This window comes from Triticum aestivum, chromosome 4B (genome assembly GCF_018294505.1).
Source record: "Triticum aestivum cultivar Chinese Spring chromosome 4B, IWGSC CS RefSeq v2.1, whole genome shotgun sequence".
Taxonomy (NCBI): Eukaryota; Viridiplantae; Streptophyta; class Magnoliopsida; order Poales; family Poaceae; genus Triticum; species Triticum aestivum.
In genome coordinates, this window is record NC_057804.1 from 473,968,821 (window position 1) to 474,112,999 (window position 144,179).

The window sequence follows — 144,179 nt, forward strand, 5'->3', positions numbered from 1 at the left end:
CCTCTCCCCCACTTCACCCTTGCCGTTTTATTCGCCCTCTCTTTCCCAATCTCCTCTCTCTTTCACTTGCCTTTTTGTGTGCTAGTCACTATGGCTAGTCCTCCTATTATCATCAATACACCCGATCATGAAGTTCTCAATTTTAAACAAAGGGAGGGAGAAAATTTGAAAGATGCTTGGCATAGAATTTGCAATGCTCAAAATAGATCTACTAGGAAGCAATCCACTTCCGTTCTTCTTCGCAATTTTTATGTGGGCATTACTCCTTGGAATATATATATATATCCTTGGTACCATTACCGGACGGAATTTCTTGGGTAGCCATACTTTTGATTCTTATAATGCTATGTTACATTTGTTTGGTCCACCCCATCTTTTGGTTAAAGGAATTGTTTTAAATTTGGAACATGTGATGCAAAGGCTTGAAATTATTGAAAATAAAGTTGCCACTATTGAGTTAATTGAAAACTTGGATAAAAAGATCCACAATCAAATAACCCAATATGGATCTAGGGTTGGTGTTACCTTGAATTTTTTTAAAGAAAAATAACCTATAGTTATTGAAAGAATAGATCTAGATTCTACAAGAATTCGTAAACTCGAAGACATTATCACCAACTTAGGGTCTGCCTTTTCATCTGTGAAAAATACCCCAACTCCTCCTACCAAATTTTCCAAGGTCATGTATGTTCCTAAAAATAAGGGTGAATCTTCTAGTAAAGGAAGTGCCGATCTCAAATCAATTGGTGTTCACCCCAATTTTCTTGCTATCATTAAGGAACCTTTTGCTACAAACGAATTTCTTGATTTCTTACCTAGGAGCTTAATCATTACTAAAAAGAAAGAAACTCCTAGGGATTATAAGTGCTCTATTGAAGAATTGAGTGCCAAAGATGGCACTACTTAGATCGATCCTCGCTTTTATGCCTAGCTAGGGGCGTTAAACGATAGCGCTAGTTGCGAGGCAACCCAATTTTATTTGTGTTTTTTATTTCTATTTAGATGTGTTTTTATGTTTTATTTAGTGTTTGTGCCAAGTAGAACCTATAGGATAACCTATGGTGATAGTTAATTTGATCCTGCTGAAAAACAGAAACTTTGCGTTGATCATTTTTGTTGTAGATCAATAGACAAATCGACCAGGACTTCCTATTTTGGTAGGATTTTTAGAGTTCCATAAGTGTTCGAGAGTTACATATTGCTACAGACTGTTTTTTTTGGACATATTCTATTTTTCGTATGTTGTTTGCTTATTTTGATGCATCTATGGCTAGTATGTAAGGATATGAACCATAGAAAAGTCGAAATACAGTAGGTTTAACACCAATATAAATAAATAATGAGTTCATTATAGTACCTTATGTGGTGGTTTTTCTTTCATTCACTAACGGAGCTTATGAGATTTCCTGTTGAGTTTTGTGTTGTGAAGTTTTGAAGTTTTGGGTAAAGATTTTATGGACTATGGAATAAGGAGTGGCAAGAGCCTAAGATTGGGGATGATCATGGCACCCCAAGATATTCAAGAATAGACAAAAGCCTAAGCTTGGGGATGCCCCGGAAGGCATCCCCTCTTTCGTCTTCGTTTATCGGTAACTTTACTTGGAGCTATATTTTTATTGGCCACATGATATGTGTTTTGCTTGGAGCGTCTATATGATATTAGTCTTTGCTTTTTAGTTTTCCACAATCATACTTGCCGTACACACCTTTTGGGAGAAGCCCACTTGATTAGAATTTATTAGAATACTCTATGTGCTTCACTTATATCTTTTGAGTTAGATAGTTTTTGCTCTAGTACTTCACTTATATATTTTAGAGCACGGCGGTGGCTTAATTTTGAAGAAATTGTTGATCTCTCATGCTTCACTTACATTATTTTGAGAGTATTTTAGAACAACATGGTATTTTCTATGGTTATGAATTTGGTCCTAGAATGATGAGCATCCGAGTTGGGTATAATAAAAACTATCATAGAAAGTGCATTAAACACTAGGATCAATTTGATGCTTGATAGTTGTGTTGAGATATAAAGGTGGTAATGTTAGAGTCATGCTAGTGGGTAATTATGAAATTCAGAAATACTTGTGTTGAAGTTGGCAAATCCCGTAGCATGCACGTATGGTAAAAGTTGTGTGACAAATTTGTTGCATGAGGTGCTCTTTTGATTGTCTTCCTTATGAGTGGCAGTCGGGGATGAGTGATGGTCTTTTCCTACCAATCTATCCCTCTAGGGGCATGCATAGTAGTACTTTGCTTCGAGGGAAAGTAGACTTTTGCAATAAGTGTACGAGTTCTTTATGACTAATGTGAGTCCATGGATATACGCACACTCACCCTTGCACTTTGCTAGCCTCTATTGTGCCGCGCAACTTTTGCCGGTATCATGCACCCATTATTTACCTTCCTCAAAACAGCCACCATACCTACCTATTATGGCATTTCCATAGCCATTCCGAGATACATTGCCATGCAACTTTCCACCGTTCCATTATTATGACACGCTCCATCATTGTCATATTGCTCTTTGCATGATCATGTAGTTGACATCGTATTTGTGGCAAGGCCACCTTCATAATTTTCATACATGTCACTCTTGATTCATTGCATATCCCGGTATACCGCCGGAGGCATTCATATAGAGTCATATTTTGTTCTAAGTGTTGAGTTGTAATTCTTGAGTTGTAAATTAATAAAAGTGTGATGATCTTCATTATTAGAGCATTATCCCAAGTGAGGAAAGGATGATGAAGACTATGATTCCCCCACAAGTCGGGATGAGACTTCGGACTTAAAAAAAAAGAGAGGCCCAAGAGCCCACAAAAAAAGAGAAAGGCCAAATAAAAAAAGGAGGAAGGCCAAAATAAATAAAAAATGAAAGAAAAAGAGAGAAGGGACAATGCTACTATCTCTTTTCCACACTTGTGCTTCAAAATAGCACCATGATCTTCATGATAGAGAGTCTCTTGTGTTGTCACTTTCATATACTAGTGGGAATTTTTCATTATAGAACTTGGCTTGTATATTCCAATGATGGGCTTCCTCAAAATGCCCTAGGTCTTCATGAGCAAGCGAGTTGGATGCACAACCACTTAGTTTCTTTTGTTAAGCTTTCATACATTTATAGCTCTAGTGCATCCGTTGCATGGCAATCCCTACTCACTCGCATTGATATCTATTGATGGGCATCTCCATAGCCCGTTGATATGCCTAGTTGATGTGAGACTATCTTCTCCCTTTTTTGTCCTCACAACCACCACCTTATACCACCATAGTGCTATGTCCATGGCTTGCGCTCATGTATTGCGTACGAGTTGAAAAACCTGAAGCGCGTTAAAAAGTATGAACCAATTGCTCGACTCGTCATCGGGGTTGTGCATGATGGGAGTATTTTATGTAATGAAAATGAAGCATGGCCCAACTATATGATTTTGTAGGCATAAGCGTTCTTTGGCTATGCTATTTTGATAGGACATGATTATTTGTTAGTATGCTTCGAGTATTATTATTTTTATGCTTTATAAGATTTTATCTTGAATCATTTGGATCTGAACAATCATGCCACAATAAAGAAAATTACATTGAGAATTATGCTAGGTAGCATTCCACATCAAAATTCTGTTTTTATCATTTACCTACTCGAGGACGAGCATGAATTAAGCTTGGGGATGCTTGATATGTCTCCAACGTATCTATAATTTTTGATTGTTCCATGCTATTATATTACCTGTTTTGGATGTTTTTGGGCTTTACTTTACACTTTTATATCATTTTTAGGACAAACCTACTAACCGGAGGCCCAACCCGTATTGCTGCTTTTTTGCCTATTTCAGTGTTTCAAAGAAAAGGAATATCAAACATAGTCCAAACGGACTTCGGGAGTGATCTTTTTGGAACAAACGTGATCCAGAGGACTTGGAGTGCAAGTCAAGAAACAATCGAGGAGGCCATGAGGGTGGAGGGCTCCCACCCTACTAGGCGCGCCCCCTATCTCGTGGGCCCCTCGGGCGTCCACCGACCTACTTATTCCTCCTATATATACCCACGTACCCTGAGAACAACAGAGGCGACCACGAAAAACTATTTCCACCACAGTAACCTTCTGTATCCGCGAGATCCCATCTTGGAGCCTTCGTCGGTGCTCCGCCGGAGGGGGAATCAACCACGGAGGGCTTCTACATCAACACCATAGCCTCTTCGATGAATTTTGAGTAGTTTACCATAGACCTTCGAGTCCATCGTTATTAGCTAAATGGCTTCTTATCTCTCTTTGAATCTCAATACAAAGTTCTCCTCGACCTTCTTGGAAATCTATTCGATATAACTCTTTTTGTGGTGTGTTTGTCGAGATCAGATGAATTGTGGGTTTATGATCAAGTTTATCTATGAGAAATATTTGAATCTCCTCTGAATTCTTTTATGTGTGATTAAGTTATCTTTGCAAGTCTCTTCGAATTATGAGTTTGGTTTGGCCTACTAGATTGATCTTTCTTGCAATGCGAGAAGTGCTTAGCTTTGGGTTCAATCTTGCGGTGTCCTTTCCCAGTGACAGCAGGGGCAGCAAGGCACGTATTGTATTGTTGCCATCGAGGATAAAAAGATGGGGTTTATAACATATTGCATGTGTTTATCCCTCTACATCATGTCATCTTTCTTACTGCGTTGCTTTGTTCTTTATGAACTTAATACTCTAGATGCATGCTGGATAGCGGTCGATGTGTGGAGTAATAGTAGTAGATGCAGTCAGGAGTCGGTCTACTTGTCACAGACGTGATGCCTATATACATGATCATGCCTAGATAATCTCATAATTATTCGCTTTTCTATCAATTGCTCGACAGTAATTTGTTCACCCACCGTAATACTTATGCTATCGTGAAACCTATGGCCCCGAGTCCATCTCTTATCATATAATCTTTCAATCTACTTTTATTTGCATCTTTACTTTTCCAATCTATATCACAAAATACCAAAAATATATTTATCTTATTATATTATCTCTATCAGATCTCACTTTCGCAAGTGGCCGTGAAGGGATTGACAACCCCTTTATTGCGTTGGTTGTGAGTTCTTGTTTGTTTGTGTAGGTGCGTGGGACTTTTGAGGAGCCTCCTACTGGATTGATACCTTGGTTCTCAAAAACTGAGGGAATACTTACGCTACTATTGCTGCATCACCCTTTCCTCTTCAAGGAAAACCAATGCAAGCTCAAGATGTAGCAGTGATGCCCCCTTCCGTTCCCCACTCTAGGAGCTTCTTTGATTCGTAGGATTTTAGAACGTAGGTAAAGGAAAAGTATAGGGTTGGAGTAGCATGCCCACTTGAATCCTATAGAATAGTGTTTGATGGCAGGGGAAAAACCGAGGAATTGTAAAAAGAGGTTAGTGGATGTTAGATTTCCTATGAAATATAGTACAAAATATTCCACAGGGAAAAATTCCCGTGGGGTTCAATCCTATGAATCCAAGGACCAACATAGGAAAAAATCCTAAGGGTTTTAATCCTCCAGAAATCCTATGAAATTCCTTCGAATCAAAGGAGCCCTAATTTGGTGCATGACACGTCGACCTGGATGCTGGCTCTCCCACATGTCGAACTAAGAAGGAGCAAAGAATCATGCGGTATATATAGTGTATATACTAGTACTACTACACACATCGGAGGAGTGCAAACCAAGTCAGCCCAATGAACCAGCAGGCGATAGGCTATAGAAAACAATGTGGAGATATGGCCATAAAAAACAATGTGCTAAAGCCTAGTCCGTAGCATGTACAATACTACTACTCCTCATCTCGGTTCATCGCCATCATACTTTCCCCATTCCTGTGTTTTCAGTATCCTACGAATTAAAGAGGCCCTTAGACTGGTTTAGGTCCGGTCATTTTTTTTATAAATGTGTTATGTCAAATATTAAATGAACGTGCTCCGATTTCTACGAAAATAATCTGGTTTCATGTAGTAATTCATTCATTTATTTATTCTTCCGCGGGGGGTTTGCATGTAATTTGTGAGGTCTGAAATGTAAAGTACGCCGGCATGGTTGCATATGCTCTGAGTCGTGCATGCACTACGACCCAGATGCTCTATGTCCCACATGTCGGCGAATGTGAGCACGTGGAAATAGCCTAGGAGTACATATAGGAGGAAAATGCGTGAAAAAATATGTACTATGAAGCATATTTGCGGTTCGAAAAGGAGACATAAAGTGATGACAGCTATAGATCGCACGCACCCAACTAGTGGTACTAGACATACGACTAGTATTGCCCTAAAAAAGAGGTGTGAGTGCTTAGTACTCCTATTCTATCAACACGAGTCCCATCTAACAACAGCGTCTGTGCTATAGCTAGCTCTTCTCCATCGTTTCTCTCTTCTAATTCTAAACTCAACCGACGCGCGATGGGCAGGGTGGGGATTTGCCGATGGTTGGTTTGCTCAACTGTGGCCCCACCTCACAGTGAAAATGTTACGACTGGAACAAAAATGCCATACACTAATAAAACATTAAGGCCATGAGGCGATGCAGTGCTGGTTATAGGAGGCAAGAACAAAGATGCATCCATCGATGACGTCCACCTCCTCGACTCAGGGCACTGGCCCATCGAATGACGGCTAAGTAGCAGCGGATTTCGTAGCTAGGTCGACGTGCTTCTGAACAATGGCGTCCAAAGATTCCAGCCGCTGGAAGAAGGCCAACGTCTTTCTATCCTTGCTGGCCTTGTTGTGGCCTATGTAGACGATTTCCTCATAGACATGGATGTGCAGGTCGACGGTTTCTTTCATGGCAAGGCACTGTGCGGCGAGCGTGACCTCGATGTGCACATTCTTCATCGCGATCTCCGGCACCTGCAGGGCCACCTGGGCTTGAAAGAGTTCATCACTATGGAGGCTGATGAGGGTGGCAGGCAATGAGGATCCTGGGCGCACGGGCTGGAGCAGTACGTCAAGGCTGTTCGCACGCTTCTTGATGGTGGTGAACTTGCGGATGGAGCAGACCATCATGTCGTCCATGCGGGAGTGTACGATCGAAAGTATGTCTAGAGGGGGGGGGGTGACTAGACTACTTGACCAAATAAAAACTTAACCTTTTCCCAATTTTAGTTCTTGGCAGATTTTAACAACTTAGCACAAGTCAAGCAATCTTAACACAATTCAAGCAAGCATGCAAAGAGTATATGAGCAGCGGAAAGTAAAGTATGCAACTTGCAAGAATGTAAAGGGATGGGTTTGGAGAGTGCAAACACAATACGAGAAATAGATGTTTTTGTTGTGGTTCCGATAGGTGGTGCTATTGTACATCCACATTGATGGAGACTTCAACCCACGAAGGGTAACGACTGCGTGAGTCCACGTAGGGCTCCACCCAGGAAGGGTCCATGAAGAAGCAACCTTGTCTATCCCACCATGGCCATCGCCCACGAAGGACTTGCCTCACTAGGGTAGATCTTAATGAAGTCGGCGATCTCCTTGCCCTTACAAACTCCTTGGTTCACTCCACAATCTTGTCGGAGGCTCCCAAGTGACACCTAACCAATCTAGGAGACACCACTCTCCAAAAGGTCATAGATGGTGTGTTGATGATGAACTCCTTGCTCTTGTGCTTCAAATGATAGTCTCCCCAACACTCAACTCACTCTCATAGGATTGGATTTGGTGGAAAGATGATTTAAGTGGAAAGCAACTTGGGGAAGGCTAGAGATCAAGATTCATATGGTTGGATTGGAATATCTTGGTCTCAACACATGAGTAGGTGGCTCTCTCTCTCAGAAAATGGGTAGTGGAAGTGTAGGCATGATCTAATGGCTTCCCTCACGAATGAGGAGAGGATGGAGGGGTATATATAGCCTCCACACAAAATCTAACCGTTACACACATTATACCAAACTCGGTGGGACCGAATCAAAAAACTCGGTCATACCGATTTAGTACATATGTGATCGTTAGGCAATTTCGATGGGACCGACATGCCATCTCGGTGGGACCGATATCATTAGGGTTAGAGCATAACGTAATCTCGGTTGGACTGATTACTCAAACTCGGTTGGACCGACTTTGGTAATAAACTAACAGAGAGTTGGTAAGGCAAACTCGGTGACCGATTCGCTCGTCTCGGTGGGACCGAAGCGTTATGAAAAGGAAACAGGGAGTTTTCATTGCAGACTCGATGGGACCGACCGCTCACCTTGGTTTGACCGAAACGTTACAAAGGGAAACGGAGAGTTTGCAACCCCATATTGATGAGAGATCCCTATCGGTGAGATCGAAAAGACTAGGGTTTCTGGCAGTGGCTATGTCAAATGAACTCGGTGGCGGATGGATCAAATCGGTGGGGCGAGTTTGACTTTTGGTTTGGGACATCTGTGGATATGAGAAAGTGGTTGACGGATTTTGGAGCATATCACTAAGCAGTTTGAGCAAGCAAGGCATCAAGCAACACCTCATCCCCTTTTAATAGTATTGGCTTTCCCATAGACTCAGTGTGATCTTGGATCACTAAAATAGAAAATGTAGAGTCTTGGACTTTAAAGCTTGAGCCAATCTTTTGTCCTTAGCATTTTGAGGGGTCCACATTCCTTATCCATGCCATGCCAATCATTGAACTTTCCTAAAATATTTATCTTGTAATGGCATTAGTTCAATGAGCTATATGTTGTTAATCATTACGAAAACCACCCAGGGATGCACTTTCAATCTCCCCCTTTTTGGTAATTGATGACAACATATTGATCAAAGATTCGACAAATGATAATAAGATTGAAATACATTGTCGCTTTGAGAAGTATGTGACAAACAAGAGCTCCCCCTAAATTTGTGCATTATTTAAAATTTGCTTTGGACTGCAAATGCACAATGTGTTAGGATCATGGGTCACTCTTCCATGTCACATACATCTTGGTGTAGTGCTCAAAATGATAATAATTAAAAGCATGCACTCATCAGCAAAGCAAAGTGAATGATCATATAGGGATATAAGAGATAATATCATTCAAGCACACATTAAAGTAGCATATGATCAAACACATGATCATCCAAGTGTCTCACAAAAGACACAGTGTATCAAGCAAACACACAATAAAGTTGAAGCAAATAAAATGCAAAGAGAGACAAAACAACACACTCTCTCTCTCGAAGACTATGATCTATACATATTTCTCCCCCTTTGGCAACAAGTTACCAAAAACTTAAAAATATGCATAGTGCTATGCGTCTCTCAGGCTTGGTCTTCATGAGGTGGTGTAGAGATGACTCCAAGGACGAAAGCTTCTATAGATGTAGCTGGAGCTGGTGGAGTGGCTGCTGGAGCTGGTGGCACTAAAGTTGTGGCTGCTTGTGCATATGTAGTAGCTCTTCTATCTGGGACATGCACTGCAGCAGACCTCTGACTTCTAGGCACTCTAGTGAAAGCATCTGTAGTAGGCTTGCCCTTCTTCTCCTCCACTTCCTCATGAAGTTGCTCAACCACTGACTGAATCTCAGTTACCTTGACATCAAGATCATGGAATTTCTGCTCAATGATCCTCTCCAAGCTCTCCTGGTTTTAAGTCAGGGTGGCCAAGCCCTTCTCAATCCTTAGGTGTATTGGATCAGATATCCAAGTTGATCTTGCTTGCTCTTCAAGAACACCTAAGATGCCTCTTCAGCTGTTGGCATCTTTGCAGCTTTCTCAGCCCTTGCCTTCTCTCTCTTTTCATGTGCTTGCACTGAGGAAGGATCTTCCTCATCCATGACAACAATGTTGTCCTCAAAGTCTGGCCTGAGGGGTAAATGCTCCTTGTCCAATAGATATGTGCTTGTGCCCATCTTGGAGTTGATGAGCACCTGAATTTGTGGAGCATACCCACAAGACCTCTTCTGAAGGGGAGCCTTGGCACAGTGGTAAAGCTGCTGCCTTGTGACCATGAGGTCACGGGTTCAAGTCCTGGAAACAGCCTCTTACAAAAATGTAGGGAAAGGCTGCGTACTATAGACCCAAAGTGGTCGGACCCTTCCCCGACCCTGCGCAAGAGGGAGCTACATGCACCGGGCTGCCCTTTACCCACAAGACCTCTTCTGATCTACAGCAGTCCTCTTGATTGTTTCCACAATCAGACTCATTACTTTGAACTTTTGAGGGACATCAAATATATACAGCAAGTTGATGGAGTGTCCTCTTATCATTCTGCGATCTCCATATTTTGGCAACAAAGTGTGCCTCAGAATGGTATTGATAGTTGGCAGCCCTGACAGCAAGTGCTTCACTGAGCCAAACTTGTGAGTCTCCAGGTCTACATCAGGAATCTCCTTGTACATGCTTGCCATTGAGTTATGATCCTTCTTCTTCTTGGCATAGACATCCAAGTCATCTTCATGAGCTTCTAGGGCATTGATCAGTCTAGCCCACTCATCAGCTGTAGACTGGTACCTTGTACCCTCTGACACCCATACAATTCTGCCATCTGGATAGAAATGAGCAGTAGAGTAGAATTGCATGATCAGCTCATCATTCCACTTTGTGAGCTTCTGGCCAACAAACTTGTCCACTTCACAGGCCTTGAAGCTATCATAAACACCTGGGAAGTGATCTTCATTCTCTCTAATATAGGTCCAGTCAACCCATCTCATGTTACACACTATGGGCTTCTTGTCAAGCAGGACTGTCTCATAGAAATCTTGTTGTTCCTTTGTATGGAACCTGTAATCCACATCAGTTTTCCTCCTGATAGCATATGGGTCAGCCTTCCTCCACTATCTCAGTCCTGCATCCTTCCTGATCCTCATGTCCTCTGCAACAGGATTTTCATCATTATGGTCTGGGATATTTGTCTTTAGCTTCCTTAGCACTTGGGCTTCAGCTTCCTCTTCTCCAGCTTCAGGCACTGGGGCATTGTTCTTCTCCTCAGCAGATATGTTCCAGGTACACCTCTTGGGTGCAGTCTTGGGAACTGGAGCAGCAGTTTGATACGTCTCCAACATATCTACTTATCCAAACACTTTTGCCCTTGTTTTGGACTCTAACTTGCATGATTTGAATCAAACTAACCCGGACTGACGCTGTTTTCAGCAGAATTGCCATGGTGTTATTTTTGTGCAGAAAACAAAAGTTCTCGAAATGACCTGAAAATCCATGAAGAAAACTCTTGGAAAATATAAAAAATACTGGCGGAAGAATCAAGGCCAGGGGCCCCACACCCTGTCCACGAGGGTGGGGGCGCTCCCCCTGCCTCGTGGGCCCCTGGAGCTCCACCGACCTCAACTCCAACTCTATAAATTTGGTTTCGTGGAGAAAAAAATCAGAGAGAAAGTTTCATTCCGTTTACAATACGGAGCCACCGCCAAGCCCTAATCTCTCTCGAGAGGGCTGATCTGGAGTCCGTTCGGGGCTCCAGAGAGGGGGATTCGTCATCGTCATCATCATCAACCATCCTCCATCACCAATTTCATGATGCTCACCACCATGCGTGAGTAATTCCATCGTAGGCTTGCTGGATGGTGATGGGTTGGATGAGATTTACCATGTAATCAAGTTAGTTTTGTTAGGGATTGATCCCTAGTATCCACTATGTTCTGAGATTGATGTTGCTATGACTTTGATATGCTTAATGCTTGTCACTAGGGCCCGAGTACCATGATTTCAGATCTGAACCTATTATGTTTTCATGAATATATGTGAGTTCTTGATCCTATCTTGCAAGTCTATAGTCACCTATTATGTGTTATGATCCGACAACCCCGAAGTGACAATAATCGGGATACTTCTCGGTGATGACCGTAGTTTGAGGAGTTCATGTATTCACTAAGTGTAATGCTTTGGTCCGGTTCTCTATTAAAAGGAGGCCCTAATATCCCTTAGTTTCCAGTAGGACCCTGCTGCCACGGGAGGGTAGGACAAAAGATGTCATGCAAGTTCTTTTCCATAAGCACGTATGACTATATTCGGAATACATGCCTATATTACATTGATGAACTGGAGCTAGTTCTGTGTCACCCTATGTTATAACTATTACATGAGGAATCGCATCCGGCATAATTATCCATCACTGATCCAATGCCTACGAGCTTTTCACATATTGTGCTTTGCTTATTTACTTTTCCGTTGCTACTGTTACAATCATTACAAAACTGCTATCGTTACTTTTGCCACTGTTACCATTACTATCATACTACTTAGCTACTAAATACTTTGCTGCAGATACTAAGTTATCCAGGTGTGGTTGAATTGACAACTCAACTGCTAATACTTGAGAATATTCTTTGGCTCCCCTTGTGTCGAATCAATAAATTTGGGTTGAATACTCTACCCTCAAAAACTGTTGCGATCCCCTATACTTGTGGGTATCAAGACTATTTTCTGGCGCCGTTGCCGGGGAGCATAGCTCTATTCTTTGAGTCACTTGGGATTTATATATGTTGATCACTATGAAGAACTTGAAAGACGCAAGAACTAAGATTTTTCCCTCAACTACGAGGGGAGGTAAGGAACTACCATCTAGCTCTGCACTAGATTCTCCTTCTGTTTTGAGTAATCTTGCGACACCTAAACTTGCTACTGCTATGAATTATGATATGTCGCATGTTATTGATGATGCCACTTCTGCTATGCATGATACTTATGATGAAACTACTTCTATGCTTGATACTACTTTGCCATTAGGTGAATTTCTTGATGAACAAGTTGCTAGGGTTAGAGAGAATGAAATTATTGAAGATGAAATTATTGATGATAGTGATGATGAAGGTTATCCCCCTAAGTATGAATTGCATGTTGTTCCTGAGGGTTATGTTATGGATGAAGAAGCTGCTAGAGCCATTCTTGCTTGCAATGATAGATATGATCTTAAGAAGTTATTAGCTAAATGGAAGCAGCAATCTCTGAATGCTAGAATGAAATATGACCCTGCTTTTGCCACTTCACCTATCTTTGTTACTGATAAGGATTATGAATTCTCTGTTGATCCTGAGATAATTACTTTGGTTGAACTTGATCCCTTTTATGGCTATGAATCTAAAACTGTTGTGGCACATCTTACTAAGTTAAATGATATAGCCACCCTGTTCACTAATGATGAGAAGTCTCGCTACGACTATATCCTTAAGATATTTCTGTTCTCATTAAAGGGTGATGCTAAAACTTGGTTTAATTCTCTTGATCCTGGTTGTGTGCGTAGTCCCTAGGATATGATTTATTACTTCTCTGCTAAATATTTCCCTGCTCATAAGAAACAAGCTGCCTTGCGGGAAATATATAATTTTGTGCAAATCGAAGAAGAGAGTCTCCCACAAGCTTGGGGGAGGCTTCTCCGATTACTTAATGCTTTACCTGATCATCCTCTTAAGAAAAATGAAATACTTGATATCTTTTATAATGGACTAACCGATGCTTCCAAGGACCACTTGGATAGTTGTGCTGGTTGTGTTTTTAGGGAAAGAACAGTCGACCAAGCTGAATTGTTATTGAATAATATGTTGACTAATGAAAATAATTGGACTCTTTCTGAGCCAATTCCTGAGCCATTTGAGCCAACTCCCGAGCCTATTCCTAAACCTACTCCGAAGAAAAGGGGAGTTCTATTGCTCAGTCCTGAAGATATGCAAGAGGCAAAGAAATGTATGAAAGAGAAAGGTATTAAAGCTGAATATGTTAAGAATTTACCTCCTATTGAAGAAATACATGGTCTTAATATACCGCCTATTAAAGAAACACATTGTCTTGATAACCCGACACAGGTAGTAAAGGTAAATTCTCTCTATAGATATGATAAAGTTGAAATCCTGTCTATTAAATTTCTTTGCCAATGTTTAGATGAATTTGATGACTTTATGGCTAGACAAGAAAGTTTTAATGCTTATGTTGGTAGATAATTAAAGAGTAATGCTTTCATGATAGGACGCTTGAGTGATTATATGGCTAGAGTTAAAGGTGAACTTAAGCTCATTAGCAAATATGCTTCTATGGTTACCACTCAAGTTGAACAAGTACTTAAAGTTCAAAGTGATATGCTCGATGAATTAAACAATAAACATGATTTTTCTGTCAGAGTGGCTACTAGAACTAGTAGAATGACTCAGGAACCTTTGTATCCTGAAGGCCACCCTAAGAGAATTGAGCAGGATTCTCAAACAAATAATTTAGATGCACCTAGTCCTTCCAAATAGAAGAAAAAGAAAATTGATAGGACTTTGCATGCTTTTAGTGACCCTATTGTAGACACACCCGAGAACCCCAATGATATTTCTATTTCTGATGCTGAAACACAATCTGGTGATGAACATGAACCTAGTGATAATGTTAATGATAAAGTTCATGTTGATGCTCAACCTAGCAATAATAATGATGTAGAGATTGAACCTGATGTTGATCTTGATAACCCACAATCAAAGAATCAACATTATGATAAGAGAGACTTTGTTGCTAGGAAGAACGGTAAAGAAAGAGAACCATGGGTTCAGAAACCCATGCCTTTTCCTCCTAACCCATCCAAGAAAAAGGATGATGAGGATTTTTAGCGCTTTGCTGAAATGATTAGACCTATCTTCTTACGTATGTGCTTAACTGATATGCTTAAAGTAAATCCTTATGCTAAATATATGAAGGATATCATTACAAATAAAAGAAAGATACCGGAAGCTGAAATTCCCACCATGCTTGCTAATTATACTTTTAAAGGTGGAATACCAAAGAAACTTGGAGATCTAGGAGTACCAACTATACCATGCTCCATTAAAAAAACTATGTTAAAACTACTTTATGTGATCTTGGAGCCGGTGTTAGTGTTATGCCTCTCTCTTTATATCGTAGACTTGAATTGAATAAGTTGACACCTACTGAAATATCTTTGCAATGGCTGATAAATCAACTGCTATACATGTCGGTATTTGTGAGGATGTGCCTGTTGTGGTTGCAAACGTCACTATCTTAACAGACTTTGTTATTCTTGATATTCCCGAGGACGATAGTATGTCGATCATCCTTGGTAGACCCTTTTTGAATACTGCAGGGGCTGTTATTGATTGCAAAAAAGGCAATGTCACTTTTCATGTTAATGGTAATGAGCGTATGGTACACTTTTCGAGGAAACAACCTCAAGTTCGTAGCATTAATTCTATTGGAAAAGTTCCAACTATCATTATTGGAGGTTTTGAATTTCCTCTTCCTACTGTCAAGAAAAAATATATGATATTCTTATTATACGGGATGTTCATATCCTGGTTGAGGTAACCTAGTGTTATTCAAAATTTCTCTGGTTCCTTGTTATTCGGAATGAGTTTATTAACAAGACATGATCAACCTTGTTAGTGGATTCCTTTTGATGATCATGAGATGGATGAAACTAGAAGGCACAACCTTCTGTACCCTCTTTTTACTTTCTGTTATTTAGAATAAATAAAGCAAAAAGTAGTATTATCTGTTTTTTTCTGAATTATCCATGCAATAAAAAATATCCTGACAATAAAAGTTCTCCAAATGCCTTGCAAATTTAGTATGATTTTTATGGAATATTTGAGGATTTTAGGCACTGAGAACACAACAGGGGGGCAAGCACCTGGCCACGAGGGTCCAGGGCGCGCCCACTCTTACTGGGCGCGCCCCCTGCCTCATGGGCCCATGGTGACCCCTCCACTTATTCCTGCACCCACACACTCCATCTTCCTGCCAAAAAAATCCCCATCCAGCTCAAGCACGAGTTCTAGCTCATTTTGGTGTGATTTTCGATCTCCTTGCTCAAAGCTCCATTCACAAAACTGCTTTGGGATATTGTTCCTTGGTATGTGACTCCTCCAATGGTCCAATTAGTTTTTGTTCTAGTGCTTTATTCATTGCAATTTTTTGCTGCATAGGTGACCCTGTGCTTGAGCTTGCATGTCAAATTTATGAGGTCCCAAGTAATTCTAATGCATGATATAAGCTCTAGGCACTTGTGGGGGTAGTTGCTATCAATCTTGTTTAGTTTGATTCACTTTTATTTTGAAGTTACTAAAAATTTTAGAGGAAGAAATATGTCTAGGAAAATGTACCAAGGTGGTTCCTCAACAAAGAGAGGACCCATGCGTGCTATGCGTGAGCAAGACGATGAACCACCAAGGGAAGCTGATGTGTGGTGTAACATCCCAAATTTTCAATTTGGAATGTTATACATAGATCATCATTGCATATCATATTTTTGTTGCATCATTGGCTCGATCCTAGAAATTCTATGCAACTCAAGGACCCATAGAGAGAGTTGGGATTTCGTTATTTTCTTATTTGAGTTTTTCTCAAATTTTGAAAATAGGATCATTGATTTTATTTATTTTATCTTCAATTATTTCTACTACCAAAAATTCAGAGAGGGAATAAAATGACTTTCCCAAAATAAAGAAATAATGAAGATTTAATAAAAAAATCAAATAAGATTTATTTTGGGAGTTTTACGCCTTTTATTTGAATTTAGGAAAAATGTGCGTTTTTCAAAATTGCATTTAGGCCCCAAATAAATGTTCATCTTGTCCGGCTTGATTTTAGAAGGCGGGGAAATTTATTTCGGGATTTTTGGAGTCCGTTTAGTATTTCTTTTTATTTTTTTATGCGCGGAATTTAAAAAAATCGCGAACCGCCTTTGGGCCGTGCCCGAGCGGGACTCTGCCGGGGGCGCCTTTAAATAGCGCCGCCCCGAGCCCCCCCAGGCCCAGCCGCCCCACCCCGCCAGCCCGCAGCCGCCGCCGGCCCACCCGCGCCGAAACCCTAACCCTAGCCGCCTCGAGCCCCGCGCCGCCGCCAGCCGCCGCCGCCGCCGCCGACCTCGCCGGAGCTGCCGCCACCGCCAGCCGACCCCGCCGCCCGAGGTTAGCCGCCACCTCGATTCGCGTGTCACCGGTTTTTTTTATAAAAACCGAGCGGGTTTTTCTTCAGTTTATTTTTATTTTTTAGGTTTTTCGTTAGATCGGTTTTATTTTCGGTTCGGTTAATTAGCGAGCGTTCGCTCGTTCGTTCATTTTAACGAACGTACTCGTCAGATCTGTTTAGTTAGTGAACGTTCGTTCGTCAGCCTGTTCGTCGTTTTTCTTTTTCTCGGATTTAATCCGTGATTTTTCTAATCACGATTCCTGATCCGATTTTCGTTTTAGTATAACTTTTCGCTCGTTTATCGGAATCAGGCGATTCAAGCGCCTAGAGTTTCGTCTCGAAACCCTCTTTCTAAATAATCAACTTAAACAAGTTTTTGCTTCTATAAAATTTGACTTAGATCCAGATTAGTAAAACGAAGCTGTTTTTTTTCGCCGTTTGACTTTCGTTGCTTTGTTTGATTTGGTTCTTTTTGCAAACCGGAGTTCTTAAGTTGAACATTCTGGTTAGATCTTTTATTCGAGTTTTACCAGTGCATTAGATGAGTACTTATTGTATGTTTGTTTGTTTGTTTGTCTGCGATAGAATACCCGGAGTGCGCCGCCTGTTACTTCGAGTCTCTAGGTTTTGCGGATCATCAGCAAGGCAAGTAACACTTTGATCATACCTTTCTACTACCCAGTTTTTATGCATTAGATCAATCCTCAAAACCATTGCATGATTAGGATCTAATTAAATTGTGGGATGGGAAGTAGTTGAGGTAGTACCTATTACCTGTTTTGTTATCAAACCCTTGGGAGTTACTTCTACGTTTGCTTATTATGCCATGCTATGCTAGTAGACGTGGATTGGGTGAGTGTATCCATGACAGATGTGAGATTGTTATTTAATGGTTTATTTAAGGTGGCAACTTAAACACACATCTGGGTGGATTGAGGCACCTGGTTTCTATCAGGACTTGCCTGTATTTCTTCGGACCGCCACCCAGGCTCAAAGGGATCATGAGATTATTCAAACTAGAAACTTACGTGTGCAGCCACAAGCCATTATGGGCTCTGGCATAGTTGACTAAGTTGTGCGAACTCTTACAGGTAGACTAGCAGATGTAGGGGAAAGTAGGTGTACCGGTCTACCCACATGTAAGGTGCTAGCGCTTCCGAAAGACTATGTCTCGGTCATCCGTTTCTCAAACACCATGTAGTGCGAGGAATCCAACGGAGGCGATCGAGTCTTGTGGGGAAAAGTGCGCAAACCTCTGCAGAGTGTATAAACTAATCATGGTTAGCCGTGTCCCCGGTTATGGACGTTTTGAGTATCTAGTACCTAGATATCATGTGAATCTCATCATGTTACTCTAATCTAATATTGTTGGGTTTAATGAGTATTTTTAATTGGGATTGAGAATGCTGTCAACCATTCTCAATGTTTAACAACCACCATGATAGTTAAATAAATTTATTCCTTTGTAGTAGGGAAAAATTTGCTTTATGCAAAACTGTAACCATAGAGCTTTTACACCAGCCAAATTGCATGTAGTGTAGCTTATTCCATTGTTATTCTCTATGTGTTACATTGCCAGCATATTCCATGTGCTGACCCGTTTTCGGGCTGCAACGTTTCATGTTGCAGACTTTTCAGACGACGAGTAAGGTGCTTTTAGGTCGTGGTTCTATACTCAGTGATGCCGTTGGAGTTGATGGACTCGCTTATCTTCCAAGTCTTCCGCTGTTATCGTTTTTAGATGGCCTTAAGCCATATATATTTTAATAAGTTCTCTTTTGAGACATTCGATGTAATAAGTGTGTGATTGCTACTCTGTTATAAATCCTCCAAGTACTGTGTGGTGTCAGCATTACTGATCCAGGGATGACACTGAGCACAGAGATCAGACTGGTTGAGGTCTGGTCGCTACAAGGTGGTATCAGAGCACACGCTGACTGTAGGACACGGCCACTAAGCTAAAGCCCTAGATCACTACTCTTTCTTTCCCTTTCTGACTCCTCATCTTTTCTATTCTTTAGGATGGCGGATGCAAGGATCAAGTTCGCACAACCAGATGAGAATTCACCTTTTGGATGTCACTTGAAGGAAGCCACTAGATACCTGAACATAGGAGTACCAAGCTTCACCGGGACTTTCAACGCCACTTTACCCGAAGAGGAGCGCTGGAGGATTCAAGTCTACATTCCAGGAAGGACATTTGCACCAGTCACGGAGCCAATAGAGTTTACCTTTGATGTACCAACATGGAGCCTAGGAAAAAGCATGGCAGCTCACATCGCCATGGGACGAATTGGAGAAGTTTACCACAACGACCTCAAGAATACTATCTACCAGATTTGTGGGCGCCGAGATGAGCATTGGGAGATGATCACCACCAGGAAGGACAGATCAATCGCAGCTTATATTCAGGAGTTAAACCAACACATCCGACGCCAGGAGAATCAGATGTGCGCAGATATGGAGGAACTACAGAAGGCTATGACCAGGATCAAGGAGCTAGAAGCAGAACTCAAGGCTACACGTAAAGACTATATGGAAGAAATCGTCGCTCTAGTAAGACAGAACGGTGACCTTAAGGAGAAGATTGGAGTATTCATGGGAGGATCAGCACCCAGAGAGGAAGAGGATGAACCTACTTGCCCAGATAATTATATCATCATCGACGACACCGACTCGGATCCCGACGACAGCGATGATGACTATGTTGATGAAGCTGGAGCAGATATCATGGAATCTTCATCGGAGCAGTTTTTCTAGTTGACCACCATAACAGTAGTAGAATTTTCCACCATTTAATTAGTTTTAGTCCAAGCACTTTTGTAACGATAGTTAGACCGTTGTATGCCCTTGTTTGAATTGATTGGAATGATATTGTGTGTTTTGTCTCATGTGCATATGGGTAGTGTTATCTCACTAGACCTCATTCTATTCTTAACTCTCCCCTTTAAACCCTCAGATGCCTCCGAGACGCGACCCCGAGTTTGTTTTTCCGCCAGAGATCACTCAGTTGATTCAGCAGCAGAATACCTTGATTCAAACATTGGTACAGAACCAAGGCAACAACAACAACAACCCACCACCACCACCACCTGTTGACCATCTGGCACGTTTCTTAAGGTTGAATCCGCCGGTGTTTTCCAGTAGCACCGAGCCAATAGTAGCAGATGATTGGCTCCGTAAGATAGGGAGGGAGTTGACCACTGCAGGATGCACGGATGGAGAAAAGGTGAAGTTTGCCGCACATCAGCTTGACGGACCCGCAGCAGCATGGTGGGAGAATTTTACAGCCACTTACCCTGTAGACACTGTCACATGGAATCAGTTTCAGCAAGCTTTTTGTACTGCCCATGTTTCAGCAGGAGCTATGGCCATGAAGAAGCGTGAGTTTCGCAACTTACGCCAAGGAGGACGGACAGTTGGCCAGTATGTGGATGATTTTAGTAAGCTAGCACGTTATGCCCCAGATGACGTTGCTACGGATGCAGCTAAGCAGGAGAAGTTTCTAGAAGGACTGAATGATGAGCTGAGCATGCAGTTGATGGTAGCCACTTTCAATAACTACCAGGAGTTAGTAGATCGTGCTCTTATGATTGAGGGGAAGCAGCAGCAGATTGACAATCGTAAGAGGAAGTATGCACAGGGGAAGTACAATTCTGGAGCTCAGCAGAAGCCACGCTTTACCCCAAAGTCAGGGGGACACTTTCAGCATACTCATGGAGGAGGTAGCTCGCACAATCATAATGGTGCAAAGAATGGAAACGGGAATGGAGGAAGCAATGGACAAAGCCGCACCAACCCGTCAACACCATCCAAGGCAGACCTGAGTCATATCACTTGTTATAAGTGCCGTAAGACTGGGAATTATGCAAATGATTGCCCAGAAGCCCAAAATGGAAATGGCAATGGAAGCTCAGGAAAGAAGCCGAACCCTTTCAACAGGGGGAAAGTGAACCACGTTACCGTGGAGGAGGTTGAAGCTCAGCCAGACGCAGTAATAGGTAAGTTTTTGGTTAAGGCATTTACTGCAGTTGTTCTTTTGATACTGGTGCATCGCATTCATACATATCAAGGGGATTTGTGGATAAGTTTAGCCTGCCCACTAAGACTCTTAAGACACCTATGCTAGTGAGTTCACCAGGAGCTGAGTTTATGGTCAGTCAAGGATGCTTTCAGGTGCCATTAAGTATAGGAAGGCATTTTTTCCCAACGAATTATATTGGAATCCCAAGGTTTGGATGTAATTCTTGGTATGGATTGGCTGTCAATGTATGGAGGGAACATTGATTGCACCAGTAAGTCGATTTTGCTTACGACACCAGAAGGAAGAAGAATCAAGTATGTATCACGGCATGAGCCGAGAAGAGCACATGTAAATTCCTTATCAGGAGTTGTGCAGGAGGAAGTACCAGTGGTAAGGGATTTCCCCGATGTATTTCCAGAAGAGTTGCCAGGCATGCCACCGGATAGAGACATTGAGTTCTTAATTGAACTACTGCCAGGCACTGGGCCTATATCCAAGAGACCGTACAGGATGCCAGCCCAAGATTTGGAGGAAATTAAGAAGAAGATTAAGGAGTTGTTGGATAAAGGTTTTATTCGCCCAAGTTCTTCGCCTTGGGGATCGCCAGTACTTCTGGTGGAGAAGAAGGATGGATCGTTAAGAATGGTTGTTGATTATCGCGGATTGAATGAAGTAACCATCAAGAACAAGTACCCACTACCAATGATCAATGATCTGTTTGATCGGTTGCAAGGAGCTAAGGTGTTTTCCAAGATCGATTTGCGATCAGGATACCATCAGTTGAAGATTCGGGAGCAAGATATACCGAAGACGGCTTTTACCACCAGGTATGGGCTGTATGAGTATACCGTTATGTCATTTGGTCTGACTAACGCCACAGCCTATTTTATGAACATGATGAACAAGGTTTTTATGGAGTTTTTGGATAAGTTCGTTGTGGTGTTCATTGATGATATTTTGGTTTACTCGAAGAATGAAGAGGAACACAAGGAACACTTGCGTTTGGTACTCGAGAAGCTCAGAGAACATCAGCTATACGCCAAGTTCAGCAAGTGTGAGTTTTGGTTGAAGGAAGTTGGATTTCTCGGACATGTTATATCCGGAGAAGGTATTGCCGTAGACCCCACTAAAGTTGTCACTGTGACAAACTAGGAAGCACCAACAACAGTTGGAGAGATTAGGAGTTTCCTTGGACTCGTAGGATACTACCGGAGATTCATTGAAAATTTCTCGAAGATTGCGAAGCCTATGACAGAGTTGTTGAAGAAGGATACTAAGTTCATTTGGACTGAGGAGTGTGAGGCTAGTTTCCAGGAGTTGAAGAAACGTTTGGTTACCTCACCAGTATTAATTCTGCCAGATCAGACTAAGGATTATGAAGTGTATTGTGACGCTTCACGTCGAGGACTTGGAGCAGTGCTTATGTAGGAGGGAAGAGTTGTTTCGTATGCTTCACGACAGCTTAAGCCTCATGAGTTGAATTATGCTACTCATGATTTGGAGTTAGCAGCCATAGTGCACGCACTGAAAACATGGAGACATTTTCTCATTGGAAATCATTGTGAGGTGTACACGGATCATAAGAGTTTGAAGTACATCTTCACGCAGAAGGAGTTAAATCTCAGGCAGAGGAGATGGTTGGAGCTTATTAAGGATTATGATATGAGATTGCATTATCACCCCGGGAAGGCTAACGTTGTAGCAGACGCGTTGAGCCGTAAGAGCCATGTCAATACACTAACGATGGGAGGAATACCCAAGGAGTTAGCCGAGGATCTTCATGATCTATGTTTGGAAATAGTTCCGAGAGGCTATGTAGCAGCAATGGAGATTCAGTCTACGTTGATGGATAAAATCAGAGAAGCTCAAAAGACAGATAAGGAAGTTGCCTCTATAAAGGAGAAAATGAGCGAAGGAAAGGCTAAGGGATTTTGTGAGGATGAGTACGATACCCTACGATTTGAGGACCGTGTTTATGTGCCCAATGACCCGGAGATCAGGAAGTTGATTCTGCAAGAGGCACATGATTCACCATATTCGATTCACCCCGGGAATACCAAGATGTATTTGGATTTGAAGGAAACTTTCTGGTGGACCGGAATGAAGAAGGATATTGCAGAGTATGTAGCAGTTTGTGATGTATGTCAGAGGGTGAAGGCAGAACATCAAAAGCCAGCCGGATTGTTGCAGCCATTGCCTATACCCGAATGGAAGTGGGACAAACTAGGCATGGATTTCATCACGGGATTGCCCAGGACTCATTCAGGCTATGACTCAATTTGGGTTGTATCGATCGTTTGACAAAGGTAGCTCATTTCATCCTAGTAAAGACTACCTACAGCGGTGCCAAATTGGCTAAGATATACATGACAAGGATTGTATGTTTGCATGGAGTTTCGAGGAGTATTGTATCAGATAGAGGAACCCAATTCACCTCAAAGTTCTGGAAGCAGTTGCACGAAACATTGGGAACCAGGCTGGAGTTTAGCACAGCTTTTCATCCGCAGACAGATGGACAGACCGAGAGAGTCAATCAGATTTTGGAGGATATGCTTAGAGCTTGTGTTTTGGATTATGGATCAAGTTGGGATGACAACTTGCCATACGCGGAGTTTTCTTACAACAACAATTATCAATCCAGTTTGAAGATGGCCCCTTTCAAAGCCTTGTACGGAAGGAGGTGCAGAACCCCGTTGTTGTGGGATGAGGTTGGGGACCGCCAGTTGTTTGGTCCGGATTTGATTAAGGAGTCTGAACAGAAGGTAAAATTGATCCGCGACAGGCTCAAGGTAGCCCAGTCAAGACAGAAGAGTTATGCAGATTCAAAACGCAAGCAGACAGAATACGAAGTCGGAGACAGAGTTTATCTTCGAGTATCTCCACTTCGAGGAGTTAAGCGTTTTGGAGTTAAAGGGAGTTAGCACCATGTTTTGTGGGGCCATACAAAGTTCTGGAACGCATGGGAGAAGTAGCGTACAAGTTGGAATTACCTGAGGGATTGTCAGGAGTTCACAATGTGTTCCATGTTTCTCAGTTGAAGAAGTGTCACGCAGAAATAGCCGATATACCACTGAGAGATACTGTGCCACTGGAAGCAATTCAGTTGAAGGATGATTTGACTTATGAAGAGAAACCAGTTAGAATTCTGGATTATGCCAGTCGAGTTACCCGCAGTAAGGTTATCAAGTTTTGCAAAGTTCAGTGGAGCCACCACACCGAGGAGGAAGCCACCTGGGAGCGAGAGGAAGATCTGCTCAAGGACCACCCTCACCTATTTGCTAGCCAACCCGAATCTCGAGGGCGAGATTCATCTTAAGGGGGGTAGGTTTGTAACATCCCAAATTTTCAACTTGGAATGTTATACATAGATCATCATTGCATATCATATTTTTGTTGCATCGTTGGCTCGATCCTAGAAATTCTATGCAACTCAAGGACCCACGGAGAGAGTTGGGGATTTCGTTATTTTCTTATTTGAGTTTTTCTCAAATTTTGAAAATAGGATCATTGATTTTATTTATTTTATCTTCAATTATTTCTACTACCAAAAATTCAGAGAGGGAATAAAATGACTTTCCCAAAATAAAGAACTAACGAAGATTTAATAAAAAAAATCAAATAAGATTTATTTTGGGAGTTTTATGCCTTTTATTTAGATTTAGGAAAAATGTGCGTTTTTCAAAATTGCATTTAGGCCCCAAATAAATGTTCATCTTGTCTGGCTTGATTTTAGAAGCCGGGGAAAATTTATTTCAGGATTTTTGGAGTCCGTTTAGTATTCCTTTTTATTTTTCTTCTGCGCGGAATTAAAAAAAACGTGAACCGCCTTTGGGCCGTGCCCGAGCGGGACTCCGCCCGGGGGCGCCTTTAAATAGCGCTGCCCCGAGCCCCCCCAGGCCCAGCCGCCCCACCCCGCCAGCCCGCAGCCGCTGCTGGTCCACCCGCGTCGAAACCCTAACCCTAGCCGCCTCGAGCCCCGCGCCGCCGCCGCCGACCTCGCCGGAGCCGCCGACTTCGCTGGAGCCGCCGCCACCGCCAGCCGACCCCGCCGCCCGAGGTTCACCGCCGCCTCAATTCGCGTGTCGCCGGTTCTTTGTAAAAACCGAGCGGGTTTTTCTTCGATTTATTTTTAATTTTTCGGTTTTTCGTTAGATCGGTTTTATTTTCGGTTCGGTTAATTAGCGAGCGTTTGCTCGTTCGTTCGTTTTAACGAACGTACTCGTGAGATCTGTTTAGTCAACAAACGTTCGTTCGTCAGCCTGTTCGTCGTTTTTCTTTTTCTCGGATTTAATCCGCGATTTTTCTGATCGCGATTCCTGATCCGATTTTTGTTTTAGTATAACTTTTCGCTCGTTTATCGGAATCAGGCGATTCAAGCGCCTGGAGTTTCGTCTCGAAACCCTCTCTCCGAATAATCAACTTAAACAAGTTTTTTTCTGTAAAATTTGACTTAGATCCAGATTAGTAAAACGAAGCTGTTTTTTTTTCGCCGTTTGACTTTCTTTGCTTTGTTTGATTTGGTTCTTTTTGCAAACCGGAGTTCTTAAGTTGAACATTCTGGTTAGATCTTTTATTCGAGTTTTACCAGTGCATTAGATGAGTACTTATTGTATGTTTGTTTGTTTGTTTGTCTGTGATAGAATACCCGGAGTGCGCCGCCTGTTACTTCGAGTCTCTAGGTTTTGCGGATCATCAGCAAGGCAAGTAACACTTTGATCATACCTTTCTACTACCCAGTTTTTATGCATTAGATCAATCCTCAAACATTGCATGATTAGGATCTAATTAAATTGTGGGATTGGGAAGTAGTTGAGGTAGTACCTATTACCTGTTTTATTATCAAACCCTTGGGAGTTACTTCTACGTTTGCTTATTATGCCATGCTATGCTAGTAGACGTGGATTGGGTGAGTGTATCCATGACAGATGTGAGATTGTTAATCAATGGTTTATTTAAGGTGGCAACTTAAACACACATCTGGGTGGATTGAGGCACCTGGTTTCTATCAGGACTTGCCTGTATTTCTTCGGACCGCCACCCAGGCTCAAAGGGATCATGAGATTATTCAAACTAGAAACTTACGTGTGCAGCCACAAGCCATTATGGGCTCTGGCATAGTTGACTAAGTTGTGCGAACTCTTACGGGTAGACTAGCAGATGTAGGGGAAAGTAGGTGTACCGGTCTACCCACATGTAAGGTGCTAGTGCTTCCGAAAGACTATGTCTCGGTCATCCGTTTCTCAAACACCATGTAGTGCGAGGAATCAAACGGAGGCGATCGAGTCTTGTGGGGAAAAGTGCGCAAACCTCTGCAGAGTGTATAAACTAATCATGGTTAGCCGTGTCCCCGGTTATGGACGTTTTGAGTATCTAGTACCTGGATATCATGTGAATCTCATCATGTTACTCTAATTTAATATTGTTGGGTTTAATGAGTACTTTTAATTGGGATTGAGAATGCTGTCAACCATTCTCAATGTTTAACAACCACCATGATAGTTAAATAAATTTATTCCTTTGCAGTAGGGAAAAATTGGCTTTATGCAAAACTGTAACCATAGAGCTTTTACACCAGCCAAATTGCATGTAGTGTAGCTTATTCCATTGTTATTCTCTATGTGTTACATTGCCAGCATATTCCATGTGCTGACCCGTTTTCGGGCTGCAACATTTCATGTTGCAGACTTTCCAGACGACGAGTAAGTTGTTTTTAGGTCGTGGTTCTATACTCAGTGATGCCGTTGGAGTTGATGGACTCGCTTATCTTCCAAGTCTTCCGCTGTTATCGTTTTTAGATGGCCTTAAGCCATATATATTTTAATAAGTTCTCTTTTGAGACATTCGATGTAATAAGTGTGTGATTGCTACTCTGTTATAAATCCTCCAAGTACTGTGTGGTGTCAGCATTACTGATCCAGGGATGACACTGAGCACAGAGATCAGACTGGTTGAGGTCTGGTCGCTACATGCGGCCTTGTGAATGGCTGTCAGAAGAGTTTATGGTCAATGCAGGCATCAAGGATGAATTTGACGCATATGTGCGTAATGCCGATCTTGAGGACTTCATGCAAGATAAGTGTCCTTAGTACTACCAATTGACTGATTCATTCGTGAGAAGGTTTAAATTTACATCTTCTCGTAATTCTCAAAATGTCCTCTTTGATATTTATGATCAATCTTATACCATGGACCTAGATGATTTTATTACTGCTTGCAAAATCCCGCAATGGGGCAATGTTAATGAACCCCGCAAATCTGATTATAAAGACTTTCTTGCTAGTATTACTATGGGAGAATCTAGAGATATAACACAAGCTACCATAGGGAGCATTCATTTTCCTGCTATACATTATTTGGCTCTCTTCATTGGTAGATGCATTAATGGTAAAGATGAAGCATGTCACATGTGTGTCCCTGATCTTTGTGTTCTTAAGAGTGTTGTATTAGGTAATAAAGATTACAACTTGGGGGCGATTGTTGCACGTAGGTTGCATAATAATGGTTTAGTTGGAGATTTATTTGGAGGGATTTATGCTACCCGTGTTGCTAATTATCTTGGTATACCTCCACGTGAGGGTGATATTTAATTGCCTCCTGCTTATTTAGATTATGACACTATGGTCAGTCATCGTTTTCTTGTGAGGAATGAACAATTCCTCCAGTATCGACTAATCTTTGACAGACGCTGCGCTGTCCATGTTACTCTCCCTGCTCATTCCCTTTTTGATTACCAGGTAAAAAGAAGATATGTTGTAACCAGGGAGGAGGCAACCGAACACGAGAGGAGAGCGGAGGCAGCTCGCCAACATGCCTCAGCTCAGATGGCATTGGCTGCTGCATCTTAGTACGACCCCAGTTATAACTTCGGATATCAACCAGGCTATCCATGGCCATAGACCAACTTAGGCCAAAAGCCTAAGCTTGGGGGAGTACGTATTTCTCACCGACATTACATTCATATTCGCACACTTATTCTAGTTGTCGGTGCTCATACTTTTTCACTGTATTATCCATGCTAGTTTAATTTCTTTTTCTAGCTTTATTCTTGTGTGTTTGATAAACCCTAAGAAACCAAAAAAAATTAGTTAGTTTAATTTCCATGCTTGTAGAAGTAATTAAAAGAAAACCCAAAAAGATTTCTCATTCTTCTTTTTACTTGTTGAGAGCTTTCCCGTGTAAATAGTTTTATTTCTTTTCTTTCCTTTGGGGGTCGAGAGGAGAAGACCGTAATGAAAATGCTTAGTGGCTCTAATATGCATGATTGTTGATTTAACCAAGAGCCCATATTACCTTGTCTTCTCCCTTGAATTGAATGCTTGCAGATTCCAGCTTAGTCCAATGCACGTGCACTATTATTATTATTATACACACCATTCGGTCGTGCAAGTGAAAGGCAATAATGACGATGTATGATGGACTGATTGCAATGAGAGAAGCTGGTATGAACTCGACCTTTTTTGTTTTTGTAAATACAATGAGTTCATCGTTCCTGATTCAGCCTATTATGAATAAACATGTTTGCAATGACAATTAGAGATTATAGTTGCTTATGCCATGCTTAATTAGCTAGGAGCTTATAATGGTTTACCTTGCATGCCAACATGCTATTAAAATGGTTGTGATGTGGTATGATAGGGTGGTATCCTCCTTTGAATGATTAGAGTGACTTGACTTGGCACATGTTCACGCATGTAGTTGAAACAAATCAACATAGCCTTCACGATATTTATGTTCATGGTGGATTATATCCTACTCATGCTTGCACTCAGTGTTGATTAATTTTAATGCATGTTCATGACTGTTATCGCTCTCTCAGTTGGTCGCTTCCCAGTCTTTTGCTAGCCTTCGCCTGTACTAAGCGGGAATACTCACTACAAAAAAATACACTTCCGTGATGATACATGTTTGTCACAGTAGGTCGCGTTTTCTGTCATGCATGTACATCCATGACGATTTTATGACAGAATCAAGATAGTCATACCTGTGCTGTCGTAGAAGTGTTCCACGACATTACCAAAATTATCATCACGGAAGTGTCCACTTCCATGACGATAAATCGCGCGTCATAGAAGTGCTTTCGTCAAGGGTGACCGACACGTGGCATCCATCGTAACAGGACGCCGTTAACCGCTGTTAACCTATCGGGTCTGTTTTTTTGGATCCGATAACCCGCTAACAGCCACGACCAATGCCGATTTTCCACGTGTAAAATTCTCATTGGCTGACGAATCCACGCGTCAGCTCCGCGTTGGCACAGGTGTCGCTCATCCAACGGTCGAGATGGGCCTATGATATGTTGACACATGGACCGGCCCAAAAGTGGCCCATAAAGTTTAAATGGGCCAGCCCAACCAAAGGCCCATAAGATTTAGCGGACCATAATGGTATGGCCCAGCTAGAGGCCCACAAGATTTTGCAGACCATAATGGGTCGGCCCAGCTAAAGGCCCACAAAATTTAGCGGACCATAATGGGCCAGCCCAGCTAAAGGCCCACACGATTTTGTAGACCATAATGGGCCGGCACAGCTAAAGGCCCACAAGATTTTGCGGACCACAATGGGTCGGCCTAGCTAAAGGCCCACAAGATTCTGCAGACCATATTGGGCCGGCCCAGCTAAAGGCCCAACATTCTCTGTCAAATCGGCCCATCAACGGCCTGTCCTAAACTTGTCATCAACACGACCCCTGGTCACTTCTGGCCCGTTAATAGTCCGCTAAGTAATTGGGCCGAATTATGGCCCAGTGTATTTCTGGCCTGTTAAAGGTCCTGCTTCATTTGGGCCCATTTACAGGCCATCAAAACTTTTGTCCCATGAACGACCATGAAGGATTTGGTTCATATTCGGCCATGTCTGACATTCGGCTTGTTAGAGGCCCACTATAGATTTGGGCCACATTCGGCCTGTTGTCATTTTCGGCCTGTTAACGCTGTACGAAAACCATGGGCCATATGTGGACCAACGTCATATCGGGCCCATTAACGGCCCATATAAAAATGACGATAATCTAGCCCGACTGAAGTTCCGGCCTGTTAAAGGCCCGTGTATTAGGTTGGCGCTTTTACGGCCCGTCCGAATTTCGGCCTGTCAAAGATCTGCATCATAAATGGACCACCATTTCGGCCTGCTAAGACCAGTGGGTTTTATTTGGCACAATGAGGGCCCAATCTCACTTCGGTCTATTAAAGGCCCATGTTTTTATGGGCTTGAGATATTTACACCTGTAAACGGCCTATTTTTACTGAGGGCCCAAATTATGTTTAGGCCTGTTAAAGGCCCACTATGGGCACAGGCCTACCAGAAAAATATGAAAGCTTATGCTGATTTAGGCCCAGATATTTTTAGTGGGCTACATGCCAATTTCGGCCCGTAATCGTTTTTAGCCCAATTGGAATGGGCCCGATGAATGTTGGCATGTTGGGCTCCTACGAAGCTTTCGGCCGAATACATTACTAAGATAAACCTACACTATACAAAAATAGTGTCGTAATTACTGCAGCCTGTGGCAGCATCATAAATGTTGTATCACAACAAAATAAATTCCAACCATACAACAAAAGGCCTGTTGGCATAAAGTTTATAGTCCTTCCAGATAAAAGCACCATCAGATGTATAGAACCACAGATCATTTGACCTGAGTGCTAATGTTTCAGGCTGTAGAATCTGATGGAGCAACACGATCTCCACCTTTTTTCTGCCATTGCTCTTGAACAACGAAGCGAATGTCTGATAGTCTGGTTTCAAAACCGTTCATATCTTGATGACATTTGTCAACCACTATTCTTGTTTCTGAAACGACGTCCATTAGGGATTGACCTTGTGTCTAGAGCACAGATATATCACTCTGTCTAGTAGGAAGATTTTGTTCAGTAGGCGATTTGGACGAGGTTAGCTTGACAACCAACCCAGAATTACGCAGGAAGGTGCTTTTTGCACTGTTAGTGGAGAGATACTGACGCACTGCAGTAAGAGGTGACATTGTGCCTGTGGTAGCCTCGTCACCTTCAGGTGGTTGTGGCTGTTCAATCATTTGTTCCATAGCTTCCTGAAAGTTTGAACTTGTAGATTAGTGTACCAGTTAAGTTACTAATGAGAAAAAAACAAACAAAGTAGGTTAAACGTTTATACATAACTTAATTTGGTGAACTGCTGTAATACATTAGCATGTATTGTAGTGCCAACTACATAATAAAAGCACTTTCGTAACATATGTCCATGTAGCATGCCTACTGTATTGTCTATTTCCTCACATTCGTTGACATCTAAGGATAAAGAGACATGGTTTAAAGTAGGATGAACATAGTATGACATCATTCATATCATGGGCAAACAGATATAAAACAAACAAGCTATTTTATCATTGTGTGCGCACGTGAACATAACAACTAGATTACAGATCAAGACCAAAAGAATATCCTTCTCTTTCAAACCATGTAAGGTGAAATGATACGTTAAGACAACTGTGTATAAAAGTGAACAGAGTAACTGACATTGGCTGCAAACCAAGTAGTTAAATGAACACATCACAGTACCAATTAGTTCAAGGCCGGAGGAGTAAGGACTTACAACAGCGGCTTGAACTGGTGTGCTCTTGCCCTTCATCTTGCTGGTGTGGCAATCCTTGAAGATTTGCACTGCATTCGGTTCAGGTTCTTTTTGGTCCGCACGGGCTTTCCTCTGTATTTGGAACAAGTCAATATAGATACGATAATATGGCACAAAAAAAGAAGGAAGTAGTAGCTATTTACAAGATCCTCGCAGTGTGCAATATAGCTACGAGATCCTGTTGTCTGTTGGAATTTCACTTTAGAATGGTTGGTTTTGTTCTTCAAACAATTAGCCTAGAAGCAGATACACTTGTAAGGCACATACATAAATACAAGTTCAATATGTGGTCTGATCAAATACATATAGCCTACCTGATCCTTTGGATCAGACCAGTGTTTAACGAGGGCTATCCAGTCTTCATCTGTAATATATTCCACTAGAGATGTTTGGGCGATTTCGTTGTTAGCCTTGCCTTCAAAGTGAGATTTTCTAAGGTGGTACCAATATTATCGCAGAGCAGACTAAAAAACATGAGTGCATGCTTGTTTAGTTGCATCATCTTTCGGATCCAACTTGAACCTCATCTGCTGAAAAAAGAATGTGAGTCTTATTAGGAAGAAGCTAGAAAGTATGGGACAGAGCAAGACAATATTACTAATTGTGATGAATAACATTACTTACGGATAAATGGTCAAGGAAGGTGTTAAACTGGGTATTGTCTTTCTCATTCCTGTATTGGATCCACGTTGGGAGGATACGTGCATGACACCTAACGGCAACGGCTGCCTCTGATACTAACTTGGCTGACTCTATAGCATCACATGGCCTTTTTAAACCTGTCTCAAAATGGATCTCCATTCTTCCTCCTTTAGATTTTGTTAATCTGTCAAGCATTATCCCTGATGTTTGTTTCCGCTTGCTCCGTGGTGCTAGTTCAACAACAAATATGGAAAGTGTTAGTGTACATCAAACTGTGAGAGTACATATAAAGGAGCATGCAACAGCAACTTGACTCGGTCAAGTACCGTCTTGGTGTTGATGCTCATGAGGTTCATCTGATCTTGCCAAGTCCTGTTGTGTCAGCAGTGCTTCGGAAGTGATTGTTTTTACTGATCATCTGAATCGAGGGTTCAACCCTCCTGGATCAAAGTTCTTTCGTGATGTTCTTGCCAGCTTCCAACTCCACCCTCAAGATATTGGACCAAACTCTGTGTCCAATATTTGCGATTTCCAAGTATTTTGTGAGGCCTATCTTCAGGAAGAACCCACAGTTGAAATGTTCAGAGATTTCTTTTATTTGAACCGTCGCACAGAATTCACAGACGGACCCAACACTGAGCTTGGTGGGATGGCAATTCAAAAGAGGAGAGATGTCAGTTTCCCTCACACATAGCTTCATAGTCACTTCAAGGACTGGAATCAGACTTGGTTTTCTTGTAAAGACACATCTCCAACTAGCGAACATCCACTGCCGGGTTACCGCCCTCACCATCTTAGCAATACTCATCCGTTCCCTTAGAGGCTGACTGCCAAGGAATGGTCCAACTATGCACCACAACTCTCAAAACTTAGAGCCTTTATGGCAAACGGTTTAACAGGTGTTGACTTCGTCCGCTGCTGGATATCTTGGAGCGTTCTGCCTTTAAGCCGGCGCCCTGGTTTAATTTGTGAGTACATGGTGGACTTAAAAGATCCTCAACGTCATATTGATATTCAGCTAACAGAGGATGAAGTTACTGAAGCTATTAAGAAAGTACTGAATGAACCGGAAGCTGTCTGCAACCGAGTAGGGCTTAGTCCCTTCTGCACTTCCAATAAACCGCCAGCTATAAGAATTGCCTCATTTTTATCTTAATCCTTCCTTTCTTAAATATTCCTTTATAATTTATTATCCATCTGTGCAGGGTGATGATCCGTTCTGGAGCAAGAAATCACAAGACAACCCGGCAAAACCCCAGGATAAACCGGCAAGAGCACCCCGCATCAAGACTAAGGCTACAAAGAAGCCAACGTAGAAGAAAACCGCCGAACCCTCTGATTTTCCCAATGATGAAGAGCTCGATGACCCGGAATCAGAGGTAGAACTTGACTCTCTTGGTTCTTTTTTCATACACCTCATTGACAATAATTGTTATCAGGATGATGCGGAAGCTAGCCACACTGGTGATGTAGAGGTAATTGTTCTATCCTCCGATTCAAATCATGTGCCTGAACCAAAACTTCATCGAGTTGTCCAGAAAGTAAAACGTTCACACCCTATTGCTTATTTGGATCCACAGTTTTCTTTGAAGACACAGCAGCATGAAACTCGCCGCACCACTCGACATAGCGGTCAACAAGTTACATCCTCCGGTTTACCATATTCTCCGGTTGGCAAACGCCGTCAACAGGTCTCTTGTTCTTTTAATACACTTTATCCCAAGGCGGGTTACTTTCGATATCCTCTTAATCCGTCTGACTCGAATTATCAGGGAACCTCTCATTCTTCCTCCGGTGATTCATCAACCACAGAGATGCCTCCACTCAAGACCGTTCCTGGGTAAGCATAATAGACTTAGTTTTTATGCCTTACACTGGTTTACTGTACTAATCTTCCGCACTTGTTCTTTTTAGTGCCAAAGCCAGACTTCGCAAGAAAGCTAAACTGACTACCCCAGCTGATGATAATCCGTCCACTGAACCAGAGAGGACCTCAGAGGCTGCAGATCAGAACGCTGATGTGATGCTGGATGACCCGGTACCTCAAGGTTAGGATACTTTTGTTGAACCGTCAGAGGTGAATCCAACGAGTCAGTCTGCTGATCCGCCAAGCCCCGCTGTCGATCTGCCAAGCCCAGCAAGAACATCTATTAAACTGCCAAGCCCAGACAAGATTGTTGATGGTACAACAGATGATGTTGTCATTACCGGCTTTGGCCATACTAGTCCTGGCAATCCTGTCGCTTTATCCAAGCACAGTGCCAAAGAAGAATTTTCTATTGTGGACAAGGGCAAATGGAAAACAGATTTGTCAAGCTATGCCCACCTCTCTGCTCAGGACATCCACTCTGGATATCTAAACCGTTTGTATACCAGCCGTGATTATGAAGCCGGTTTAGTAAACCTGATGAAAGAGCGATATGAGGTAAATATCTGTTCCTTTGAATAACTTCTTTTTCCTTATATCCTGCTTCAATTGTCAACTCTAGTAGCCCCCAATGGTTGGTTCATCAATATGAATGTGAACCGGGACTTGTAATAGGAGAAGATTGGATTTTGCTTGTGTAGCCGCTATAGACCGGTTTATACCTTTAGGATAGTCCGGTTTATACATCCGAATTCCTTTCAGTCGTTATCATGACCTGGTTCATGCAGTAAAACTTGATAACCTTGAATTGATCTGATATGCATTAGCCCCCAAGGGCCAAGTATATAACTTGTTGTATGCTTGGGACTTAAAATATCAGTTGATAAAAAGCAATCCGCATTAGCCCCCAAGTGTTAAGTGTATAACATGTTATGTGCTTGGGACTTTTGAAAAAGTATTACCAACTTATTGTCTGTCTTTTGCAGGCTGAATTGACCAAGAAAGATTCTCAAATCACCGATCTCCAGGAGAACATCAAGTCCCAGCAAGCCGAAACTTCAAAGGCCAAAGAAGAGCTGAAGGGCGCTTTAACAGCCATGGAGCAATTGAAGAATGGCTTCAAAGGTGAGCAAGCGGATTGGGAGGCTGAAAAATCCACTTTGCTAAAGCGGGCAGAAGATGCTGAAGCGGCACTTAAACCGGTGGCGGAAGAGCTGACTGGCTTGAAGCGGCAAATAAATGTTATGACTTCTGCCATCTTTGGTAAGTAGCCTTGTCATGAACTATACTTAATCACCCTTGAAACCTCCGGTTTAATAATATTGTAACCATTGCAGGTAGCCGTGTTGCCCATCTCGGTTCAAATATGCGCAAGAAATTGAAGGCTACCTATACCTTGATAGAGCAGTTATATACCAGCGCTCAACGGGTCATCTGCATAGCCTTGTACAATAAACCGCCGCCAACATTAATCAAGGACACATTGGCCAAGCTATCCATGACACATGCCCAGCTAGAAGAGGTGAAGAGATCTGCAGCAAGGGCCGGCGCACTGTCTGCACTGACTCGGGCTAAAGCTTGGATAGCCGATCTTGATCCGGAAGACATTGGAAATGGCTATCCTAGCCAAAAAGAAGATGGGTCAGAACTTGACAATGATGCCCTTAGAGCTCTGACAAAGGAGATGCGCCCGCTTGCAAGTAAACTAGCCGAAGAGACTGATTTGTCTTTCCACCAGTCCATTTATGATGCAGAGAACAAGCGGATTGATGTGTCGGTTTATGAAGCACAAAATCTAATCCCGCCAATCCGTAAGCATACTTATGCCTCTGATGTTGAACCATCAGACCTTACAAGCGATGAAGCTGTCTTTCAAGCTTTGTCTGGAATTGATTGGGCAACCGTCGACTTCCAGCCACTGGGTGGGGAGGTGGAGGGTGAACCAGCACAGGACGATCCGCAACCTTCGCATCAAGCTGAAGAAAAATCATAATCCGGAAGCCGGTTTATCATTTGCGCACTATCCTCTTTATGAGAAACAATTATCCTTTTGGGTAGTTAAAACGCCTTGTAATCGGCTAGCTTAAACACTTGGTCTGCTATGCCATCGTGCATAGACACTTTGCCTGATACTGTCAATCTGTCATGATATGCATTGTCTGCTTATGATCGTTAACAACTTGATACAATCCTGTTTTCTGCATGTGATAAACTTAAAACTGCACTGGCGGTTTACCGCCAGATGGGTTATGATACCCAATATAAACCCAGAGTTTATAACCAAGGCTGTAAAACAATGAAATATGAAATATATCATACCTGTGATATTGAATCACATCGTTGGTTTACCAACTTTTTGTAGTAAGGGTGATAACCCAAATCTTGGGTGTTGATAGCTCCCACCATGCTATGATGGTTTATAATAAGCCATGCCGAGTTATGATAAACATCGGATGATCATCCTGGCGACGTATAGTCAATGCCAGACCGGCAAACACTGGTTTATAATTGGTTGTGTACTAACAACTTATAGTTGAAAGCCACACTGGGCTAACAAACACCGGGTTATATTGATGACTTATAGTCAGGCCGGGTCAATAGACGCCGGTTTACCTCAAAAACTTCATCAAAGGAGAAAAACTTTGACAAATAAAAGCAAACGAAAAACTTGTAGTCGAGGCTTTTCAAGGGCTGCCAGGTCCAAATTCGAGGCTTTTCATGGGATGTCAGGCCACTGAGTTAAACCATTTTACAAAGCCTTTTAAGCTGGGCCTCACATTAACCAATCGTTGTTTTAACTTTGACAAGTTCAGGGTCTGTATAATATTGACTTGTCAAACATTCGACGGGTCATACCAGGATTACCTGGAAGGAGTGGCTTACTTGATGAAGGCAGGTTAACCCGGGGTTTTAGGTGAATACACCTGGCTTCCAAGCCTGGCTTGATAGCCTATTACAAGGGTCCTTTCAAACTCTTTGTTGTTGTGCACAAAGAGCCCCCAGGTAACATAGTGAGCTATGCTCAGTGGGTACCTATGTTTGAGTTGTGCGTGGCAACAGACTCTCTTTGGTCCCTTGGGTGTGAAGCTCCCAAGCTTTTTTTATATGGCTTTATAAGCCGGTTTAATGGGTAATTAGAACTCCGCTTTATAAGCAGAAGGCCCCATGTAACCAAGAAGACATATAAGACGAAACAGCAGAGGCTCCGCTTTAGCAAGGATGCCGGTTTATTTATTGATCATAATATGTACATTGTCAAAAATATATACATAGTAGGAGCATGTGGCTCAGGTGTAGTAAGGCCGAAGATGAGCTATATTCCACGGTCGGCGGGTCTCCTCCTCTGATTTGCGTGAGTCTTTGTGATCTCGAACATCGATAAGGTAGTACGACCCGTTGTTCAGATTCTTGCTGACCACAAAGGGCCCTTCCCAAGGTGGGGATAACTGGTGCATGTCCGCCTGATCTTGGATGAGTCGAAGCACTAAGTCTCCCTCTTGAAAAGCTCTGGTTTAACCCGGCGGCTGTGATAACACCGCAGGTCTTGCTGATAAATCGCCGAACGAGCTGCCGCAATATCCCGTTCATCATCTAACAGGTCCAATGCATCTTGGCGTGCTCTTTCATTGTCTACTTCAACATAAACTTCCACTCGGGGTGAGTCATGGCGAATATCACTTGGGGGAACTGCTTCTGCTCCATAAATCATAAAGAAGGGTGTGTAACCCATGGATCTATTAGGGGTGGTGTTAATGCTCCATAAAACGGAAGGCAACTCTTCCACCCGACAACGCGGCGTCGGCTGCAAAGGTACCATAAGCCGGGGCTTGATACCCTTTAGGATTTCTTGATTAGCTCTCTCCGCTTGACCATTAGACTGGGGGTGGGCCACTGATGACACATCAAGCCAGATGTGCTCACGCTGATAGAACTCCTCCATAGCACCCTTGGAGAGATTCGTGCCATTATTTGTTATAATACTGTGTGGAAAGCCAAAACGGAAGATCACCTTTTTCATGAATTGAACCGCCGTGCACTACAAAAAAAGACACATCCGTGACATTTTGGGCCGAACGAAAAAAAAATTCTATCATACATATGACACTTCTATGACGATAATTGTGACAAAACCCGGTATCATCATAGATATGGTGGGCTCCTACTTCTATGACAAAAAATCATGACAGAAAATGGGCTTTTCGTCCTGGGCGGGCCGGAGATGCAGCTGGATGACATTCTTTGGGCCGTCCATGACGAAAAAAACTGTGGTAGAAGCGAAGGGGAGGAAAATTTCGGGGAGTTGCCGGTTATGGTGGGAGGTCGGGGGATGAGCGATGCGCGTTTTTCTCGTACGTACGCGTGTGTGTGCGAGGCGTTGGCTCTAACTGAACCCGAGCAAGCCGTTGGGCTCTAACTGAACCCGAACGATTGCACTGCAGGCTACACGTTACTCAACCCGAGCGATCGATGTTAACTGAACCCGATGGAGCGATTCCTTCGCTACTGCTGCTAACTGAAGCCGACTGATGCTGCCTTTGGGATGAATAGTGAGCGTTGCGGGGGGTTTGGATGAACAATGAGCGGTGGCGTTGCCTCTGGATGAACAGGAACCCGTGGTGTGGAGGGCAGGATGAACAGTAAACGGTGGAGGGGTGGCCGTGGAGGGGTGGTTGAACAGGACCTCGTGGTGTGGAGGGCTGGATGAACAGTAGACGGTGGAGGGGTGCCCTTGGAGGGGTGGTTGAACAGTAGCCGGTGGAGTAGCACGCGGTGGAGGCTGGATGAACAGGAGCCCGTGGAGGCTGGAGGAGGTCGACGGTGGAGATGAATAGTATCCCGTGGAGTCCCGTTTTGCGGTATGCCACACCCCTCCCGATGAACAGGACCCCCGTTTCGACCATAGCGCTCCAACACAAGTCCGTTTCATCCGTTTTGCGGTACGCCACACCCCTCCCGATCAACAGGACCCTCGTTTCGACCGTAGGTGGTCCGTTTCCTCCGTTTTGCGGTACGCCACACCCCGCCCGTATGCACGAGTAGGCGTTCGAGACCCATCCCGTATGTACGTACATGGGCGTATTTTCTTTCTTGCACCCTGGCCGCTGTACTTACGTGTACATGCTACGTGCGCGCCTCTACTACGACACGTACGCGCCTCTACTACGATACGTGTGCGCCTCTACATCGACCAGTATATATGTACGTACACGTTCGCGACTAGAATGACAATGCTACGTATGCTTCGACCAGGTGGGTCACGACTGCCACGCAGTTCCTTGTGTGCGAAAATGTAGCTGGTGGGTCCCAGCAGTCAGAGGGGCAAATCGTTTTTTTTGCCCGGACGCACTTCCTTTGCATGCGAAGATGTAGTTGTTGGGTCCCAGCAGTCAGGGGGGCGAATCATTTTTTTTGCCCGGCCGCACTTCCTTGCGTGCGAAGATGTAGCTGGTGGGTCCTAGCAGTCAGGGGGGCGAATCGTTTTTTTTGCCCAGACGCACTTCCTTGGGTGCGAAGATGTAGCTGGTGGGTCCCAGCAGTCAGGGGGAAACTTTTTTTCGTGAAATACGGTGGCCCGTCCGGTGGGTCCCCGCTGTCAGGTGGAGGAATCATTATTTTCCGCGTAATAAGGAGGCACTTCCTTGCTGCGGCCGTGGACCCAGCTGTCAGCCTCTCCACGTACAGTCCACGTTCGATGGAAGTCGTTCCTTAACCACGTTGACCATGCCGCACCGAGAGCACCATGGCAGTGGACGATGGCGAGGCCTAGGAAGGGGACGACTCGGAGCCGGGGAAGATGCAGCAATGGATGCCCACGCAAAGAGGAGTATGAGGGTTCACTGGTTCGGCTGCAGTGTGAGGCTGCTGTCGCCGCAGAATAACAGGGGGTGCGGGTGAGTAGAGGGATGGCCTGGCCAGCGGTGGGAGTAGTAGGGGGCGGTGAGGCCTTCGCGGCATCACAGCCGGCCACGGGAGGCAGGAGCACGCGGCACGACCGGCGCTGGTTTGGGCGGCTGGAGCAAGAAGACCAGAGGTTGAAGAAGCACTACAACCGTTGGATGAACATCGTACGGTAACAGGAGCTAGAATCGTTCATATTGAATAAGTTGACAAAGCCCTCCGTCCCCGTCAACTTGGTAGGCCCATAAGTCAGCCTCCTAGTATGCTGGGTTCCAGCTGGCAGGGGGAGTATTCATTTTTTTGTGTAATAAGGAGGCACTTCCTTGCGTGCGAAGATAGCTGGTGGGTCCGACAAGTCAACGGGGGGCACGTTTTTTCAGGAAATACAGAGGCCCTTCCGGTGGGTCCCAGATGTCAGGTGGAGGAATCATTATTTTGCGTGTAATAAGGAGGCATTTCCTTGTGTGCAGCCGTGGACCCAGCTGTCAGCCTCTCCACGCACGGTCTACTTCCGATGGTGTCATTCGTTGACCATGTTGACCACGCCGCGCCGAGCGCATCCAAGGTGGTGGACGATGGCAAGGCCCCGGACAGCAACGAGCCAGAGATGGGAAGACACGGGAGTAGAGTCGCAGACGGAGAGGTGTACGAGGGTTAACTGGTTCTAGTGCGGTGTGGTTCGGCAGTCGGTGGAGAAGAACAGGAGGTGTGGAGGGGTGGAGGGATGTCCTGGCCAATGGCGGAGTAGCGCTTCATAGCGAAGCGTGCTAAGCAGAGCTGCTAGCAGCAAGAGGCGGGAGGTGGTCCTGACGGTGCTGGAGAAAGAAGACAAGAGATTGAAGATGGATGCCGGCCGTTGGATGTAAATCCAACGGCTAACATGTCAGAATCATTTGTTGACTAAATTGACAACGACTTGCGTTGGCTTCGACCTATTGTCCCACATTTCAGCCTCCAAAAATGTGGCACGTATTCAACCAATTTTTTCAGAATTTACAGTCTTTTTTTTGCGCGGTAGAATTTACAGTCAATTTGATCTTTTTTTTGAATTACAACCATTAGCTGGGCTGGGTGAATAATTAATGTAGCATCCATGTGGCCCATTTATTTTATTTCCTAAAATATTACAGGCCATTTGCACTTTATCTAGATACACGATTTTGCTGGGCTGATTCTAATTATAATGTTGGGTTGGGCCAGCAATGTTATCAAAAAATAAAAAAGGGCTGAGCTTTTTGTTATAAATACATTTAAATAATAAGTGATATTATTAAATTCGTCCTTAAATCTTACCAAGCTTTTGTACACAATCACTAGGATTTTCGTGCCAAAACAATCTAGGATTTTATTTGTTAAGAAATTATTTTTATAAGTTAATAAGATGTGGGATATTGTTTTCTTACATATGTAAGTATCTGTTAAATATATGATGACAATAAAAATAATATATAATAACATATAGAATAATTTAAATATATATAATATAGTTAGAAGGCAAACATAAGTTGTACCTGGTGTTCCTATTCTTATATAGAAAAATAGAACAGACCTCTGCGTTTTTGTCAAAAAAATACATAAATTGGGCTGCCAAAAATAAAACCTCGGACGGGAGGTCCATAGGCCGGTCGATACATGACGGCCCTAAGAAAATTCAAACAGGCCCTCCCATCCGAGGTCGTGGGCTACGCATGTTAAAAATGAAAGCCTAGACGGGGTAGCCCAAAACGACGTCCAACACTTGCCAAAACTTCGTCCCTCGTTTTCTTTGTGTTTCGCACACTCGACATTGTGTGGGCATTTTGACTGTGCATCATATGAAGATGTGCTATGCATGAATGTTGATCAGCATGATGTTAACTGGCTGGTAGTTCCATTTTCGACCATGAATAAAACTTCCAACATGATGTTAACCCTGTTTGAAAAGGCTGTGTTAATATAAATGCTCTGCCTCTGAAAGTTGTAGTTTCTTATCTGAAACTGAACTTGCAGTTTCTTATCTGAAACTGAAACTTGTAGTTTCTTCTCGTCTGCACTTTATACTCCTATGAAACTACATTTTTAAAGTGCTAAAAATAGATCTCTAGAATTCATAAAATTCTTCATATGCTCAATACTGCAAATCTGAAATTCAAAAGACATTCATATCTGAAAGTACTCTCAAAATACACAACACAAAACACAATTCACAACCTGCAAATACTGACTACCCTAAGCACCTCCTGACAATTCACAACCTGCCCGACTATTGGGCTGGGGGGGGGCAGCCCCCTCCTATTACTCGGCGGCACACAGCCACCCCGTGAGACGATGTGAACGGTGAGGGAGACGATGGCGGGGAAGCGTTGTCGGGCCAACTGCTTTTCTCCTCTTCCAGTTGGGTTCGGTCAACGAAGACTCCATCGGCTCGCTCTGGCAGGACACCCTCACAAATGGCACCCTGTAGATGCTCAATCCTTCAATCTCTGGTGGATGCTCCTTCTGGGATTGATACTCCCACCACCGCTCCCTCACGATCGGATTCGGTGAATCTGTTTGCTCCATGGCCCAGAGGAGCAGCTCTGTGTACTCCGGTGCGACTCCCTCTGGGAGTATCGCCGCCTTTTCGCGCTGTTGCAGATATTTGTCCATGGATGTTGCCATCGCCGCTAGTTGGTCCTTGTTGTCAAACCAAGACTGTATCTCCAACATCCTAGCTAGCTTCACAGGGTCGCCGTCGGCGATCCTCACGTATCGGTTGTACCCTTCCATCGATCTACTTCTCCATAGCACCTTCACCCGCCGGCGGTGGTTTTTGAATGGAAGAGGATAGGAGCAGCGCTGGTTTTGGATTAGAACGGGAGAGGAGCGACGCTGGTTTTGGGCTGGAACAAGAGAGGAGGGGCGGTGGTTTTGAAATGGAAGAGGAGAGGAGCGGCGCTGGATTTAGATTGGAACAGGAAAGGAGCGACGGTGGTTTGAGAGGAGAAGAGCGGAAGAGCGGCGCTGGTCTTGGAAGTATTTTTTTGTTGTTTTGCGTATTTTGGGTCATAGTTTGAGCACGTACTGTATGTGACAGACAAAATGTGAATGCATGTCACCAAAAATTGTATCGTTTGGTTCGTATCTGAATGTACTTTCAAATTATATTATTTTTGCAACGTATAACATATATTTTATGTGCGAAAATCATGGTCAATTATGACCCAGAATAAAAGGGAGACTAGTTAATGTGGGGTTGCTTTCTTAATTGAAGGGTAAATTGATTTTGATTTTGATCCAGTCACAGCGCGTCGGCTCTCTCGCCCAATCCTAAATTGCTGCCGCACGCTCCTCTCTCTCTTCTCCATTGCATAACCACCTCCTCTCCTCTCCATCATCTCCATTCCAAAACCACCGTCTCGCCTCTCCCTCTTCTGGTCTTCTCCATTGCAAAACCACCTCCTCTCCTCCCCATTATCTCCATTCCAAAACCACCTCCTCTCCTCTCCATCATCTCCATTCCAAAACCACCGTCTCGCCTCTCCCTCTTCTGATCTTCTCTCCATTGCAAAACCACCTCCTCTCCTCTCCATCATCTCCATTCCAAAACCACCTCCTCTCCTCTCCCTCTTCTCTATTGCAAGACCACCATCTCTCCTCCCATCTTCCAAAGCTAGCACCGAACCACTCAGAACGACATCTATGGAGAGGATGCAGCAGCGAATCAGGCAGATTGCCAGCGGCGACCAGGCAAAGTTAGCCAGGTTGAAGGAGATCCTTAGTTGGTTTGACAATGAGTGGGAGATTTCGACGACAGTATGGGCCATGTGGCAATGTATGCGAAAGAGCGAGACGGCGGCGATGAGGGCGGCGATGTACATGTACTCCTCGGTGGCAGTCACGCCGCAGTCCTCCGAGTTCATTGGGTATCTCCCATGGGCAATGGAGCAGACAAATTCACCCGAGGCGACAGTCGGGCGGAGGTGGTGGGCGTACAGGTCGAAGGTCGAGCAACTAGAGGATAACGAATCGATCGAGTATGGTGTGCCGTTTGTGAGGGTGCAGAGCCAGCTGGAGCCATAGGAGTATTCGTTCTCCCACCGCAAGAGGAGGCCGGATGGCGCGACATCACTTCCCTACCGTTCTCCACGGTTCCCTCGACGCTCGCCTCATTTCAACGGCGGCGGTAGGGTTTAAGGTAAGCTTCGCACTAACCTAATCTTCCACCTGCTCATGCTTACAATCAGTGTGACAGCTAATGAAAATCATGCTTACAATCAGTCTCCGAGTACTACACCAATCACCCTAAAATAGCTCTGGACCTTTGGGTCAAAGTTGTGACACAGTGTACAAATAAAGAAAAATAGATTGGTGCTTCTATCAGAAAAGAGTACTCCCTAGAAAACTACCAATATAAGGTACTAGTATTTGGTTAGAGGATTTGCTACCGAGAAAGATCCATCCACAGAGAGTGACACACATCCCACTGGTTGTGCTGGATGCCAATGCGTGCATGCAGCATGGTTGGTGTCGGTAATTTTTACTTGGCACACCTCACACTCTGCATATATGCCGGTTCCATACGTACATTTGTGCAGTTCCACCAAAATGCAGCTGAATAACCCTGTTTGCACAAATAATGAAAAAGCATGATTACATTATAGTGGCACTAGTTGATGAAACACACAAAATAAATAGAAGAAAATATTGCGATAGTATCATAGTATGCCATGCTGCAAGGGCGAGATGGGCCCTGCGACGGCTCATACTGGACATCGTCCCAAGTCTCCCAGATACACCATCTGCTAGTGATGAACATCAGTGTACAGCAGTTGTACAAGGAGGCGCCTTGAGACATTCAAATCTCTATTTTTGTACATATCAACTAAAATTAAGCACCCTAGTTTGCATAAACGCTTAAACATTAACAATGGGACTAGTTGATGAAACATACTTTAACAAAGAGAAGCACTTTATTTATCAACATTGGAAATGAAATGATAGAGATGACACTTGCTCTCTTTTAACTGTATTATTACTTCATTTTATCAGTGACACTAGGGTCGAGCAGGTGGCAAACAAGGTGTACCGTGCGTCGCAAGGATGGAGGCCGGGGGTGCTTAGATTGGGATGCTGAAGCTGGCTCTTTCAGTCACCAACATGGATGATTCAATTCATGGGACCTTTTGGTGCAGTTCACCTAAAATGAAGCAATGTCCCGTGAGCTAGAAGCTTCTTCTTCAATTTTTTTTTAAGAAAAGGGCTCCAGCCCCGGTTCCATTTCCATCAGAAAACCGAACCCACAGAGCTTCTTCTTCATTAGTTGTAATAAAATTGAGCAACATCAAGGTTGGTTGTGAAGCTCCTGGAATGCTCAACTATAATTTGGATATCATTTGTGCAGCTGAACTAAGATCGAGCATGAAATGTATATCTCTGTTTGCACAAATTAGGTGGAAAGGAGGGTGACTAACAAGTGATGAAACATGCATCAAATGAAAAAAGCATATTCCTTATCTGAATGGCAATCCTACAAGGACAGTAGCAATTTCTAAAGCAGTGGCATTGCTAGATATTAGTGTGGGCATTAGGATTAACTATGACAACCGTTAAATATGACACTACTTTGGGCACGGGAGAGTAGGCGGACCAGGACAGTTGCATTTCTAACGAAAAGAACCAACTTATCTTAATGGGAAATTTTAGCAGGACATGTAAAGAAGTGCCATTGATTCATATTACTGGAGGCATTACATTGAAAACAACATTGGTTTAATGTATCCTTACTTTTAACAGTGGACTGCTATATTTTACCAGTGGCATTACATAAGAGTGGCTCGGGGCAACAAACATCAGAACAGGATATCTGGGTTGGTCCCATTTTTGTTCGGTATAGCCACCTTATACTGTGTGAGGCTAGCAAATCTAGTGCTGGACTTACTCTATTGACTTGTCCCCCAGTCCCCACTTTCTTTCCTTTTTCAACCAATAGAACGGGTTTATATTGAGTTTGTACTGCGTTTCCCTTTATTTCCCTATTAGACCTAGGGACCAGTTGGATAGCCAGTCTATGCTACTTTTCGCCCCCATTATTTCCTATTTCGACCAAGTCCTAGATTCAGGTAACAAATCCTCCCCCACCCCCACCCCCTTTCTTCCTTGTTTGAACCAAGTAGTACTAGTTTCGAGTGCATGAACTAGTTTTACCTCTTAAACATAAAAAAATTAGGTGGTCTTCGAACAGCCGATCGATCCTATCTACGAGGGAGCCTGAAAAATAGTAAAAGTTACAAGTGCAGCAACGTCAGGAGCTCGGGAGTAGAGCAAGGCCGGTTTCGAAGGAAGTTATACCTGATGGTCGCAGGGATGTCGCTAGGTGGGCGGCGGGAGGCCGGATCTGCCCACACTATGGCAGCAAGGAAGAAGGGGTCAGAGGCCCTCCCTCGCCAGCGGTGCTTGGGAGAGAACGGCAAGGCAGGCTGATCGGGACGCGCCCAGCAGTGGGTAAGAGCCGTCGATGAGGACGACAGTGTGAACATTGCACCTTCTCACCTTCCCCGGCGAAGAGGATGCGGCTGGATCTGTGACCAGCGGTGAGCAGAGAGAGAGAGATAGTGTGGCCACCGCTGTCGTGTTTAGAACTAGAGAGGCCGAGACAGTGTGAAGAGAGCAACACTAGCAAGCAAGCGCGGAGGCTCCTGCCTATATAGGGAGTAGTACTTAGTTTTATTTTGTCTACCGGAGCCGGCTTGACCTCATCAATGACTGTCGAGAAGTCTTCATGCACGTGGCCCGGAGGCGCAGTTGTCGTCATTTTGATCTGAAGCGTCGGATTATAACATATAACACGAAAAAATGCCACATGACAAGAAATCATAACCTCACTGCCCAAAGGAGACAACATGAATCCCGACGGACAAACTAGACGAGGAACAAAGCTCAAATTAAGGATAAACTCGTAGAAAAGGGGTCCATCGATAGATGTCCTAATTAACTTAGCCGGCTTGACCTAGATGGCAGCCGAGTAGTCACTGTTCGTGCATGTGCCCCCAATGACTATCCCAACTCAGTTGTCGCTGTGTAACCCTCGCAGTGATCCGAAGCACATGACACAAAATTTTGCGAGATGACAAGAAACCTTTTTTAGATTTCTCACCACAACTACAGCCATGTACAACACAACCTGCACGATATGTAGACGATAGCCAATCCAGGCGTGTCTGCTGGAGTCTGGTCACATGCATGGAGGAACTGATCTTCCGTGTCTTGCAGGGATCATCCAGGCACCAACGTAGTACAACACTTCTCTAGTACTATCGCTCGTCTCCCTCTTCTATTAAGTCACCTGACTTGCGGGGCCGGGGAGTGCCTATGGTCGGTTCTCAATTGCTGACCCACATGTGTGTGCGAACGCAATATGACGTGTGTTCCATTCGGAGAGCAGCGTGCCAGACCGACCGACCGTCTGGGGTGCGACGTGAACGCGACGGGCGTGATGTATACTCCGTACATGTGTACCGCTGTTTTCTAGACGCTTTGCTCCATGGCACGGGCGCAATCCATGGATACAAAATTAGTATACTGTATACTATTTAAAAGTCGAGGGCAGGGCTTTTCCTGCCCGGTAGGCGGCGGGACAATTCCGCCTAGTCGGTTTGACAGAGACGCGAGAAGACAAGGGAGTAGGCTGCTGCAAACGTAGGGCTGTGTGATTTGACAACGAGTTACTGCTAGACAGGTGGGGCCCCGTGATTTGACTTGCCATTATCATTTTATCTGCGGCGTTGCGACCGGCGTGAGTCTCCCGATTCCTGACCACCTCCATACAGGTGCCTCTCCCAATGCTCCACCATGTAGTAGTAGAGGCTGGCTCTTGCATGAGAGCCCACTTCTCCACTTTTTCCTTGCCTCTTTTCCTCCACATATGCAAAAATGCCATGTAAAGCGCACTTTTGTACTCACTTGCTCCTACAGGTGCTTAAGCTTTCCACATAGGCATAAAGTCTGATGTGGCAAGTTAATCAAGAAGAGAGAGACTAGTTTGGTGACCCAAGGAAGAAACGGTGCTAAGCGCATGTACCTAGGTGAAAAGACAATTTTGAGTCTATAGCTAATTAAATGAAGCAAACTTAGCAACACCATTTCATTGGAAGAGGTTACTCCTTGGCAAATGCAATAAATACTAGTACTCCCTGTGTCCCATTATATAAGAACGTTTTTGACACTACACTAGCTAGTGTCAAAAACGTTCTTATATTATGGGACGGAGGGAGTACGAAGAAAGAGATAGAGAGGAGTACAAAAAAATACACTTATAGCCAACCTTGTTGTACTATGAGTGACTAAGTGATGACTATGTATGACATGCCAACATCAGATAGCCTAACGCATCGTGTTAAATCTCCAAGGGCGCGACCGCGCGAGCGACGCGACGGTCGTGGTAGGCGCGGCCATGATACGGGCTGCTGGCAGCCCTTGGATCTGAGATCAAACGGTCGCATGCTAAGTTGCTGCAAATTGTAAGAATAACCCTCCAGGATAGGATATTCACCCATAGGCCTAGAATCAGGCCATGCAACAATTCGATCTCAGATCCAAGGGCTCTCGGAAGCCCGTATCATGGGAGAATGGAAAGCCACTACCCTGGCATTCGCACGCTGGCAGTTCGCTCCTACTTGTCCCCGCACGTCCTTTAATACTACGGTGGTTCACTCCTAGTCATCTCGTCCATTCACATTACGGCAGTTCCACTAATCCTAACCCTCCTCCCAAATCCATGGCATCCCAAATCTCCCTGATCGGCGGTGAGTACAAGGGTAGAACCATCACGGGCGATGAGTTCGACGTCATCTACACCCGTACTTCCGCGACGGTCAAAGGATGCCTTTCTCGCTTCAGACGCATGTTCGAAAACTCACATGATGAGTGGGTCGCTGGGCTAGATGTTGTGTACACCACAGTCATGGGATGAGAGAAGAATCTAAAGGACGAAGAGAGGAAGAAGCCCGCCGTGATCCAGGTTTGCGTACATAACGTTTGCTTGGTCTACCACATATGCCATGCCGACGTTGAGTGCTAGGATTTTAAGAACTTCCTCGAGAGCAACCTAGTCAAATTCATTACTGTAGACTTTGGTAACGACAAAGAAGTCCTGTGTCGGATAGGCCTCGTTGTAGGCAACCCCTTCGACCTCCAGAAGAATCGGCTGGTGTCCTCTCGTCAGCCTTCAATGCTGACCCTGGAAGGAGCCATGATTCATCCTTCGTACGGTAAACTGGAGAAAGCTCATTACACGTTTCATCGTCATGCATGGCAGCGGAATGTACTAGATATAGACCACATCCAGTACGCTGCAATGGATGGCTACCTTTGTTTCAATATCTACAAGGGTTGGATGAAGAGGAACAGCCAAGTTGGCGATTCAAGCAAAGAAGTATCGGCCAAGAGGAAGAGGGACAAGGACGAAGTCGAGGACGTGGACGAGGACTCCGAGTAAGGTGGCAGTGTTGTTGCTCATGGTGGTTCTAAACTTCTAATCCAGTGTCTACCGGATTAGTTGCATAGTTTAATTTCAGGTGTGCTTAGTTTAATTTGAGGGATGTGTTGTGCTGAGCCCCCAACAGAACTATGTTGTGTTTCTTCTCGTTACTTTAACTCTTCAGTATGTACATACTAGTACTAGTATTTCTTTAATAGAATTTAGCACCCCAATTAAGCACGTACTAGCTTTTTTAATAGTACTATATGCATAATTTGGCGACGAGCACTCTCTATATGTACCACCTTTTTTAAAAATTTCAATTTTTGCTCCATGGCGCAATCCATCGATAGTGGAGTACTACTATAGAAAAGTATACATTTTTAAAAGGCTAGCGTACTGTTCATCACACACATATATATAGCCAGTTAAATTCTTAACCTAGAACGACGTGCATACCATGTAGTAAACCGATCCGGAGGAAGTGTAGTAAAAATGAGGTGATTTTACCGAGCGATCAGCGGGGGAGCATGGCCTGTCATGCGGTCCCACGTGTCATGATTTACCAAGGTGATGCGCGTGTCCCTCTTGAGGCAGAAGCAATACTAGTACTCCTACGTGGTTTGAGATGATGTCGAACCGAAGTGTGAAATAATGGTTGCTTCGTCCGTCTGGGAAGGTGCGGCATTGTGATTTGACGTCTCATTGCTCATTACTAATACTGGGCCAGAACGAGTGGGGTGCCCCCCCCTGTTGTTCTGCATTGTTATTTGGTGCTTGACACGTTGAACCGGTTGCTATATGTCCCACATGTCAGCGACAGGAAGTACATAATTCATGAAAGGGAGCATCGACGGAGGAGTATACTACAGAATTCATGAAAGGGAGCGACTTAGTTTTGGAAAAATCTGTTTTTACGGAGTACGTACCCACTAGGGTTTATAGGGCTCATCTAAAAAACATTCGTTTTTCCGTTTGATAAGTCTCAATTCTACTATACTACTAGTAGTACCATTACATGTTGGATTTCGAGGTGCATTAGATCACCCGATGCAAGCAGTGTCAAGAGGAAACTAACCAATGCATGTACAAGTTCATGGAAATTTAGTGGTCATTCATGCATTCGTTCTAATTAATGCCTCGGTAAACATAACTTCTTGAGAAAGACGAGCGTACTATGCAAACTATGAAATTAATTCGACCACTCACCGTCTACCTTGGTTGGAGATATTTTGAAATTGAGCCATAAACTAGAAATGCTCGATTACTATTTGTGGCCTTGTATAGATGCAAAATGTATTTTTTTTATAGTGGCCTTGTATAAGTAAATGGAGGGAGTACTAACCAAAGTACGTACGTAGTAGGGACGAGGAGTAAACGGAGGGAGTAGTAAAATTTTCTCCTAAGTGATGACTAACCTTATAGCTAACCTTGTTGTAGTATGAGTGACTAAGTGATGAGTATGTATGACATGCCAACATCAGATAGCCTAACACACCACGTTAAATCTCCAAGGGCGCGACTGCGCGTGCGACGCGACGGTCGTGGTAGGTGCGACCATGATGCGGGGTGCTGGCAGCCCTTGGATCTGAGATCAAACGGTCGCATGCTAAGTTGCTGAAAATTTGCAGAATAACCCTCCCGTGGAAATCGGAAAATTTCCTCCCGCGGGCCGGAGTAGGTTTCTCGGTTTGCATGCGGGTTTAATGGAGGCGAGGAGGCGTGTTCAGCCAGGCGTGCAGTGGACGGTGCAGTACTATTCGATTTGACAACTACAACTAGTATATTATGAAAAACAAAGAAGAGTAGTAGAGATAGAGATAAGAATAGAGACTAGGGAGGATCACCGTCTACTGCTTTGTGGGCTACTCATGCGCTCCATTCGGCGGCCGCAACGTCCCCTACAGCCACTCCCTCCCGCGCTCCATTCGGTGGGCGCTGTTGACATTTGGGGAGCGCACTCTCGCGACTGCTAGCAGCCACGACTTCACCAACGACGACTTCTTCCCCGACCTCGACAACCTCTTCCTCAACGACATGGGCGACAACCTCAACGCCAATGGTGCTTCTCCCATTGCACCATATGTGTTTCTGTCCTTCCTGTTCGAAATCGTGGTAGTATTCATGTTTCTAGTCTGTGTCCTAGACTCGATCTGTTCATCTACTATGCTAGTCCGCATGATTAGTTTAATCTCTGTTATAGCCGTCATGATTTATTTTGTAGTAAATCTCGTAGTAACTTGCTCATATATTCAACTGGCGGAACAGCCCCTACAGCCACTCCCATTCCATGGACGGCCTGGTCGATGCCTCCAAGGAGCCCTTGGTCTACTGCTATTAGTGCCCGGTGCCATTTTGGGGCTCGCCGGCGGACATCGTGCATCACCTGACGCAGGCGTGCGGCGATCACTACTGGCCCTTGGCGAAGAACATCAAGTACGAGACGTGCTACCCATTCAGCGTGCCAGAGTCGCTGGAGGATCAGCGCCGCCTGCTAGTCTCGGAGGAGGAGGACAGCGTCTACCTCTTGATCGTGGACACCGGCGAGGCCCGCGCATGCCGCCGCCACATCTCTGTAGTGTGTGTCAGGGGCGACGCCGCTACCGTTGACACTGACACGAGGCTGATGTATGGGTGCGTGCTCACTATTACTACCCCTCGGAGGTCCGTGGGCGGCGACACTAGCTACGTCAAGCTGACTTGGACTCTGCCGAGCTGGGACCTTCCCGCCGATGTGGACATGGAAGACGCATGGTATTATTTGACCTGCAACAATGTGCCTGGGGACTCAAAGGAGGTTCACCTGGACATATGCATTACTAAGTTAAATGTTGATCATTAGTCTTCGCTCAATGTAATCCGCTGTCTAAGCATGTGGAGACTTCCATGCATGATCTTGCTCTATTGGAGTATCGTGCATGAATAGAAGTGTATCCATTTATGGTTTAGTCTAGAATCTTCCATGTATGAATTTTTACTACAGTACCGGTGAAAGACTTATGATGAACCATACACAAGTTTTGGATGCCGGTTGAACAGTTGAAAGCTTTTGTTTGCAAAAGATACTTTTTTATCTATTTCACCCGGATGTTTCTAAGCTCTAGAGATGAAATAATATCCGAACAAACCTATCGATACCTGTTACACATGAGATGACCCCCACATCCTTTGTCAAAATAAACAACACCCCGATCAATGCATTTCACTCTTCCGTGTAACGGACGGGCACCTTACTTGCTCCTACAGGTGCTTAAGCTTGCCACATAGGCATAAAGTCTGATGTGGCAAGTTAATCAAGAAGAGAGAGACTAGTTTGGTGACCCAAGGAATAAACGGTGCTAAGCACGTGTACCTACGTGAAAATACAATTTTGAGTCTATAGCTAATTAAATGAAGCAAACTTAGCAACACCATTTCATTGCAAGTGGTCACTCCTTGGCAGATGCAATAAATACTAGTACTCCCTATGTCCCATAATATAACAACGTTTTTGGCACTACACTAGTGTCAAAAACGTTCTTATATTATGGGACGGAGGGAGTATGAAGAAAGAGATAGAGAGGAGTAAAACAATACACTTATAGCGAACCTTATAGCAAACCTTGTTGTAGTATGAGTGACTAAGTGATGACTATGTATGACATGCCAACATCAGATAGCCTAACGCACCATGTTAAATCTCCAAGGGCGCGACCGCACGAGCGACGCGATGGTCGTGGTAGGCGCGACCATGATACGGGATGCTGGCAGCCCTTGGATCTGAGATCAAACAGTCGCATGCTAAGTTGCTGAAAATTTGCAGAATAACCCTCCAGGATAGGATATTCACCCATAGGTCTAGAATCACGTCATGCAACCGTTCGATCTCTGATCCAAGGGCTCTCGGAAGCCCGTATCATGGGAGAATGGAAAGCCACAACCCTGCAGTTCGCACGCTGGCAGTTCGCTCCTACTCGTCCCCGCACGTCATTTAATATTACGGCGGTTCGCTCCTAGTCGTCCCGTCCATTCACATTACGGCAATTCCACTAATCCTAACCCTCCTCCCAAATCCATGGCGTCCCAAATCTTCCTGATCGGCGGTGAGTACAAGGTTAGAACCATCACTGGCGATGAGTTCGACGTCATCTACACCCGTACTTCCGCGACGGTGAAAGGATGCCTTTCTCGCTTCAGACGCATGTTCGAAAACTCACATGATGAGTGGGTCACCGGGCTAGATGTTGAGTACACCACAATCATGGGACAAGAGAAGGATCTAAAGGACGAAGAGAGGAAGAAGCCCGCCGTGATCCAGGTTTGCGTACATAACGTTTGCTTGGTCTACCACATATGCCATGCCGACGTTGAGTGCCAGGATTTTAAGAACTTCCTCGAGAGCAACCTAGTCAAATTCGTTACTGTAGACTTTGGTAACGACAAAGAAGTCCTGCGTCTGATAGGCCTCGTTGTAGGCAACACCTTCGACCTCCAAAAGAATCGGCTGGTGTCCTCTCGTCAGCCTTCAATGCTGACCCTAGCAGGATCCATGGTTCATCCTTCGTATGGTAAACTGGAGAAACCTCCATACACGTTTCATCGTCATGCATGGCAGCAGAATGTACTAGATATAGACCACATCCAGTACGCTGCAATGGATGGCTACCTTTGTTTCTATATCTACAAGGGTTGGATGAAGAGCAACAGCCAAGTTGGCGGTTCAAGCAAAGAAGTATCGGCCAAGAGGAAGAGGGACAAGGACGAAGTCGAGGATGTGGACGACGACTCCGAGTAAGGTGGCAGTGTCGTTGCTCATGGTGGTTCTAATGCAGAGTCTACCGGAATAGTTGCAAAGTTTAATTTTAGGTGTGCTTAATTTAATTTGAGGGGTGTGTTGTGCTGAGCCCCCAGCAGAACTATGTTATGTTTCTTCTTGTTACTTTAACTCTTCAGTAAGTACATACTAGTATTTCTTACATTTCATCTTTTAGTTGGTATAGTACTACCACTCGTTTATTCACATTATATACGTACAATATATATGGCCAACTTCATATAGCCAGCAGTTTAGTTGTCAAAGAATTTCAGGGTGCTTAGTTTTGTCAAAGAATTCCAGGGTGCTTAGTTTTATTTGGGGGGTGGGTCGTGCTGGACACCATTATTGTGACTAGCCTTTTTAATAGTACTATATGCATAATTTGGCGACGAGCGCTCTCTATATGTACCACCTTTTTTTAATTTCAAGTTTTGCTCCATGGCGCAATCCATCGATACTACTGTTGTACAAAAGTATACATTTTTTAAAAGGCTAGAGGGCGGGGCCTTTGTGATTTGACGGCTGATTACTGCTGGAAGGTGGGGCCTTGTGATTTGACTGCTCGTATAAATGCGCCGATGACCTGATCGAGGAGGAGCGAAGAACCGTGCGGTGTACTCAAGTTTTCCACTGGAGTAGTACTGCGACGGAGGAGCACGAAACACGACAGCCCAGTGCCATATGGCGATAGAATGATCTAATTTGCTAGTCATCTCATTGTTAGCATTGTTCTATTCATTCCCTCAAAAAACAAAAAACATTGTTCTATTCATGCCTCGCAGAGAACGTGGCGCGTGCGGCGAAACACCCGAAGCAAAAGATGAAACACAGCAGCAAAAGAAGAAGGAAGATTATCACCCCAAATGATCTAATTCGCCGCGGAGTCGTAGCTGCTTCTTCATCGCCTCCACGACCTCCATCTCCGTGCGCATCTCCTCCGCCATCTTCTTTATTCTGTCCATGATGCGGGATTTCTCGACGCAAGCCTTCATCATCTGTTCCATGGCCGCATTACGTACCTTGACAGCAGCCGCGTGCTCGATGCGGAGCTTCGCCAACTCCTCCTTCTGTTCCATGACGAGGGCCTGCAGCATCTTCATCGAGGAACTACTATTCTCATGCAGCTTCTTCCAGCCGGCGTTCTTCTCCTTCAACAGGTCGATCTCGTTCCAGAGCTTCGCCTTGTCCTCCTAAAGTCGCAGGATTTCGCCGGTCGCCTTCTTCTCCGAGGCAATGCTCTTCTTCAGCAGCATCACCAAGCCGGTGGTCAACTCCCCCTGCTGATTGAGCTCATCGGGCATGTCGTCGAGGCTCTCCTCCAGCAACTCCGTCAAGCCTTTGATGAACTCCATCTGCTTATTGAGGTGCTTATTGAGCTGATCGGGCATGCCGTCGAGGGATAATGACTCCAGCTCTGCCGGCTCGGCATGTTCGCCTCCGCGGCTAGGGCGCTCCTGGGAGCCATCGCCTGCCCGTGAGAGATCTTTCGAGGTCTCTGCGTGGCGGCGAGCCCTCTTTTTTTCTGCATCCTTGGTTGCCGCTCCCTTGTTACGAGTAGTTCTCGACCTAGAGCTCTGCTCACCGGCCATGGCAACGACGGACGAAGAAGAAGCACTTATGAGGAGGAAAGGTAGAGTAATTTTCGGTTAGGTAGTTCCCCTTTTTATAACCTAAGTACTAGCACTAGTAGTACTAATACCTGCATAGTGGGAACATGTTCAGGTTTGGTACGTACTAGTAGGTGTGAGCAGGCTTTCGAATGTGATTGGAACAAGGTAAAGATTAATTGATGGTTTTGGTTTCGAGGCCCGAAACGGCTCTCGATGAGTTTAGCGGAACATAAATTTCAAGTACTACACTGCCCAGATGCGTAAATATTATGTTACTCTCAAAATTTGGCACAAAATACAAAGGATACCAATGGAAGTACTACTAGCAACCCACGATTTAACTACTCGCATGCGCGCAGTGGAGTAATAATGTCTTTCTTCCGCCCTCACGTCCACTCAATTCTCATGCGCTGTATTAATTGACCATCAATGAAGTGAACGACTTTACACGCGTCAAATTATCACATGGGGTGGATCTTGGTACAAAATTGCGTCCGCCCGTGTACCCGCGTGTGCGAGCGAGGGAATGAGTGCGTGTGTGGCGTGCGTGCACATCTTCGCTTCGTGCATGTACCGCTAGTATGGCTCAAGGAGGACAAGTACATTCTTCTGGAACTAGCAGCACGTCACTGTGATCAATCCACGTAAGGAGGTCGCGTCAACGCCTCCACATGTGCCACGTGGCTTCATGAACTGTAAGAGAGACACTGTGTAGCGTGCCATTGGTATTCTAATTTACGTGTTTTGCACATACTCGATGTACTAGTAATGTACACGTGCATTTCACGCATCAGATTTTGCAACCAAGTTATGAATAAATACCACACTATAGCATGTAAGCTCTGAGTCATATATGCGTGATGTAGCCCTTTGTTTAATTCTTATAGTTCATCTCATTCAAAATCAAATTAGTTTTTATGAAAAAGCTAAGAACGCGTGAATAGGAAAAACATGGGATTATAGTGGAATGTCATCTTGAATCCTACAGGATTGTACGAGTGTTTGATTGTGCATAGAAGAAACGCAGAATTCTTTCAAAGAGGTTTGAGATGGGATGTTTCCTATGAATTCTAGTGCAATCATATGGAAAAATTCCTATGGTCTACAATCCTACGAATCAAACAACCAAGATAGGAAAAATTCCTAATGATTAAAATCCTCCAAAAATCCTTTGAGAATCCTTTGAATCAAAGAATCCCTTAATCTATTTTATGATTCATGGAATTGTGCGTTGTAAAGCATAAAGTAAAAACAAATAATGGCAATTCAACTAGAAAAAAAGTTTGGGCAGTTATGATACGGAAGATTCTAGAACAAAAGAGAACCACTGTTGTTTTGAGATTTGTGCATTATGCTTAAGTTCAACCATGGAGTCTGCTAGATTGTACATGTGGCAAAATCCGGTGGGGGCTAGAAGATGGTGCGAGGGGCCGAGTGGAGGGAGACTATGAAGGAATGCACAAGTGCGAGATCGATATTTAGAGAGGGGGCAAACACGTGCGCTGTTGCACGCAGTGGCGGAGCCATGAAAAATAAATGAGCTAGGGGGCCAAGCATTGCTAATCCTTTACAAGGAGGGTCAATTCATGAAATTAAACCTTTTTTAGCAGCAATTGTCTAATGATCACATTCACATTAGCCTCGATATATAGTGATGTTAGGGGGGGGGGCAGGGCCCTTACTGCCCCCTGTCTTCGCCATTGTGCACGCGTCTGAGAGATGAAGTGGAAGGCATGGATGATGAGAGGGGGACGTTGGATATATAATTAATGTGGGTGTATTAGCTATTTATGTTAATCCTATATAGAGAGGTATAGATTGATCGATGTGGACGTGGGAAAGAGGGTGAGACCTCACTGGATATATCGATTGATCGGTTTGTGTGGAAAACTATGAAAGACCTAGCTATATACACACATACATAGAGGAACATCAATCGTTGCGCATGCACGCGTGGGAGATAAAGAATGCCCAGTATGATGGAGAGGGGGATGTGTGTGGGTGTGTGCCTTCATGGGAGACCGACCTGAAGAAAAAGATTGCATGCGTGTGATAGATAATGCCGACTGGTAGTGTGTGTGCATGCATGCACAAGAGAAAGTTAGTGGTACAATTATAAAGAGAAGACTACTGTGTGGGTGTAAAAGAATAGGTGAGGTCATAATGAATGTAAAGTTGAATTCAAATATTTGAATAAGAGATCCTGATGTTTGAAACCCATGCATGCATGAATATAACGGAGATCTGCGCGGTGTGGTTTGGAAACGAGCATGTTGTAATGTATACACATTGAACAAGGTCAGACTGATTTGAATTTGAGATACCGACGGCACACATCATTTGCCCATGTTGCATCCGTGCATTGACACACTATTCTAATTAGAGATGATAGGCGGCTTTCGCATCACATATCTATATCTATACCCCTATATATTATATTATATATATTTTTATATTGTGTACGGGTAACTTTAACTTTGAAAGGTGGTCGTTGGATGAGGCGAATCCGATGGTCCAAAGATGGCAAATTTGAGCATTAATGGCCGTTGGATATCATCTAGATTCCACCAGTTTCGCCACATGTATAATCTGGAAGACTCCATGGTTGAACTTAAGCATAATGCACAAACATCAAAACACAAGCACTTCTTATTTGTGCTAGAATCTTCCGTATCAGAATTGCCCAAATGTTTTTCTACATGATTTGCCATTATTTGTTTTTTACTTTATGTCTTACAACGCACAATTCCATGAATCTTAAAATAGATTAGCTTTCAAACTAGATGATTTTGAATGAAATGAACTATAAGAATTAAACGAACATCTACATCATGCATATATGACTCAAAGCTTGCATGCTATAATGTGGTATTTATTCAGAATTTGGTTGCCAAATCTCATGCGTGTAATGCACATGTACCTTACTCTAGTCTAAATGGTGTTTGTGTGTGTGTGTTGTGCGTGTTGAGGTGCAAATTGTCTTTTTTGGGTACACGTTAAGCTTGTTCTTCCGAAATTTCAAGCCGCGCCTTGTTATGCCGAAAATTGAAGCTAGCGTCTCTGTCTATCGTGCTGCGAAACTCCCGCCTCTTCAACCAGTGCCTTGTTAGCCCGAAATATTTAAGATACATCTTTGTCTCGTTGTGCTCCGACAACTCCCTCCATCTCAACACGCGCCTTGCTATTCCAAAATTAAAACGCGCGCGAAAACTCCCACCTCCTGTGAAATCCCAACATGCGAAATGCCCGTGGTATCCCTGAACCGAAAGAACCGCCTCAAATCGGTGGGGGGTACTTTCGTAACTTACCCCACATTTCGGACAAGCACGTCTCTAAGCCATGGTTCCCCACTGCCATCCCATCTGCCCACCCATTCGTACATCGAGGCCGCGAAAACCCGCGACGAAACCACACACCCTGCTCCATCCGCCACCCGGCCGGAGCCTCTTCCCCGACGATGTCGTCCACAGCAACACCTCGATGTCCCTCATCCACCGTACCAGAGGAGGATCCGTCGTTGATCTCATCGTCTCGCCGGTTCAGCCACCCCGTCCTCCATCTCCAAGGAGCTGCCCCGATGTTCCCCTCGTCTTTCGCGCCACCTCCATTCCCACACCGCCGTCTTCACCTGCACCACCGGAAGAGCATCATCATCACCGTTTCCTCGGATGAAGCTGCGGCCTAATCGGCGCCACCAAAGAGGTTGTACACTAATCGCCGCATTTTCTTCTTGATTCGATCTCACAGTGCTGCCGGCGATCGGTCACGAGCCGACACGGTGCGGCTCCATCCACGGCGGCGTCGCCGGCCACTTCCTCCACGACGTTGCTCCCTTGGCGGTGACGTCCACATCAGTAGGAGCCGCTGATGCTTTAGCTCTCGCTCGCGCTGCTGCTCTGCTCTTGCTCTCGGTCCCCTGCCTGGTCTGCTCTTGCTATTGCTCTTGCTCGCGCTACTGCTCTCGCTCTTGCTCTTCTTTGCGATGCTGCTCCGATTTGGCTACACTTCAGTCGACTGAATCGACTTTTGGGTCAGTTGATTTTCAAGGGGTGGGCTCACCGTGGTGAAGGAAGAACCAGACGCAGCGGGGAGGGGGGCTCGCCGGAGAGGTACCCCACTATCTATCTTTGGGTTCAGGATGGGGGCGGTGGTCACCGGCGGTGGCGGGGCATTGGCGGGGCAGTGGCATGGGGATCGCTGGAGAAAAAGCTCGGCACGGGGGGGGGGCCTAGAGGGATGGCCGTGGCAGCGGCGGACCGGCGGTGGGGAGTGTTTTCGGGGCGGGCGGGGCGGCGGGGGGCTGCTGTTTGGCCAGTGGTGGCTGGCGGCTCAGGGGGTGGAGGTTGAAGATGAACCACATGCCCTTGATTTCGTATCCAACGGCTGCAAAATCGACTGACCAGAGATGAAAAAGTCAGTCGACCGACGTGTAGCCTCACCTTGCTAGTGCGTTCAGTTTCGACAGCAAAATTTAGTTTCGACAGCAAAATTTAGTTTTGACAGTTAGGTTCAGTTTCGACAGTTAAGTTCAGTTTCTACAGTTAAGTTTAGTTTCGACAGTTAAGTTCAGAGATCAGCGGCTGATGTATTTTACATCTAGCACTTTGTGGTTATGTATTTTACGTCATGTATTGGAGATGCTAGTAGAATTCCACTCAGGTTAACGTTGTTCGTTGTCTCTCTTGTCCTGCTTCAGCCTCGGCGTCGTACACCTCACCGGAGCTGCTCCAACGACGAAACCGTCCATCACAGCGAAGCAGTACCTCAGGCTCCATCTCCAGAAGCCTAAGATCTTCTTCCCCTCCTCCGACAGCAAAGTCAGCCGGAGCATCCTCACCGGCCAACCCAATCATGCTGAGATCGACATGGCTTCGCCAAAGAAGTTGTACACTTGTTGCATCTCTTTTTACTCTACATGTTATATATATTGTCCACTGAGCACTCGTAGTAACGGGAAATATGATTATTTTATCCTACTATACGACAAGCAGTGAGGTACCAGGAAACTTAGCTATCCGTGATGGACTCTCTTGAACGCCATCATTATTTATCTCTGCGTGTTTGAGTTGTGCATTTGTTGATGGGCCTGGGAGTTGAGCTAGTATGGCAATGGCCTGGGTCCAAAGTAATAGAAGTAGCACAAAAACATTTTTTATGTAGGATTTTCCTTGCTCAAGCCTGCCTACTAGAATCGCCAGTGCTTGAAAGAAAAATTGAATGAAAAACATAGGAATTGGAAAGTTTCCTATGGTACTACTTTTCATGAATTTGGTGCAAAGGAGTGGAGCAAAGGAAAACTGTAGGATTTGTTCCTTTAGTGTCTCCTTGAAAGAAAAACCGTAGGAATTCTAATTTCCACTTCTCCTCCTTTTCATATTCCTATTCATCAAGCACAAGACTAAGAGATAGTAGCAAAATAGCATTATAACCGTACATTTTCTTGTGGTTTGACTTAATCTCACCATGCTTTTTTGCATCCCGTGATCTTCCAATTGTTGTGAATCAAACACCCAGATTGGCAGAAATCCTGTGTTTTTAAATTCTCTGTTTTGCACGTGCATTCCTATCCTATGCCTGTCTATTTCCTATCCCTGCATTGTTAGAATCCTCAAATTCAAACAACCCCTTACTCAATTACTTCTGTTACAGATATGTGTCAAAGAAAACCTTGCGTGGTTTGTCCTGCTCCTGTGGCGCTGTGTTCCACCCCAACTCAGCTGCTCCAATGACGGAAGGGTTCACCACAGCAAGGATCCACTCTCTAGACTATCTTTCGCCGCCTCAGATCTTCTTCCCCGCCGCCGGCAGCCACGACAACTGCATTACCATCATCAACTAAGCAGATGACCTTGAGGACTACAAGGGTCCGCAAGAGAGGTCGCACTCTTCCGTGTCTGCTTACGTTATGCGTCGCTTAATATGATGACATGCTACATTATCGTCGTGTTCACCTATTAGACTCCGAGTCAGGTCCAAACTAATGCTGAAACTTGAGTTTTTAAATGGTTGTGGGGTACATATTGGGGCAACAATTAGTACTATATGTCTACTATCTGGTTAATCTCTGGTGTCTACTATAAGTTTCATGTTGGGTGCAAACAAACATTAAAGGAGCCATTATCTGTATTTTTTAACTAAAGCTTTTATCTGCCTGCTATCATTGGTTTTGGGTCTATCCACAGTTTGCTACCATCACTCTAGATTTGTGCATGCACTCCTTACATAATATCACTATGTTTTATTCCTATGCATGCCAGTTATTGTACACAATGGAACTGGTCATGTAGAGCAAAAGAGACGAGCCTTGCCTGGCAATAAAATTTCATGCAGACATCGTTCCATGGTGGGCAGAAAGGCAGCCCCCCCTCCACGCATTTCGGATCGTAATCAAGAGGAAGATAATTGTTCTGAGGGGCATTCAAAAGGAGAAGAACACTCCTATTTACCCCATGAGGTCTTCGCTCTAACTTGGCATGCCGATGTTGGTAATATCATGCATATGGTGCCTTGCATTGCTTACTTTATACATTAAAGATGTCATCTGCTTAGTTTAGACATGCTTTGTGTCAATGCCATCTGTTTAGTTTCTTTATCGTATATGTGAATCATGCAATGCCATCTTGTCTAGACATGCATCATATATGTGAATTTTGCAATGCCGCCCTGGTTAGCCAGTCATCTTATATGTGAATTATATCATGCCATCATTTTCTTTATTATGTGTTAAATTTGTCAACAATTTTAGTACATTCAATTACTCTTCCTGTGCATCAGCCATTCGACACGGTCATGGAAAAATCTGGAGTGGAAACAAGGTCTTCAGAGCAGACAATGCTATTTGACGAAGCGCATGTCTTGCTGGTTACCGATAGCTCCTTAGAGGAGGATTCACAAACATATGACCAGTCATATTTCCCCCCTGAGGTGCATGCTTGGCAGGGTTATGTTACTCGTATCGTGCATATGGTATCTTGCATTGCTATGTCATTTGCTTAGTTTAGACATGCTTTGTGTGAATGCCACCTGTTTAGTGTCTAATTACCATATACGTGAATTATGCAATGCCATCTTGTTGCAAGACATTATATATGTGAATTATGCACTGTTATCTTGTTGCAAGGCATTATGTATGTGAATTATGCAATGCCATGCTGTTTAGGCAAGCGTCATATATGTGAATTATATCATGCCGTCCTTTTTTTGTATTTCTCATTGCTTTTGTCGACAATGTTTGTATATTCAACTGCTCTTCCTGTGCATCAGCCATTTGAATTGGTGATGGAGAAATCTGGAGTGAAAACAAGGTCTTCAGAGTAGACAATGCTACCTGCTGAAGCAGATATCTTGCTGGTTACAGATAGATATTCAGAGGAGGATTCAGAGGCAGATGACCAGTCCTATTATCCCCCTGAGGTGTATGCTCAAACTTGGCAGGGTTATATTACTCATATAATGCATATGTTGTATTGCTATGCTTAGTTTTTACATCATATACACAATATTGAATGCCATCTCCTTAGTTGACACATCATATATGCAATTGCGCTCTGCTCACTTCCTTAGTATATAAATCATATATTTGAATTATGTCATGCCATGATGTTTACATAGACAGCATGTATCTGAATTATGGCATGCCAACCCATTTTCTAAAGACATAATATAGTTATATCATCTCATCCTGTTTACATAGTCATCATATTTTAAATTATTTCATTCTATTCGTGAATTATATCATGCCATCATGTTTCCATCGACGGCATGTTTGTGATTTATGGCATGCCAACCACTTTAATAGACACATCGTATAGTTATATCATGTCATCCTGTTTACATAGTCATCATATTTTGAAGTATTTCATTCTATCCTGTTTAGTTAGCCATCATACATGTGAAATTGTGTCATGCTATCCTGTTTAATTAGCCAACATATATGTGAAATTATGTCCTGCTATTCTGTTTGCTTAGACAACATAAATGTGAATTATTTCATGCCCTGTTTTCTTTCCTACTATCCATTGCACCTGTCTATCTTACAATGTCTGTACATTCAATTACTTTTCTTGTTTATCAGCCATTTCAATTGGAGGGAGTGATGGCAGTATCTGTGGGAGTAAAAACACGGTCTTCAGAAAAGATCGTGCTACCTGTCGATGCAGATAGAACCACGGTTGTACTTGCCCAAGAATCAGCCCCACCACACATAACCCACACTCATGCAGATTGTACCCCTACCCAGTTGGATAGAGAACCAGCTACACCCCTTCTAAACCCAACCCCAGCAGATAGACACCCAATTCCTGTTCACACAGCACCGTCTCCACCACAGAGCACCCAAACACGAGCAGTTAGTAAGGCAACTACAGTGCCCAAATCACGAGGACCATCACTCCGAACCCGAAGTCAATGCTTAAAGCAGAAGAAGAATTGTTCTCAGGTCAGGTTCCATCGCTATGGTTCATACTACTTTGCTCTTGCATCACTGTATTTACTGATACCAACCAATTTCAAATTTGAAGGATGCAATTGAAACTCCAATGGCGCAACAAGTATGATTTAAACCTGTTTCTTCAACGTGTTTGGCTGTTTGATATTGTAACTTGCTCTATGTTGATTTCAGTTTCAATTGAATAAACAGTTATGTTCTCATGCCATGCACATTACAAGTGTTGTTATTGCTGTGTAGTTTCCCACACTTATATTCTGTCTATGCTGCTTTGTCTTAAATAGATATGATTCGAACTGTATCTATCTTGATTTGGCAACATAAAATAGAATGATATAGACCATAGAATGACCATACTACATAGATATATGTTTGTTTCATGTTGTTATCCTGTCCACCTTACTACTGAACTGGTTTACGAAAATGAGTTTCATATACTACATTGTAAACCTGAGATGTGTTTGTTTGTTTCTCTTTTAGAATGCGGATAAAATATTGGAGAAGAGTACCCTGTTATGCAATGGTAAAGGAAGTAATGCAGATAAGGTTCAAGATAGTGAGACATCCCTGTTGGTCTCCAAGAAAGCTGATAAAAACTATAATGAGGACACGGAGACAACCCCAAAGTCCTGTCTTGATGTAGTGTTCGAGTCACTGGCTACCACTACTGGCACGAGCTCTTCGAACTCATTGCCTGAATCAGTTCGGCTTCTTGAGTCTCAACTTCAAGTTGAAAGACATCGATCAGATGTTATGTGACAGGAAGCCGAAGGACCGAGGAAGTCCCTGCAGAATTCAGATGCATACTTTCTGGTGCAACAGCAAGCGCTGGAGGACTTAAGCGCCAAACAAGAGAAAGTTAATAAGCTTGCTAAGCATCTTGCCAGCATTATGGGTACCCAGGATATTGTTTCTTGAGCTCTTCTGAAGTGGTTTTAGTTCTGGACTTGTTTTGCTGCGGCGTTTATATGCTGCTGTGTTCCCTATATTTGCACTGGTGTCGAACTTTGATGCCCAGTGGATGTAATATGTGTAATAGCCGTGATAGCCTAGTGTAACTTGCTTCCTTATTTATTTCCTTGTTATCTTGTTTATTTGTTTGCTTGTAGTCAGTGCAGTTCTTTTTCTGCGGTTTGCTAGTGGCTGCAATAACCTATTTTTTAAAACTAGGCCACAATAACCATGGGCTAATATTCACTGTGGTGACACTGGACCTACGGGCCGTAGAAACAGTGGACCTTCTATGGGCCGTATAAACAGTGGGCCTTATATGGGCCGTAGAAACAATGGGCCTTCTACGGGCCGCAGAAACAATGGGCCTTCTACGGGACGTATCATCAATGGGCCTTATACGGGCAATATGATCGATTGGCCAAACATGGGCCAATAACAGGCCACATTATGGCCGTAAACGGGCTAGAGTTGGAATCGTCCGTTCATGGGCCGACCATAACGGGCCATCGTTAATAGGCCGTATTTCATGACGCTATGAAAACGGCCCAACGTGTTAACGGACCACAAATGGGCCGACTGTAACCATGGGCTGAATTTGGCCCATAAGCGGAAAATGACAGTAACGGGCTGTAAGTAAACAAATGCTGGAAATGAGCCCAAGAATAAATTGGCTCTGAGAAGGCCGAAAGATAACATGGGCTGGAAACGACCCAACGGAATAACGGGCCCTTAATGGGTATAAAGTGATACACTGTTCATTATAGGCCAGTTTCAGCACGGGCCGTTAATGGGTGTAAAGCAATACACTGTTCATTACGGGCCAGTTTCACCACGGGCCGTTAATGGGTGTAAAGTAATACACTGTTCATTACCGGCCAGTTTCACCACGGGCCGTTAATAGGCCAAGAGTTACATAGGGCCTCATATGGGCCGAAAGACGTCATGGGCCATACATGGGCCAGAAGTGAAAACAGGCTGGAATCATATTGGGTAGCCCAGATGACGCTACAGGGCCTAATTCAGATAGGGCGTAACGGGCCTTGGGTTAGCGGGCTGTAAATGGGCTATATGCGAACATGCTGTTAACTCGCTTTACATGGCCCGGCCTGCCACCTTTTGACCAAGTCAAATGGGCCGGCCTTTTCACAGGAATGGGCCTCTGTTGGGCCGTGCCACGTGTCGACGTATCATAGGAGCCTTCTGTCCAATGAGTGGATGACATCTGTCCCAACGGTGAGCCGACACATGTTTCCTCCAGCCAATGATGATTTTACACGTGGAAAATCTCCATTGGTCGGGGCTGTTAACGGGTTATCGGATCCAAAACCCGACCCGATAGCTTAACAGCGTTCTGTTACGGCGGATGCCACGTGTCGGTCACCCTTGACGAAAGCACTTCTGTGACGCGCGATTTATCGTCATGGAAGTGGACACTTCCATGATGATAATTTTGGTAATGTCATGGAACACTTCTACGACAACACAGGTATGACTATCTTGATTCAGTCATAAATTTGTCATGGATGTACATACATGACAAAAAACGCGACCTACTGTGACAAACACGTATCATCACGGAAGTGTTTTTTTTTGTAGTGGTGGCCGCATCACACTTGCTCACTGGCTCTGCCTCTACCCACTTGGTAAATTTATCAACCACCACCAGAAGGTGGGTCTTCTTATTCGTGGACCTCTTAAAAGGCCCAACCATATCCAGCCCCCAAGTTGCAAATGGCCAGGTGATTGGAATCATCCTCAATTCCTGGGCCGGAACATGAGCTCGGCGTGAAAATTTCTGACAACCATCACACTTTCTGACCAGATCCTCCGCATCAGCATGAGCTGTTAACCAGTAAAAACCGTGCCGGAAAGCCTCGGCCACCAAGGATTTTGAACCGGCATGATGACCACAATCTCCTTCATGGATTTCATGCAAGATATCATAGCCTTCTTCAGGAGAAACACAACGCTGAAACGCCCCTGAAACAATGCAATGATGTAACTCGCCATTGACAGGACTTGGACCATCGGATTATCTACCTGGCCAGAACTTCATCTTCTGGTAACTCTCCTCGGGTCATATACGCCAGGTATGGCACTGCCCAATCAGGGCTAGCATGAAGAACCGCCACCAATTGAGTCTCCGGGTCAGGAATAGCCAGATCCTCCTCCGTTGGTATCTTGACAAACGGATTATGCAGAACATCAAGAAAAAAATTGGGCGGCACCAGTTTACGCTGGGAACCAAGCCGGCCTAGAGCCTCTGTCGCTTCATTCTTGCGCCGATCAATATGCTCGACCTGATAGCCCTTGAAGTGACCGGCAATGATATCCACCTCACGCCGATAAGCCGCCATAAGTGGATCCATGGAGTCCCACGTACCAGATACTTGCTGAGCCACTAAATCGGAGTCGCCAAAGCAGCGTACCCAGATTAAGTTCATCTCCTTAGCCATCCGAAGACCGTGGAGCAAAGCCTCATACTCAGCTGCATTGTTAGTACAGGGAAACATTAAACGGAGAACATAACAAAATTTGTCACCTCGAGGGGAAGTAAGAACCACTCCAGCCCCCGAGCCCTCCAACTATCTGGATCCATCGAAGTGAATAGTCCAGTATGTGTTATCCGGTTTATCCTCTGGTGCCTGCAACTCTGTCCAGTCGTTGATGAAATCCACGAGTGCTTGGGAGTTGATAGCAGTGCGAGGCATATATTTTAACCCATGAGGTCCAAGCTCGATCACCCACTTAGCAACCCAGCCAGTCGCCTCCCTGTTCTGAATGATATCTCCCAATGGAGCAGAACTGACCACAGTAATGGGATGGCCCCGAAAATATTGCTTAAGCTTCCGGCTTGCCATAAACACTCCATACACCAGCTTCTGCCAATGCGGATATCTCTGTTTGGACTCGATAAGCACCTCAGTGATATAATAAACCGACACTTGAACCGGATACTCCTTACCAGCCTCTTTGCGCTCCACCACAATAGCCATGCTGACAGCTCGGGCATTGGCAGCCACTTATAACAGCAATGCTTCCTTATCAATGGGGGCAGCAAGAACGGGCGGTTCAGCTAACTGCTTCTTCAGATCCTCAAACGCTGCAATACGACCCGCTAGTCATTGAACGTCATTGATACACGCCGGTTTAGCCAGGGATGTAATAGCCTTGATCTTCTCCGGATTAGCTTCAATGCCCCTGTTAGACATCAGAAAACCCAGGAGCTTGCCTGCTGGTACACCAAAAACACACTTAGCCGGATTAAGCATCATCTTATAAACCCTCAGATTGTCAAAAGTTTCCTGCAAATCAGCTATTAGTGTTTCTGCTTTCCTGGACTTCACCACGATATCGTCCACATAAGCATGAACATTGCGCCCAATCTGATTATGAGGGCAATTCTGCACACACCGCTGATCAGTCACCTGGGCACTCTTGAGCCCAAAAGGCATAGATACATAACAGAAGGCTCCAAAGGGAGTTACAAAAGCCGTCTTCTCTTGGTCCTTAACTGCCATTTTGATCTGATGATAACCCGAATAAGCATCTAGAAAACTCAACCGCTCACAACCCGCCGTAGCATCAATGATTTGATCAATACGGGGGAGGGCAAAGGGATCAGTTGGACAAGCCTTGTTCAAATCCGTGTAGTCCACACACATACACCTAGTACCGTTCTTCTTGAGTACCAACACCGGTTTAGCCAACCACTCAGGGTGAAAGACCTCCACAATAAACCCTGCTACCAAGAGCTGGGCTACCTCCTCACCAATGGCCTTGCGTCTCTCTTCATTAAAGCGGCGAAGAAACTGCTTGATCGGTTTAAACTTGGGATCAATATTAAGAGTGTGCTCAGCGAGTTCCCTCGGTACACCTGGTATGTCAGAAGGTTTCGATGCAAAGATGTCCCGGTTCTCATGGATGAACTCGATGAGCATGCTTTCCTATTTCGGATCCAAGTTAACACTGATGCTAAACTGCTTGGATGAATCGCCAGGAAGAAAATCAACCAACTTAGTCTCATCAGCCGATTTAAACTTCAAAGCCGGATCATGCTCTGTAGTGGGTTTCTTCAGAGAAGTCATGTCCGCTGGATCAACATTGTCTTTATAGAATTTCAACTCCTTTGTTGCACAAACCGACTCGGCATAAGCTGCATCACCTTCCTCGCACTCCAAAGCAATCTTGCGGCTGCCATGAACCGTGATGGTCCCCTTATGACCCGACATCTTGAGTTGCAGATAAACATAACACGGCCTTGCCATGAACTTAGAATAGACCAGCCGTCCAGACAGGGCATGGTATGGGCTTCTGATTTTTACCACCTCAAAGGTCAATGTCTCTAACCTTGAATCATGATCATCTCCAAAAACCACCTCCAGAGCTATCTTACCGACCGGGTAGGCTGATTTACCAGGTAGCACACCGTGAAAAATGGTGTTCGACGGCTTAAGATTCTTATCCGTTAACCCCATATGCCGGAAGGTTTCATAATACAAGATGTTGATACTGCTCCCTCCATCCATGAGTACCTTGGTGAACTTATAACCTCCAACCTGCGGTGCGACCACCAACGCCAGATGACCCGGATTATCAACCCGGGGTGGATGATCTTCTCGACTCCACACAATAGGCTATTCAGACCAGCGCAAATAACGGGGCACTGCCGGTTCAATGGAGTTCAGTGCCCTCTTATGAAGCTTCTGATCATGCTTGCACATGCTAGTAGTGAAGACATGATACTGGCCACCATTTAACTGCTTCGGGTTACTCTGATAACCCGATTGCTGCTGCTGTTGATTCCCCTATTGATTATAACCACCTTGGTTGACCTGATTGCCTTGATTACCCTGTCCGCCTTGGTTACCTTGAAAACCTGAACCGGTGTTGCCTCCACCATAACCCGGCCCATGAAATCCAAGTCCTGAACCGCCAGATGGTCCATGATCATACCGGAAGAGATCTGATTGAACTCTCGCATAATAAAGCAATCCTTCCATAGGTGCGTAGCTGGCTTCTCTTGCGTCCCGTGCTTTGGGCATGGCTGGTTCAACATGCGCTCTAGATTCATACCTAATCCTCCGCCCCGCGGGGGCGGTTTACCCTTACGGCGCTTATTATTACCCTGTATGTTGGTGTTAGCCACAAAATCGGAATTATTGTCCGCTTTGCGCTTACCGTTATTCCCATGGCTTGCCAGGTTATGCTACTGTCCTTTTGCACCGACATTCTTCTTTCCCTTCTCCGTCTTCTCATCGTCAGACTCAGGATCCTTGGTACTATCAGAATCGGCATACTTAACCAAAGCTGCCATGAGTGTTCCCATGTCATTGCAGTGACACTTGAGCCGTCTCAACTTCAATTTCAGCGGCTTAAACTGGCAATTGCCCTCCATATGGTTGCCGAATCAGCATTGATGCGGTCCGATGAATGCAGGATTTCTGAAACCCGACGCACCTAATGAGTTGTTGATTCCTCTTCTCCTTGGACACAAGCGGCCAGATCCACGATTGACATAGGTTGCTTGCACGTGTCTTTGAAGTTTGCAATAAATCGGGCCTTCAATCGCCCCATGAACCGACAAAATTAACGGGAAAACTTTTTAACCAAGTGCGAGCCGATCCATCCAACATCATGGTGATGTACTTAGCACATGCCGCTTCATCCACATCCAGCATCTCCATTGCCATCTCATAACTTTCAACCCATGACTCGGGGGGTAAATCGGCGGTGTAATTAGGCACCTTACGCGGGCCCTTGAAATCCTTGGGTAACCGCACATTACGTAGAGTCGGGGTGAGACACGGCACCCCCCAAGAGCTGAAAGCCAGTCCTCATTCTACTGACATCATCGGTCGAACTGGAGTGGGTTGATGATTCGCGTACTATGCTGCTAACTGCGCTGCTAACTCGGCCTCCCAACGCGCTCTACCATTATCCACTACATCCTGAGCATTCGCACCACCGCGCGCCGGATTATGTCCTCGAGGGGCGTCATGGTTCCGTGCACTGCTTGACACAGCCAGTTCATCAATGTGCCTGCTGTAACTCTTGCTCGGTCGAGGGGTTGAATGGATTCTGTCTCGGCTATATGAATAGGCCTGCTATTGTTCCATAGCGGTTTGAAGGAGATCCCTGGCCCGCCGCGGCTCAACCGCCGCTGGAGACTCGCCCTCCATTGGAATAGCTGCCAATTGGGACACCGCAACAATCATATTATCCAGAGGGGTGGAGAAGTGACCCGGCGGGGTCGACATGTATCCGCTGGAGACTCGCCCTCCATTGGAATGGCTGACCCGGTGCTCCTGTCCCAGGTGCCTCAGTCCGGTTAACTACTGCCGGATTACTGGGTCCAGCTCCTGGCATGTTGAAGAGATTCATTGCTTCATAAACCGGCGGCAGACGAGACCAGTGCCATCTCCTGAATAGTTCGTTTGAAGCGTTCTGATCCAGCATGAGCTGATAATTCTCTGCTTGAATCCACTGTGACTGGGCATCTAAAGCGGCCCGCTCATCAGCCATCCTGGTTTCCTCAGCCGCCAAGTCCTCCTTGGCCTGAGTTATTTGATCCCGCAGCTTTGTGACCTCCGTATTATGTCGATCTTGAGTCTTCGGGGTAACTGCTATGGTCAGTGTCGTCCAGGCATCCAATAAACCGGACAGAACTTGGGCCGGTCGGCGCGTGGGGCCTCCTGCCCCTGCTGCCGATCCGGAAGTCATCGTTGTTGCATTTGAAGATTGTAATGTGGGCTGTGTACCATCCATTAAAATTGCAAGACGGTTTGGCGGTTCAAAGGCGTCCAGAATACTGTCGCCATCGGAGCAGCCCCCGAACTGGCCATCTTGTCGCTGGTACACTGACTCGGTCTCGCCGGTGGACGGTTCTCCATCTGAGTAAATGACCATCTCACCATCGGACATCGGTTCAGATTCCGCACCATGTATGAATCCCACGAACGCATGCTTCATGGCAGGCTAAACCCGTGCAGGGCTCGCACACTGAGCCGTCTCGACGAGGTCGGTGCAGATGTCCGGCTTAGGGCCCGGTTCACCGATCTTGCCGATGAAAAAATGTGAATTACGCCAAAGGGGACCCGGTACTCGTACTCTATTGAGCCAGCCTCGGGGCCCCAGCCTGCGTCGTCGATGTAGAGCTTGCCGCGACGACTCTTGTTCATCCGGCCAACCGCGTATCCCTTGAGTCCTTCAAAGTTGCCCTTTAATAACTCGAAACCATCGTGTGATAGCCCCATGGTGGGCGCCAACTGTCGTGGAATTAACACATCAGATGTCCTAGTGAGAGGACATAGTCGTGGAGCCATCACAGCGAGGATAGCTAAAAGGGGTTAAACCGGACAAAGGACACGGGGAGTTTATACTGGTTCGGCCCCTTGCGGTGAAGGTAAAAGCCTTCGATCCAGTTGTGGTGGAATTGATGGGGTCTCGATGAGCAGGGAGCGAATCCGCTTTACCTATGTCTGGAGTTGTTGTTTCTTGTCCCTGAACTGCCACCGGGTCGTCCCTTTATATACACAGGTTGACGCCCGACAGTTTACAAAATACCGAAACCGGCTCATACACGTGTCCAGCTCGGTTTCTACCTTTCCCTAACTTATAACATAAGTTACATATCTCATGGCGGTTTATGTCTATGGACCCAAATCCGCCTTTGGGCTCTGGGCCTCTAAGCTTCAATAGTAAAGCGTCATATTCCTTGTCTTCATGGGCTTCAATACAGATGAGCATAACCCGGCCCCTCCTGGGCGGTTTATACTCAGTAGTTATATCCCCAACATAAGTAGTGTTAGGTGTGAAGGCAGCTTGGGAACTGGCCAATTCCAGAGCAAACGAACGAGTAACTCGTTGAGATGCTGGTACAGTTGATGCGGATGCTGCAGCTGGTGGGGCACGTGATACTGTGTTTGAAGATTTAGCCGGTGGACTTGTGTCGGCGTTCTAGGAATGGGGGCCCCAGTATTGCCTGCCTGCAGCCTGTGGCGTGGCTCAAGGGGCGGCCCAGCATGGCCCATCTTCATCAGCACGAGCTCAAGACCCTCGCGAGGGGCCAAGCCTCGCGGGGCGGATGACAGGAAGCTTCCTCGGGCACGGCCTCGTCAGGCTGGCTCGTGAGGAGGTGGAGAGATCAAGGCGGGGTACCTCACGAGGTGCCCATGACGCAAGCCATGATGACCAAGGGCGCCAGGCGGGCGCCAGCCCGCGCAGTGTCCTTCTTTCCTCTTTGGTGCAGAGGGAGCAAGTGCAGGCGAGAGCATCAAGCAAAGGCATCCATTTCGGTGCAACAAGACCAAGACCAGCAGAACGGCAGGATGGAGGTCATCGTGGAGCCCAAGACGGCATCACCACCAGAGCCTTTGGCAGGCGAGGACCAACTTTAGTCAGGATAAGTGTACTAGATGTTCCCCTTCAAAATGGCCATGTGTTGGCGCCCTTCCCGCTCAATATTTGGGAAGAGGCCCAGGGCCTTTGCCTATAAATAGGACTAGCCACCCACACGGTAGAGGCATCAGATCCTCACCAGGAAACCAGTAAAGAGAGCGACTGAACTCCCACTAGTAGTTCGTCGCACCAGCCAAGAACAGACCCTCATGAGGTTGTTCTTCCTTGTATTGTTGATCATCATCCCAAGAGGCAATCCAACACACCACACACTGGAGTAGGGTATTACACCACAATGGTGGCCTGAACCACTATAAACTCTGTGTCTCTTGTGTTGTTCCTTTGATTGCTTAGATCATAGCGAGGCGGTGAGGTGTAGGTAGGCAGAGGGCGAAATCTCACCCAAAATTCGACATTTGGCACGCCAGGTAGGGGTGTGCCGTAATTCGTCTTCCGCCGCCCTGCTCTTTACCGACCATCGCGTCCATGTCAGACGCTCGTCGGGCCCGCGCCGAGCGCCGAGCCGCTCTCGCTTCCCGCGTCGCCCAGACAGCCCCCGTCGGCGGCCACCCCCACCGTTCCCTGTCGCCTACCGTCAACGCCGCCACTGGCCCGGCGGGGAACGAGCACCAAGCATCGTCCCAGCACCCATCCTTGAGGCGAGACAGCCGTACTGCCACTCCCTCGCTCGCCCCGGCTGGTTCTTTATTCCGTGCGCCCCGCGCGGCCATGGAGGCTCGAGCTACGCTCATCGCGGCAAATGAGCTCCTGCGCTACCGCCTAGTCGACGACATCTACGAAGAGTGGCTCGACCGCGTCGCCGAGCTCGTCCGCGCCGTAGGGGCTCCCCCGCACCGTCATTCTCGCTGCACCGCGCCCCGCCCTCCGCAGGCAATGAAGCTCCGGGGGCGCCTCAGCCGCCTCCCCCTCAATAAGGCGCCCAGGCCCCAAGGCGCGTGGCCCCTAGGCGGAACCCGCTCCGTCCGGCGCCAGCACAGCAAGAGCCGAGCAGCCAAGAGGTTCCTCGCCCCCAAGAAGCTGCGCGAGTGCTCCCTGCTCCGGTCCGTCACGACCACGCTCCTGTTCCAGCGCGCCAAGACCCCGCGCTGTTCCCAGCTGCAGCGCATGGGGGCCCGCAAGACCAAGCTCCTCGTCACCAGAGGCCTCCCGTGGCCACAGCAGGCTGCCGCGCCTTCACCACCGAGCTGCGCAGCGTCGCGTGGCCCTGCAAGTTCAAGCCAGACCCGCCTCCTCGCTACAACGGCACGGCCGACCCTGGGCATAGAAGCGGCCAACGGGGATGAGAAGGTCATGGCGAACTGGTTTCCCATGGCACTCAAGGATGGGACCCGCACCTGGCTCTTGAACCCAGGTCCAGGCACGATCTCCTCCTGGGACGAGATGCACACCCGTTTCATCGCCAACTTCCAAGGTACTCGCGACCGGCCACCTGCCGTGAGCGACATGCGCCGCATCAAGCAGCAACTAGGGGAGACCCTGCAAAAGTACATCCAGCGCTTCAACAACGCACGTCTCAAGATTCCCAAGGTGACCGAGGAGGCCATCATCTCAGCCTTCCCCGACGGCGTGCGTGACGTCAAGATGAAGGAGGAGCTGGCGATGCATGAAGATCTATGCACTTCCTTGGAGCTGCTCAACTTGGCAACCAAGTGCGCCAGGGCTGAGGACGGGCGCCTTTCCCTCCTTGAGCTGTCAGCCGCAGACCCAGAAGAGAAGAAATCCAAGGCCAAGGATGTGAAGCGCAAGGGGGCTGTCGTGCTCACGGCAGAACCAAACACCAACCGGGGCAGAGATCAGCCTGAGTCTTTCAAGGGCAGCCGGTACTGTGTGTACCATGACCTCCACACCCACACACCAACGAATGCCAAGAGCTCCGAGCCGTGCGAGAAGGAAGGGTCGGCCGATGCCCCGACCGGAATGATCGTGGCTATGGCCGAGAGGAGGAAGGAACGCAGGGCGCTGGGAAGACCGCGGCCCTCGCCAAGGGTGGCGCGACCGACCTCGCAAGGATCGCTGGTAGGATCAGCCTCGCGAGGGAGACTGGAGGGATCAACCTCGCGAGGATCGTCCGCAAGGAAACGCAGGCCTTCCTCCACTGCCGCTGCAGCCAAGCAGAAACGAGGACCATCATCAGGACGAGGGGGCTGAGGGCTTCCAGGAGCTGCGCACGATCGCCTGCATCCTGGGCGGAGTGCAAGCCCCAGCCTCTCAACGCATCTTCAAGCAGTTCGCCCGCGAAGTGAATGCAGTCCTCCCAATGCTTTGCTCCCCAGTCATCAGCAATGTGCAAGTCACCAGGACCCTCATCGATGGCAGGGCAGGGCTCAACGTCCTGTCCGTAGAGACATTCAACAATCTTCAAGTGCCTTACGATCAGCTTAAGCCAACCAAGCCTTTCTCCGGAGTCACCGACGGCTCCATGGTTCCAATTGGGCAGGTCCGCCTCCCTGTCACCTTCGGGGCACGCAACAACTACTGCACCGAGCTAATCGACTTCGACGTCGCCCACATTCGCCTGCCATACAACGCCATCTTCGGGTACCCAACTCTGACCAAGTTCATGGCCGTGACTCATCACGGCTACAACGTCCTCAAGATGCCAGGAAGTGGCGGAGTCATCGCGGTGCCCTGTGAAGAAAGGGATGCAGTGTGCTCCCTGGAACGAGCTTTTTAGGCCGCATCACTTGAAGACCCAGATCGCGGGAGCAGGAGGCTCCCTGAGACCGCCCCCAAGAAGAAGAAGACATCGCCAGGCCCGACCCCTCAGGAGGCAGGCCCCTCAGGGTCCGCACCTGCTCAGGGGGCACCTCCTTCTGTCGCATAGGGAGGCGCACCTGGCGCCCTCCTCAAGCAAGGCTCGGGGGCTCCCCCTGGAGGGCCACCGACCTTGCTAAGGTCACGAGGGAGGCGCTTGGGCACCACTTGGAGGCGTGTTTCAAAACACGTTTCCCTCAGGAAGGAGCAAAGCAAGGAGGGCCAAACCCTCAGGAGTTCGTCAGTCAGATCACGCAGGAGTTGCAGGAGTCAAGAGTCATGAGTGGCAGCCGCCGCTTACCCGCCGCGGCTCCCCATCCAGGCGAGGATGGTGGGATGTGCGTCTGCATCGACATCCCAGGGCTCAACCGAGCCGCCTCTCAGGAGCTCTTCTGGCCCTCACGCGTGGGGCACTGCGAAGGCCCACCCCACAGCTACGTTTGCATGCCCTACGGCTTGCCGAACGCGGCTGTTGTGCGCCAGCGCCTCATGAGGAGCATCCTGGAGGCTCAGGAGGCCAGGCGTTCCGCAGTCCTGGCGGAGATGGAGATGGTTCGCAGGAGCCACCAGCGCCTTCGGAGCCTCCCGAGGCTCCTGGGGCTGGGGGCTCGTGAAGATCGGCTCCCGAAGCCCGCGATGTCTGCTACTTCAACACCCCTTCGTCGTCAAACACTATCAGGTGACATCTTTCAAGCTTCGTTTCCAGCTGGGAGCGCCCTCAGGGCTGCATCATTCCCATGCCACGTGGGTCCGTCCCTGCGGCGTGTATCCCTTTTGCTCATGTTTTTAGCTTACCTTGTTGGGGGCGACCCTTGGGCTGCATCATCCCCAAGTCGCTCGGGTCAGACCCAGCGGCATGTACCCCTCTTGCATTTATTTTCGGGCCATGCATTCGACCCATCATGCTTGTTATTTGATGCCTATCTGTGCCACCCCTTCTTCCTTCATGTCGGCCGCATGCGTGTTAAAGGGGGGGGTACCTGAGCATCGTGACTCAGGGCTCCTACTGGCTCTCCAGCCCTCACCCTCTGGCTTTCTCCACAGCATCGTGCCCTAGCAAACCAGCGACAACTGAGACTCGCTCGAGGGCCGGGACCCGAGGACGTAGAGCATCGACATCTAACCAAGCTTGCGCGTTAAAGGGGGGGGGTACCTGAGCATCGCGACTCAGGGCTCCTACTGGCTCTCCAGCCCTCACCCTCTGGCTTTGTCCACGGATCGTGCCTTGGCAAACCAGCGACGGCTGAGATTCGCTCGAGGGCCGGGACCCGAGGACGTAGAGCATCGGCATCTAGCCAAATTTGCAGGAACACATCACAAGTTAAGGCCCAGTGCCAGGCGCAACCCGCCTTGAGGTAGGGCCCCGTGAGTCCCGCGCTGGCTCATGGGTGCCCAGATACACCTCCTCATGCCCTACCATGCCGGCCACGTGTCAGGGCGGGGCTGTACACGCCCCGGGGGCTCCTCCCGAAGGGAGCCCCCTCCCACGCACCAGTGGAAGCACCATGCTCCGCGCTGGCTGACGACACTCCCGAGGAGCAGCTATGCCCGTACACATACGGAAGCGCTATGCTCCACGTTGGTGATAAACAACTGAGGGTGGCCCCTGGCCGCATCAACCTCCGGGAGCCCAGAGCTCAGTGTCTAGTCTCATCGCAACGCCTCCCCTCGGGAGTGCCGCGTGAGGGGGCTGGGCACAGGGGCTGCGCCTGGGTCATGCCCAGACGTACGCCACCCAGCTAGGCCCCTCGGGCCTGGTTCGTCGTGCATCTCTCCCCGAGCGGAGCCAAGGTAGGAAGGCCAATTGAGCGTCAAGGGGGACTCCTGAGCATCGCGACTCAGGAGCCTAACTGGTCACGTAGCCCGTCACTCCTTAGTTCCAAAAGGCTAACGACGGTTGAGGTATGCGCGGGGCCGGGCTCTGCAGACATAGAATGGTAGATTCACCCACACACCTCACCTCCCTACTTGCTGTTCGTGCGCCAAGGGGGACTCCTGAGCATCGCGACTCAGGAGCCTAACTTGTCACGTAGCCCCTCACTCCTTGGTCCCATCTTGATTTCTGGTCAGGGCTAACGGCGGCTGAGGTATGCACGGGGCCGGGCTCTGCCGGCGTAGAACATAAGCAAGTAGGAAGAGCGCAAATTTCAAGGAATTCAAAAGCAAATATTACAGTCCATAACTGTTATCACGACACCAAACACAAGTTTAAACGCCTCCCCGAGGCATGATACATGTTGCAGAAGCTGAAAGCAGGACAGGAGCCACAACGGAGTCATTTGTTGGCGGCGGAGCTGCGCGGAGCGGGTTCACCTCGTGGAGCCGGAGGACTGGCAGCGCCTCGCTTCGGCTTGGTGCTGAAGGCTTGGAACTTCGACAGCAGAGCATCCGCATGACCCTTCACGGCCTCAGGAGCGGCAGCGGCAAGATCGCCGCTTGCTGGCTCCAGCAGGCTGTCGAGGTCGACGATGGGGTCGCGAAGGTAGACGTGGGTAAGGACCCGCGTCAATGCTGCAGAAGACAGTACGCGCGCCTCGGCCTCAGCCGTAGGGCCAAGGCCAAGGGTGACATCTTCAAGAGCACGGACCAGGAAGGTGAGCAGCTTGGCGGGGCCGTCCTCGGTGCCGGCCAGCGGGCTTTCCAGGCCGCTGTCGTAGAGCGACTTCAGCCAGCCGCGAACCTTCACATCAGTCTCCATGAAAGCCTCGCGGTCCTCGGCAAGGACCCGCGCCTTGCCGTCCAGCTCGACCTTCCACGCCTCCAACTCCTGCTCCAGTGTGCCCAGGCGGTCACGGTGCTTGTTAAGCTTGGCGTATCGGTCCTTGATGGCCGCCTCGCGAGCCTTCATGTCTTCTTCCTTCTCTTGGCGGATGCGAACCTCCTCGGCAAGCTGGTCCCGCAGGCCCTGCAGTTCGCTCTCCAGCGCCTTGCAGCGACCTTGGGCATCAGCCGCCTCTCCCAAGGCGGCATCTCGAGCAGCCTTCGCCCGAGGACGGCCTACTTCTCCTTATCGTAGGCCGCCGAGGCCTGAACCAGCGCCGCTCGAATCAAAGCGTCAGAGCGAATCCAGCCAGAAGCCAGCTCCAAGCGGCTGGCCACCAAGCGAGGGTCGGCGCCCAGAAGATCTTGCCGCAGCCGGTCCAGTTTGGCATCAGCGCGATACAGGACGCTGGAAGGAGTCGGAGAGACAACAGTTGGTGGAGTAGGAGGAGAGGACGGCAGCATAACCACAACATCCTGAGGCAGGACCTGCTGCACCCCAACAGCTGTGGCGATGGCATCAGGCAAGGATACCTCAGGAGTCGCTTGGGCCATGGGGCTGAGCTCGCCCCAGCCAGCTCCACCAGGACTCGCGAGGACGACCGGGCAGGAGAGGCCCGTGACCGGTAGCCACCTTCTTTCGTGGGCAGAGGCGCTGCCCCGGATGGAACCTCAGGAGCCCCCTTCAGTTTCTTCGCTGCAGGCGCCAGCCTAGCCAAGAGATACAGACATCAAGCCTCCACGACAAAGCAAGGAATAAAACAAGAATCAAGCACTTACTGGTCACCGCTCGCGAGCTCGAGCAACCTCCGGCCGTACTTGAAGCCCGAGAGCCAGCTACTGGGATCAACCTCGAGAGGCTCGGAAGCAGGAGGCACGTCTGCGGATCGCCTCGGAGCTGGGGCAGACCCAAGGGGGACCAGCCCAGTCCTGTCCTTCTTCCGGATCGGGGGTGAGCTCTCGCCGCCTCGCTCGCCGTCATCCTCATCGTCACTCGGCAAGAGGCGAAGAGCGCGGGACCTGCGCCGGGGGAGGGGCACTCTCGACTCCCCGTCGGTAGCCTCGGAGTCAGGCCCACCTTCCCGCTCCTTTTCTTCCTCCTCTTCGTTGGAGTCGCCGGAGGACACGTTCACCGTCGCCTGGGCCGCCGGGTCCTCGGGGGCCTCCGTGGGCATGGGCCCGTCCCCATTGAAGACGGGCATGGAGTCCACCGCCTTCTCGCAATCATCTCGAAGAAACAGGGGCACATGGGCGCCCTCCAGCCTCGCCATGTTTCCTCTGACCAAAGATTGGAGGACCGCGGCCAGGTCTTCGTCGGCCAAGACTACGGGGCTCAGGCGGGGCCTCCACAATGGAAGTGAGTACTTACGAAGCGGGGCCACCTGGTGCTCTAGGAACTCCCTAAGGAGCGACGCACCAGTCAGCTTCGCCGCCGCCATGTTGCCCGGCCTCAGATCTGCGTCCATCTTCTCCAACACCGGCTTCGTGTGGGGGTCCACGAGTTCTACGCGAGTCCAATCATCGGAGCTCGTGGGCCGCTCCATGGGCAGAATCAGCCGAGGGTGGATGCGCCCAGCATCTACCATGACCCACTTGCTCCTGAAGCCCTCAATCCTCTTCCCGGGCTTCGACATGGCGTTGGAGCCGCCATACGCGACAAAGCTCGCGCACACGGAGATGGCACCACGAGAGGGACAGAGGGAGAAGTTGTGGCACAGCAAGGCCACTGAGGGCTGCACTCTGACGTGAGCCTCACAATAGTAGGTGAAGATCGCCAGAAGAAGAACGGAGTTGAGGTGGAGATGCGGAGCTTGCAGGTCGTAATGGCGGAGGACAGAGAAGAAAAAACTTAGAAAAGGGAGGCATCAGACCGACAGCAATGGCGCTTATGAAGAGCGGATAGAAGGTGCTCCCTCGGGCCTCAGGAAGGGCGGAGCCGGCCTTGAACAGCTTCGCCTCGTCGATGCCTTTGTGCCGCCACCATCCGGCGCATCTGGGCAAGGCTCGCCTCCGACACGTTCGGTGAGTCCAAGGCGGGCGAGTACCAAGATTCGGCCGGGGTCTAGCGAGGCGCCATGTCTTGCTAGGGCGCGTGGTCGACGTAGATCTGAAGATTTCGGAGGCAGAAAGGAAGGGCGCAAGAAAGGGGATCTGGGCAATGACCGGAGGAAGCAAGGGAAGCAAAGCCTAGGCAGATGCCGCTCTTTTGTCGATTCACGCAGTTGCTGAGGAACCCACGTACAACCAACCGCCATGCGGCGCTTCGCACTTGCCCCGTTGCCACTCTGCTCAGCCAAGTCTGGGCGCGCCTTGGGCCTGGGGCCTACTGTCGGCGTTCTGGGAACGGGGGTCCCCAGACTTGCCTGCCTACGGCCTGTGGCATGGCTCAAGTGGCGGCCCAGCATGGCCCATCTTCATCAGCACGAGCTCAAGACCCTCGCGAGGGGCCAAGCCTTGCGGGGCGGACGACAGGAAGCTTCCTCAGGCACGGCCTCGTCAGGCTATCTCGCGAGGAGGTGGAGAGATCAAGGCGGGGTACCTCACGAGGTGCCCATGACGCAAGCCATGACGCCCAAGGGTGCCAGGCGGGCGCCAGCCCACGCAGTGTCCTTCTTTCCTCTTTGGTGCAAAGGGAGCAGGCGCAGGCGAGAGTATCAAGCAAAGGCATCCATTTTGGTGCAACAAGACCAAGACCAGCAGAACGGCAGGATGGAGGTCATCGGGAGCCCAAGCCGGCATCACCACCAGAGCCTTTGGCAGGCGAGGACCAACTTTAGTCAGGATAAGTGTACTAGATGTTCCCCTTCAAAATGGCCACTTGTTGGCGCCCATCCCGCTCAATATTTGGGAAGAGGCCCAGGGCCTTTGCCTATAAATAGGACTAGCCACCCACAAGGTAGAGGTATCGGATCCTCACCAGGAAACCAATAGAGAGAGCGACTGAACTCCCACTAGTAGTTCGTCGCACCAGCCAAGAACAGACCCTCGCGAGGCTGTTCTTCCTTGTATTGTTCATCATCAGCCCAAGAGGCAATCCACCACACCACACACTGGAGTAGGGTATTACACAACAATGGTGTCCTGAACCAGTATAAACTCTGTGTCTCTTGTGTTGTTCCTTTGATTGCTTAGATCATAGCAAGGCGGTGAGGTGCAGGTAGGCAGAGGGCGAAATCTCCGCACGCACCCCAGTGTTCGAATCTAGAGGGTCTGCCGGAACCCGAAATCCGACAACTTGGACCTTCTACTTCACCATAAGTACCAGCACAATCTCGACGGCAGATCCTTTTCCGTTTCACGTGACAAGTAACAACACTCCCTACTATATTATTTTCCTTGCCCTTTTTTGACTTTGCCATGTCAAGTTGTACCCACAACACAAAAGAATAATATCACTGATGCATGATACAGACAAGCAATACTTTGATGTAAGACAACCGTATGAGGATGGAATATGTAAGAAAAATAGGACGGCATGACATATTCACAGCTACGATGTGCAAACTAAGCAGAAGGATTTTCAAGAAAATAGAAGTAATGCTAGCTAGACACCATATGAAAGATGCAACCAATATTACTCTGCCAAGTTAAAATTGTCTTGTCATAAGTGGCAGTTCGAAAAATTAGAAGCAGTACAACGTAGAAATCTATGCAAGATGCAACCACTATCAAACTGCCATGTTAAAAGCATCCAATCTTGAGTGACTGATGTGGGATACACAACAACAGTACTTTGATGTAAGAACATGGTATGATAGATAGATGCAGTGTATTCTAGACGCATAAAGCCATGTCATATGCACATGTATAACGTATAAACTCAGCAGGTGAAATTTAATCAAAATAGAAGAAATACAGGCTAGACAACATATGCAACATGAAACCAATTATCACACCGTCAACTTAGAGCAAGCACCTGTGATGGTGGAGTACTGGGGATGAACTCATCATGTAGACTTGGGACTTCAACTTCATTAGCAGTAGCTGTGGCAAATCTAGAGAGTCTCTGTTTGCGTCGGTGCGGTGGACCACCAACATCCCCTAACTTACTCTTTTCCTTCCTATTTTCTGATATTGCCTTATGAAGTCAAAACCACAAGAAGATGAATAAAATTAGCCCTGCATAACTGGTTGATGCATGATACAGACGAACACTACTTTGATGTAAGGCAAGTACAGGATAGGAGGATGGAATATATACAAAAAAGGCAGCGTTTCATATTCACACGTACGATAGGAGGATGGAATATGTATGAAAAAACAGTAAGCGGAAGGCATTGCAACAAAATTAGAAGAAATGAAAGCTAGGCACCATATGAACATGCAACCAATATCACTCTATCAGGTAAAAAGTGTCTCATCGTAAGTGCCATTTCAAGAAATTAGAAGCAGTACAAGCTAGAAGACAATGCAAGATGCAACCTACATCACCGTCCCAAGTTAGATGTGTCTTATGGGTAAGTGATCGTTGGAGGTATAAGTTGTAAGCTACGCAGATGCAATTCAACATAATCAGAAGCAATACAAACTAGACATCATATGGAAAATGCAACCACATATAACAGTTCCAAGTAAGAGCAAGCACCTTTGATGGTGGAGTAGGGGAGATGTGCTCATCATGTACACGTATGTTCTAGAAACAGGAACATGCGTCATATTCACAGGCATTATGTGTAAAGTAAGCAGATGCAATTCAAGTTAGAAGCAATACAAGCTAGACATCATACGCAACATGCAACCACATATAATAGTACCAAGTTAGAGCAAGCACCTGTGATGGTGGAGTAGGGGAGATGTTCTCATCATCTACACAGCTACGTTGACTGTCCAGCCTTGTGTTGTCTTGCGAATCTTGTTGGGAGGATGGCGGAGTAGAATCTGTAGAGACCCCATGTTTGAGTTGCTCCGAAGGACCACCATCATCCACTGCTGGACTAATTTCCTTCAGCTGTAATGATTTTGCATTGTGAAGTCAAACCGATAAGAAAAAGGAATAAAATTCGCTCTTCAGAACTCATTCATGCATGATACTGACGAACACTACTCGGATGAAATGCCAACACATGATGCGAGGATGGAATGTGTATGAAAAACAGGATGACATGACATATTCACACCTATGATGTGGTAACTAAGTAGAAGGCATTTCAACAAATTAGAAGCACTGCAAGCTAGACACCATATGATAGATGCAACCAATATCACTCTGCCAAGTTCAAACTATATGGCGTTTCAACAAATTAGAAGCAGTACATGCTAGAAATCATATGCAAGGCACAACCAATATCACAGTGGCGACTTAAAGGTGCCTTATCATAAGTGACTGATGCGGGATATGCAAGAATAGTAGTCTGATGTAGAAACATGAACACATGTCATATTCACAGGCATTATGTGTAAAGTAAGCAGATGCAATTCAACAAAGTTAGAAGCAATACAAGCTAGACATCATACACAACATGCAACCACATATAATAATGCCAAGTTAGAGCAAGCACCTGTGATTGTGGAGTAGGGGAGATGTGATCATCATCTACGCAGCTTCGTTGACTATCTAGCCTTGCGTTGTCTTGCGAATCTAGTTGGGAGGATGGCGGAGTAGAATCTATAGAGAACCTCCGTTTCAGTTGCTCGGAAGGACCACCATCATGCAATGCCTTGCCAATTTCCTTCAGCTTTATTGATTTTGCATTGTGAGGTCATACCGACAAGAAAAAGGAATATAATTCGCTCTTCAGACTCATTCATGCATGATACTGACGAACACTACTCTGATGAAAGGCAAAGTCATGATACGAGGATGGAATATGTACGAAAAAATGGACGGCTTGACATATTCACACCTATGATGTGGTAACTTAGCAGAAGGCACTTCAAAAAATTAGAAACACTGCAAGACACCATATGGAAGGTGCAATCAATATCACTCGGCCAAGTTAAAACTGTCTCGTCATAGGTGGCGTTTATCAAACTAGAAGCAATACATGTTAGAAATCATATTCAAGACGCAAACCAATATCACACTGCCAACTTAAAGGTGTCCCATCATAAGTGACTAATGCTGGATACACAAGAAGAGTAGTTTCATGTAAGAACATGGTGTGATAGACAGATATAGTATGTACCACAAATAGGAAAGTGTGTCATATTCACATGTATCATGTGTAAGCTAAGCAGATGCAGTTTACACTAATTAGGATCAATACGAGCTAGACACCATATGCAACATGCAACCAGATATCACACTGCCAAGTTAGAGCAAGCACCTTGGATGGTGGAGTAGGGGAGCGGAGACTTGGACCTTGTAATGCACTATCAGTACAAGAAGAATTGGTACAGATGCTCCGTTTACTTTGCTGCAGAGGTCCACCATCATCGTCTTCCTTACTCTTTTCCTTCCTCTTTCTTGATTTTGTCTTGTCAAGTCAAACCCACAAGAAAAAGGAATAAAATTTGCTCTTCAGAACTCATTGATGCATGATACTGACGAACACTACTTTCATGTAAGGCAGCCGCATGATAGGAGGATGGAATATGTATGAAAAACAGGACGGCATGACATATTTACATGTATGATGTATAAAGTGTAAACTAAGCACAAGGTGCTTGAACTTGTTAGAATCAATGCAAGCTAGAAACCATATGAAAGATGAAACCAATATCACTTTGTCAAGTTAAAAAGGTGCCCTAACAAATGTATTTGACCAAATTAGAAGCAATACATGGCAATAGGCTAGAAATAATATGCAATATGCAACGAATAAAGGTGACTCATCGTAAGTGATTGATGCATGATATAGAAGAGAGGTAGTTTCATGTAAGAACAAGCTTAAAACATAGATGTAGTGTGTACCAAAAATAGCAAGGCATGTCATATTCACAGGTATAGTGTGTAAACTAAGCAGATGCAATTTACCCTAATTAGAAGCATTACAAGCTAGACACCGTATGCAACATGCAACCACATATCACACTGCGAAGTTAGAGGAAGCACCTGTGATGGTGGTGTAGGGGAAGTGCGGTCTTCAAGTACAGAGCTACGTTCAATATCTTCATTTAGGCTTGTTGTTTCTTGAGAATCATGTGGAAGGATGAAATTGTATTCTTTATAAGAGTATTGTGTCTCATATTAACCCACACGTGTGACTGTCTCATCATAAGCGATAGATGCAGGATACACAAGATCAGTAGTTTAATGTAAGAACATGGTGTGATAGGCAGATGTAGTATGTACCAAAAATAGGAACATGTGTCATATTCACATGTATAATGTGTAAGCTAAGGAGATGCAATTTAACAAATTAGGAGCAATACAAGCTAGGCACCACATGCAACATGCAACCAGATATCACACTGCCATGTTAGAGCAAGCACCTTGGGTTGTGGAGTAGGGGAGATGAGATTTGGAACTAGCACTGTAGTACGAGTAGCAGGAGAATCTGCAGAGATCATCTGTTTTGGTTGCTCCAGAGGACCACCATCATTCCGTGCCTTCGTCATTTCAGATTTTGCCTTGTCAAGTAAACACACAAGAAAAAGGAATGAAATTCGCACTTCCAAATTCGTTGATGCATGATACTGATGAACAATACTTTTATGTATGGCAACCACATTGTAGGTGTATCTCATTATAAGTGGCACTTCAACAAATTAGAGGCAATACATGTTTGAAATGATATGCAAGATGCATCCAATATTACACTATCAACTTGAAGGTGTATCGTTAGAAGTGACTGATGAGGGATACACAACAAAAGTAGTTTGATGTAAGAACATGGTTAATAGAAAGACATAGTATGTACCAAAAACAGGAAGACATGTCATATTCACAGGTATAATGTGTTAACTAAGTAGATGCAATTTACCCTAATTAGAAGCATTACAAGGTAGACACCATATGCAACATGCAACCACATATCACACTGCCAAGTAAGAGCAAGCACCTGCGATGGTGGTGTGGGGGAATTGCGGTGATCAACTAGAGAGCTACATTGACTATCTTCATTTAGCCTTGTTATTTCTTGAGAATCATGTGGGGAGGATGACACTGCACTCTTTAAATGAGTAGGGCGTCTCACAGTAACCCACTCGGGTGACTGTCTCATCATAAGTGATTGACGAGGGATACAAAAGAGCATTAGTTTGATGTACGAACATGGTTAATAGACATATGTAGTATGTCTCAAAAACAGGAAGGCATGTCATTATCAAAGGTATAATGTGTAAAGTAAGCAGGTGCAATTAAACCAAATTGGAAGCAATACAAGCTAGACACCATATGCAACATGCAACCACATTTGACAGCGCGAAGTTAAAGCAAGCACCTGGGGTGGTTGTGTGTGGCAAGTGAGATCATCAACTGCAGAGCTATGTTTACTGTCTCCAACTGCTGACAGTGCACCCATTAGAGCGCTAAAACGCTTTCTTATCTTCAAATTACACTGGAGCGACTTCTTTCTTTTCTTTTCTGCATTCATCAACACTGCGTCAGAGTTTGAAATACCCATGCATAAAAAAACAATAGTGTGAGTATGGGTGAACTATGTGCACAATTAGTACAGTGTAAAGGTAGAAGATAGCAGGTCGGTGAGAAATAAATGATGGGAGACATATGATAGCTCTACAACATGCATGGCACACTAAATTACTACAGGATTCTATGAAAATAACAGTCGACTGAAAGCAAATAGGTCAATCCATTTTTCTGCATCGGCCGATGTACAAAGAACGGGCAGATCGCCTTCATCTACCTCCAGCCAGTCAGTGTTGACGATCTTCCTCGAAACGCCAGCAACCACCGGCCCAGTATTCCTCCCCTACCCACGCCCTCCTCTCGACCTCACCGCACTGCCGTGCTTGGCACCGCCCCCCGGCCATCCATTCAAGCCCCGCCGACCTCCAGATCGGGCGCAAGCAGCTCCTGCGCCCCACACCCCTATGATAGACACCGATGCGCCGCTTCCTCGGGGAAAAGGTGGACTAGGTGCTCCGCGCGCCTAAGCGGGTGCTGCTTTTTTTAATTGCGATCCAGGCGGGCTACTGACCTCTAGCAAAGGTGAAATAGTAAAGGAAGGAAACCTTGTGCATTTATTATCATGAAGAAGATGCAGTAAGAAGTGCTCAACTAGTTTCTTTCATGGGATAAATATGGTGTGAGCAGAGACATAAGATTTGGACGAATAAGGGAAGAGGGGTACCTCTTTCTGCTGGTAGTGTTGTGTCCTCCTTCTGTTTTTCCAACGATCTTCTTGTGGTTCGCTGGAAATGAGAAGTTGTGGAGGACGGTGGAGCCTTGGACGAACCCATGGCCAAGTTGTTGAGTGTGCTGCGGTGGCCGTCTGTCGGCGGCGGGGAACCAGATCCGAGGCGGCAAACGACAGCGTAGCGGGAACAGCTCTGATGCGGTGGACGGTTGCGACAGTGGAGCGGCAGCAGTGAGGCGTAGGACAGCATGGTCAGAGTGGTTCTGGTATGGCGCACGTCAGCGTCGGTGTCGTGGAGGAAGCTCTGCCTCGTCTTCAGCTGCTAAGTCCTTGAGGGCGTTGTGGTTGCGGTTGCATTGGACGACAACGTCGGGGTACCGGCTCCGGCGTGATGGAGGAGGGCGGCGGTGGATTGGCCGCTATGGGGTGGAGGACGGAGGAGGCTGGGGTTTCGCGGCTGGTGGAAAGGGGGTTTTGGCGCCCACGGAGTATGAATGGGGAAACAGAGGGAAGTGGGGAACTAAGGGGGAACAATGTTTCGGTTTGAGACGCGCTTGTTTGAAATTTGGAGAAAGTTACAAACTTTGCCCCCATCTAAAATTTCGAACATATTGCGGGTTGGGGGTAGGACAGTAATCTCAGGTGTCCCAAATGTGGGCGGGATAGATTCAGCCGAATGCACGGGTGTTTAGGCGCCCAAGGCATATGAATGCTTCTCGGAGGCGGTTGAGACTGGCGTCTTGGTGATGTTACAAACCTACTACGATTTAGACCTTTGGACATTGGGCCGATAGGCTACACGGGCAGAGTCAGGACAGTAATTTCCTACCACCAAACATTAGTCTCGCGCGGTATCGGGTGACCACAGGCCTATTTGGCGCTTCGTTCAATATTTGGGAGCAGAAGCATTAATGTTTTCGGTTCTCTTCAATTGAACTTTCAGGATTTGTCAAACTTCACAAATGTTTACTCTTGAAAATCCTAAAGCTACGATTATTTTGGAATGGAGGGGATACATTTGACTATACATTGTACATGAGTATATATTAAAAAATATGCAACTTACCTCAGTTCATGCATGGTTCCAGATATAATCTCCTTGGTTGCAAAAAAAGTTAGATATGCATATGAATATATATAGCATGTTCAAACTCACAACAAAGATTGCTGCCCCCTTTTACATCTGATTTACAAATGCCATTATCTCGGGTTCAAATAGATGAATGCACTTCCTATGAATTCGAATCTTCGAAACCCCCTTTATGTTGAATTCGACATGTATTCTATTTCTAGCTAGCAATTTGGAATGTATCCATGCAAGTGACAAATGTATAAAGTGCTTCACACTAACAATATGGAGTGCACTAATTAATGTTTATATATGAATTGCAAAAGCATCCATTGCTTGTATTTCAAACCGCTCTCACTCTATGGATCGATAATATGAAATAAACACATGCACATGCTAGAATTCAATAGAGTATGGGTGTCTGATAGACCGATTTTCGTCCATACGCAATTTGCAAAATTCATGATCTCATCCAAAAATAATAATGCCATTTATATTTTAATTTAATGCGTAGAACCCCCTTTTACACGTAGATGCATTATGCCTTGGCCCGTTTTCACAAACGCGTTATATCTCTCTCTATCTAACGCATAAGTGCACACACTTTATATGCATCGGCATTTCTCTTTCACACATGCTCACAATCTCTCTCAGGGTGTCGGGGTGTCTCACGCACATGCTCTCTCTGTTTCTCTCTCTCTCTCTCTCTCTCTCTCTCTCTTTCTGACTACTATGTACCACTCTTTTCACTAATCTCAGTTGGAAAACACTATTTCTCTCACATGCATATATACACACGCATTGTCTCTACTAGCCCTCTATACGCACATATATGTGCCTACGTGTCTCCCACACGCACATTATCTTTAGGCCTCTCTCGCACACATTGCCCCCCCCAGACACACCTCTCTCTTAGTAGTTAGCAGATATGATTTCATCATATCATTCGGTAGGATATCCCTGGCTGTTAGGCTGGATGGTAATACGAGGCAAAGTTTTACCCTAGTTCGTGACCCTTGCAGTTGAAGAAAGAGCCTACTCCTGGTACTGTATATTAGTGATAGGTGTGTGTGTACAAAGTACACGTGAATACCAGGCATTGTGCGCGTGTGTATACTATCGACGAACTAGCCCCCAAGCTTCTGTAACATACTGCGGGCCTAGGGTTACCAATCATATATAGTCGGCCTATCACCAGTGGGGATAGAGTCCTCCGCGACTCTGGTATCTTCGTGTTGTACGCTGAGTCCTCCACATGAGTCTTCGTATAACGCGTCTTGGTCCAACCTATACGTGGCGCAGGATGGAACCGACCCATGAGTCTTCATATTGACCCACCACAACTAGAGATGATGTGCCCACCACACCACACACGCAATCGGCCACTAAGAAAATAAGCATATACAATAGTAGAACGGTATCTAGCTCACGATACGTCTCCATATTTTGTTGATGACACTGACGGACTTTGCATTTGATGCGTGCTCCGTATTTTGTTGGCTACACTTACAATCATTGTATTTGAAGCAAAAGCAGGATATGGTCACTGGACTTCAGAATAAGCTCATCACAGTCACCACATACATTTTGTCGTGCTAACCAACATGTGGTTGGATGGTTAGGAGGACAATGGTTTCTCGAGCCCACCAAGGTTAAAGTCCCGGTGCTCGCATTTATCTTGTGTTAATTTCAGTATTTTCCGGCGATGTGTGTTCAGTGGGAGGAGACGTTCCACTCGACTACGAGGCACCTATGCTAACTTCGTAAAATCTCAAGATCATATATGTTGTCCCACTCTCTCGAAGGTGCTCATAGGGGTAGGGTCCATGTGTGCGCTTATAGCGGTGAATGCTTGCGTGTATATATGAGCCCTTGCATCTGTACCGTGTTAAACAAATACATGTCATGATTATACAGTCACTGGCTCACCTGTACAACTCCTATTTTGTTGATGACACAATCAATTGACCAGTCAAACATTCCACGCGGCGCAACTAGTGTTGCACCATCGGGGCACGTAACCGTGGGGCCCACCTGTCAGCCCGTATATGAAAGAAAGAAAATGGTAGTTTGAGCCTATACTGTGTTAATAAAATAGGAGTACATTTTAGGGTAATCATACAGTCACTGGCTCACCATACAGCTCCGTAATTTGTTGATAACACGATCAATTGACCAGTCAAACGGTCCACATTCAGCAGCGCACATTACCATAGGGCCCACCCGTCAGCGCGTATATGAAGGACAGAAATGGTAATAAATTAGTGCTCGGTGGGTATTCGAAGTCGTGAGACCTCTGGTTGGCATTTGCCGGCGGTTGGGGGCGTTGATTGGGCGGTGGGGTGGGGTAGGGATCGCCGGAGAAAAAGCTCGGCACGGGGGGCCTAGAGGGATGGCCGGTGCGGCGGCGGACCAACGGTGGGGAGTGGTTTCGGGGAGGGCGTGCCAGCGCGGGCCGGCAACGGGCGGCGGGGGCCGGCGGTTCGGCCAGTGGTGGCTGGCGGCTCAGGAGGGTGGAGTTTGATGATAAATTGGAGGCCCTTGATTTCGTATCCAACGGCTGGAAAATCTAATGACCAGAGATTAAAAAGTCAGTCGACTGACGTGTAGCCTCACCCTGCACGTACACATGCACGCACGTAAGACACGCACCCATGCAAGTGTGCAACACTGACACGTACACATAACGTACACACGCACGCATGCTGGCATGCAACACTAACACGTACACATGCACTCATGAACACACGCATGTATGCACCCATGCATGCAACACTGAACATACCCTTGCACGCATGCAACACTCGCACGCCTGCATGCACATAGCACACGGTGCAAGACACACGCTCAACCTATACATGCATGCACCCTTTGTTAAGGACATGGATTGTTACGGGTATTAATCAATCTTATCTGTGATAAGCAGAACATTGATGTTTGCAGCAGTCTTTATGAATCACAACGTATCGAACGGGCTATCAACATAGTAGGCATATCTACATGAAAAAGATGATGTCACACTCAATGAACAATCATCAGTTTATGAAATGCCCGCTTCTGACCGCCCTGGCTGACCAAAGGTTCCTTTGTTGTGCGCTGCCTGTGTTGGGTCACTGACTTGCAGGCCATGTACCCAAAGAGCCCACACGTTAGTGGAAGAATGGCGCAGTGTCCTAGGTCAGAGTCGAAGGCGCCACTCGTTGCACGCCCGGCTGAACACGCCTCCTTCCCGCATTCAAACGCCTCCATGAAACCCGCCCGTGTGGAAGCTGAGAAACCCACTCTGGACACACGCCCGTTCATGACCGGGCCGGCATTAAACGCAACGCTAGCCGATCTCCTCCCGTCCGCCGTCTATTTAATCTCCTATTTAAGCGAGGCCAAACGCCAGCCAAGAACCGCACACCTCCGCCGCTCCCCTATCTCCTCATACACCATTTTGTCCACTCTTACAATGGCTTATGAAGAGTAGTTATTCCGCATCCAAGCCGGCTGGGTAGCCCACCGAATACGAGCTATGCAGCTTGCTGATCCACCTCCCTCCCCTCGCCCGACGGAGCCAGTTGCCGCCCCAAGCCGGTGCGCGGTTCAGCAACTCGCCGCTCCAGGCCAGCTCGACGAGGAGCGGCGCACGGGCGTCGTTACTACCGTCCATGCCGCCGCCTCGTATCGCGTCTCCCATTTCTGTGGCCGAGGCTCCCATCCCGGCGGCCGCACCATGCAAGCAACGACAGAAGCCGGGTACGCGGAGAGCGACGAGTCGGTGGCCAGCGCCTCCGCGTCCGCCGCCATCATCGAGGAGAAGTAGAACACGGGAGGTCGCCGCCGCTTGGGTCCCATGAAGGCCACCGCGGAGGCGACGCCGGCATACACAACAGGTGTCTTGCCAGATCCTTTTGTTGCGAGGACCTTCGTCGACCCGACATGGGCTCCACGGAAGAGGGGAATGTTAGGATGAACTCGAGCCGTGCCGGACATGGCGAAGTAGTGGCCGGTGATGAACTTGAACCGGTGCCGGCCACCATCATCTTCGGCATCAGCCAATGATATCAGTTGTGCAGTGGGAAAGCGAGCCGTCCTTTGCGCTGAAGCATATACCTCCAGGGCTCCCGGCAGTCCGGTGATCATGCTGCCAGACATGAGGAACACAAATCGATCGGCGGGCGACCATTTAGGACAGATATTATATACCTGTGCTATCCAGAACTAGCACCGCGTAGTTCATTTGAATGTAATGAAATCCGTCATGTTTGTATGAAAATCCGGTATTTTATATGATTTCCGTCTTTGTTATATGAAATATCAGTTTGTCTACGTGTTTGGGTGAATTTCGTCAGGTTAGTTGAGTTGTTGTCATAATGTGTGCAGCTACGGTTGAATGGTGTAATTTGCGGGTCGCCGGTCAGCCTGTGGGCGGCTTGGGCGGCGTTGTGGGACAAAAAAACACAGCTCGTGCGAGCTCGTCTCCAACGTGCGCGCTAGAGGATGCATGAGCACCCGAGCCATTCCTCGTTCATTGGTGGCAAAGGCACCGGTGGACAAAAGGGTCGCCAATATTTTGGCTACCCCGGGCAAGATCCAAACAGCCCCTCCCAACAGATTCAAATCCCTCGTTCGCCGTGGATTTTTGCCATGTGTTGTTTTCATGGACTAGCAAGATGCACGTGCATTGCACGGAACATCAAGATGCATTTTATTACAAAGTCCCGCATGCATGCAAGGGATAATTAATGTCCTCCTTTGCTAGTACCATGAGGCAAACACCATAATATTGCATCGATTAGTGTTAGTGGACTTGTATATCTGCAAATTGTAATTTTTATAGTGGCCCCTTGTATATAAAAATGGAGGGAGAAAGATGAGAGATAAGGTGAGGAGGAGTGGGGCGTGGTGGTGACTGGTGGTCGGACTGGAGCGGAGGCATGGGGATGGACGGCGCATTATGTCTAGGTTTGTATCTCACTCACACACACACGTAGGTGGCGGACGTGCACGAAGAGAAGAGGTGCACGCACGGTGCACGTATTCCTATCTCTTTCCCAACCACACCCGCGTGGGTACACGGTGGAGGTCATTTCTGTACGGACAGGCAACCCACGTGGTAATTTGACACGTGTACTGGTTGTCCACTTGGTGGAGGGAGGATCGTATACCACGGGTGAACAAACAAATTGCGACTTGACGTGTTATGTTAAAAAAGAGGCAAACCATGTGGGGCCTACCTTAGAGGCAAGGCTCTATACACTGGAGTACTTTTGATGTGTCCCGTCAACTCGCAGAACGAGGAGAAGCTTGCTTAGTACACCGTCTCCCCCGCCCATGGGCGTGGTGGCTCGCAGGATGAGGTGAAGCTTGCTTACGAGTAGTAGTAGTACTACTACTATACGCCTTACGTCCGCTCCCTCGCCCACGCGCGCGGTGGCTCGCAGCACGAGGTGAAAATTTTACTACTCCCTCCATTTATTCCTCGTCCCTACTACGTACCTTGGTTAGAGAGAAAATCATATTGTTTGGAATATATGTGTCCTTTAGTACTCCCTCCATTTACTTATACAAGGCCACTATAAAAAAAACACATTTTGCATCTATACAAGGCCACAGATAGTAATCGAAACAAAAGTTACTACTCCCTCCGTTCGAGTTTATGGCTCAATTTCAAAATCTCTCCAACCAAGGTAGAGCTGAGTGGTCGAATTAATTTTGTAGTTTGCACAAGTAATTAGTACGCTCGTTTTTCTCAAGAAGTTATGTTTACCGAGGCATTAATTAGAACAAATGCATGAATGACCACTAAATTTCCATGAACTTCTACATGCATTGGTGAGTTTCCTCTTGACACTGCTTGCATCGGGTGATCTAACGCACCTCGAAATCCAACATGTAATGGTACTACTACTAGTAGTAGAATTAAGACTTATCAAACGGAAAATGAATGTTTTTTAGATGAGCCCTCTAAACCCTAGTGGGTACGTACTCCGTAGAAACAGATTTTTCCAAAACTAAGTTGCTCCCTTTCATGAATTCTGTAGTATACTCCTCCGTCGACGCTCCCTTTCATGAATTTTGTACTTCCTGTCACCGACATGTGGGACATATAGCAACCGGGTCGACGTGTCAAGCACCAAATAACAGTGCAGAATAGCAGGGGGGACGCACCCCACTCGTACTGGCCCAGTAGTAGTAATGAGCAATGAGACGTCAAATCACAATGCCGCACCTTCCCAGACGGACGAAGCAACCATTATTTCACACTTCGGTTCGCCATCATCTCAAACCATGTAGTGTTGCTTCTGCCTCAAGAGGGACACGTGCATCGCCTTGTTACATCATGACACGTGGGACCGCATGACATGCCATGCTACCCCACCGATCGCTCGGTAAAATCACCTCATTTTTACTGTACTTCCTCCGTATCGGTTTACTACATGGCATGCATGTCGTTCTAGGTTGAGAATTTAACTGGCTCTATATATGTGATGAACAGTACTCTAGCCTTTTAAAAAATGTATACTTTTGTACAGTAGTAGTATCGATGGATAGCGCCATGGAGCAAAAATTGAAATTAAAAAAGGTGGTACATATAGAGAGTGCTCGTCGCCAAATTATGCATATAGTACTATTAAAAAAGCTAATACGTGCTTAATTGGGGTGCTAAATTCTATTAAAGAAATACTAGTAGTATGTACATACTGAAGAGTTAAAGTAATGAGAAGAAACATAACATAGTTCTGCTGGGGGCTCAGCACAACACACCCCTCAAATTAAACTAAGCACACCTGAAATTAAACTATGCATCTAATCCGGTAGACACTGCAATAGAACCACCATGAGCAACGATACTGAGACCTTACTCACACGGAGTCCTCGTCCACGCCCTCGACTTTGTCCTTGTCCCTCTTCCTCTTAGCTGATACTTCTTTGCTTGAACCACACACTTGGCTCTTGCTCTTCATCCAACCCTTGTAGATATTGAAACAAAGGTAGTCATCCATTGCAGCGTAGTGGATGTGGTCTATATCTAGTACATTCTGCTGCCATGCATGACGATGAAACATGTAATGAGGTTTCTCCAGTTTACGGTACGAAGGATGAACCATGGCTCCTGCCAGGGTCAGCATTGAAGGCTGACGAGAGGACACCGGCCGATTCTTCTAGAGGTCGAAGGGGTTGCCTACAACGAGGCCTATCCGACCCAGGACTTCTTTGTCGTTCCTAAAGTCTACAGTAATGAATTTGACTAGGTTGCTCTCGAGGAAGTTCTTAAAATCCAAGAATTCAACGCCGCATGGCATATGTGGTAGACCAAGCATAAGTCATGCACGCAAACCTGGATCACGGCGGGCTTCTTCCTCTCTTCGTCCTTTAGATCCTTCTCTTGTCCCAAGACTGTGGTGTACTCAACATCTAGCCCAGCGACCCACTCATCATCTGAGTTTTCGAACATGCGACTGAAGCGAGAAAGGCATCCTTTCGCCATCGTGAAAGAACGGGTGTAGATGACGTCGAACTCATCGCCGGTGATGGTTCTAACCTTGTACTCACCGCCGATCATGGAGATTTGGGACGCCATGGATTTGGGAGGAGGGTTAGGATTAATGGAACTGCCGTAATGTGAAAAGGACGGGACGACTAGGAGCGAACCGTCGTAGTATTAAAGGACGTGCTGGGACGAGTAGGAGCAAACTGCCAGCATGCGAATGGCAGGGTAGTGGCTTTCCATTCTCCCATGATACGGGCTTCCGAGAGCCCTTGGATCTGAGATCGAATGGTTGCATGGAGTGATTCTACACCTATGGGTGAATATCCTATCCTGGAGGGTTATTCTGCAAATTTTCAGCAGCTTAGCATGCGATCGTTTGATCTTAGATCCAAGGGCTGCCAGCAGCCCGTATTATGGTCACGCCTACCATGACCGTTGTGTCGTTCGCGCGGTCGCGCCCTTGGAGACTTAGCACGGCGCGTTAGGCTATCTTATTTTGGCATGTCATCACTTAGTGACTCATACTACAACAAGGTTAGCTATAAGGTTGGCTATAAGTGTATTTTTTTACTTCTCTCTATCTCTTTTTTCGTACTCCCTCCGTCCCATAATATAAGAACGTTTTTAACACTAGTGTAGTGCCAAAAATGTTCTTATATTATGGGACACAGGGAGTAGTATTTATTGCATTTGCCAAGGAGTGACCTCTTCCAATGAAATGGTGTGCTTATTAGTTTTTTGTTGCTAAGTTTGCTTCATTAAATTAGCTATAGACTCCAAATTGTCTTTTCACCTAGCTACATGCGCTTAGCACCGTTTCTTCCTTGGGTCACCAAACTAGTCTCTCTCTTCTTGATTAACTTGCCACATCAGACTTTATGCCTATGTGGCAAGCTTAGCACCTATAGGAGCAAGTAAGTACAATAGTGCGCTTTACATGGCATTTTTGCATATCTGGAGGAAAGAGAGGCAAGGAAAAAGTGGAGAAGTGGGCTCTCATGCAAGAGCTAGCCTCTACTACATGGTGGAGCATTGGTAGAGGCACCTGTATGGAGGTGGTCAAGAATCAAGAGACTCACGCCGGTCGTAGCGCCGCAGTTAATATGATAATGGCAAGTCAAATCACGGGCCCCCACCTGTCCAGCAGTAACTCGCTGTCAAATCACATAGCCCTACGTTTGCAGCAGCCTACTCCCTCATCTTCTCGCGTCTTTGTCGAACCGACTAGGCGGAACTGCCTCGCCTACAGCACGGGAAAAGCCCCGTCCTCGACTTTTAAATACAACTACATCCGCTTAAGAATCCAATGATATACTTTTTGTGACATAGTAACTCCTATTTAGTTAGTCAAATGGATGACCTAGAACTACGTGCACGCCCTATAAACCGAGACGCCTAAAAATAAAAAACCGAGATGGAGAGGGTAATTCAACACGTATCTTTTTAGATCAATATAGTCGGGATTCACCAAGGAGCAAAACCAAGTGGTAGGCTGCTCCTGTCGTGTTGGCGTAGCAACTCAAGCAGGGTCAGTCCGCACATGAAATGGCGACACACTTAACAGGACCCCTTTGGCTGACATGTGGCTCATCCACCGTCTTGTTCCACGTGCGATGCACCAAATTACAGTTTGGAGAAGCGGTTGGAATTGTAGGCACCCCGGTCGTCGCATTAGTAGAAAATGAGCGATGATGGGTCAAATCACAAAGCCCTACCTTTCCCGCATTAAGCTGGACGGATGAAGCAACAAGCATTTCACTCTATGGCGCAAGAGCATAAAGAAAAGAGAAAACAATGATGCATGCGGTAGCTACCTAGGGCACCCTAGGGTTGGGGTCTCCACTACAGATCCTTTTTTTAAAGCGCCCCCACTACAAATCGGCTTCTCCCTCGTCCTCTTGAAGAAAACCGATGATGAGTGCGAAGGTAGGGTTTGTAGGAGTACTATGGTGTGCGGGGCCATGTCGTAGTAAACGGGTTCGGGTCGATTCCTTAAATATGTGTGGGCCGCTTGGTTTTACGGGAACGAGGCAGCATTTTGGGTTCAGGGACCAGTGGAGATATAGTATACGTACAAAAAAATGGTGGACGTAGATTCGACCGAAAGGCAATGATGCATGGGTCCTGCATTTTGATATACCCGGGGCCGCGTGAAATTTGCTACTCTATTCAAAACTAGTAAGGTACACATGCACTGAATGCATGAGATTTCGAAACCAAATTATGAATAAATACACACTATAGCATGTAAAGCTTTGAGTCATATATGCATGATGTAGATGTTCGTTTAGTTCTTATAGTTCATCTCATTCAAAATCAATTAGTTTTATAAAAATGTTAAGATTCATGGGGTTGTGCATTGTAAAGCATAAAGTAAAAAATAAATAATGGCAATTCATTTAGAAAAAAAATCAATTATGATATAGAAGATTCTAGAACAAAGGAGAAGTGCTTGTGTTTTGAGGTTTGTGCATTATGCTTAAGTGGAGTCTTCTAAATTGTACATGCGGCAGATCTGGTGGAATGTTGGTGATATCCAACGGCCAGTAGTGCTCGGATTTTCCATCTCTGCACTGTCGGATTAGCTTCATCCAGCGACCATCTTTCAAAGTTATTGGCACACTATATAGTTCTTGTGCCTTAGTTGCATGTTTTGGAAAAAAGCTACTAGTGGGTTGTACTATCTATTTAGGAATAGAAGATGTATACATGGAAGTTGTAGGGAAAGAGATGGCATGGAGCATCTCAATTCCTATGAGTAGGGATTGGAAAAGAGGTGTCATTTGGTTCACATCATAGGAACTTTTCTATTGAATCTAGAGATGACATGTATATCAATTCCTATGAGGAGGGATTAGAAAAGAGATGTAATTTGGTTCATATCATAGGAACTTTTCTATTGAATATACGCTAATGTTTATTTTCCTTTGAAATTAAGGGAGTATAGGAATCCATTCATATGAACCAAGTGGCTCTAAAGCTATAGAAATGATATCATGTTTATTTCCTTTGAAATGTGGAGTATATGAATCTATTCCTATGAACCAATTGGCTCTAAAGGAAAAAATCCTATAAAAATCATATCATATAGAGTTCCTATGGTATTCCTTGTCACTAAAGGATGGTTGAAATTACTGCGGGTGATACTATCGGCGTTCTAGGAACGGGGGACCCTAGACTTGCCTACCTGCGGCTTGTGGCGTGGCTCAAGTGGTGGCCCACTACGACCCATCTTCATCAGCACAAGACTCAAGACCCTCGCGAGGGGCCAAGCCTCGCGGGGCGGACAACACAAGGCTTCCTCAGGAACGGCCTCGCCAGGCAGGCTCGCGAGGAGGAGGAGAGATCAAGGCAGGGTATCTCACAAGGTGCCCGTGACGCAAGCCATGACGATCGAGACCAGGCAGGCGCCAGGTGGGCGCCGTCCTGCGCAGTGTCCTTGTTTCCTCTTTGGTGCAAAGGGGGCAAGCACAAGCGTGGAGTACCGAGGCATCAGGAAAAGATTGCCATTTCGGTGCAACGAGACCAAGACCAGCAGAGCGGCAGGATGGACGTCACCATGGAGCCCAGGACGGCGTCATCGCCAGTGCCTTTGGCAGCCGAAGACCAACTTTAGTTAGGATAACTTGTACTAGATGTTCCCCTTTGAAATGGCCATTGTTGGCGCCCTTCCCGCTCAATATTTGGGAAGAGGCCCAGGGCCTCTGTATATAGGGATAGCCACGACGGAATAGGGGCATCTGGTTCGGCATCCAAGAGGCGATCAAACTCACCCAAGAAGTTCATCGCACCAGCTCAAGAACACCTCTCGCGAGGCTGTTCTTCCCTTGTACTATTCATCATCAGCCCCTAAGGCAATCCACCACACCACACACTGGAGTAGGGTATTACACCAAAACGGTGGCCCGAACCAGTATAAATCTCGCGTCCCTTGTGATGTTCATCGTTTTTAGCTTAGATTCCCACGAGGCGATCAGACGTAGGTCGGTAGGGGAAAGATCTTCGTGCGCACCCCAGAGTTCGAACCTTGAGGGTCTGCCGGAACGCAACATCCGACATTTGGCACGCCAGGTAGGGGTGTGCTAGAATCTTTCTTCCGCTATTTCGCGTTCGATCTTCCGTCGTGTCCTTGGCTGATGCTCGCCGGGCTCGCGCCGAGCGTCGGGCCGCTCTCACCGCCCGCGTTGTCCAGACGGCTCCTGTCGGTGGGTGTCCCCGTCATTCCCCGTTGTCTGCCGCCAACGCCACCACCGACCCGGTGGGGAACGAGCAGCAGGCCTCGTCGCTGCATCCTTCGGTGCGGCAGGATGGCCACACCGCCACTCCATCGCTGACTCCAGTTGGTTCGTTGTCCCACGCCCGTCACGCCCCCATGGACGCGCACGCCGCGTTGCTCTTGGCGCGTGAGCTCCTGCACTACCGTCCCGTCGACGACCTCTACGAGGAGTGGCTCGCTCGCATCATAGAGCTCGTCAGCGCCGCAGGAGGTTCCCCTACGCCGTCCCTCTTGCTGCCCTGCCCTCCATCCTGCGCAGGAGGCGTAGATCAAGAGGCGCCTCCGCCACCTCCTCCCCAAGACGGCGTCTTGGCTCCAAGGCGTGCAACCCCAGGACGAGATCCACCACATTTGGCGCCCGCGCGACAAGAAAGGAGCTTCCAAGAAATCCCTCGTCCCCAAGAAGGTGCACGCGTGCTCCCGGCACTGGTGCGCCACGACCGCATCCCTGCTCCAGCATGTCAAGACCCCGCACTGCTCCACACAGCGGCGCGTGGGAATCTCCAGGAGCAAGCCCCGCATCACTAGAGAGCTCTGGTGGTCACCGCAGGCTGCCACGCCTTCACCACCAAGCTACACAGTGTCGCCTGGCTAGGCAAGCTCAAGCCTGACCTGCCTCCTTGCTATGATGGCACTACCGACCCCGCGGAGTTCCCACAGCTCTACGAGCTGGGCATCGAAGCCGCCAACAGGGATGAAAAGGTCATGGCGAACTGGTTTCCCATGGCACTCAAGGACGACGCCCGCACCTGGCTCATGAACCTGGCCCCAGGCACGATCTCCTCCTGGGACGAGATGCGCACTCACTTCATTGCCAACTTCCAGGGCACTCGCGATCGCCCGCCGGCCGAGGGTGACCTACACCGCATCAAGGAGCAGCCCAGAGAAACCTTGCAGTAGAACACCCAACGCTTCAAGAATGCTCGCCTCAAGATTCCCAGGGTGACCGAGGACGCCATCATCTCAGCGTTCTCTGATGGCGTCCGCGACATCAAGATGAAGGATGAGCTGGCGATCCACGAAGATCTGTGTACGTCCCTGGAGTTGTTCAACCTGGCGACCAAGTGCGCAAGGGCAGAGGAGGCACGCCTCTCCCTTCTCGAGCTCCCAGCAGCAGACCCAGAAGAGAAGAAAGCCAAGGCCAAGGATGTGAAGCGCAAGGGGGCAGCTGTGCTTGCAGCAGAGCCGGACACAAAGCGCGGCAGGGACCAGGCGGAGTCATCCAAGGGCAGTCGGTACTGTGTGTACCACGATCTCCATACCCATAACACCAACGAATGCCAAGAGCTCAGGGCCGTGCGAGAAGGCCGGGTCGGTCGACGCCCCGAGCGTAATGATTGGGGCTACAACCGAGGCGGAGCAAGAGGTGGAGGACGATGGGATGACCATGGCCCTCACCAAGGGTGGCGTGACCGGCATCGCGAGGACCGCTGGCAGGACCAGCCCCGTGAGGGAGCTTGAAGGGATCAGCCTCGTGAGGATCGCCCGCAAGGCAATGCAGGACTTCCTCCTCTGCCACCACCACTAAGAAGGAATGAAGACCATCATTAGGATGAGGGGGCTGGTGGCTTCCAGGAGCCGTGTGCAATCGCTTGCATCTTGGGCGGCGCTCAGGCCCCAGCCTCTCGACGCATCTTCAAGAAGTTTGCTCGCGAGGTGAATGTAGTCCTCCCCAAGCTTGAGGCCACGCGCCCTCTCAGGTGGTCCGCGTGCGCCAGCACGTTCAGCTCAGCGGATCAGCTCAAGTGCGTGGCAACGGCTGGTGTCCTCCCGATGCTCTGCTCCCCAGTCATCAGCAATGTGCATGTTACCAGGACCCTCATCGACGGTGGCGCAAGGCTCAACATCCTGTCCGTTGAGACGTTCAACAATCTTCAAGTGCCATACGATCAGCTTCAGCCAACCAAGCCCTTCTCAGGAGTCACTGATGGTTCCACTGTCCAGATAGGGCAGGTCCACCTCCCCGTCACCTTTGGACAGCGCAACAACTACCGCACCGAGCTCATTGACTTCGACGTCGCCCACATTCGCCTGCCATACAATGCCATCCTCGGGTATCCAGCCTTGGCTAAGTGCATGGCAGTGACTCACCATGGTTACAACGTCCTCAAGATGCCGGGAAGTGGCGGGGTCATCACGGTCCCCTGTGAAGAGAAGGATGCGGTGTGCTCCCTCGAGCGTGCCTTCCAAGCCGCGTCAATCGAGGACCCAGACAACAAGAATGGAAACCTTCCTAGAGCAGCTCCCAAGAAGAAGAAGACATCACCTAGTTCAGGGCCTCAGGAGGCAGGCTCCTCCGGAGGCGCCACATCTGGGCACGCGCCCATCCAAGGGGCGCCACCCTCCGTTGGATAGGAAGGCACGCTCGGCGCCCTCCTCGGGCAAGGCTCGGGGGATCTCTCCTGGGGAGCCACTGACTTTGCCAAGATCACAAGGGAGGTGCTTGGGCACCACTTGGAGGCGTGCTTCACGGCACTTTTCCCTCAGGGAGGCGTAAGGCAAGGAGGGCCCAACCCTCAGGAGTTCATCACCAAGGTCGCTTAGGAGTTACATGAATCGAGAGTCATGCGTGGCAACCGACGCCTACCCAGCGTAGCTCCCCATCCAAGCGAGGATGGCGGGCTGCGCGTCTGCATCGACTACCCCAGGCTCAATTGAGTCGCGTCTCAGGAGTGCTTCTGGCCTTCGCGCGTGGGGTGTTGCGCGGGTCCACCGCCCAGCTACGTTCGCATGCCCTTCGGCCTACTGAATGCGGCTGCAGCCCACCAGCGCCTGATGAGAAGCATTCTGGAAGCTCAGGTGGCTGTCGGATTTGGGGTTCCGGCAGACCCTCTAGATTCGAACACTGGGGTGCGTGCGGAGATTCGGCCCTGTGCCTACCTGCACCTCACCACCTCGCTATGAACTAAGCAATCAAAGGAACAACACAAGAGACACAGAGTTTATACTGGTTCAGGTCACCATTGTGGTGTAATACCCTACTCAAGTGTGCGGTGTGGTGGATTGCCTCTTGGGCTGATGATGAACAGTACAAGGAAGAACAGCCTCGCGAGGGTCTGTTCTTGGCCGGTGCGATGAACTGCTAGGGGGAGTTTAGTCGCTCCCTCTACTAGTTTCTAGGTGAGGATCCGATGTCTCTACCTTATGGTGGTTAGTCCTATTTATAGGCAAAGGCCAAGGGCCTCTTCCCAAATATTGAGCGGGAAGGGCGCCAACAATTGGCCATTTTGAAGGGGAACATCTAGTACACTTATCCTGACTAAAGTTGGTCCTCGCCTATCAAAGGCTCTGGTGATGACGCCTTCCTGGGCTCCACGATGACTTCCTTCCTGCTGTTGCGACGGTCTTGGTCTTGTTGCACCGAAATGGATGCCTTGGCTTGACGCTCTCGCCTGCGCTTGCCCCCTTTGCACCAAAGAGGAAAGAAGCACACTGTGCGGGATGGCGCCCGCCTGGCGCCCTTGGTCGTCATGGCTTGCGTCATGGGCACCTCGCGAGGTACCCTGCCTTGATCTCTCCGCCTCCTCGCGAGCCAGCCTGACGAGGCCGTGCCTGAGGAAGCCTCCTATCGTCCGCCCCGCGAGGCTTGGCCCCTCGCGAGGGTCCTGAGCTCGTGTTGATGAAGATAGGCCATGCTGGGCCGCCCCTTGAGCCACGCCGCAGGCCGCAGGCAGGCAAGCCTGGAGACCCCCGTTCCCAGAACACCGACAGTAGCCCCCGGGCCCAAGGCGCGCCCGGACTTGGCTGAGCAGAGAGGCGAAGGGGTAAGTGCGAAGCACCGCGGGCCCTAACAACCTGCGTCCTCGGGCGCTGCGTGGCGGTTGATTGGACGTGGGCGGCCCCGCTCCCTCACGACGCCTCGGCAACTATGCGAACCGTCAGGTCCCTGCATGCAAAGCGGGTCATGATTACATGTGGTCGTGGAGGCAGGCGGTTGGCCTCCTCCGGCTATAAGTACGGGGCGGCGCCTGCCCTTCCGATCCATCCCTTCTTGCTTCTCCTTTTCTTTCATGGCTCCGCCAAAAAGGTTCTCGGCCGTGGAGAAAGGTAAGGCCCACCAGGCGGAACTTGACTCCCCTCCACCCAAGCACGGTCCAGGCCGTCCCCGCAAACACCCAGCGACTCCCATGGTGGCTCCCCGCGGTCGCGGAGGCGATCTCCCGCATGGTGAAGGGCGGCCGACCGACGCTGGGGGACGCATCACGGCCGCGGGACCCCCTAGGCCACGCTCCCACTCGGCAGAGGTACTGCCGGAGTTTGTTGTGTGGGCGGCGGAGCCGGCCAGCACCCGGCTCCAACTCCCCCGCTTCTTCCTAGGTGAGCTTCCGGCTGGGGCCCTAGGCGGCCTCTGGCTCCAGGCGGACGGTTGCTGCGGCCGAGCCTCCTGGGCTTCGCTGGAGGTCTCCTCGGCCGGGAGCTTGGCCCTGACCCGCGGCTGGCAAACGTTTGCCTGCGCGCGTGGTCTGATCCGGCGGTGCACCCTGCACTTCAAGTTCAACGGCGATGCCACCCTCTACGTGAGGGTGTTCAGGGAAGATGGTCGCCGCGCTGGATGTTGCCCCGAGAGCGATGACCGCGACCGTGGGTCCAGCCCCGGCGACGATGAAGATGACAGCGCGCGTGTGGCCGGTGGCGGTCAAGGTTCATCGAGCTTCGACGGCTCTTCTTCGAGCAGCGGCTCCTCCAGCGGTGGCCGCGATCAGCCTCCGCGCCACCGCGCTCTCCTGGAGGGGGTAGCGGGCCTGCCCGCCATCGCGCCTCGGTGAAGCGCGAGACAGAGTCCTCCTGAGCTCCAGAGGCGGTTCGAGTCTCCCTCGTGAGCTGATGCCGGGCGAGTCTTGCCTGTTTTGTTTTCGCTTTCCCTGCGCAAAAAGACAATAGTGTAGGGCCCCGCGAGGGTGTGCTTGGACTATTGCTGTTTAATTATTGTACTGCTTCCGCTATTTTGGTATTTGTGCCCTCATGCCGTACGCTAGTGCGCAGGAATTACTTAGCTCGGGGGGAGGGCTTGTCGCGACCCTTGCTTCTCGAGGCCGAGGCTTTGTCGAATGCTCCATGTCTTGCGGGGGTTAGTCTGGAGATGTAGTTCCCGGCCTTAGCCATGGAGGCGATCGACCCAGACCCTGTGTTCATGTCGCGATGCCCGTGGGGCACGGACTGGAGGGGTGCTCCTGTAGTGGACCCGGGTTGGGTAGCCATGAACGACAAGGGCAGAAAACACTCGCGAGGGTGCCCGCGATGCCCCCTCGCGAGACTTACGCGAGAGAAATCGGGGCAGCAGAGCGAAAAAGGCAAAGGGTCACAAACCAAAGACGACAACAACTTCAGCAAAACCTAGAATGGGGATGAACAGCCAACTGCAAAAAGCAAATGAGAAAAGCCGCGTCCGGCACCTAATCTAGTCTTCGACGTCTTCTCACCAGCGCGGAGCTAAGTTCTGCCACTAGGCGTGGGAGGGAGCACCAGGGCCTGAGGCCGGCGCTCCTGAGACTCCGGGGCGTGTACAGGCCCACTCATTATTACGTGAGAGTGTCATGGGCGACGAGCTTCACAGACACTGGCCTTCTTAACAGGCTCCGGGCCTTTCTCGTGAGGATAGACTTCACAAGCGTTCGCCTTCTTCACAGGCTCTGGGCCTTTTCCAAAACGCGACAGCTTCACAGGCATTCGCCTTCTTCACAGGCTCTGGGCCTTTTCCAAAACGCAACAGCTTCACAGGCGTTCGCCTTCTTCACAGGCTCTAGGCCTTTTCCAAAACGCAACAGCTTCACAGGCATTCGCCTTCTTCACAGGCTCTGGGCCTTTTCCAAAACGCAACAGCTTCACAGGCGTTCGCCTTCTTCACAGGCTCTGGGCCTTTTCCAAAACACAACAGCTTCACAGGTGTTCACCTTCTTCACAGGCTCTGGGCCTTTTCAAGGGTAAAATATCAGGAGGTGCTGGATGTTCCACGCGTTCTGGATGGGCACCCCCTCCTGAGTCTCCAGGCGCGCGGAGCCGGGCCTGGAAACATGAACAACCTTGAACGGGCCCTCCCACATGGGAGAGAGCTTATGCAGTCCCTCCCTAGAGCGGACCCGCCTGAGCACGAGGTCTCCTACCTCGAGTATCCTGGGGCGGATGTTGCGGAAGTGGTATCACCGTAGCGCTTGTTGGTATCTTGCTGCTCGGAGCGCAGCTTCCCGGCGACGCTCCTCCCCTAGCACGAGGTCCGTCCCCCGCATGGCATCCTGCTGCGCCTCGTCGAATGCCAGGACCCGCGCGGAAAAATGTCTGACCTCGTGAGGGAGGACCGCTTCAGCTCCATAGACCAGGAAGAATGGGGTCTCGCCAGTTGGCTTGGTCGCGGTTGTGTGGATGGACCACAACACAGACTGAAGCTCGTCGTGCCAACCTCGGCCGCTGGCCTCCAACTTCTTCTTGAATGTCCTGGTTTTGAGGCCCCTCAGTACCTCCGCGTTGGCCCGCTCGGCCTGACCGTTGCTCCGGGGGTGCGCCACTGAAGCGTAACATATCTGCGTTCCAAGGTTAGCATAGTATGTTTTGAAGAGATTACTGGTGAACTGCGAACCGTTGTCGGGGATGATGCGGTTTGGTATCCCGAACCGGCTCACGATGCCCTTGATGAACTTGACCGCAGACCCTGCGGGGATGGTGCGGACAGCTTCCACTTCAGCCCACTTAGTGAACTTGTCCACGGGGACGTAGAGGTAGCGATAGCCCCCTGGCGCCCGAGGAAATGGGCCCAGGATGTCCAGCCCCCAGAGTGCGAATGGCCATGACAGAGGTATACTTTGCAGACCTCCAGCCGGCTGATGGATCTGCTTGGCGTGGAACTGGCAGGCCTCGCAAGCCTTTACCAGTTCGACAACATCATTGAGTGCAGTGGGCCAATAGAATCCACTGCGGAACGCCTTGCCAACGAGGGTCCGCGACGATGAATGATGCCCACAGTCTCCATCGTGTATATCCGCTAGCAGTTCCTTCCCTTGCTCCCTGGAGACGCGGCGTAGGGATACATCATTCGGCCGCCTTCGGTAGAGCTCTCCATCCCTGATGCAGTATGCTATGGCCTGCCGTGCCACGCGCTCCGCTTCCTCCTCCTTCTCTGGCAAGATCCCTTGTGTCAGATAGCTCCGGAGCTCCATGATCCAGCACCCCTCCTGAGGCTCCATTGTCAAGAGCAGACGCGCCCCTGAGGCCGGGCCATAGACCGGGGCTCCCGAGGCTGGCGGCTGGGAGAGCTCCTCCCGAGGCTGCACCACGCTTGACAGTGATGGCGTGGCTGAGGGCTTGAAGAGCCGCTCTTCGAAGACGCCAGGCTCCTGAGGCAGTCGCCTGGATGCTTGTTTGGCGATGTCGTCGTCCTCCTGATTGGTGCCACGGGGCACGTGCTGTAACTCCAGCCCCCAGAACTGCTTCTCCATCCTGCGGACCTCCGCAAGGTAGGCTTCAATGTGCTCATCCCTTGGCTCGTATACTTTGTTGGAGAAGTTGATGAGGAGTTGTGAATCACCTTTGATGGTAAGATGTTTTACTCCGAGGGCGGCCGTGGCCTTCAGGCCTGCTATCAAGCCCTCATATTCTGCTATGTTGTTGGAGACCTTTTCTCCGTGTTGGAAACAGAGCTGCACGGCGTAGTAGAGCTTGTCTTGGGTAGGAGATATAAGCACCGCACCAGCCCCCGCGCCGTGCCTGGAGAACGCCCCGTCGAAGTACATGACCCAACTGTCCGGTGCCTCGCTTCCCAGGGAGAGGGATCGATCCTCATCAGCCTTTAGGCCCGGCGCCTCCGTCCACTCTGCTACGAAATCTGCCAAGGCGGCCCCCTTGATGACTCTGGTTGTGCTGAATTCGAGCTGAAACGCTTGCAGTTCAATGTTCCACTCAACGACTCTTCTAGCTGAGTTGGGGCTCCTGAGCACCCTCTCCAAAGGGTACGCTGAGACAACCTTGATGGGGTGGCCCTTAAAATAATGTCGTAGCTTGCGCGAGGCCACCAATAGCGCGAGGAGAAGTTTCTGAGGCATGGGGTACCACGCCCTTGCGTCCCGCAACACTGTGCTGACGAAGTACACGGGATGTTCAACTTGGTTGGGAGTGCTGCTATCGATGGCGCCTCCAGAGACCGCGGCACCTCCTGAGGTAGGGGAGCCCCCAGCGGCTGGTCGGGAGGGGTTCCCGCTGTCTCAAGTGTGTTCCCCAGCGGCGGCTGATCCTTCTCGGCTATGGCGGTGGTCTCTGCGGGTATTTGTTGTTCATGCTCCACCCCAACCCGGGCGGATGCCGTGGCTTTGTTCCGACGCTCCTCCCTAACCGCCACCAGGGCTGCGTTGGCGGAGTAGGGAGTGGCTGCAAGGTAAAGCACCAGGGGCTCCTGAGGGCGTGGGGCCACCAGTACCGGAGGGCCGGTTAGGTACCTCTTGAGGTCTTGGAACGCCTTGTCTGCCTCTTCAGTCCATTCAAAGGGTCCCTTTCTCTTCATCAGCTGGAAGAAAGGCAGCGCTCACTCCCCCATCTTGGAGATGAAGCGTCCTAGTGCTGTCAGGCGCCCAGTGAGCTTCTGCATTTCTCTGAGGGTCTTTGGCGGGCTCATGTCCTCGACCGCCTTGAACTTTTCCGGGTTAGCCTCGATGCCCTGGTGGGACAGGAGGAAGCCCAAGAGCTTGCCTGAGGGGACCCCAAACACACACTTCTTTGGGTTGAGCCGCAGGCTCACGGCGTTGAGGCTCACGAAGGTTTCCTCTAGGTGTTCTATCAGGGTCTTGGCCTCGCGAGACTTCACCACAATATCATCGACGTAAGCCTCAACGTTTTTCCCGAGCTGTGGGCCCAAGGTGAAGCGCATCAGCCGCTGGAAGGTCGCCCCTGCATTGCGCAACTCGAACAGCATGCACGTGTAGCAATACACCCCACGCGGTGTTAGAAAGGCCGTTTTTTCCGCATCTTCTACCGCCATCTTGATCTGGTGATACCCAGAGAAGGCATCCAAGAAACACAACAGGTCGCACTCGGCGGTGGAGTCGACGATCTGATCGATGCGGGGGAGCGGGAACGGATCTTGCGGGCAAGCTTTGTTGAGATTGGTGAAGTCAACACACATACGTTCCTTCCCTCCTTTCTTCGGCACAACGTGTCACGCCCAATATGCGACCCTATCCAAAAGGAACTCGAAGGTCCCACCAAGGATAGACCCGCATATTGAAACGCTTTTGCAAGGTGGATATCATTACATCAACATTACATAATAGATGGGGATACATACATAAGGCATATAATGCCACACGAATACAACATCACAATACATAAGAGCATCATCCGACTACGGATGAAACACAAACAGAAACTCAAACGACATCCACCCTGCTATCAAAGGCTGCCGACCTGGAACCTATCCCCTGATCGAAGAAGAAGCAGAAGAAGAACTCCAATATAAGCAAACATCGCTCTCGCGTCATGATCATCGCATAACCTGTACCTGCAACTATTGTTGTAGTAATCTGTGAGCCACGAGGACCCAGCAATCCCATTACCATGGGTATCCAGAATAGCAAAGCTTAAAGGGAAAGAAAGGGGTAAAGTGGTGAGGCTGCAATAGCGACTAAGCATATATGGTGGCTAACATACGCAAATAAGAGTGAGAACAGAGCAAAAGGAACGGTCATGAAGCTAGCAATGATCAAGAAGTGATCCTGAACTCGTACTTACGTCAAACATAACCCAGAAACCGTGTTCACTTCCCGGACTCCGCCGAAAAGAGACCATCACGGCTACACACACGGTTGATGCGTTTTAATTCGGATCTGGTGTCAAGTTATCTACAGCCGGACATTAACAAATTCCCATCTGCCTATAACCGCAGGCACGGCTTTCGAAAGATTATACCCTGCAGGGGTGTCCCAACTTAGCCCATGACAAGCTCTCGCGATCAACGAAGGAATAGACCTTCTCCCAGGAAGACCCGATCAGACTCGGAATCCCGGTTTACAAGACATTTCGACAATGGTAAAACAAGACCAGCAAAGGCTCCCGCTGTGCCGACAAATCACGATAGGAGCTGCACATATCTCGTTCTCAGGGCACACCGGATGAGCAAGACGTCGGGTTGGCATAGACCCTGGTTGCCCAGGGGGCGCCGGACATCGCTCAGTTCGGACCAACACTTAGACAAGCACTGGCCCGGGGGGCTAAAATAAAGATGACCCTCGGGTTGGCCGACCCAAGGGAAAGGTATAGGTGGTGGTGAGGCAAATGGTAAAACCAATGTTGGGCCTTGCTGGAGGAGTTTTATTCAAAGCGAACTGTCAAGGGGGTCCCATAAATCACCTGACCGCGTAAGGAACGTAAAATCCGGGAACATAACACCGGTATGACGAAAACTAGGGTGGCAAGAGTGGAACAAAACACCAGGCATAAGGCCGAGTCTTCCACCCTTTACCAAGTATATAGATGCATTAATAATATAAGAGATATTGTGATATCCCAACCAAAATCCTGTCCGCCATGGAGTAATCTTCAACTTCACCTGCAACTAGCAACGCTATAAGAGGGGCTGAGCAAAGCGGTAACATAGCCAAACAACGGTTTGCATAGGAAAGGTGTCAAAGGTTAGAGGTTCATGGCAATATGGGATGGCTTGATAAATAGGTGATAGGTAACGCAGCATAGCGATAGAACTAAGCAACTAGCATAGAAATGATAGTAGTGAGATCCAGGGTAGCGGTCATCTTGCCTGAAATCCCGCAAGGAAGAAGAACGAGTCCATGAAGAAGATGAACGGATGAAGCCAAAGACGAACCGAGCGTAGACGAACGAATCCTCACGATCGCAACGAAACAGGAACTATCGAAAAGAAGCACACAACATAGTAAACACACCACACATGAACATGACATGATGCACAATGCAAGTATGATGCAAGACAAGGCTACATGAATCTACTCATGGCAAGAGATGATGCAAACAAGAACAACACATCAAAACAAGTTTAAATGAGGCCGGGAACAACATATAACAATTCCGGTAAGTCCTCATATGCGTATTTCGAAATCGGACCAGATCTGAATAAACCATATTTTCAAGTTGTTAAACAGCAAGTTAAGATGCGCAAAGATGATCTACACGAGATTCTAGTCAAATTACATATAAAGTTCATTTAGTTCGGAGTTACGGCCTAGAAGATATGAGCAAAACAAGTTAAACATGGAATTGATGCAAAATGCACCCAAACATCAAGCAAACACCTCAAAACATGGATGCAACATGATAATATGAAACTACATGCAAAATCAAGCAAGTTTCATATAGAGCACACTCAAAACGGAGCAACGGTTCAACACACACACATGAAACAAGTTATAATAACAATCTGTCCAAAACAATAACTAGGCATATTGCAAGCATCAAAACAACAAGCTACAGCATCTCAACATGAAAACAAAATACATGGGCATGATGTACAGGTAAAGCATTACAAAACATGAACACTGAGCTATCTCCAGAAATCACTAGAACATGCTCAAACACACATGGAAAGATTGCAAGTTATAACAATTCAGACTTTGCAGAAAATAACATCACGAAGCAATGTTTAGAGCTCTCAAACAACATGTTACAGGAACTTATAATGGCAAACAAAGGCATGGCATGAATCTACTAATTGCATAGATCAAAAGTCCCTTACTGACCATAAGACAAAAATGATCAGAAAATATGATGGCACCCACGTAAACATAGCAAGTTATAATACAGATTCGAACATGGCAGGAACATAATTATGAAGGCATGTTGATGAGCTTGTGCAACTCACTACAGAGCAATACATGGCATGGCAAGGCACCCAACAGTAAGAAGACATATTTTTGAAGCTAAGCATGGCAATAGCAATTTCATAGGATGCATGGAACACTAGGAACAATCATGAAAACAACTGAACTTAATGTTAACAGGCTGACAGCTACATTATGAGGCAACTTTAGAGCAAGATTACAACAAGCTACAGCAACCTATAAATGCAACCAGGGGCATGGATGGATAGAGAAAGACATGTATATCAAAACATATTTATAGAACATCTCCAGATTATGCATAGAATGATTAGTAGCAACATGTTTACGTAGCATCGCGAAATAACAGATTCAGCCTAGCAAAACAGCAACATCATGTACCCTACTTAACAAGCTTGATTCACTCACCACAAATCATTGCATGACAAGATAAGCATAGCATCATCAAGAAGACATATTTGTGAAACAAACCACGTCAAGAACAAGTCCATAGCATGCAAGGATCAACTATAGCAACCTTGGTAACATTCAATAACATGTAAACAATCTGCCAGGAAACATTTTGAAGCAAAGGTAGAGCACGAAAAAGACATGCTAGACTACTCCATAATTGCAACCAACATATATGAATGGATAGACAAAAACCTATTGTTCAAAACACCCTTACTGAAGTATCTCAAAATATGCATGGATATCTCTGTAGCATCAAGTTTACATGGCATCAAAATAACAGCAGAACAGGGACTAAAATCAGCAACATCACGATGCCTAGTTTGCATGGTTGTGCTAGTCACCACATTGATCACAAAAATACATGGTAAGCACCACTGTAAATAGTACATCGCATAGATCAAAACACATGTAGACATTAACCTCATAGGATGCACACATCAATCATGGCAAAAATGACAAAAGAGCTCGTTCTGTTAACGGACAGCAGAAAACATCATGAAGCACTCTTACAACGATGATTCGGGCATCTAGATGACCTCAAATGAATATGATGCAATGGAATAAAATGTTGTACTCGTTGAGACGAACAATTTGACATGTTACATGCACGAAACGGAGCTACGGATGCAGAGATACGGCATGATGAACATGTCATGAAAATTACTGCAGATATAGGGACTTAGCAAATTTCGGGGAAGGGGAAAAGTCAACCTCGTGCATGGATAACGAGGTTCACCGGAGAAGGCGACGGGGAAGGCGGCCGGAGCAGTGGGGAAGGGCGGAGATGGTGGATCCGGGGCCGGGGAGACCTCCTCCGGCCGGATCTCGCCGGATCCGGCGCGGGACGGCGAGGAGGCGGCACCGGCGGGCTCCGGCGCGGGCTCCGGCAGCGCGGGCGACGCGCGGCAGGGCGGTGCCGGCGCGGAACAACGACGGGGCCGGCCGGGGACGCTCGCGAGGTGGCGGGCTTCGGCGGAGGGCGACGAGGGGCGGGCGGCGCGGGGCCGAAGGACGGCGGCGACCGGCGCCGGGGCGCAACGGCGGCGGCGGCCGCGGCCAGGCTCGGCGGCGCGCGGGGCAGAGCGGAGCCACGGGGCGGGCGGTGGCCGGCGGCGGTGCGGGCGAGGCGGACGCCTCGGGACCGGTCGCGGTTGGGGCGGGCCTGGCCGGGCCTGGGCGGGCCGGCGCGGGCGCGAGGAGAGAGAGGGAGGGCGCGGGCGAGGTGGCGCGGTGGGATTGGCTGTGGGCGGCAGCACAATGACGTGGCGGCGGCTGATTCACCGGGGCGATGTGGCTGAGGGCGGCGGACATGCCCGGCGCCGTCCGAACGTGTCCGGTGCGCGGAGGAAGACGAGGCTAGGGTTTCATCTGCGCGAAAAATCCGGGAGGGGCACATATTTATAGGTAGAGGGAGCTAGGAGAGTCCAAATGAGGAGCGGTTTTCGGCCATGCGATCGTGATCAAACGACCGAGAGCATGGAGGGGAGTTAGATGGGTTTTGGGCCACTTTGGAAGGGGTGTTGGGCTGCAAAGAGAGAGGGGCTTTACGGTTACCCAGTTAACCGTTGGAGTATCAAACGACCTCCAAATGGCACGAAACTTGACAGGCGGTATACCGGTGCTATACCAAGGCCACTTGGCAAGACTCGGTCCACTACGAGAAAGTTTAACACCCACTCACAATGAGAGACAAAAGGGGAACGCCGGAGGGCATAGGAGTGCCGGAGGGCATAGGAGCGCCGGATTGCAAAACGGACAACGGGGAAAATGCTCGGATGCATGAGACGAACACGCATGCAGAATGAAATGCACATGATGACATGATAAAATGCAACACGCAAGAAAATGACATGGCAACAAAGATGAATAATTGGCAGACACCTGGCGCATCTGATCCGGGGCATTACACAACGACTGGGTTGGCCAACCAATCCGGGTATCGGACCTCGCGAATGACCCTTGCAGCTTCCAACTTGCGGGTCTCTTGGACGATGAAAGCCTGCTTTTCCATGGACTGCCGTCTTGCCTTCTGCTTAACGGGCCGGACATTGGGGCACACATTGAGGTGGTGCTCGATTACGCCCCTTGGGATCCCCGCCAGCTGATCGGGCTCCCATGCGAATACCTTCTTGTTCGCACGCAGGAACTTGACCAAGGCCTCCTCCTGCTCGGGCTCGAGGTTGGCGCCTATGGTGAAGGTGGCGTCAGTGGATCCGTCCTTGTTAACCAGCATCTGCTTGGTTTCTGCCTTGTCTTGGGTGAACAACTGCTTCTTCTTGGCCGGCGCAACCCCCTTGGGCTCAGGGGCGTCCGACTCGGCGGGCTGCGCCGACGCCTCCGCCCTGAAGGCGAGCTTGAGCACTTGCAACGCATCCCCGGTGTCTCCGCACACGGTGAGGACGCCGCTGCTCCCGGGAATTTTCATGAGGTTGTACGCCGGGTGAGTCACAGCCATGAACCGGGCCAGCACCAGGTAGCCGAGGATGGCGTTGTATGGGAGGCCGATGGGGGCAATGTCGAAGTCGATTAGCTCCGTGCGGAAGTTGTCGTAGGTGCCGAAGGTTACCGGGAGACGGATCTGCCCCAGGGAGCTAGAGGACCCGCCCTCGACGCCCAAGAAGGGCCGGCTGGGCCGAGGCCGCTCCGGTGGTATGTGGAGGAGGCTGAAGGCTTCAATAGACAGCACGCTGAGGGCTGAGCCGCCGTCGATGAGAGTCCTGGTGACGGCCACCTGGTAGATGGTGGGAGTGCACAGCATCGGGAGTGCACCTGAGCAGGCTGAATTGGAGGGGTGGTCCTTTGAGCTGAAGGCCAGATCGGCCATGGGCGCCGACCGACCTGAGGGAGCCCCCTGCCGCGTGGAAGCGGCACCGACCTGGCGGACGAATGGCTTGACGTGGCGGCCCGAAGGTGGCGCCTGCGAGCCGCCCAGGAGGGCCGCGACGACCGGGGGCGCCGGCGCAAAGCGCCTGGCAAGGAAGAGGTTGCGCAACTCTTCCCAAGGGGCCATGGAAGCTGCCGGTAACTTGTCCGGCCACCGCACCTGTCGCAAGGCCGGGGGCAAGGCTTGGAGCCCCCCGGCCCCCGTGCTAGTGCTAACGACCGGAGCGGACAGCGCGCCTCTCATCGCAGGGCGAGTCGTGGTGTCAGCGGAGAGTGAGTCGGCAGAAGGAGAAGCTCCGGCGCACCCCTACCTGGCGCGCCAAATGTCGGATTTGGGGTTCCGGCACACCCTCTAGATTCGAACACTGGGGTGCGCGCAGAGATTCGGCCCTCTGCCTACCTGCACCTCACCGCCTCGCTATGAACTAAGCAATCAAAGGAACAACACAAGAGACACAGAGTTCATACTAGTTTAGTCCACCATTGTGGTGTAATACCCTACTCCAGTGTGTGGTGTGGTGGATTGCCTCTTGGGCTGATGATGAACAGTACAAGGAAGAACAGCCTCACGAGGGTCTGTTCTTGGCCGGTGTGATGAACTGCTAGGGGGAGTTCAGTCACTCCCTCTACTGGTTTCTAGGTGAGGATCCGATGCCTCTACCTTATGGTGGCTAGTCCTATTTATAGGAAAAGGCCCAGGGCCTCTTCCCAAATATTGAGCGGGAAGGGCGCCAACAATTGGCCATTTTGAAGGGGAACATCTAGTACACTTATCCTGACTAAAGTTGGTCCTCGCCTATCAAAGGCTCTGGTGATGACGCCTTCCTGGGCTCCATGATGACTTCCTTCCTGCCGTTGCGACGGTCTTGGTCTTGTTGCACTGAAATGGATGCCTTGGCTTGATGCTCTCGCCTGCGCTTGCCCCCTTTGCACCAAAGAGGAAAGAAGGACCCTGTGCACGCTGGCGCCCGCCTGGCGCCCACCTGGCGCCCTTGGTCGTCATGGCTTGCGTCATGGGTACCTCGCGAGGTACCCTGCCTTGATCTCTCCGCCTCCTCGCGAGCCAGCCTGATGAGGCCATGCCTGAGGAAGCCTCCTGTCGTCCGCCCCGCGAGGCTTGGCCCCTCGCGAGGGTCCTGAGCTCGTTTTAATGAAGATGGGCCATTGTGGTCCGCCCCTTGAGCCACGCCGCAGGCTGCAGGCAAGCAAGTCTGGGGACCCCCGTTCCCAGAACGCAGACAGTGGCCAAGCATCGCGCGCTCCTGGAGGAAATGGAGATCGACCTCGCCGAGCCGTCCGAACCTCCTGAGCCTCCCGAGGCTCAGAGCCCCGAGGGCTCGTGAGGATTGGCTTCTTCACCTTGCATCATCAGCTACTCCGACACTGGCTCTACAACGGTATCAGGTGACTTCTTTCAAGTTTCGCTTTAGCTGGGAGCGCCCTCAGGGCTGCATCATTCCCACGTCACGTGGGTCTGTCCCTACGACATGTATCCGTTTTACTTTCGTCTTCAGCTTACCTTGTTGGGGGCGCCCCTCGGGCTGCGTCATCCCCAAGTTACTTGGGCCTGACCCAGTGGTGTTTGCCTTTCTCTGCATCTATCTAAGTTGATTTGCTTCTTCATGCTGAACCTGCTTATGATTATCGTCTGCTGCCTACCATGGGCCTCTCCTCTCTCATGCCAAGCACTTGCACGTTAAAAGGGGGGCGCCTGAGCATCCCGTCTCAGGAGCTCTTACTAGCTCTCCAGCCCTCACCCGCTGGCCTTGTCCACGGCATCGCGACCTGGCATACCAGCGGTGGCTGAGCTCGCTCGAGGGCCAGGACCTGAGGAGGTAGAGCATTTGCATTCTAACCACCTTGCAGGAACGTACCATCGACAAAGGCCCAGAGCCAGGCGCAACCCGCCTCGAGGTAAGGCCCCGTGAGTCCCGCGCTGGCTCACGGGTGCCTAGATACACCTCTCCTAGCCCTACCGTGCCGTCCACGTGTTAGGGCGGGGCTGTACACGCCCTGGGGGCTCCTCCCGAAGGAGATCCCCCCTCCCACGCACCAGTGGAAGCACCATGCTCCGTGCTGGCTGACGACACTGCCGTGGAGCGGCTATGCCCGTACACATATGAAAGCGCTATGCCCCGCGCTGGTGATAAAAAACTAAGGGGCAGCCCACGGCTGTGTCAACCTCAGGGAGCCCAGAGCTTAGTGTCTGGCCTCATCGCAATGCCTCCCCTTGGGAGCGCCGCGTGAGGTGGCTGGGCACGGGGGCTGCGCCCGGGCCACACACGAGCGCACGCCACCCAGCCAGGTCCCTCGGACCTGGTCGTCGCGCGCCCCTCCCCGAGCGGAGCCAAGGTATGAAGACCCGTTTGCGCGTCAAGGGGGACTCCTGAGCATCGCGACTCAGGAGCCTAACTGGCCACGTAGCCCCTCACTCCTTAGTTCCGAAAGGCTAACGGCGGTTGAGGTATGCGCGGCGCCGGGCCCTGCCAACGTAGAACGACAGATCCTCTCTTCCACCCCCTCCCTATTCGTTGTTTGCGCGTCAAGGGGGACTCCTGAGCATCGCGACTCAGGAGCCTAACTTTTCACGTAGCCCCTCACTCCTTAGTCCTGTCCTGGTGATCCGGTCGGGGCTAACAGCGGCTGAGGTATGCGCGGGGCTAGGCCCTGCTGACGTAGAACACAAGCAAATAGGAAGGAAATCGCAAAATCTAGCAAATCCAGAAGCAAATATTACATACCATAGATTGTTCTCACAATACCAGACACAAATTTAAATGCCTCCATGAGGCATGGTGCATGTTGCAGGAATAAAAGCAGGGAAAAGGCCGCGAGAAGATCACCCCTGGGCCGCGCCACCGCTCGTGGTGGAGCTGCGCTTGTCTGCCCCACCCCTGGAGCTGCGGAGCCGGCAGCGCCTTGCTTGGGCGCGGTGTTGAAGGCGCCGAACTTCGACAGCAAGGCCTCCGCTCGACCCTTGATGGCTTCGGCAGCAGTGGCGGAGCGCTTGGCGTCCACGGGCTCCAGCAGGTCGTCAAGGTTGGCGTCGGGGTTGCGGAGGTAGACGTGGCTGAGGATCCGCATCAGCGCTGCGGAGGAAAGGACGCCAGCCTCGACTTCAGCCATGGGGCCGACGCCGATCACGACTTCTTCAAGCGCCTCGACGAGGAAGGGAACCAGCTTAGCGGGGCCTTCCTTGGCTCCGGCCAGCGGTTTCTCCAGGCCCCCATCATAGAGCGTTTTCAGCGCTATGCGGGCCCTCTCCTCATAGCGGGCGAAAGCCGCGCGGTCTTCGGCCAAGACCTTCGCCTCAGCATCCAGTTCGACCCTCTCCGCCTTCAGCGCCTGCTCCAGCATCTTCAGCCGGTTGCGGTCGGCTGAGAGTTCAGCGTCACGATGCTCCTTGACAGCAGCCTCCCGAGCCTTCATCTCCTCCTCCTCCACCTGGCGGTCATGAACCTCCTTGGCGAGCTCATCAAGTAGCCCTTCCAGCTCGCCCTCCAGCTTCTCGTAGCAGTCCTTGACGGTTGAAGCATCCTCCAATGCCGCATCGCGAGCGGCCATAGCCTGGGAGGTGGCTTGCTTCACCTCCTCAGAAGCCGTCACAGCCTAGCTCAGCGCCGCTCGGATGGAGGCGTCAGAGCGAACCCAGCTGGACACCAACTCCAGGCGCCCGGCCACCAGGCGGGGGTCCGCACTTCGGAGATCCTCCCGCAGCCGACTCAGCTCGTCGGCGGCACGGTCCAAGGCAATGGAATAAGCAGAGGAGACGGGAGCCGGCGGAGTAGGAGGAGAATACGGCAGCGTGATCACAGCTTGGGAGAAAGGAACCTCCTGAGCCTTGGCCACTTCAGTGACAGCATCAAGCACAGGAGCCTCCAGAGTCAGCGGGGCCATGGGGGCTGACTCCTCGCTGGAGCGTCCCTGCTAGCCTCACAAGGATGATCGGGCAGGGGACGTGCGGGCCCCGCTGCCTCCCTTTCCCGCGAGAGAAGACGCGGCCATGGCTGAGGAGCCCATCCTAGGCGGGGTCGATGCATCTCCCTTCAGCCTCTTCACCGCGGGTAGCAGCCTACCCAATAAAAGATGTCAGGCCTCGACAGCAAAAGACAGGAACGAGGCAGAATTCGAACACTTACTGATTGACTGCCGCGGGATCCCACGGACTCCGGCCGAGCTTGAAGCCTGAAAGGCTCCTACGGGGCTCAGTCTCGGGAGGCCCAGCCGCAGGGGAAGGCGCGCTTGAAGGGCTAGAGCTGACTTCGGCCGATGCGAGGGATGGGGTAGACCCTCGGGAGGTCAGCCCGGACCTGTCCTTCCTCAGGACCAGGGGCGCGTCCTCCCCCTCTTGCCTAGCACCGGCCTCGTTGTCATCAGGCAAGGAGCGAAGGGCGCTGGACCTGCGCTAGGGGGAAGTCTCCCCCATCCCCTCGAAGGTCGCCTCCGATTCACGCTCCTCATCCTCATCGTCATCTCCCTCCTCCTCTCCGTTGGATTCACCAGAGGATAGGTTCACCGTCGCCATTGCCTCCTGACCCTCAGGATCCTCCGCCGGCACCAGACCGACCCCGTCGAAGGTGGGCATGGTGTCCACCACCAGCTTCTAGTCATCACGAAGGAACAAAGGGACCAAAGCATCCACCAGGCCTGCCACTTCCTCTCCAACCAAGAAGCGGAGGGCCGCGGTTAGATCCTCGTCATTCAGGGCGTCCAAGCTTAGGCAGAGGACAACATCAGCATCCACGAGCCTCCATAGCGGGGCTCGAGTGCGCCTGAAGAGGGGCCACCAGGTGCAACAGGAACTCCCTCAGGAGCGAGGCCCCAGTCAGCTTCGCTGCCCTTAGACTGCCCGGCCTTAGGTCAGCGTTCATCTTCTCCAGCACCAGCTTCGCCCGCCGATCATCAAGCTTCACGCGGGACCACGCCCAACAACTTCAGGCTGCTTTGTGGGCAGCTCCAGCAGGGGGTTGTGGCACCCGGCGTCCACCATAACCCACTTGCTCCGGAAGCCCTCGGCCCTCTTCCCGGCCTTCGAGATGGCGTTAGACTTGGAGTACGTGACAAAGCTCGCGCACACCGAGATGTTGCCACCGGAGACCTAGAGGGAGAAGAAGTGGCGCAGCAAGGCCACAGAGGGCACCACCCCGATGTGCGCCTCATAGTAGTAGGCGAAGATCGACAGGATAAGTATGGAGTTGGGATGGATATGCAGAGCATGCAACTGATACTGGCAAAGGACGGGAAGGAAGAACACGGAGAAAGGAGGAACCAGACCAGCGATAACGGCACCCATGAAGATGGGGTAGAAGGTGCTCCCCTTGTCTTCCGACCGGGCGGAGCCAAGCTGGAGCGCAGTCTCCCCCATCTCGTTGATCCGCGACACTGCCATCCGGCGCGTGAGGGAGAGATTCTTCTCCGTCATGTTGAGAGAGACCAGGGCCGGCGAGTACCAGGCCGATGCAGCCCTAGCCGGAGTCTTGCGGGGAGCCATCGTTTGCCGGAGGAGAAGGAATGCGGAAAATCTGGAGATTTTGGAAGCAGGAGGGCGAAGAGCAAGAAATGGGATCTGGAGCAAGGAGGATGAGAGTAATGAATGTAAGGCTAGCCCCAGGACAGCCTTTTGTCAAGTCGAGCAGTTGCCGAGGCAGCGTGAGGAAGCGGAGACGCCCACGTCCAATCAGCCGCCACGCGACACCCAAGGCCGCAGGCTGATGGGGCCCGCGGTGTTCCGCACTTGCCCCTTCGCTTCTCCGTTAAGCCAAGTCCGAGCGCGCCTTGGGCCCGGGGGCTACTGTCGGCATTCTGGGAACGGGAGTCCCCAGACTTGCCTGCCTGCGGCCTGCGGCGTGGCTCAAGTGGTGGACCAGTACGGCCCATCTTCATCAGCACAAGACTCAGGACCCTCGCAAGGGGCCAAGCCTCGCGGGGCGGACGACACAAGGCTTCCTCAGGAACGGCCTCGCCAGGCAGGCTCGCGAGGAGGCGGCGAGATCCAGGCAGGGAACCTCGCGAGGTGCCCGTGACGCAAGCCATGACGATCGAGACCAGGCGGGTGCCAGGCGGCCGCCGGCCTGCGCAGTGTCCTTGTTTCCTCTTTGGTGCAAAGGGGGCAAGCACAGGCGTGGAGTACCGAGGCATCATGCAAAGGTTGCCATTTCGGTGCAACCAGACCAAGACCAGCAGAGCGGCAGGATGGAGGTCACTGTGGAGCCCAGGACGGTGTCATCACCAGTCCCTTTGGCAGCCGAAGACCAACTTTAGTCAGGATAACTTGTACTAGATATTCCCCTTCAGAATGGCCGTTGTTGGCGTCCATCCCGCTCAATATTTGGGAAGAGGCCCAGGGCCTCTATATATAGGGATAGCCACCACAGAATAGGGGCATCTGGTTCGGCAGCCAAGAGGCGATCGAACTCACCCAAGCAGTTCATTGCACCAGCTCAAGAACACCTCTCGTCAGGTTGTTCTTACCTTGTACTGTTCATCATCAGCCCCTGAGGCAATCCACCACACCACACACTGGAGTAGGGTATTACACCACAACGGTGGCCCGAACCAGTATAAATCTCGTGTCCCTTGTGATGTTCATCGTTTTTTGCTTAGATTCTCACGAGGCGATCAGACGTAGGTCGATAGGGGAAAGATCTTCGTGCGCACCCAAGAGTTCGAACCGTGAGGGTCTACCGGAACCCAACATCCGATAGATACGATGGTCTTTCTTTGTAGATTCCTCGCCCATCTTTATAGTTACCTCTCGAAGATGAATGAAATGATATATACAGGGTATTCTACATGTGCAATTTGGTACACGAAAACTCGGTAAAAGTTTGCGAGGTTCGAATTTTCAATAAAACTATATGCACTGCATTTTAGAACGAGGGAGCATACGGCAGTTGCTAACACTCACATGGAAGATTTGTGTGTAGGAGGAGTGGTTGTTCTGTTAAATGACATGGCAAAACTGACATTGTCGGATGCCGATCTAACGGTTCTTACGGCGTTCATAAAGAAAAGGCTTGTGGAGAACGTTTGTCAGATAATGATTTACGGACACATGCATTGCATTGATACGTGCCCCCCTCTCTCTCACGCACACGCACCCTCACGAGTCACGACTCTCCCGAGTCCTCTCGCGGACTCGCACGTCACACCCACCGTCTATCTGCAGGTAGACGTCACACACATATGTGCTCTTCACACCCTACCCTCAGAACTTCTAAAAAATAAAAGACGTCACGCACATTTTATTTTAGCTCACACGTAACACACTTATACTATTACTCTTGCGGCAAACATTCTTTGGGCATAGTATATTGTACTCTCACAAAGAGAAGCGATGCACGCATGCACTAGTTCTCTCACACCCACTCACAAGTACACCTAGGAGCACATTTTTTTGAAGCTGGTACAACAAAATCACTCCACTATATATATAAGCAGGAGCCTTAGCGCTTGGTTTACTAGGGTTCCTCTCGTTCACCCTCTCATGCTCTCCGGATCTAAGCAAGACATAGGTGGCCACACTCTCTCTCATTTCACGGCTGGTCACAAATCCGGCCGGACAATCTCGATCGGGGCAGGGGTCTAGGCGCATCGTTCACGCTGTCGTCGGCAGCGAGGGAGGAGACCAATGGCTGCCCACGCGCCCCGATCGGCGGCCATGCCGTTCTCTCCGAGAGAGCGCCGGCTCGAGAGGGCCTCCGACCCCTTCTTCCTCCCTATGGTATTGTGGCCAAGATGCGGCCTCCTGATGCCGTCTTTGCCACATGTCGACGACCCTCAGGTATATATTCCTTCGAAACGAAACACCTGCCTTGCTCTACTGCCCCAACTCCCTTCGTGTGGATCTTTTTCTACTTCCGTCTGCTAGTTCATACAGTCGATTCTAAACGTTGGTTCAAACAGGGAAGAAAGTGGGAAAGCTGTAGCATGAATCTAGGACTTGGTTCTAAGAGGAAACGGGGGTAAGTAGTAGATACTGGTTACCCAACTGGTCTCTTGGTTGAAAAGATGAAGAAAGCATGGTGGATGGCGATGGGTGGGGGAAGTGGACCTATTTCTTGGTTGAAAAAGGAATGAAAGTGACGGATGTTGGGGGACAATGCAAATGAGAATGAGTAGGCCTAGATTTCTTGTGCTCACATAGGAAAATGTTGCCGAGGAGATAAAAAATGGGACAAATGCAGACATGCTGCCTGAGTGTTTGCCGCTCTCGGTAGCCACATCTGCCTCACCACTTTATGCCCCTGCTGTCCCTACGCTCATATCGCTACCGTTAATGAAAAATCACATGAAGCATTAAGCAATGCCACGTAATGTAACTATAAGTAATGGCCTAGTGCCATTGATAAATTGAAGCAATGCCACCACCATTTTATGAAGTGCTTCTGTCTTGCTTTATTTCCCATGAATTGTTTTTTGTAGTTACACTTAAATCTCACAACGCTAACATTGCTTCATCCCAGTGGAACTACACAAATTTGATTGCACACTTACTGACCATGTGCTACTCTCATGACAGTAATACTAATGCTATTGTTCTGCATGTTAATCTAGTGGCATTGTTGATGTGATGTGATGCTACTTACTTAAGGACTCTTCATATTGTCAATCTAGTGCCAATTATAACACAATAGATGATGCTATTAATCATACGCCACTACAAATATCTATCACTATTTAAATAACCGTATTTCATATTTGCGCAAACAGGGATGTCTGTCTCCATATCATTTCGGGATGTCTGTCTCCGTATCGTTTCTATCCGCGCAATCAAAAGCACACACCTCAGTTTTAGTACAACTGCGCAAAATGAGTTGGCTATCCCTCGTTGCCGTCGTCTAACCTCCCATCTTCAAGGTATTCCTACATTGGTAGTAACTAAGGTAGAATGACCAACGCAATCTAATAGAAGTTGATTCGTACGTTTTACTTCCTGATTGCAGTGCAGGGTCGAGCAAAAACAACTGCATCCTAGTCCGGAATGCACTTTCTACCAGTTCATCCATGGACCGAGGACTAGCTGGCACGACTGCACGGCGGTTTTTTGGACAGGTGCACGGACAAGAGGCATTGTGGTATGCTTATTTCTGCAAATAGCGGTGCTTAAATTTAGTGGAATGCACAAGAATTTCACCTGGTCAGTACACTGCATGGTTCAGTTCAGCATTCCAGCTGAGACCACAATTATAATTGGTTATTCTGGAATGAGCAAGAAAAAACCAGAGTGAACTCCAAGAAATATAAGCCTACCGGGAGGCCCTTTGCTCAGAGAAGCCTTGCTTGTTTTTTCCTGATTTGTAAACCTTCACACAACTTTGTCTTTTGCTGTGAACTAGTATATGTTTGTTATGTTCTATGAATCATTGAGATGTATAAAATTGCTTAACTTATGCTTGTCAAGTTTTTTATGAAGACGAGTTTAATGTGAGTGTTCCACATGAGCGCTGGACTAGCGTGTGAACGTTTGGAATTTATTACATTGTGGCCTCAGTTAACTGCATGAACCACTGTAACAAGATACATAGTTGCTTATATGTCAGACAGCAGATTGTTGATTGTTAGCTGGTCGATAGCCTAGTGTTGAAGCGAGCCGAGCCAATGTGTCGTGTTTTGCACAACTGCTTACAAGTGGGGTAGCACCAACAGTGTTTACAAGTACTTATGTATACGTCGGCACACAGTTCTTGAACGAGTGCTCTATTTCATCAAAACACACACTGCTCGTATGATAAACTGTGACAACTTATGTCTTACCATGCCATATTCATGAAAAAACTAGTGAGGACACATCTGTTTCGGCAACAATTATGATGGTACTCACATGATTCATGGGCACACAAAAGTAGCAGCAGTTCCCATAGACGAATTCAAACAGAGTACTAGCCCCAGAGGGGTCGATAACAGGCAAGGTTCGGATAATTAGACACAATCCAAACTACTATTAAACACTAGCTGGGGCAACTATTTCATGCCTCAATCTAATTTGGGCTGGACACAAGACGAACCTTTCCATGAACATCATCGAGGACGTCCTGCAGTAGCTCAATCCTGTGAACCTTCATGAAGACAACCTTGTGGCCTTGCCACTGATAAACTTGTTTGTGGAGGCATGCCACGTCATCTTCTTGCGTAAGCTTGACAAGAACAGTATGCGTCACAAATAAACGAGTAGCTTTGAACTTCTTGTGCTTCAGTACACCCTGGACAACACGCCTGACAACAGTGAGGCTGGAATACAACTCTTCATTGGTATAACTGCAAATGGCTTCCAGGATCCAACAGCCTAAGAACTCTGTTTTCCCAGTGCGTATATTCAGGTCATCCGCCTCATAGCGAGTGACATGTACAACCACACAATCCTTGTCTGCATTAGGGCTCTAATTGAAACAGAAACAAATTCTGAATAACTTTTCAGTATAAGAAACACAAGTTATTTAAACCACTATGTATAGCATGGCATCGAAGCTAATAAAATTTTGCATTGTTAATCACCACATACTTAGATGTAAAACCACAATTGAGATCGACAAAGAAGAAAATCACCTTGGGCAGCTCAGCAGGGGGGACACATCCTTGAAGGGGGAAAACTGCTCCTGCAGTGCCACGGGGGCTGTAACCTCAAACGTGGCATTAACCATCTCAGTAGTGGCCGTGAGCGTATCTGGCGTCGGCTCGGTGGCTGCCTCCATCTTCTTGGAGCTCTCTGTCTCGTGGGGATCAGCCTCTCGCGTCTGCTCCAATATCGGCAGATCTTTGCCTGGTTCTCCTTGGTCCATCATGAAACTGACGAATACTAGGAGACCGCTGAAAGGAAAACACAATCGCAATGACAATGAAACAAAAAAGAGAGTGAGGATCGGTTACTGCTTTGCAAAAGTTCTTTTTTTTCTCTGAACGAAAATATACCAACATCACAGATCCGCTTACCTTCCCTTTGTTGGGAGAGAAGAACAATGGCAGATGCGAGTGTTGCCTTTCTTGAAGACGGTGAGGGAGAAGGGGATTCAGCGAAGAGTGAAATGATGGTTGCTTCATCCGTCAAACTTAGACTGCGGGGAGGTGGGGTTTTGTGATACGACGGCTTGTTAGTGTGCGCTACGACCGGGGTGACTCTCCGCCTGCATACTGCCTACTAATTTGATGGATGGCATTTGGGCCAGCGTGCTGCATGGCCTGCATGTCGGTGAACAAAAGTATAACGGCATTCAGTAGAGGGAGACGTTTCAGTGACCCGGGAGGAGCCAGAAGCGGTAGAGTGTCTCCATTGTACTAGTAGTAATTGTTTTCCTGGGTAGCTGTAGAGTGTCTCCACTGTACTAGTAGTAATTGTTTCTCTGGGCCCAAGACAAAACAGCCCATCCACACTAGTAAATAGTAAAATCAATTCAAAAGGCCATATATTTACTGAATGAGAGGCGCTACCCACACCCAACACACCCCCCCCAAAAAAAACCTGGGTGCTCTTCTTCCTCCTCGCTCCCACCCACCTCACGTCAGCTCGCTCCACTCGTACCCCCAAATTCCTCACCTCGCTCCTACAGAAAACCCCAGCTCCCCTTCTTCCTCACTCCTACAAAAACCCCCAGCTCCCGTTCTACTTCACTCGCACTACAACTAGGCTCATCCTTCGTTACTCTGCTCAAATCCGTGAGTCGGCTGACCCCAGCACCAAGAAGATGAGGCTCCCACCAGCAGCGACGCCTGTTGTAGATCCTGCACCCGGCAGCACGGGGAGTAGCGGCGACCCCACCCCCACCGGATCCCAGGAACCCGTAGAATCTCTGGTGGACCGCATCAGCAATCTCCCGGACGCCGTCCTTGGGGAGATCATCTTGCTTCTCCCCACCAAGGATTGCTGCCGCACCCAAGTCCTCTCAATTCAGTGGCGCCCTCTATGCCGCGCCGTGCCCCTTAATCTCGACTGTCGTCAGCTATCTCTCTTCAATGATTTTGAAATCCCCAGAGCCATCATCTCCTCCCACTAGGGCTCCGTTCAAAGCCTCTGCATCCCGTCATGCTACCTGAGCAAGCATACCATGCCCTGCATGGTGAACGCCTAGCTGAAATCCCCTGAATTCACAGAACTATAGCTGCTTGAGTTCTACTATTCCCCTGGAAATCACATACCACATACCGAACGCCATGAACTTGTGCCCTCAGCACCGATGTTCATCTCGCGGTTTTCCTCCTCTCTCCACACCGCCACCTTTGCACTGTGCTACCTACCAGACAATCTGGTACTAAACCTTCGACTCCCATTTCTCAAGAAACTTTCACTTGTGCGGGTTCATATATCGGAGGCCTCATTGCACAGCATCATCCACTCCAGTTGCCCTGCCCTGGAGTGCTTGGTGCTTGTTTTCACAGTTAGAATCGGTTGTCTCCAAATAAAGTCGCCTAACCTTGTAAGAATTGGAATTTCTTTTGACGGAAGGCAGCTCATCATCCAAGATGCCCCTTCACTTCAAGGGTTGATCCTTGATTCTAGCTATTCACCATTGCAAATAACCGTTCTCTCTGCGCCTAAACTGGAGACCTTGGGTGTAATACATGATCTCTATGCTCATTTCAATATGGTGTTTGGCTCCACAGTTCTTCAGGTACTTTATATTATCATCTACACTTGTAACCATACGTTGCATTTCAAATTTCTGCGCATAAGTTATATATCATCTTGGACTACACATTTTGTACTAATATTATGTTCTATGCTCAATGAAGAGTTTCTCCATGGATGGCCTATCAATGGTGCTGGATTCTGTCAAGATCTTATATATCCAAATGAATAGTTTTGATCTGAACAAGATTATTGGCTTGTTGCAATGCTTTCCATGTCTGGTGAAGTTGTATATAAAGGTGATAATTTCACGCACATTGGAAGCCCGCATATAGTGTACTAGAATTAACCGTTCGGCTGTTGCTGTTTCGACACTCTTCTTTTGGACATTAACTGTTTTCAATCTTCATGTCTATTTAGGCAACATGACGGGTTAAGAAAGTTATAACCAATCGGTGGATTCGTAAGCATCGGGATTTTCTCACTTCTCATGAGATTCGATTGAAGACAATAACGCTAGAACGATATGTAGCCAACCGTGCAAACACTATATTTGTCACATTCTTCCTGCTGAATCCGAGGTTACTATAGTCCATCAAACATAAGTTTATCAGCAGCATGGTTTTGACGGATGGGTATGTCGAAGAGCAAAAAAAGGAGTTTCAGGTGGGCAAAAGAGCTTCTGAACGTGCCGGGCTTCTATTTACAACATATTGTGGTCATAATCCAGTAAGTTTTACTACCCAGGATGTTCATTCTATCAACCTGACTAATCCATTTGACTGTGACTGCCGAAAACAATGCTAGAGTTAGATGTTGTTGCCCTTTTCAACCTTTTTTTGTAAACCTGATGAACAATTAACCCTCGTGCTTTTGTACACTTTGTAAGCTGGAGTTAGATGTTCCTGCCCTTTTCAACTCGGATGTGACTGTCATATTTTCTTTGAAACATGGCAAATGGATTGCCATTCGTTTAATTTAGAGTGAAATGTTGTAACAAATACCAACCAAGGGAAATAACATCACTCTCGCCGGCTACTTGAGCCCACTTTGCATTACAGAAGTCAAGTGATTAGCCCCCACCAGCACCCACAAACTTATTTCGAACTAGCACTGTAGCACATCAAATGGGCTGTAAATTTTCATCGGAAAGGCTGCATGACTGTGACAGATTTGGATTCTGACATTTGGGACCCATGAGGAAATAGCCTATCCAAGGTGGTGTCGACTTAATAGCGAGTCAACAAACGATTCTGCCTACCAGCCGTTGGATTGGCATCCAACATCTGTCGTGTATCTTCTATCTCTTGTATTCTTCTTCCTCCAGCCGCCCAAACCAAACCACCCCATCGGCTCCGCCTGCTCACGCCTCCCATGGCTGGCTGCACCTCCACCTCCCTACCGTTTGTACCCTCCAACGTTGGCCAGTCCCTCCCTCTATTCCCCCACACGTCCTGTTATTCTCCGGTGACGTCGGCCCAAACACGCACCTGCACCTGAACCAGTCAACCCTCGTACTCCCCTCTGCCTGCGACTGGACCGACGCATCTTCCACGGCTCCTATTCATTCCATCTGAGGCCTCGCCATCGTCCTCTGCCTTGCGGCGTTGGTTTGCTCGTCGTGCATGGTGCACCGCCCTACTGCGTTATCAACGTCGCCAACAACCGAGAGGAACAAGGACATGACTATACGTCGAGAGGATGACAGTAGGGACCCACCAGCGTCATGGCAGTACGCAAGCAAGTGCCTCTATATTACAAGCCCAAAAATATGGTTCCTCCTAATGGTTGCATCTGGGGCTCACGCCATTGTCAAGGTAGTCAATAAACGAGAGAATTACACTACGAGCGGCTGACACCAGGGACCCAGCAGGTCACGCAGTTTTTTTTTTTTTGAGGAATGAGCAGTTGTTATTTATACTAGTTTTAGCGACGGATCAGGGTAACAATGGGGTTGTGCGGGGGCTGTGGCCCATCTAACCAGGGTTTTATTTATGTTTACCACATCATGAGCCCAGTTGTGTTTTTGCCTTGCTGAAAATGGCTAGCGCAGTTCTATTTTTTTTAAAGAAATACCCAAACAAGGCCTACTTGCTTTAGCGGCCCTGCTGGGCTGCAACTCTTTCAAGACGAGGAGAGTTTCATTCAGTTTGCCTAGAAATGGGTTTTACAATTTTAAAACACATCAAACCGGGAATTAGTTTTATTTTTTTTTCATTACAAGATTTTAAATTCCATTGATTTTTATGCGTGGACAATTATTTAGACTTTATATTTATATAAATTATTTTTCAAAATAGTTTGAATGTGAATCGATATTTCTGGATTAAAAATAGTTGACCACACCGATATATGCAAAATTTCGTATACGTTTTGACTGTGGCCACAATATGGGGTGTAATGCTAACAAAAAGAAGACGGGCTCCAAAAAAAATTCTTAAGAATTAGCAAATGGGATTACATTATAAGAAATAATGGCAGATGGGTTGTATGCTGTTTTCCACAGATTTGAGGCTGACTTGTGCGCCTACTACTGGTTGACGCGTATGCTTTCATAAAAAAAAGGTTGACGCACACGCAACGCCCTGTCAACTTAGTCAACACACAAGAGCAGTGACTGTTGGATATCCATCCAACGGCGGTCGTGCTTCTTTAATCTCTGCTCTTCATGGTCCAGCCGCTCAAACAAGCGCCGGCGGGACTGCCTGCTCCCTCCTCCCGCGGCCGGCTATGCTGCCGCGCAGGCCTCACAGCCCCATCGTACTCCCATCATTGGCCTAGCCATCCCTCTACTCACCCACACCTGCTGTTATTCTCCGGGGACGGCAAACGAACCAGTAAACCCTCGTACTCCTCCGCGTGGGAAACAACTGCCGAGTATTCCCTGGCTCCGTGTCGTTCCCTTCCTAGGCCTCGTCGTCGTCCACCGCCCTGGTGCTCTCGGCGCAGCCTAGTCAATGTGGTACTGTACGTGGAGAGGCTGACAACTGGGTCCACGGCCGCACGCAAGGAAATGCCTCCTTATTACGCGCAAAATAATGATTCCTCCACCTGACAGCTAGGACCCACAGGAACGGCCTCTGTATTTCGCGAAAAAAACGTTCCCCCCGCTGACAGGTCAGACCCACCAACTATATCTTCGCATGCAAGGAAGTGCCTACTTATTACGCCCAAAAAAATGAATACCCCCCTGCTAGCTGGGACCCACCATATTGTTGGGTTGACTTGTGGGCCTACTAAGTTGACGGGGATGGAGGACTTTGTCAACTTAGTCAATACTCTAGTGACTGTATGATGTCCATCCAACGGCCATAGTGCTTCTTCAACCTCTGGTCTTCTTGCTCCAGCCACCCAAAGCAGCACCGGTCGTGTCGCCTGCTCCCGCCTCCCGTGGCTGGCTGTGCTACCGCGGAGGCCTCACCGCCCCCATACTACTCCCACCACTGGCCAGGCCATCCTCCACTCACCCACACCCCCTGTTATTCTGCGGCGATGGAAACATCATAGCAGCCGAACCAATGAACCCTCGTACTCCTCTCCGCATGGGCATCCACTGCCGTGTCATCCCCGGCTCCGCGTCGACCCCTTCCTAGGCCTCGCCGTCGTCCACCGCCATGGTGCTCTCGGCGCGGCGTGGTCAATGTGGTCAATGACCGACTTCCATCAAAAGAGTACTGTACGTGGAGAGGCTGACAGCTGGGTCCACGGCAGCCGCAAGGAAGTGCCTCCTCATTACGCGGAAAATAATTATTCCTCCACCTGACAACAGGGACCCCCCGGATGGGCCACCATTATTTCGTGAAAAAAAAGTTTGCCCCTGACTGTGGGGACCCACCGGATGGGCCACCGTATCTCGCGAAAAAAACGCCCCCCCCCCCCGCTGTCAGCTCGGACCCACTGGAAGTGCCTCCTTATTACGCACAAAAAAATGAATACTCCCCATGCTAGTTGGGAACCACCTTGGTGGGAGGCTGACTTGTGGGCCTACTAGTTGACGGGGACGGAGGGTTTTCTCAACTTAGTCAATATGAACGATTCTACCTCCAGTGACCGTATGATGTCCATCCAACGGCCGTAGTGCTTCTTCAACCTCTGGTCTTCTTGCTGCAGCCGCCCAAACCAGCGCCGGTCGTGCCGCGTGCTCCTGCCTCCCATGGCCGGCTGTGATGTCGCGGAGGCCTCACCGCTCCCTACTACTCCCACCGCTGGCCAGGCCATCCCTCTACTCACCCACACCCCCTGTTATTCTGTGGCGACGGCAGCCTCACACTGCACCCGAACCAGTGAACCCTCGTACTCTTCTCCGCGTGGGCTTCCGCTGCCGCGTCTTCCCTGACTCCGTGTCATCAACTTCCTAGGCCTCGCCGTCGTCCATCACCCTGGTGCTCTTGGTGCAGTGTGGTCAACGTGGTCAAGGAACGACTTCCATCGGAAAAGTATTGTACGTGGAGAGACTGACAGCTGGGTCCACGGCGGCTGCAAGGAAGTGCCTCCTTATTACGCGCAAAATAATTATTCCTCCACCTGACAGCAGGGACCCACCGAACGAGCCACCGTATTTTGCAAAAAAAAAACGTTTCCCCCCTGACTGCTAGGACCCACCAGCTACATCTTCACACGCAAGGAAGTGCATCCGGGCAAAACGAAAAATTATTCGCCCCCATGACTACTGGGACCCACCAGCTACATCTTCACACGCAAGGAAGTGCCTGACAGTCGGGACCCACCTGGTCGAAGCATACGTAGCGTTGTCATTCTGGTCGTGAACGTGTATGTACATACTGGTCGATGTAGAGGCGCGCACATGCCGTAGTAGAGGCGTGCACGTAGCATGTACACGTACATACAATGGCCAGTGTGCAAGAAAGAAAATACGGCCACGTATGTGTACATACGGGCGGGGTCTCGAACGCCTACTCGTGCATACGTATGGCCAGGGCTCGTGTACATTGCTGGGTTGGAATGGAGAAACAACGTCGTTGTCATGTTCATGGGGAGCCAACCGGCTAGGTCGGAACGAAATGCATCGTCGTGTTCATCGGGAGGGCGTGGGCGGAACAGGCGATGGAAACGAGGCCTAGCGTACCACAGAATGGAGGAAACGGCCTTGTGTTCGACCGGCCACATTCGAAACGGGATCCTGTTCATCAGGAGGGGTCTGGCGTACTGTAAATTGGAGGAAACGGACCTCCTACGGTCGAAACGGGGGTCCTGTTGATCGGGATGGGTGTGGCATACCACGAAACGGACGAAACGGACTTGTGTTGGAGCGCTACAGTCGAAACGGGGGTCCTGTTCATCGGGAGGGGTGTGGCGTACCGCAAAACGGTTCTCCACGGATACTGTTCATCTCCACCGTCGACCTCCTCCACCCTCCACAGGCTACCGTCGACCTCCTCCAGCCTCCACAGGCTCCTATTCATCCGGCCTCCATCGCGTGCTACTCCACCGGCTACTGTTCAACCACCCCTCCATCGTCTACTGTTCATCCAGCCCTCCACGGGGTCCTGTTCATCCAGCCCCAACCGACTCGATTGATCGGGGTCCTGTTCATCCAGAGGCAACGCCACGGGGTCCTGTTCATCCACTCCCACCACTCATTGTTCATCCAAACCCCCACCCCCCGCAACGCTCACTGTTCATGCAGAGAGGCAGCATCGATCGGCTTTAGTTAGCAGCAGTAGCGAAGGAATCGCTTGATTGGGTTCAGTTAACAACTATCGATCGATCGCTCGGGTTCAGTAACGCGTAGCCTGTAGTGCAATCACTCGGGTTCAGTTAGAGCCCAACGCCTCGCTCGAGTTCAGTTAGAGCCAATGCCTTGCACACACGCGCGTACGTGTATGAGAGAAACGCGTATCGCTCGGCCCCCGACCACCCACCGTAACCGGCAAATCCCCGAAATTTTCCTCGCCCTCGCTTCTACCACGATTTTTTCCGTCATGAACGGCCCAAAGAATGTCATGTAGCTGCGTCTCCGGCCCGCCCAGGACGAAAAGCCCATTTTCTGTCATGATTTTTTTGTCATAGAAGTAGGAGCCCACCACATCTATGATGATACCGGGTTTTGTCACAATTATCGTCATAGAAGTGTCATAAGTATGACATAATTTTTTTTCGTTCGGCCCAAAATGTCGCGGATGTGTGTTTTTTTGTAGTGACTGCTTGTCCATCCAAACTATATAAACCCCAAAGTTATTCGAGTTGAGTCCACCATACCTTCCTAGATGCGGTATTTATCTGTCGTTCCAAGTAAATTCGTATGTGCCAAACTCCAAACCTTCAAATGAAATTCTGTTTTGTATGCTCGAGCAGCTCATGTATCAACTAGGGATGTCTGTATCTTCCATGCTAGGTGGGTTATTCTCAAGGGGAGTGGACTCCGCTCCTCATTCACGAGAAAATTGCTGGTAGCCGGGATGCCCAGTCCCATGATCAAAAAGATCAAAGCAAATCGAAAAAATTAAACAAAACTCCCCCAGGGCTGTTGCTAGTTGGAGGCACTCGTTGTTTCGAGCAAGCCATGGATTGATGCTTGTTGGTGGTGGGGGAGTATAAACTTTACCATTCTGTTTGGGAACGCCTATAATGTATGTAGCATAGAAGATATCAAGATATCATAGTTGTTGCGTTGACAGTGAAAGTATACCGCTCAAAATGTTATTAATCCCTATTTCAAAATCAAGCTCTGGAACCTCTATAAATCCCTGCTTCCCTCTGTGAAGGGCCTATCTATTTACTTTTATGTTGAGTCATCGCCCTCTTATTAAAAAGCACCTGCTGGAGAGCACCTCTATCATCTGCATGCATTACTATTAGTTTATATTGGGTATGACTTGAATGGATCTCTTTTACCATGAATTACAATGTTTAGTGAGTCCTTGATCTTTAAAGGTGCTCTGCATTTATGTTTTGCGGTCTCGGAAAGGGCTAGCAAGATACCATCTTATTATATCATATTATGATTGTTTTGAGAAAGTGTTGTCATCCGAGTTTTATTATTATTGCTCGCTAGTTGATTATGCCATTGATACGAGTAAACATGAGACCTAAGTGTTATTTTCAATATGGTTAGTTCATAATCTTTGCTGAAAACTTGAATGCTGGCTTTACATATTTACAACAACAGGAGCAAACAGAGTTTGTAAAAGTTTTTCTTTATCACTTTTAGTTTATCAACTGAATTGCTTGAGGACAAGCAAAGGTTTAAGCTTGGGGGAGTTGATACGTCTCCAACGAATCTACTTTTCCAAACACTTTTGCCCTTGTTTTGCACTCTAACTTGCATGATTTGAATGAATCCAACCCGGACTGACGCTGTTTTCAACAGAACTGCCATGGTGTTATTTTTGTGCAGAAAACACAAGTTCTCGGAATGACCTGAAAATCCACGAAGATAACTTTTGGAAAATATAAAAAATACTGGCGAAAGAATCAAGGCCAGGGGGCCCACACCCTGTCCACGAGGGCGGGGGAGCGCCCCCTCACCCTGGGCACGCCCCAAGCCTCGTGGGCCCCCTGGAGCTCCACCGACCTCAACTCCAACTCTATATATTTGGATTAGCAGAGAAAAAATCAGAGAGAAAGTTTCATCGCGTTTTACGATACGGAGCCACTGCCAAGCCCTAATCTCTCTCGAGACGGCTGATCTGGAGTCCGTTCAAGGCTCCGGAGAGGGGGATTCGTCGTCGTCGTAATCATCAACCATCCTCCATCACCAATTTCATGATGCTCACCACTGTGCGTGAGTAATTCCATCGTAGGCTTGCTAGACGGTGATGGGTTGGATGAGATTTACAAGGTAATCAAGTTAATTTTGTTAGGGTTTGATCCGTAGTATCCACTATGTTCTGAGATTGATGTTGTTATGACTTTGCTATGCTTAATGCTTGTCACTAGGGCCCAAGTGCCATGATTTCAGATCTGAACCTATTATGTTTTCATGAATATATGTGAGTTCTTGATCCTATCTTGCAAGTCTATAGTCACCTATTATGTGTTATGATCTGACAACCCCGAAGTGACAATAATCGGGATACTTCTCGGTGATGATCGTAGTTTGAGGAGTTCATGTATTCACTAAGTGCTAATGCTTTGGTATGATTCTCTATTAAAAGGAGGCCTTAATATCCCTTAGTTTCCAATAGGACCCCGCTACCACGGGAGGGTAGGACAAAAGATGTCATGCAAGTTATTTTCCATAAGCACGTATGACTATATTCGGAATACATGCCTACATTACATTGATGAACTGGAGCTAGTTCTGTGTCACCCTATGTTAACTATTACATGAGGAATCGCATCCGACATAATTATCCATCACTGACCCAATGCCTACGAGCTTTTGACATATTGTGCTTTGCTTATTTACTTTTCCATTGCTACTGTTACAATCATTACAAAACTGCTATGGTTACTTTTGCCACTGTTACCATTACTATCATACTACTTTGCTACTAAATACTTTGCTGCAGATACTAAGTTATCCAAGTGTGGTTGAATTGACAACTCAACTCCTAATACTTGAGAATATTCTTTGGCTCCCCTTGTGTCGAATCAATACATTTGGGTTGAACACTCTACCCTCGAAAATTGTTGCGATCCCCTGTACTTGTGGGTTATCACAGCTTTGGGAGCAGATCTGGGCTTAGCAGCAACCCCTAACTTAATAGCATCTCCCATGAGCTTCTGTGCCTTAGGTGCTGGAGCAACATCCTCTTCCTCTTCATCATCAGATCTCATCATTGAATATTTTCCAAGTACTTTGGTTGTTGTTGTTCTTGCCCTCTTCTTCTTCTTCTTCTTGTCCTCACCAGCTGCCTCTTCTTCAGATTCAATGGTGAATGTGACACCTGGATAATTAACCTCTGTTAATAAATGCCACGTCACCACGGTTACTGTTCCTAATCTCATGTTAGTTTGAAACCGATTCAAATTCAAATTCAAAATCAAGCCAAACGGCAAAAGTTTTCAAGCACTAAAACTAAAATGTTTAGGTTGTGCAAAATAATGCATAGGTATTTATGGTGGATAAATCACACTTTTATAAAATGATAGACTACTCTAAAATGACTTAAACAGTAGCAAAAACAATTATTTAAATGCTTTGAAAACATTAAAACAAATGAAAACTACGTTATTTAAAGTTCCCAATTTAATGTGGTTGTGGTATAATTAGAACTACCAATTTAGGATCTATTACACTAACTACTAAAACTAAAAAAACTTAAGAGATAAGTGAAAATAGAAAAGAAATAAATAAAAAGAAAATTAATAGAAAAGTAAAAGAGAAGAAACACTCCCCCCCCCAACTGGGCCTCGACCCAACAGGCCATAGGGCCACTAGGCTGGCCCAAACAGCCCACCCCCACTCCTCTCCTTATCCCCTGGACCCCGGAGCCCTAACCCACCGGCCACCACTCCCTCGTCCCCCTCGCTCTAGATCTGGATCGGGAGGAGCCCGATCCCTTTGCCCACGCTCGACGCTCGACACTGTTGCCGGAGTCCACCCCGCCGGACCGCAACCTCGCCGGCCTGCCTCCTCCTGCCCGCCGGACTGCTTCCTCTCCGTCACCGTCATCTCCGTCCTCCTCCTCGCCCCCTGTTTCCCCGTTCCATGCAACCCGCGGTGAGGACCGCGACCTTCTCTCTCCCATTCCAGCGCATGACATGGCTACGCCCACCGCGAGCCCTTGGTCGCCCAACCGTCCCGACCGCACGCATCGCTCGCGTCCGCCGTGGTCCTCGCTCTCCTCACTGCCCGTGCTCGTGGTGCACCACCGCCTCCCCTGCTCCGGCCATTTCGGCCATGGCCTCGCTCACCGGCGCCCGCACGCGCGCCGGCTGCCCTAGCCGGGCCCATGTTCCCTATCTGTGCCCACGACCCACCTCGCTCGGACACGCCGCTCGGCTTCCTCCGCGTCCGCTCCGCCATCCTCCCCTGTTGATGCTCGCTGCAGCCATCCATCGCCGTCGCGGCAACCGCCCCACTCTGCTCATGGTGCCCCGCATCCCTGCGCTCGCCCGCGTGTACAGTGGCGCGCCCGCGGCCATGCCCCCTTCTCCTGCTGCTTCTCCGCTGCCGCTGCTACGCTGCCCTCTCTGTCGCGGTGCTGGCGCCTCCCCGCTTCCCGCTCCGGCCGGCGCCCCATGGCCCCCGCCAGCGCCACCCCTCGCCTCCACCCGCCGGGGCCTCGGCTGGCCGTGCCGGCTTGCCCCGCCATCGGTGCCCCGGCGGCCTCGTCCCGCCCTGCGGGCGAGTGCCCGCTCGGGTGCGCCCGCACCCGGCGCCCGCACCCGGTAGCCCAACCCGCTATGCCCCTAGGGCCTATGGCAAATGGGGACCAGCCCCAGAATGTTTTGAAAAAGAATTAAAAAAGATATTAACTAATTCCTTAACTAAATTAATTAATCATAATTAGATTAATCTAATCACTAATTAACCTAATTGACTATTAGTTAATTAATCAGTCAATGACATGCGGGACCCTCCCGGTAGTTTGATCAGTCAACAGCTTTGTTGACTGCTGACATCATGCTGATGCAATAATACTAATTTCGAATTAATTTAATAAAAATAATTTAGAAAATGATTTAAAACTTTAAAAATTAATAAAAATAAACCGTTGCTCAGATGGAAAAACTTTGTACATGAAAGTTTCTCAGAACGACGAGACGAATCCGGATACGCAGCTCGTTCGTCCGCCACACATCCCTAGCATAGCGCACATGCAACTTTCCTCTCCGATTCATCGGTCCGAAAACGCGAAACACCGGGGATTATTTCCTGGATGTTTTCCCCTTTGCCGGTATCACCTCCTACCGCGTTAGGGTACTCCTAGCACCGTTACTTGACATGTCATGCATCCTTATGCATCTGTTTGTGTTGTATTCATTGTTTCTTCCCCCCCTCTTCTCTCCGGTAGACTACAAGACTGATGCCGTTGCTGGTGCCCCGAGCGACTACGTTGTTGATGACCCCTACTTGCCAGAGCAATTAGGCAAGCCCCCCCTTGATCACCAGATATCACCTATTCTTCCCTCTACTGCTTGCTTTAGAGTAGTGTAGCATGTTACTGTATTGATTAATCCTACTCTGTTGCATAGCCTGTCATTGTTGCTACATTGATACCTTACCTGCAATCCTAAATGCTTAGTATAGGATGCTAGTTTACCATTATTGGCCCTACATCCTTGTCAGTCTGCCATGCTATACTATCAGGTTGTGATCACTCGGGAGGTGATCACGGGTATATACTATACATACATACTATTCAGGTGGTGACTAAAGTCGGGTCGGCTCGATGAGTACCCGCAAGTGATTTCGATGTGGGGGCTGGAAGGACAGGTGGCTCCATCCCGGTAGAGGTGGGCCTGGGTTCCCGACGGCCCCCGACTGTTACTTTGTACGGAGCAACAGGGCAGGTTGAGACCACCTAGGCAAGAGCTGGGCCTGGCCCTAGTCGACGTCCGTGGTTACTTCATAATAACACGCTTAACAAGATCTTGGTATTTGATCTGAGTCTGGCCACTGGCCTATACGCACTAACCAACTACGCGGGAACAGTTATGGCACTCGATGTCATGGTATCAGCCGAAGCCTTCTTGACGTCAGCGACTAAGCGGCGCACGCGGGGTTGGACTGGAATGCCTACTCTTGTATAACGGAGGCTAGGTCTGCTAACCGAACGCGTACGCAACGTGCAGGTGTGCAATGGGCGATGGGCCCAGACCCCTGCGTCCATAGGATTTAGAACATCGTGCTGGCCTCTCTGTTGTGCCTAGGTAGGGTGGCGACGTGTTGATCTTCCAAGGCCGGGCATGACCCAGGAAAGTGTGTCCGGCCAAAGGGGATCGAGCGTGTTGGGTTATGTGGTGCACCCCTGCAGGGAAGTTTATCTATTCGAATAGCCGTGTCCCTCGGTAAAAGGACGACCCACAGTTGTACCTTGACCTTATGACAACTAGAACTGGATACTTAATAAAACACACCCAGACAAGTTGCAGAGACAACCCGGTGATCGCTTTCTCACAGGACGACGAGGGGAGGATTGCCGGGTAGGATTATGCTATGCGATGCTACTTGGAGGACTTCGATCTACTCTCTTCTACAATCTACAAGATGGAGGCTGCCAGAAACGTAGTCTTCGATAGGACTAGCTACCCCCCTCTTATTCTGGCATTCTACAGATCAGTCCATCAATATTGCCTCTTTACACATATACACATGCATATGTAGTGTAGATCCTTGCTTGCGAGTACTTTGGATGAGTATTCACGATTGCTTTGCTCCCTATTTTCCCCCTTTTCCTCTTCTTCCCGGACATCGCAACCAGAAGTTGGAGCCCAGGAGCCAGATGCCACCGTCGAAGACGACTCCTACTACACTGGAGGTGCCTACTACTACGTGCAAACCGCTGGCGACGACCATGAGTAGTTTAGGAGGATCCCAGGCAGGAGGCCTACGCCTCTTTCGATCTGTATCCCAGTTTGTGCTAGCCATCTTATGGCAACTTGTTTAACTTATGTCTGTACTCAGATATTGTTGCTTCCGCTGACTCATTTATGTTTGAGCACTTGTATTCGAGCCTTCGAAGCCCTTGGCTTGTAATATGACGCTTGTATGACTTATTTTATATTTAGAGTTGTGTTGTGATATCCTCCCGTGAGTCTCTGATCTTGATCATACACATTTGCGTGCATGATTAGTGTATGATTGAATTGGGGGCGTCACAAGTTGGTATCAGAGCCGACTACCTGTAGGAATCCCCCTTTCCAACTCCTTGTCCGAAGTTGAGTCTAGTCATTGAAAAGTTTTTACTAACATGGTTGTGCGGCTTACGGGCCCACGTCGCCATTGGGTGGTATTAGGATCTTTTATTTCTCATCCATACTCTGGGACTCTGATCTCTCTTCTATTTGGGTTAAATGATTTTTCTAGAATCTAACCTTAGGTTCTCGAAAATACTTTCTCCCGAAGAGCCCCTCACTTCCGATGATCGCATGCTGCACTAGAAGATTCCGAAGTTACTCTACGATGTTCTCTCGAGTCCTTGTGCCATCGCATTTGCGATCTCCTTCCACCGTCAACCCCTATGAAAACTGCATACACTTGCCATTCATACAATCATTCCCCGTTGATCTTGTTAATACAAGATACCCCAAAATTCTCTCTATTGTTTCGAGTATACTTTGTGCCTACTGCCTTGCAGTTTCTTGCCACATAATACCCCTACGGATAATTCCTCGCACTTATCGAGTATCCCCTCATCCCCAGTTGTTCAGGTGTTTCACAAAAGTCTTCGAAATACTCTTCGATCCTTCGAAAATCCTTAGCAGCTTATTGCTATGCAAATACTTGTCTGCTTGCATTATGGATGCTTCACATATGTCTGGCAATATCCATTAGTCTCCTTTTCACACCATCATTTTGAACCTATTGATTCAACATGAGTGCGAGTGCACGCAATCATCGGTTGATCCTTTCAAATTATCTTTCTGGCTCAGATGTCATTTTGAACATGAGCTGGTTATCGACCCATCAAATTGTCGTTGATTGTACCCCCAAGTCTATTGAACTTACTCATTTTTAATCAGACTGTTGGCTTCTAATCCCTTGATTGGAAATCATAAATTCCTTTGCATCTGTACTTTGAATTTGTCAGTTGTTTCTATAATCTAATGCATTTGCATTGTTTCTTCCTATGATTGTGCCAAAGCTCACATCAGCTCCATTATGGACCGACAGATCCTTTGTTGGATTTTATCCAACAGCGTCCTTCATATTCAATAACCTTGTGAGCCTTCCCTTGGATACATAGTGCCTTTGGTAAATTGTATCCTATGCTTCCTCAACCATGCTATACTTCTGAGCTTGAGTTATTTACTCCTAAAGTTTTTGGTCTATGTTTCTAAGAAGCCCCTATGGGTTGAACCTACGCTTTCTCTAAACCGTGTGAACCCGAAAGTTTTCAAGAGTCATACTCTTCTGGTGCTTTGCTAGATAAAATTTCAACACTACAAGTTCTTTGAAGACAAGAAGTGAATGAAAGGTTATGCATTAAAGAAGTGGGAGTCAACCTTGAACTTTGTGTTCATGCCCATGGACCCGATGTGGAACTTATCATGGAAGCTTCTTGCAAAATATTTAATCATTTGGGTAATTCTTTCGGTGTCATTAAATTGGATCCCTTGCAGCTATGGTTCCGACCATATTGTTCTTCTTTGATCCCATTTCACGGGCAAGTTTAAGCATTTGTCTTATGCGGATCAATACCCCAGTCCAACCTTGACTTTGGTTTACCGCCGAGTATTATGCTCTAGTATCTCTAGAATATCATGGAACTGCAAAACTTCTTATGGGTTCTTCAACAACTATTATTTATCACCGATTCCAATTTTCCTAGGTTCTGGGTTGTCGTCAACCGAGAACACCAAATAGTGAATCGAGTCCGCACTCCAATTCAATAAAAGTAATTTTTGTTGCTTACAAGTTTAATAATCCTTCAAGTCACCCCAAGCCCGTTTGGCTATATCATTGTCGTGATGATTTTAATTGTGCTACATGGTCCTTATTCCTGTAGCACCACTTTTGATGATGAGCTAAGCTTACGTAAATTTTCCTCGTCATACCATTTTGCCTTGAACAGCAAGCTTGATTTCGAGTTTGTGTCATACTCGTGGTTCCAATAACCTTTTGCTTCATCATTTCTTTGACTTGATGTCATCGTTGATTCATTACATCTTCATGAAATCTCTTGACAATTGTGTCGTGATCATCATCAACATTTTGAGCTCTTACAGGATATCAATCGAATTCGTGATGAGAAATACTACCCTTTCCCCTCGATGATTGGTATTAACATCGACAACAATATTTCATTCCCTCCAACACAAAACTTATTCTTGTTTTGTGTTATACCTTGAGTTTCTGGTTATCCGACTTATGTTATGTTCTACATTGAAGTATTACTATCTTTTATGTCAAGGATGTTGAGAGGTTTGCTCCACCTCTTAAGAATTCTTGGTGTAGTAATACTTCTCACAACCACCATTCTTTCTTGATCCCTGTATTGCCTAACCGGGAATATCGGCAAGTGAACAACGTTGCTTGGACTCTGTAACTCCTTGAAGTTAATGGCCGATAGGTCATCCAAACTATTGGTTATTGAATCACCATTCTAAGATTGATCATGCTACATAAGCCCGTATTCCGGGTGCACCTTTCATCCTATGTTTAATTGTGTATTTTTTCCTCGAACATATATCATTATATCAGTTGATCTAACAAGTGTTACCTCCTTGTTCACATAATTATGGAAATCCATCTTTGGTTAATCTCAATGAATTGTCGCTGACTCCATCAAGCACATCCTCAATTTCTCCTTGGCTTAATGGTGAACCCTTGTTCGGAACTCGCTTCCATAGTTCATTTCCCGAGAATCATATAATGTCGTCTTGT